The sequence below is a fragment of the Hemitrygon akajei genome, chromosome 5 (genome assembly GCF_048418815.1).
Source record: "Hemitrygon akajei chromosome 5, sHemAka1.3, whole genome shotgun sequence".
Lineage (NCBI taxonomy): Eukaryota > Metazoa > Chordata > Chondrichthyes > Myliobatiformes > Dasyatidae > Hemitrygon > Hemitrygon akajei.
Genome location: NC_133128.1, coordinates 38,333,849 through 38,468,707, shown reverse-complemented (window position 1 = coordinate 38,468,707; position 134,859 = coordinate 38,333,849). Strand labels below are relative to the sequence as shown.

General features: G+C 42.4%; 1 protein-coding gene and 1 long non-coding RNA gene across 2 annotated transcripts; one reads left to right on the top strand and one right to left on the bottom strand.

Moving 5' to 3' along the window:
- Positions 1-47,299: 47,299 nt before the first annotated feature.
- LOC140727649 (uncharacterized) lies at positions 47,300-117,677 on the top strand. Its single transcript, XR_012098888.1, has 5 exons — positions 47,300-47,643; positions 62,365-62,438; positions 74,124-74,257; positions 75,720-75,862; positions 117,468-117,677. It is a non-coding gene; the product is annotated as an uncharacterized lncRNA (long non-coding RNA).
- Positions 96,228-125,869, bottom strand: LOC140727647 (NXPE family member 3-like). Its single transcript, XM_073045265.1, has 6 exons — positions 125,409-125,869; positions 121,707-121,840; positions 115,495-116,249; positions 111,395-111,468; positions 105,639-105,848; positions 96,228-98,230 (listed from the first exon to the last, which is right to left on the bottom strand). Exons 2-6 carry the CDS (start codon positions 121,785-121,787, stop codon positions 97,686-97,688), a joined length of 1,665 nt encoding a protein of 554 aa, XP_072901366.1. The 5' UTR covers positions 121,788-121,840; positions 125,409-125,869; the 3' UTR covers positions 96,228-97,685.
- Between the last annotated feature and the right edge of the window lie 8,990 nt (positions 125,870-134,859).

The window sequence follows — 134,859 nt, the reverse complement described above, 5'->3', positions numbered from 1 at the left end:
AAGTAGCCACTGAGTGTAACAACATCTCATCTTCCAGCTAAACATATTACAATTTTCAGGCAAACGGATCAATTCTGATTAAAGACCAAACCAGAATGTTCACTCTTTGCAGATGCTACCTGACCTGCTGAGTACCTCCAGCTTTCTCTTTATTTTAGATTTCCAGCAATTTATAACTCACAATTCTGCAATTTTTCTTTCTCTCTCTTTCTCTCTCTCTCTCTCTCTCCTGTCCTTTGTCCTTCAATTTGCATCTCCTGCTGACAGATCAGCTGTGATGAACAAGCCTTTGCCATCCATCTTCATCTAGCATCATCACTATCTGTTCATTTAGTCTTTCTTAGTCTCCACCCTATCATACACATTCACTTTATCCTTTCCACTCCAGCTTCTTCTCTGCAATTTAAAACATTCTTGATTTCTAGCTTTTTCATTTTCTGAAAGAAGCCATCCACTTGAAACATTAACTCACCTTCTGTCTCTACACATGCTGCCTGGCCTGTATTCCCAACATTTTTGTTTTCAGATTTCCAGCATCTGCAGGTTTTTTTTTTGCCTTTGGATGGTAAAGCTTTTCTTTTATATCCTTTGATTTAAATGTATGAACTGTCCTTCACATCAATCACCTAACATTTTCTTCATATATATTTATCACTTCCCAAATTTTTATAACAGAGGCCGGGTCCACCAAAATAATCAGCAGAAGTATATTAAAATAATGAAACATTGTTCTGAAGACAAAGCTAGGTGAAACTCACAAAACGTTGTTCCTGCCCCTGCTGATTTATTTACCTTATAATTCTTACGATCCTATCGCCAAGAATGGCTCATTTCCAGGTTGGTTTACCTTTTCTTTACTATTTATCATCGGCAAAACTGGGTATTCAGGATTATTAAACAACTATACATAAAATGCATTAATTCTACTTTCCATAATGAATGGTAACAACGTTGGTTACAACAATAATCAAATCAACATATTTAAATACATCCTATTGCTGTCTATGTTTTCACATTTTTGAAACTTTTCCTCCAAGATACGCTATCTCTTTACTGACTGGCATATTCCACAAACAAATATGCAGGCTAATAGTCTGGTTATGCACAATGGTTAAGATAAAACCATATGATTAGCATTATAATATATGTTGCCAAAACTGTAAAAAATAAATCTTTTTAAGTAGGTTTTGGGGACATTCTCTCAGTAATTAGTTATAACCACAAATTTAAGACCCTAGTCATACTTCTGAAAGCAGAAAAAAAGGTTATTATTATAACTTCCATGAAGTTAAGATTCTTCACACTTTAAACAGAATGACTACATTTACGTAGATAGGTTGATGTGCATTTCAGAGTAAGAATTTCATGATAAATATTTTTGTGCTTTGACAGTCAAGAATTGTATTATTGTTTTGTTTCAATTTAATGTTTATAACAATTGAATTGAAATATATAATTGCTGCAAAATAAATAGGGTTATCATAATTTAAAATAATATATCCTTCCAATAATTTACAAAAAGAAACAGACATTCTAAACCTAGATTATTATATCTGAAGAGCTCAATAAGTTTGAATTTTAAAATTGAACAAGTTAATTTTATAATATGTTGTTCCCACAAAATAAATTGCATAAGCAGTTAATATGATGCTGAAGATAAATGTGCCCATAATATTCCAATCGATTTGCCCTCTCTGTGATTCCACAAACAACATGGGACCAGACTGTCTGATTTACAGCTGCTGGCACTTACTTTATTTTCAGGCCATTAAAATACAGTGGGGGATGTGCTTGCCAAATGCCAAGCTGTCAAAATGTTGACTGTCTATTTGCTGGTAAACTTTTGCCTCTCTATTCATGGATATTCTTCGGATTGCTTGTTTGCTGTGTGAGTGTTGTGAGCAAAGAATCACCTGGTGTTTGTGTTGGTCAATGGCCTCTGCTGGCAGTGATCATAGTACTGCTATGATATTACAATCCACCTGGTCCAAGGAATTTTGGAAGTCTTTGGCTGGACGAGACTCTGGATGGGACCTGAGGTCACTGGCTCTGACTGGGGTGCAGTTGTGGGTGTTAATGGCTGGAGGAGGGGAAGGAACTCACAACACATTCTGATCAGTCAGCATAAAGCTTTAATCTACTCGCCTTGTATGTCATCCAATGTCTTTTGACTTTCTTTTCTCTGAATTGTGTCTTTGCAATGTTGGCATAAAAAGTTCCTTTGCTTTCCTCAGTTTTATTGTCTGGTGGTTACTGGTCTGTTTAGCCAGTATTTTAAAATATGCTGCTGCATTTATTGGTAATTTCAATTACTATGTCCAATAATATTATTTATTATTAACAGAACTCCAAAAACACTCCCTATCAGCACTATTGCTTCAATAGAAAATGTTTAAGAGAGATTACAGTTAAAAATATCAATCATCTTGCTTATGCAGCATTTTGCTTCACTTTTTTAAAAACTCTTTTCCTATCCCTATTTTTGCTTTAAAAGAATTGAATGTATTGCTACATTCAGTGCTAAACCAACAGCACAGTGGTAACAGATGGCTGTAACATTGGCATTAATTAACATGTTTTTGCCAATAACTTTCTCACTGATGCTTAGTTTTTCAGCATTTTCTGGCTCCAGGCTCATTACAGCCTTGGCATAAACCAAGAAGCTGAATTCCAGAGGTGATGTGAGAACGGCTGGCCTTGACATCAAGGCAGTATTTGACGAAGTGTGGCAGTAAGGCAGGCTGCTAAAATCGAAGCTAATCTAGAAAACACTCCATTTGGTGTAGTCACACCTTACAACAGAGGTTCCCAACCCAGGATCCATGAACCTCCCGGTCAATGGTAGGGGACCATAGCATAAAAAAGGTTGGGAACACCTGCCTTAAATAAAGCTAGGTGGTTATGGTTTTGAAGATAAATCATTCAAGCCCCAGGACTTCACTGCAGAATTCCTGTGCCCTCTGCTTAGGCACTATCAAGTACTTCACCAATACCTTTCCTTCCATTACTACTCAGAAGTGGGATGTTTGCTGAATCCTCTCAATAAATGAAATACTCTGTGCCTGCAGGAAGTAAGACCTTGACAATATTTAGGCAGGGCTGAAAAATGACATAGAACATTGAGCCACATAAGTACAACTAAATGGCTGTCTCCAATAAGAGAGAGGGCAAAAATCAAAATGCTGGAGGAACTCAGCAGGTCAGACAAAATCTGTGGAGGAAAATTTTCTGTTGCACAAGAGATTCTGCCAATGCTGGAAATCTAGAGCAGCACACACAAAATGTTGGAGGAACTGAGCAGTTCAGGCAACACCTATGAAAATGAGTAAACAGTCAATATTTTTGGCCAGGATCCTTCATCGGGACTGGAAAGGAAGAGAGAAAATGCCAGAATAAAAAGGTAGAGGGGAGGGAGGATAGCTAAAAAGTGATAGGTAAAGCCATGTGGGTGGGAAAGGTAAAGGGCTGGAGAAGAAGGAATCTGATAGGAGAGGAGAGTGGACCATGGGAGAAAGGGAAGAGGAGGGGCACTGGGGGAGGTGATAAGCAGGCGAGGAGGAAAGCAAAGAGGCCAGAGTGGGGAATGAAAGAGGAAGGAAGCGAGAGGGGACAAGCAAAAAAAAGAGAGAAAAAGTACTGGCATCAATGTTCATGCCATCAGGTTGGAGGCTACCTAGAAAGAATATGAGGTGTTGCTGCTCTAACCTGAGTGTGGCCTCATCATGGCAGAAGAGGAGGCCATGGACTGACATGTTGGAATGGGAGTGGAGATAGAAATTCAAATGGTTGCCCACTGGGAAATTCTGCTTTTTGGCAGATGGAGTGGAAGTGTTCAACAAAGCAGTTCCCCAAGTTATGTCACGCCTTACCAATGTAGAGGAACAATGGAGACAATAGATGATCCCAACAGATTTGCAGGTGAATTGTTGCCTCACCTGGAATGACTGCTTGAGGACCTGAATGGGGGTGAGGAATGGGCAGGTATAGCATTTTTCTTGGTTGTTAGGGATATGTGCGAGCAGAGAGATTAGTGGGGAGGAACGATTGGATAAGGGAATTATGGAAGGAGTGATTCCTGGAGAAAGCAGAGTGGGGTGAGGGGGAAGTAAAGATGTGTTTGGTGATAGGATCCTGCTGACGATGCCGGACGTTGTGGAGAATGATGTGTTGAATGCGGAACTTCATGGAATGGTATGTGAGGACGAGGACTCTATCTCTGTTAAGGCGGTGAATGCTTTTGTCTGGGAAATAGAGGAGATGCAGGTGAGGGCAGCATCAGTGGTGAAGAAGGAAAACATCGAAGATGTTCTGGAAAGGAAAGCCTTATTCTGGACAAAGACATGGAAGAGATGAAGGAACTGAGAAAAGGGAATGGCACTTTTACAAAAGGTGGGGTGGGAAGACATATAGTAAAGATAGCCATGTGAATCGGCAGGTTTATAAAGGAGTTCAGTGGACAGTTTGTCTCCAGAGATGGAGACAGAGATATTGAGAAAGGAGAGAGAGGTGTCAGAAATGGACCAAGTGAATTTAAGGAGAGGGAGGAAGTTGGAGGAAAAAGTTGATGAAATCGATGAGTTCCAGCATGGGTGCTTGAAGCGCTTGATAACTACGGTTATCAATGTAGTGCGGAAGGAGTTGGGGAGCATTCCCAGGTAAGCAAATGTTCCACGTAGCCAATGATGTTTCAGGTCGAGATTCTTCATCAGTCCAGAGGAAGGGTCTACACCCGAAATGTTGATCATCTGTTTTCATGCACAGATACTGCCTGTCCCATTTATTTCCTCCTGTGTTTTGTTCTTTGTTTCAGATTTCAGGATCTGCAATCTCTTGTATCTCCACCAAAAGAGGGTCTAACCACCCAACTTTGACACTTAAATTACCAGCATTGAATCCCCATCATCAGCACCCTGAGTATCCACATTCACCAGAAACTCAACCGGACCATGCCTATAGACACCAGGAGTACAAGTCCAGATTAGAGGCTAAGTATTGTCACTTTCTGACACTCCAAAACTTCTCCCATCTTTACAAGGCACATGTCAGCACCATAATAGAATACTGTCCTTTTGCTGGGGTGAATGTGGCAACCCAGCACAGCCTAAACCAGAATAAAGTACTTCATTCGATCAGAATCTATCCATCACCCTAAACTTTCATTTGCTCCACTATAATATTTCTTAGTCGTAGGGTGTATCATCCACAAAATGCACTGGGTTACTTGTTTAGGCTATTTTGATAGGACCTCCTAAAAGATGGAACCTCTACCACTAGGTAGGACAAGGGCAGCAGGTCCATGCATAAAAGACTATCTGTATGTGCCTTGAAAAGTTGCACAGCATTAGGCCCATGGCATTTGAATTGTTTACTTTGAAAGAGCTACACAACACCTCCATTACCCTGCTCTTTGCTTTCACTTCTCAGATTTCTTGTTTTAAGGCATATATTTAATTCTGTTTAGAATATACTTCAATTCTCTTTTGAGGTACTGTATTGTAGCTCAAGAGTCGACAAACATCCCCTGACTTACAAAAGGGATCATGTGTAGAAAACATTTTGTTATATGAAGTATTGTCAATGGAAAAGGAGGGATAAAATAGTTTATGAGAATTTTGGTCCCATATATTCCTTTACAAAGTGGTCTGCAATTTCTTTTAGAAACTAAATAAGCTTATAAATTGATAAACAATTCAATCATATCAAAAATTCATAAATAAAATATTTAAATTGAAGAGGTATTTCTTACAAATTTTTTAAAATTTATTCCCTGGGAAATGTTGCCATTTGTCTTAAAGCTGCTGACGGAGAACTCTAGTGAAAACACTTCTGACTCCAAACAGAATTTCACATGATATTCAACACCTCTCCTAAGTCTCTTCATCTTTCAAAGGAGGATAGAAATAGATACTCCACATATCTGGTGGATTTAGAAATCTAGAGGGATGAAGAGAAAGAGGTAGATGATTTGTTATCACCTACAAAATAAAGTCTACCCAAGAATATTCCAACAATTATGTACTTGAGCCATTCATTCGACATATGTGGCTCTTTATTCTTTCCTCAGCTTCTTAATAATATTTGTTTAAAAATATCTATACATTTACATCCATAAGCTATTATGAATTATGATGAAAGTTCATCAACTTGAAACCTTGTTTCTTTCTCCACAGATTCTGGTGGATCTGAATTTTCCAATGTTTTTTATTTTCTGTTCCCATCACTGCCTCTATTTTCTCAGCCTCTCCGTTCTTTTTGCACTGATTTTAATTTTATAACTTTCAGGTAGAGTCTGACTGGCCAGTAGTAACACATCTTCCCAATTTAGCTCATCAAAATTTCTCATAATTCTTAAGATTTCATTTCTTAATTTAGAGCAATCAGGGTTCTAATATACCTATACCCCCAAATCAGACGTGATCTTGAAAGTTCAATAAGTTACTTCTATAATTGAATACCACAATACCATGAAGTATTCCCAGATAAACCAGTATGAAATTACTGGAGGTACTTCATAGTGTGGGCATATTTTCTTCTGAAAGAATTATTGGCAACTTCTGAAAGCTGAAATAAGCATATTGGCAGCTTTTTTATGAGACATTTGGTTTTAAACTATGTTAAGTGATAAGCAACATTTGTTTCCAATCTTGCCACAGACTTCATTATATATAGCTTCATCAATGCAATTGGATTACTTATGTTAATTTTTCCTTCTGTTTCTATAGAGATACTGTTCTATTCACTTTTCCTCCTCTTGGTTTCTTACTTGCACTAAAATCAAGATATATCAAAATTTGTGTCCACACTTTCTATGTTAGGACCTCAAATTGGTGCAGTTCTTTATCATTATTCCTCTCTTTTCTTTCTTCTGCAATCTTAGGATAAATATGTTTTAATTGATCATGTTTTCCTAATTTACATAGTTTTTTAAATCTTATTCTTCTCAAAGTCTAAGCTTTGCAGTCCCTGGTTTCTTTAATTAAAACAGTAGCTCTGGTATCAAGAGAAATAATCTGACACATTTCCAAAGCCTATATTATATTCATCCTAAATGTAACTGCAACATAATTAACTGAAATTGGCAGGTTTTCATGCTGCATGGAAAATGAACAAATAAACAACCAGAGCAATTACTGGAAATATTTCGTATTTTGGGCAGATTTTCTTCTGAATCAGATAGGTTTATGGCAATTCAAGTGCTATTTTGTCACAGAGTCAATAATGTAAAAATAAATCCAAATACTAATCTTAAATGATCCAATCAAATCATGAATACTTAAAATGTTCAACAACTTAATGATAAGATAATACTGAGTTTACCACATATCTTAATGATGATTTATTAGGTAGGATTGCTGATTTTAAAATATTTGTCTCATCCTTTGGAAGAATAATGCATACTCTTAACAGAAACATTAAATGGATGCACCATCATTAATCTATTTTAATGCAAAATTCTTCAGACTTGAATCAATTTCAGGATTAAGTTCACAGTAAAATATCCTTTTCTCTAAATTTTATAACTTGGGTACAAAATTGATAATAATGGTGGAGATGAAGATTGCCTCCTCCTGTGTAGGAAATTAATTCTGTTTAGGATGACAATTATTTCATGTTTGCAAGGCATAGAAAGTAATTGACTACAATATTTAGTCAATATTCATTTTTCCACTTACCCAAGTCACTTGTAGCTGCCAGGTCAGCTGTGCTCCATATGCCCCGTCCTTCTGCATGTAATCAGGTTTTCTGTTCCTTTGCCCAAGAGGTCATTATCTGAAAAGGAGGAACAGAAGGATTCATTATTTAAACATGGTAATAAAAACTGTACGTAGAGTAACATGGGAAAAGTTACTAAATCTCAATTTATTGTACAATTCTTTTCAATGGATCAGAAACCTGAGCAGGCAGTGTGGTCCAGTCATTGACTATGCTTTCTGTTTCATCTCCATCTTTCAACACATAACCTTTCTGTGAGATTTGCACTTGTTGTCGATTTAGCAAAATTAATGAACAATCAGACTGTTGAACAGTCCAGTCTGTGATGTACAATAAGTCTGGAAGAGCTAGATGCAGAATAAAAAACAGACACTGAAAATGAGCCACTGTTATCAGAATAATTATGGATTTTACTAAGAATGTTTCACCCATTCAATCGTATTTTAAAGGTTCCTCTGCATTTGTTTCATTTTGAAGAGATGATCTTCTACGGCATTTAAAATCATAAATGTGATACGTGCAAAAAAGCCATTAAAACACCCCTGAGTATACAAATATTTTCTCAATCAAAATCAACTCTTCAAAGATAAAGTCTGACTATATTGAGCCCTGATCTTAACACTGGGCACAACAACTGGGTACAGTTGTCTGGGCATGAAGCACTCAAAAGACTTGGGCCATTTTGGTTCATCACTATTTAGAAGGCAAGAGTCCTAGCCAAGTATGGCAGGAATGCTAAGTGGGAGCAAAGTTCAATGAGGCACTCTGTTGGTGAGAAGTAAAGGGAATGATATGTGGTACATCGCTCTGTTCACCATGTACCACACAGTATACTGTGTGGGCTGGACGTACAGGAGCCTTATGTCGCACAGTACCAGGCTCAGAATGAGTTATCACCCTACAACCATCAGACTCCTGAACTGGCATGGACAACTTCACTCACCCCATCACTGAACTGCTCCCACCACCTATGGGCTCACTTTCAAGGACTGTTCATCTCATGTTCTCAATATTTATTGCTTATTGATGATTCTTTCCTTTTGTATTTGCATAGTTTGTTGTATTTTGCACATTGGTTGTTTGATCTGTTGACTGTGGTCTTTCATTAATTCTGTTGTATTTCTTGCATTTACTATGAATGCCTGCAAGAAAATGAATCTCAGAATTCTCTTTTGTGACATATATATACTTTGATAATAAGCTGATTTTGACTTTAATATTTGACTTCTTTTGTCTTCTATTGAACATGGGTTATTTGGCAGTCTTGTTGTGTATAGTTTTCACAGATTGTACTGTTCTTCTTTATCTTCCTTCAAATGCCTGCAAGAAATGAATCCCAATGTAGTAGGTGATAACATAGTAACACATACAAATTTCTGGAGGAACTCAGCAAGTCAGTCAGCGTTTATGGAAGAGAATAAAGAGTCAACGTTTCAGGGCAAGATTTTCTATCAGTCTTGACCTGAAACATCGGCTCTAATTCTTTCCATAGATACTGCAAGACCTGCTGAGTTCCTCCAGGATTTAGCATGTGTTACTTTGGATTTTCAGCATCTGCAGCATCTCTTGTGTCTTTGACTTTGAATACAGGAATGAAGTGAATAAATATATTGTCAGATGAGGAGTACAATCTGGAACAGAGCACCACAAGGGTTTCTCATCTGGCTGGAATCAATGTTCCTGCTCTTGCTGGCCCTGAGGAGACCTTATAAATACAGTAACATTTTAAGACGCTTGGTCACTCTGAGAACATGATGCAACACATTACTGCCAAAGTTAGCAATATCAATGGAATTGTATTGGAGTATCTATAAACATTGATGGCTACAGAGTTCTGGTAGAATATGGGGAAGTTGATGAGAATATAGGAGAATTGAAATGGGATTGATGTAGGGTTTGTGCATTTGGATTATTGATAGCTGGTGCAGATTTGATGGGCTGAAGGGTATGCTTACATCCTGTATCTCTCTCTGTCTCTGTGCTTCTATAAATCTAGCTATCACTTCCACCATTGACGATTAAAATCACATCAGATATTTCTATGAATTTTAAGTATTAACGAGGCCTCTATTTTCCTGCAGCAGATCACTATGCCAGCTAAAATGGCTGGCCAGAGCAAATGCATCATAAAGTGTATGGGAAGTCTCTTACTTAGCTTTATCTCATTCATCCAGTCCATCAACACCAGGCAGCATGGGTTAAAATCAGCAACAGAAAATTAGACCTGAAGTGACTCAGCTGCTGTTCTGTTTCTGTAATAAAAATGTTTATCCAGGGGTGGTTAAACACAAAGGATGTGATATTTTTTCATGTAGCATGATGTAATTGCACTCCCAAATGACTTTTCAATTAGAATTCTTACAATGGATCTTTCTTTGCAATGAATTCTGTTCACATGCTGTTGTTATTCCTGGAGCTGGACGTTGCTGGCATACACAGAAGCCAACTGGCTTCAACTTCTTTTAAATGGAGGCTAGAACTCTGAGATCTTAAAGGATATGTTCATTTAATTGAGATTGTGTATTCTGAGCTTTCTCAATTGCATTGTGAATAAATAGGCCAGCAGGTGTGGTCCTGTCATGTACAGGCCAGATTTGATACTTGCTCTTTGCAGAGTTAGCTGATCCCTCTCAGGTGCTAAAACTACAGGAAAGAAGGCCCTGAAATTGAATGTCCTTCACATCAAAGCTCACATGTGAAGAGCGGTCAGAAAGATGTGGGATTGTGATATTACAATGGGACGCTGAATGATGAGGAAGAATTTGTAAGTCAACAAATAGAAAATTACATTTAAGTGACAATATGGTGGGGAAGTTATGTTTATTTCAGTGCTTGTGACCACTTGCTATTAACAACATTACCATATCAAATGATGAAGGCTATGGCTGAAATGATCTTCAATCCTGGAGGCATGGAGACTATAACTCAATAGTTGATAGTTCTGATAGTTATATAATTGTAATCAGTTCTGATGATGAAAATTATAAATGATTATATCAATGTCACCAGATTCGGATATGGTCCAAGTGCAGAGTGAGAGACACTGAAGCGGGTTGATAGTTCACAAGCTTTAATGCGAATAGCGTTAAAGGTAAAATAAAACAATAAATGCTAGGCCAAACAGGGCTGTTAACTAAAACTCTCAAATGGAAAATGAAGTCTACACTGCGACTGAAAAGAACATGTAAATATTAAAAGCATACCACTAGTCTTCAGAGTCAGTTGACTTGACAGTCCAATTTCTCAGGGAAGGCTGAATACAAACAGGCAGTGAAGCATTGCTGTGCTCTATCCAAGTCTCAACAAGCACTACAACGACAAATATGGAGTTAAATACTATCACAATTAAATAATAATTAGCTGACATGAGCATATTCACAACCGCCATTGTCGTATCTACTGCGCTGCCGAATCTGTGGTTGTGACAATCAGTGGTGCAAAAGGTAGGGATTTAGTAGTAAATGAACAGTAGAAGGTCTTCAAAGAGTGAATTGGGTTAGGAGAAAGGCAGAGAATGAGCAACATCTAATAGCTCATGGAAGGGTAAATGTGTAGAGAGTAAAGCGAGACAACAGGAGGTTTTTTTTGATAAAGGTCAGTACAGAGGAAGAAAAGGAATAAGAGACAATCAGAGACAGTTGAAAAGGTAAATGAGTGGCAAAAAAGAAAGTAAATTTTTATTTGAACTTTTAAATAGTAAAAGAATAGAATGGTGGAACCAATTAGTGGTCAAAAAGGAAAACTCTTGACAAAGGCATGTTTCTGTTATTACATAAATATCTCACATTTGTCCACTCAAAGATGAGGTGGATGCTAGTAAATGACAATAAGGAATAGTGGATAAAGAAGATGCACAAAAAGGCTGGTTTGGTGCTCAAAATAGAAAAATCACAAGATGTGGATGATGTATTCTAGATTCCCATGGGAAATAAATTGGGGACAGCAAAGTCTTTGGATAGGGTTCCAATATTGCTTAGAAATGGAAGAATAAATAGCAGGAAGCCCATATTCTAAAATAATAAAGGGATAAGCTCAGTAACAATAGGTCAGGCAACTTATTTTGGTGATTTAGAAGTAATATGATTAATTATGATAGTGCTGGAATGGAGATCACAATGAATGAGTAACCTATTTACCCTGGTACAAGCTGTACAGAATTCATTCTGTGGTGTCATTATATGATTTCAGTGGCCAACCACGGCTGATTGGGTTGCAACTGTCTTATTGCACACCTGCAGGATTAGTTTCAAAAATGGTTAGCTGATCAATGTCGTCGCTGTACTTCTCCAAAATCAGGCATTTTGTGGCTGTCCTAGGTGGTGGAAATCACTTGCACCGATCATTAGAGCTTGCAGCAGGTTATGACTGATCCTTTTTCAATTTACAGTAGGTCTTGACAGATGAAATGGAGAGAATGAAAACCATCCACAGACAACAGGAACTTAGGAAGACCTCTTGGCAGATGGTTCACTGGGAGGACATTTAATGACCTCTTAAGTGTGATCAATGTTATTGAAGGTGTTTACAAATCCCATCTCCCTCCAACTGTATCACATACAGACATCAATGATCATTGTCAACAACAAATTTTATGAAATATGCCAGCGATATTAAACTTGATTGTGATTCTGATTCATATATATTAGGAGCCTCCCCAACACAGCTGCACGTGTGAACCCTGATACCTTCACCCCTTGAAGCCTCTGATGCCAAAACAGTCTCCTGAAACCGTGCCTGACTCAATGACTCATTCTACCTTCCCCATCTCTCCGTGATTTTACTGACAAGTCAATTTCCTGACTGGGAGCCCTGACTGACCTACTTTCTCTGATATCTCCATAGTGATTTTTCTCTAACACAGGTTACTTTGGTTTGTTAGATGGCAAATGCAAAAGTTAAGCATCTTCCACCCCTCACCCTCACCCAACTTCTGCCTGTACTTCCATGCATAATTGCTCAAGCATTCATTCCACTCTTACATGTCCGTAAACTTGAATGACAACTTCTATGCCAAGTATATACGTAAGTAGGACAATAGCATCTGTGAGACTACTAGAATATATATGATCAGGACAATTGACATTTTGTGCCCTTAACCAATCAGATTAAGGTTTAGAGGACAGAACGTCAATTGTTATGTTCATGTGGGGGTTTGAAAGTCCTGGACAGAGTACTTTTCTATTTAAATTAATGTACAGCACGAAGTTTGATCTGGAGCTAATGAATTCATTGTTAGATTGATTATATAAAGTGGATTAAAGAGAAGGGAATGAAAATCAGATTTGGAGAAAGATTGAAAAAATACAAAATGTAATTAGATATTTAGGCTGAAAAGGACAAGTTCTAATCTTGTTGGTAGAGTTTAATCTATATCTGAGCTCACATTGTTCAGTGCATTTAGATGATGAAACAGATGATGGGATGGTGTTTACAGCAAATCTTATATAGAAGCATTTTCAGGATTTGCATCTATGTTATCAGATATTTCAGTTTGATTTGCAGATAAACAATAGGTGAGGTTATACTTACAGCATAATTCATGCCAATACCTGAGAATAATATGGAGGATGTTGATGAGCCATTGAACCAGAAACAGGCTCTTCAGCACAAACCTCTCCATTTCAACCAAGCGTCCACCTGAGCTGGTCCCATTTCTTTGAATTTGGTCCTTAACTCTCTAATTTTTTTTTTAATCCATGTACCTGTTCTTTTAAGTGCTTCAGGCACTCATTCCAAATACCCGCCATCCCTCTGTGTGGAAAGACTTGCCCCTCAGGTTCCTGTTAAAATTTCCTCTCTCATGATAGACCTATTCAGAGTCTGACTAGTCAGCTTATCTTTGCCCCTCAAAACTTAATATACCTCTCTGAGATCACCCCTCATCCTTCTATGCTCTTTTTGTAACTCAAACCTTTTAGTCCTGGTAACATTCTTGTGAATCTTTTCTGCACATTTTTCCAGTGTAATGAAGTCACCTAGGCACCTAAGGCTGCATACAAAACTCAACATCTTGTACAGTTTAATGTGATATCTCATCTCTTATACTCAATTCCCTCACTAACGTAGGCAAGCATGGCAAATGCCTCTTTTTTAACCATCCTGTTTACCTGTGTCTCCACTTTCAGGAAACTGCGTACTTGTACTCCTACAGTCTCCAGGGCCCTTCCATTTGCTGGGTAAGCCCTGCCTTGGTTTAACTTCCCAAAACGCAGCAGTTGTCTGAGTTAAATTGCATCTGTCATTCCTTGCCCCCTTTCTCATTTGATTTACATTTCTTACAATATTAAATAACCTTCTGCAATGTTTAATTGAAAATGGCTGCTATGGTTAAATAAATGACAAAATAAACTGTTTTGTTTTGGGAACCATGAGCATAAATTACTAGCACTGCCTTAGAGGTTATCCATTTCCATCTGCAACTCTGCAGAAGCACTGCTGCATAATTTAGGTTTAATTCTGTGGACTTAAATACAATGTGAACAGAATGGAATGCACACAAACTAATTTATGACTGGGAACAGTTACCAGGTTGATGATACCATTACCATAACACCCTGCTGATAGATGTTTTAAATTGTTCCAATTAAAAAGGGAAAGCAAAGCTAAAACTCTGAAAGGATCGTATCTAAAGTAGAATATCTATTGATAGCTGGGAGAGAATGCAGGATGACATGCTAAAGAGTGCCTTGCAGCACATTACCAGATGAAGCATTACCTTCCATCCTGTTAGATAGTGTTGGGAATGCTCTGCATTTTTAGCGTTTTCTACTCTAGTTTGAAATTGAAGGAAAACTAATCCAACAGATGGTTACATTTGTGTTACTATTAAATTGTGAATTTATGAGAATGACAGCTATATTAGTCATTCAATCTATGAAAAGATGTTTCAGGCTGCACTGGGCATAATATCAGGCTACGGCTTTTAATGCAGGAGAAACAATGCAGTCATTCTTATTGCATCAACTTCTTCACAAGCCAGTTTTTTGTTATTACTGTAAGTACAAGTTGTCTTAAAGGTCATTGTTCTTAGGCATGTAATTGATATAAACCTATGTTTTGAAATTGTATTTTTTGAACGTCTACACAATAATTTAATTGTGGCGATTAAATAACACAAGCATCTTCTCCTTTGAAATATGATAATGAAATTACTCCTTTCAATGAATGCCCTGCTTAATATCCATCAACCCGGCATTGACTTCTGGACAGCTTTGCGTGAATGTTATTGAAATTTATCAGAAGAAATTACTATCACAGAAATGAGAGTGAAAGGCACTCCCAATACTTCATCTGAGTTCCCCTTTGTTAAGGCACAGTAATACTTTTGTGCTTGAAATATTTTATTATGCACAGAATCAGTTCAAACAATGAATTCTTCTTGTTGGAACACTGCAAAGACTGATAGCAAAATATCTAATCGATTTACTTGACCAAAAAGTATGTCAGTATTAATATATTCTAGTTATGTTATTGATGAATAAACATTAGCTTAAATATACTTAAAACTTGTGGGCTTCTTTCTATCTTCAAACAAAATAAATGGGGAAGCAAAAACCTCACTAGGATACTTCACTGGTTTAAGGGGCTGATAAATCACAAAGGATGAAGCTGCATAATCCTTTGAACAAGGCTCAAACACTAATTTCTAAGGTCACAAATTTTCCTGCCAGACTTTAAAAAACACTTTACACTGCTGTTAAATGAGATAACAATCCAGGACAATTAAGTATAATGATTGTGCTGGATATATCCAAGAACAAGTGCTGTCAGAGAGAAAGATGTCAACTTCATCTGAAATCCCAAAGGGGAAAAGAAGCTCCAGAATATACGTGTAGCTCTTAACTGCTGCCTCATTACTTATTCAGCCGCAAAGGTATAGCGCACAATCAGTGTTTACTGGTTCTTCGTGTGAGTTCCTATTATGTAGGAAACAGGAAAACAGGGTTGAGAGGAAAAATAAATCAGTCAGAATCAAATGGTGGAGGTTGGCAAAAATGCATGGGAGGGAGTACAGACTAAAATGTAGGTAATGTTGTGTGAGATTTTTGATTAATGTTTTCTTCATTGAAAGGATTTGGAACAACTTCTGAACAAGTTCAATCTGAATTTGTTTGAAAATGTACATGAGTTCACATTAAACTCTTCTTGGGCTTCCTGCTGGGTACAGGTTGATGCACCATCAATAACTCTCGGAGATGGGAGGCGAACGATAGGCTTTTATTAGATGCAAGAGACCACCACACAACATCCTGGAGACTGAGGGGGGAGCAGTGCCTCCAACCTCCTTTATACAGGGGTCTGTGGAAGGAGCCACAGGAGCAGTCAGCAGAGGGGCATGTCCAAACAGGTAAATGTAGTTCACCACACAGGTATTGATTTTAATTGCTGTTTTGATAACAAACTCTGCCATCTCAAAGTGGCACAGTTAGTCATCAAAACTTGGTTAAAATCAATACCAGCACCCAGCTGGAAGAGTGAGAAGAATTTATTTGTCATATACACCGGGAAAGCACCAGATCCTTTTCTCACATTCACATTGTTTTTAAAAAAAGCCAAAGTTTACAAGCATTACATTGTGATTGATTTCAAATTGATACATTGATGAACTAAATTTATTTGTGGAAAACCAGGGATTTCTTTGAGGAATAGGGTAGAATAGGTACACAGAAGGGCAGAAGGGCCACACACTAAGAGTGGAAGACAAGAAGTTGACTTTATCAGGGTGAATCTACAAATGAAGTTCTGAAGGGTAAGCAGAAATACAGATCAGGTTGGTGAAATTCTAGTCATCAGCTTACATGAATGAACAGGTAACAGTTGAGAAATTGAAAAGATTTGCAAGGAAGTTGACTGGAGTGGGAAACATTCGCTGTGTGTAAAGATGGGACAGGACAGAGTTATTTTCTTTGAAGTAGAGGACATTGGGAAATGACTTATTTGAGTTCCGTAAAATTATGAGGAATGGAGATAAATAAAATGATGAATACCAATTTCTTCATCAGCATTCAAAAACTGGGACACAAATTTAAAGTAATTGCTGGTATTGAGACATATGTGGAAATTTTTTTTTTCACCCTGATGATAAGTGGGGGGTGGTCTGAAAGTCAAGTCAAGTCAAGTCAAATCACTTTTTATTGTCATTTCAACCATAACTGCTGGTACAGTACACAGTAAAAACGAGACAATGTTTTTCAGGACCATGGTGCTACATGAAATAGTACAAAAACTACACTGAACTACATAAAAACAACACAGAAAAAAAAAAAACTACACTAGACTACAGACCTACCCAGGACTGCATAAAGTGCACAAAATAGTGCAGGCATTACAATAAATAATAAACAAGACAATAGGCACAATACAGGGCAGTAAGTTGGTGGCAGTCCAGGCTCTGGGTATTGAGGAGACTGATGGCTTGGGGGAAGAAACTGTTGCATTGTCTGGTTGTGAGAGCCCAAATGCTTCAGAGCCTTTTCCCAGACGGCAGGAGGGAGAAGAGATTGTATGAGGGGTGTGTGGGGTCCTTCATAATGCTGTTTCCTTCATAATGTGTAGTGTAAATGTTCATAATGGCAGGAAGAGAGACCCCGATGATCTTCTCAGCTGACCTCACTATCCGCTGCAGGGTCTTGCGATCCGAGATGGTGCAATTTCCGAACCAGGCAGTGATGCAGCTGCTCAGGATACTCGCAATTAAACCCCTGTAGAATGTGATGAGGATGGAGGGCTGGGAGATGGTCTTTCCTCAGCCTTCACAGAAAGTAGAGACACTTTTCTATGGAGCTGGTGTTGAGGGACCAGCTGAGATTCTCCGCCAGGTGAACACCAAGAAATTTGGTGCTCTTAACGATCTCTACCGAGAAGCCGTCGATGTTCAGCGGGGAGTGGTCGCTCCGTGCCTTCCTGAATTCAACAACCATCTCTTTTGTTTTGTTCATATTCAGAGACTGGTTGATGGCTCTGCACCAGTCTGTTAGCCGCTACACCTGATGCACCATCAATAACTCTCTCTGAGACGTGAAGTCGAGATATCGGCTTTTATTGACTGGAAGAAAGAACAAGCAGTAGTTGATCTCCATACTACATCCTGGAGAATGAGGCCGGGCTCAGGCCTCTATCGCCTTTATACCGGGGTCTGTGGGAGGAGCCACAGGAGCAGTCAGCAGGGGGGGGGGGGGGGGCGTGTCCAGACAGGTATATGTAGTTCACCACATTCACCCCCCCTTTGTTTTAAAAGAGAGTCCCCATGGGGCGAAGTTTCTTACAAGTATATTTACAGGTTAAGTCTATCAGGTGGTCGAATCTGTCGCTGCGATCTACGTAGCACCGGCTGTGATTGCACAGGTGCCGGTGGTGGTGATTGCACAGGTGGTGGTGATTGCACAGATGCCGATGGTGGTGATTGCACAGGTGCTGGTGGTGGTGATTGCACAGGTGCCGGTGGTGGTGATTGCACAGGTGGTGGTGATTGCACAGGTGCTGGTGGTGGTGATTGCACAGGTGCCGGCTGTGATTGCACAGGTGCTGGTGGTGGTGATTGTACAGGTGCTGGCTGTGATTGCACAGGTGCTGGTGGTGGTGATTGCACAGGTGCCGGTGGTGATTGTACAGGTGCTGGTGGTGATTGCACAGGTGCTGGTGGTGGTGATTGCACAGGTGCCGGTGGTGGTGATTGCACAGGTGCCGGTGGTGCTTGCACCGGAGACGGTGGTTGTGCTGGTTCCGGCCTGACTGGAGGTGTCAGCCCACTAGGCGTCAGTGATCCCTCACGCGTGTGCGAGGCGCCTGGAATATACGCGTACGAGACGCCTGGTATGGAAGTGTCGTGAGGAGTCTGTGTAGGGCTTGGTGTGTGCGGTGTCACCTTGGGTACAGGGTTCATAGTTACCGTAGAGTGTTCGGGGTAGTGGTCTGCTGCTCCTGCGGGCGCCAGGTCGCGGACAGAGACCGTGTCCTCCCGCCCATCAGGTAAGACCACATAAGCATACTGGTACAACATGTACAAGTTGAACCCTCTCGACCAGCGGGGAGTATTTATTGCTCCTCACATGTTTCCGGAGCAGCACTGGCCCTGGGGACGTCAGCCAAGCTGGTAGGGTGGTCCCAGTGGCAGACTTCCTGGGAAAAGAGAATAGGCGCTCGTGAGGGGTGGCATTGGTGGACGTACATAACAGGGAGCGGATGGAGTGGAGTGCCTCAGGGAGGACCTCCTGCCATCGAGAGACCGGCGACCCTTTTGACTTAAGGGCTAAAAGTGTGGCCTTCCACACTGTGGCATTCTCCCTCTCCACCTGTCCATTTCCCCGGGGATTATAACGTGGTCTGACTAGTAGCAATGCCCCTACCCAGTAGGTACTGGCGCAGCTCGTCACTCATAAAGGAGGATCCTCTATCACTGTGGATATAGCAGGGATATCCGAACAGAGTGAAGAGCTGGTGCAGGGCTTTTATGACGGACGTGGTAGTGGTGTCGGGGCAGGGGATGGCAAAGGGGAACCGCGAGTGTTCGTTGATAATATTGAGAAAGTAGACATTGCGTTCGGTGGAGGGAAGGGGGCCCTTAAAGTCAACACTCAGTCGCTCAAAGGGGCGGGTGGCCTTGATAAGTTGCGCCTTTTCAGGATGGTGGAAGTGCAGTTTGCACTCAGCGCAGACTTGACAGTCCCTGGTCATCGTCCTGATTTCCTCAAAGGAGTACGGCAGGTTCCGGGCTTACATGAAATTGTAAAATCGGGTGACCCCCGGATGGCAAAGATGTGCATGGAGGGCGTATAGCTGGTCGAGCTGTGCGCTGGCACACGCTCCCCGGGATAGGGCATCAGGGGGCTCATTGAGCCTTCCAGGCCGGTACAGGATATCATAGTTGTAGGTGGAGAGTTCTATTCTCCACCGCAAAATTTTATCATTTTTGATTTTGCCCTGCTGTTGGTTGCTGAACATGAACGCAACTGAGCGCTGGTCGGTCAGCAAGGAGAACCTTTTGCCGGCGAGATAGTGCCTCCAGTGCCTAATAGCTTCCACTATGGCCTGGGCTTCTTTCTCCACCGCAGAGTGCCGAATTTCAGAGCCTTGAAGGGTACGAGAAAAGAATGCTACTGGCCTGCCTGCCTAATTGAGGGTAGCAGCAAGCGCGAAGTCGGAGGCGTCACTCTCTACTTGGAAGGGAATGGTCTCGTCCACCGCATGCATCGTTGCTTTGGCAATGTCCCCTTTAATACAGCTGAAGGCCGCGCGGGCCTCGGCAGAGAGGGGAAAAGTGGTAGACTTGACCAGGGGGCGGGCCTTGTCTGCGTAATGGGGGACCCATTGGGCGTAATAGGAAAAGAAGCCCAGGCACCGTCTGAGGGCTTTGAGAGTGGTGGGAAGAGGGAGTTCTAACAGGGGGCGCATACGGTCGGGATCAGGGCCAATGACCCCGTTTTCCACAACATACCCAAGGATAGCGAGTCGGGTGGTTCCGAACACACACTTGTCCCTATTATAAGTAAGGTTCAGGGACTTGGCCACTTGGAAAAATTGTTGGAAGTTGGCGTTGTGATCCGGCCAGTCATGACCACAGATGGTGATGTTATCCAGATAGGGAAATGTGGCCTTCAGTTGGCACTGGTCCACCATCCGGTCCATTTCCCTCTGGAAGACAGAGACACCATTTGTGACACTGAATGGGACGCACAGGAAGTGATAGAGCCTGCCGCCCGCCACGAAGGCAGTGTAGGGGCGGTCCTCTGGGCGGATGGGGAGCTGATGATAAGCGGATTTCAGATCTATTGTCGAATACACCTTGTACTGAGCTATCTGGTTGACCATATCCGAGATGCGGGGTAGGAGGTACGCGTCAAGCTGCGTGAACCTATTGATGGTTTGACTATAGTCCACGACCATCCTATTTTTCTGCCCGGTCTGAACAACAACCACCTGGGCCCTCCAAGGGCTTGTGCTTGGCTCAATGATCCCCTCCCTGAGCAGCCTCAGCACCTCTGACTGAATGAAGGCCCTGTCCCCCGCGCTGTACCTCCTGCTTTTAGTTGCCACAGGTTTACAGTCGGGGGTCAGGTTGGCGAACAGCGGTGGGGGAGGGATCTTGAGGGTGGAGAGGCTGCAAGTGGTGTCAGTGGCGCAGCTGTCGGCATGGTGCTGGGTTGGATGTGTGGGTCGGTGTGTGTGTGTGTGGTCAGTAGCGGGGTATATGGCAAGGTCCCACAAAACTGAAGATTCCTGACAGTGAGTGGTGGGAGGGGCCCGTCATATGCCATAGTCACACTTTCGAGGTGGCTCTGGAAGTCCAGCCCCAATAGCACAGGTGCACACAGTTGAGGCATGACCAGTAGAGCAAAGTTCCGATATTCTGTTCCCTGCACCACCAATGTTGCTACACAACCCCCCCCCCCCCGGATGTCTGTGGAATGCGACCCAGAAGCCATGGTGACCCTCTGAATTACCGGCTGTGTCACGAGTCCGCAGCATTGCACCGTGTCCAGGTGAATAAAACTCAATGCTGCCCGCGTCAAACAGGCAGCTAGTCCTGTGCCCCTCCACCAGGATGTCCATCATTGACCTTGCAAGCTGGTGTGGGGCGCTTTGGTCAAGGGTTATGGTGGCCAGAGTTGAACTGCCGTCTTGGTGCCCGGTAAGCACCGGTGGGTCGGGGGCGGGGCATGTTGGCGCCGACAAAGATGGCCGCCCCCATCCGGGTATGCAAGATGGTGGCCCCCATGCCTCACATGCAGCGCTGCCCGACCCCGCTCGTGGTTTAGACTTACAGACCTTGGCAAAATGGCCCTTCTTCCCGCAGCTGGAGCAGGTCGCTTCTTGGGCCTGGCAGCGTTTTCGGGGGTGATTTTCGAGTCCGCAGAAGTAACACTGCGCGGGCTTGCGACTGGCAGCAGCTGTGGTCGGGTTCGGGGAGTTCATGGAATCGCGACTGGCAGCGGCGTTGGTGAATTCGCTCGCGGGAACCGGCGGCAGTGGGGTCTGAGGTATCCATGGAACCGGCGGGGGATTGCGCGGCTGGACAGTGTTAGCGTTGTGCAGAGCAGCCTCCAGCATGTCGGCCGTCTCGATCGCCGAGCGTAAGGTAAGATTGGCATTTTCCAGCAGCCGCTGGCGCACATACACTGACCTGATTCCTGTAACAAAGGCGGCTCGTACTAGCAGCTCCGCATGCTGTTCCGCCGTGAGAGTTTTGCAATCGCAAGTCCGCACGAGTGTCTGTAGGGCTCGGAGAAACTGGGTGCTCAACTCTGCAGGCCGCTGTCATCGCGTAGCTAAGCGATGTCTTGCGTAGACGGTGTTCACCGGCCACAGGTACTGTCTTTTGAGGGCGTCCAGTGCCCCTTCGTAGGTTGGCAGGCCTCTGATAAGTGAGTAAACTTTCGGGGTGACCCTCGAGAGGAGAATTCAGTGCATAACAGCGGGTTCAGTTGCACTAACCTCCTCCAAGTATGATTGGAAGCATGCAAGCCAGTGTTCAAAGGCAAGAGTTGCTTCAGGGTCTTGGGGGTCCAAATCCAATCTTTCTGTACGTAAAACGCTTTCCATGTTTTAAAACTTCCAGTCAATAAAATTGATGCACCATCAATAACTCTCTCTGAGACGTGAAGTCGAGATATCGGCTTTTATTGACTGGAAGAAAGAACAAGCAGTAGTTGACCACCATACTACATCCTGGAGAATGAGGCCGGGCTCAGGCCTCAATCGCCTTTATACCGAGGTCTGTGGGAGGAGCCACAGGAGCAGTCAGCAGGGGGGGCATGTCCAGACAGGTGTATGTAGTTCACCACAGCACCTCCGCTCTGTAAGCTGACTCATCATTCTTACTCATGAGACCTACCACAAACTTGTCATCGGCGAACTTGATGATGTGGTTTGAGCTGTGCGTTGCAGCACAGTCATGGGTCAGCAAAGTGAACAGCAGTGGACTGAGTACACAGCCCTGGGGGTCCCCCGTGCTCAGTGTGATGGTGTTGGAGATGCTGCTCCCGATCTGGACTGACTGAGATCTCCCAGTCAGGAAGTCTAGGATCCAGTTGCAGAGGGAGGTGTTCAGGCCCAGTAGGCTCAGCATTCCCTTCACTCTTCATCAGTGCTGAGATGTGCAGTTGAAGAGTGATGATCTTCAGGGCCACCAGCCTCGAGTTGGATGGTCTCTTTAGACTGTCCTTCATCTTTAATTCTTGATTCATAATTAGCCTGAATCTTTTGACTTGTCTCGTCTTCCATATCAGGTATTTTCTCAATTCAGTGTTCCCATGAAGACAGATTATACCTTTTCCCTGGCTAAGAACAGAAAAAAAAAATTGAAAAGGACATATGAGCAATCAGGTAGGTCATTGCACAAGAGACTGTAATCAAAACCTGGGGTGTGGAGTGGGAAGTAGAAATGCAGGTCAGATTTTGCAATTAAAAGTTGCCCTCAGAACTCTAAAGGGAGAAGCTATGCAGCTTTTATCCAATTGCCATATTTTGAGTACATATGAGACTGAATGAAATGGAATTTGCTTTCTGTGTGTTCACTGACTGCCTGAGATCTTACTTCAGATCACTCAAATTAACATCTGAAGGCGGTTGTGCTTAAAATTGATATGAACAGGCAAACTGGAAAATTTTCATTTTGTGTCCATTGATGGGCAAAAGAAAACATTATCAATAATAATACTGCACTCCAGAGGAAATGGGCTCTCAGGAGGACGTACAGGATGATAATTGTTTGATCCATTATGCCTTCTTTTATTAGCTGCTTAATTTTTTAAAAAAGTGCAAGTGGCCAATAGATTTTACTTATGTCTGTATTTCAGTCTCATTCAAACTCATAACATTGCCTCACAGCTGCAAAATAATCCTTCATGGGCAGCTTCTTAGCGGTCTGTGACTAACCACACTGCTTATTCCCAGTCTCTGTCATATTAAATAATTTCAACAGCATTTAGCCTGTAATCACCCATTGCATCACTAAATTGATGAGTGGAGCAATGAGCTTTTTCTTATCGTTACCCAGTGACTTCTTCAGAAACTATGATTGCCTCTCCCCTAACAGCTAATAAACTATTAATGCTTATTCTCGAAACTCACTGATTTAGAATGATACTGTGAATACCAGAGGATGAAAACTTCTGATTATGTTCTCATCCTCCAGGAAGATTGGCCCAGCCAAGGCCATTGTATGGTGGTACACAAAGGATACCAGTAGGGAGGAGTAGATGTGGCAGTTCAGATCCCACAAAATATTTTGGCATCTGATTAACAGCTATTGTCCATCCTCAGCTGATACATCAACATTCATACAGTTGAACAAAACTTGGAAGAAGCACTGAGAGTAGAAAGGGCAGAGTATGTATTCTAAGTGGTGATCTACAATGCCCATCAACAAGAATGGATCACTGATCTCACCAGTGACCAAACTGAAGGATGAGGCAGATTGGATTTCCATCAGGTACAGCCCTAATCAACAGGAAAGGTAACTTTATATGATCTATATGATCTCATCCTCATCAATCAACTTGTTGCAAATAAATCTCCCCATTGCAGCCTTGGTATAATGACAGCTGTGCCACCCTGTGCACATCAAGATCCTTTCCACACTAAGAATGTTGTGTGGTTCTACAGTTGTGCTAAATTGGACAGATCTGTCAGCTCCAAGCTGACCATCCATGTGCACTGTGGACCACCAGGTGTTCAGGGTGTGGTAACTGGTACAAACAGTGGAAACCACTGAAGAATGATAGAGAACAATTTAACTGATATCTTCCAGTCAGTCCAAATTGGCAGCAACATTTCAAGCTCCAGCACGCTGAGCACTGGTGTCCTCCAGGGCCGTGTCCTCGGCCCACTGCTGACTCATGACTGTGTTACCAGATCCAGCTCAAGCCGAATCATCAAGTTCACTGATGATACATTTGTCAGCCTCACCAGCAACAGCTGATGGGTCAGCATAGAGAGGAGGCAGAGGCTTATCAAATGGTGTGAGAATGACAAACTGAGTCTCAATGTGGACAAAGGAGATGGTTGTAGGCTTCAGGAAGGCATGGGTTGACCACTCTGCATTGCACATCAGTGGCTCTGCCATGGAGAGAGTGAAGAACACAAAGTTCCTTGGAGTGCAGATAACAGACAATCTAAACTGAACCCACAACACCTTCTCATTAGTAAAGAAGACACAACAGCGACTGCATTGTGATCTGGGAGAACGTTGTTTCATTTGGTTGTATAGATGTAGAATCAGATGATAATAAACTAGATCTTGAACTTCAAGAGAATGACAATGCCCTGAGCATAAGCCAGCAACATTCTTTTTTATTGCTTTTGGGAGCGAGGGGTTTTGAAATTATCACTATCTGTTTCCGAACTGCCAGAACAGAGAAAGAGAGAAAACAATGTGGTCTTATATTGCAGAGAGTTTGCAGGAGGTATGGATAGGGCAAAGGGGTAGGGTCAGGCCAGGGTTGCTCTGGCAATAAGCTGCTGATGAGGTTATCAGATGGAAAAGTTGAGGAGACTTTTTTGAGAAATAAAACAGGAACAGATTAATGTAAAGGCTACGAAATGCAGAACTACATGAAACATGTAGCTAGCAGAGAGAGAAACCTGGGGGAACATTACAGATAAACAGATGACTTGCAGCAGAACTGCCCAGGTGTGGTCTGATACCTGAGAGGAAAGTGAATTTTTCCTGAGAGGAATAGAATATTTTTCATATTTATCCATTATGTACCTGACCTGATTATTAACTACTATTATCAAAGTACATACACTACCTTAAGATTCATTTTATTGCAGGCATTGACAGTCAAACAAAGAAATACAATAAAATCAATGAAAAACTACATACAGTACAAAGACTGACAAACGACCAAGAAGTAAGCAAATACAGAGAACATGAGTCGTAGAGTCCTTGAAAGTGAGTCTATAGGTTGTGAGATCAGATCAAAGTTGAGGTGAGAAAAGTTTTTCCCTTTTCTTCAGGAGCCTAATGGTTGAAATAATAACCGTTCCTGAACCTGGTAGCGTGGGATCTAAGGCTGTAAGGATCTAAGACCTCCTTCCCAAAGGAAGTAACAAGAAGAAATCATGTCCTGCATGGTGAGGATCCTAACGGATGCTGCTTCTTGTGGCAGCACTCCTTGCAGATATGTTTAATGGTGGGGAAGACTTTGCCTGTGATGGACTTGGCTGATCCACCATTTTTGTAGACTTTTCTGTTATTGAACATTAATATTAAATATGGCATTGGAGCTGTACTTAGCCATGCAATCATGAGTATAAAGAGAGTCGAGCAGACTGATAAGCACACAGCCTTGAGGTGCACCTGTGCTGAAGGCGATTGTGGAAGAGATGGTGTTGCAAATCCATACTGACTGGGATCTACGAGCAAGGAATTGAGGACCCAGTTGCACAGTGAGATATCAAAGCCTAGGTTCTGGAGCTTAGCAATTAGTTTCGAGGGGATGGTGATGTCCTCCAAGAGGACCACAACCTTGTTGTGGTTTGGGGGTTTGTGTACCTCAATGACCCAGAGAGTTATGCTGTCTGCTTTGGCTCCTGGTAGGGTCACCCATGCTAAACAGGTCAAAGAGTAGAGGCCAGATTAAGAGTGCTCCGCCGGTCCTCCAGATTCGGTGTTTCAGGTAAGGGCTGACATCTCTGTCTAGTCAAACAAAACTGTTACAGAAACAGCTATGAAGAATTCTCCTACATCTGTGTGCAGTGGTATTCCTGGGTCTCCACCTGGGACATTACCCTGAACCATATTTGGGGCACAATAGAGAAGATGGCCAAGGACAGACAGAGAAGGAGGACCTTTATTTTTGCCCTGAATGCTAGCAGTGTAATGGACAGTAAATAAGTAAAAATTAGAATGTTAAATGTTGAGCTATAGTCAATGAAGAAAATCCTGATGCATGCATCTTCATTGTCCAGATGTTCCAGAACTGAGTGCGTTTTAGTACAAAATCTACCTTGGTTCAGTTTTTATCATCAGTGAAAGTAAAATAAAATGATCCCTACATTCTTCACTACTCAAGTCGAAGTCTTATCTATAGGTCCTTTCACCAGAAGAGTTTAGTTAAGGGCTTTCCAGCTGTCTCTGGGGGTTCTAATATCTTCATCCTTTCAAATTCCTTTCTAATTTCCCCCTGTATGGTTATTGTGGCTATTCAGCCCATCAAGTCCATTTTGAGAATAATTTGATCAGCAATTTTCTCTGAACAGGGGTGCTCTAACATCGTCAATGTAATTCGTTATTTGTCAACTGGCTAAACCACTAGATAATAGCCTGCAGTTATCGCTGTCGTTGTGAAGTTCAGGTGCTAGTATTAGTCTTTAATAGCACTTATGCTCACTTTGCAAATAATGTGCTGTAGATATGAAGCCAAATTGCATTACATCCATGAAGTACACACAGCCAAAAAGGGTCATGAAATGTTAGAAAATACAACAGCATTACCATTTGATAGAGCGGGAAGGCTGATTCAAAGGGTTCTATTCTTGCAATTTTTGTCAAGGAATACCTACATTGTTTTCATTTTTCTAGTAGAGGCCTCCAATTGATTCTTCTGTATTTTCTTTGATGTTGATTACTTTCACATTTTTCAGTTTGAAGTGAAGCCATAATTGTCTCCTGGGAATAATGTTCCCTACTCTATGAGGCAGGCATGGTTGTCCTTTTTGTAGATATCTCTATTCAATAGAAGATTTGAATAGAATCCAGATTAGTTATGCAACCTGGCTTTATGAGATATAGAATAAAATCTTTCACTGAGCAACTATAAAGTGCAAGTGACTGGTTTTTGAAAATTACAGAGAAGTACTCAAACAAATTTTGAATTTAAAATTAATCTGGTCTTTGTAATGGTAAAATACTTGGTAATAATGAACCCAGTTCATAATATCCTTTCTTTAATCAATGAAATTTTCATTTTTCACCAATTTAAGTATAATAAAATGATGCCTCTACACTGCTCCTGCACTCAAATAGAGTCTATCCACATGTCCTTAACATCCCCTTCATCAGATGAGTTGTCTTCCCTCTCTCAAGAAATGCTTCCCAGCAAATCATAAATACATGAAAGTCTGCAAATGCTGGAAATCCAAAGCAACACACCTAAAATGCTGGAGGAACTCAGCGGGTCAGGCAGTATCTATGAAGATAAATAAATAGACAATAGACAATAGGTGCAGAAGTAGACCATTCGGCCCTTCGAGCCTGCACCGCCATTCTGAGATCATGGCTGATCATCTACCATCAATACCCGGTTCCTGCCTTGTCCCCATATCCCTTGATTCCCCTATCCATAAGATACCTATCTAGCTCCTTCTTGAAAGCATCTAGAGAATTGGCCTCCACTGCCTTTCGAGGCAGTGCATTCCAGACCCCCACAACTCTCTGGGAGAAGAAGTTTTTCCTTAACTCTGTCCTAAATGACCTACCCCTTATTCTCAAACCATGCCCTCTGGTACTGGACTCTCCCAGCATCTGGAACATATTTCCTGCCTCTATCTTGTCCAATCCCTTAATAATCTTATATGTTGCAATCAGATCCCCTCTCAATCTCCTTAATTCCAGTGTGTATAAGCCCAGTCTCTCTAACTTCTCTGCGTAAGACAGTCCAGACATCCCGGGAATTAACCTCGTGAATCTACGCTGCACTTCCTCTATAGCCAGGATGTCCTTCCTTAACCCTGGAGACCAAAACTGTACACAATACTCCAGGTGTGGTCTCACCAGGGCCCTGTACAAATGCAAAAGGATTTCCTTGCTCTTGTACTCAATTCCCTTTGTAATAAAGGCCGACATTCACTAAAGGCCGACATTAGCCTTCTTCACTGCCTGCTGCACTTGCTCATTCACCTTCAGTGACTGATGAACAAGGGCTCCTAGATCTCTTTGTATTTCTCCCTTACCTAACTCTACACCGTTCAGATAATAAACTGCCTTCCTGTTCTTACTCCCAAAGTGGATAACCTCACACTTATTCACATTAAACGTCATCTGCCAAGTATCTGCCCACTCACTCAGCCTATCCAAGTCACCCTGAATTCTCCTGACATCCTCATCACATGTCACACTGCCACCCAGCTTAGTATCATCAGCAAACTTGCTGATGTTATTCTCAATGCCTTCTTCTAAATCGTTGATGTAAATCGTAAACAGCTGTGGTCCCAATACCGAGCCCTGTGGCACCCCACTAGTCACCACCTGCCATTCTGAGAAACACCCATTCACCGTTACCCTTTGCTTTCTATCTGCCAACCAGTTTTCTATCCATGTCAATATCTTCCCCCCAATGCCATGAGCTCTGATTTTACCCACCAATCTCCTATGTGGGACCTTATCAAATGCCTTCTGAAAATCGAGGTACATTACATCCACTGGATCTCCGTTGTCTAACTTCCTGGTTACATCCTCGAAAAACTCCGATAGATTAGTAAGTAAAGATTTGATGTTTTGAGCTGAGACCTTTCTTCAGGACTTAAAAGGAAGGGGAAAGACACCAGGATAAAAGGTGGGGGGGGGGGGAGGGTGGAGAAGGAGGATAGCTGTAAGTTGATAGGTGAAACCAGGTGTGTAGGAAAAGTAAATGGCTGGAGAAGAAGTAATCTGATAGGAGAGAAGGGGACCCAGAGGTAAAGTGATAGGCAGGAAAGAAGAGATAAAAGGCCAGAGTGGGGAATAGAAGGCGAGAGGATGAGGGAGAGAATTTTTTTTTACAAAAGGAAAAATCGATAATCATGCCATCAGGTTGCCAGATGGAATATAAGGTCTTGCTCCTCCACCCTGAGGGTGGCCTCATCTTGGCACAGGAGGAAGCCGTGGATCGACACATCAGAATGGGAGTGGGAATCAGAATTAAAATGTTTGCCCATCAGGAAGTTCCACTTATGGTGGATGGAGCAGAGGTGCTCAACAAAACAGTCTCACAGTTTACGATGGGTCTCACCAATGTAGAGGAGACTGCAGCAGGAACACCAGACACAAATACACAACCCCAGCAGATTCACAGGTGAAGTGTTTCTTCACCCGGAAGGACTATTTGCGGCCCTGAATGGAGGTAAGGGAGGAGAGGTGTAGAACATAGGCACTTGCAGGAATATGCTGGCAGGGAGATTAGTACGGAGAAATGAATGGACAAGGGAATTGTGGAGAGAGTGATCCCAATGGAAAGCATGGGGAGGAAAAGATCTATTTGTGGTGGGATCCCTTTGGAGATGGTGGAAGTTGTGGAGGATGATGTGTTGGATGCAGAGGCTCATGGGGTGGTAGGTAAGGACAAGAGAAACTCTACATCAATAGTAGAGGGAGGGAAGGCCTGTTCTTTGAAAAAGGAGGAGACCTCTGATGACTTGGAAAGGAAAGCCACTTCCTGGGAACAGATGCAGGGGAGGTGGAAGAACTGAGGAAGTAATAATGCTCTTCCCTTTTCTCTGTTACTTTGCCTCTGCCGCACCTGTTCCCAGGATCCAGCTTTCTTTTCCAGAATGTCCTTGTCCTTCAAAGAAAGGGGTTTTCTCTCCTCCACTATTGATGCTCCCCTTCATTTCCCGATTATCTGCACTCACCCCATCTTTCTGCTGCCTTAACAGTGACAGAGTTCCTCTTGTACTTCTCTTTCACCCCATGAACCTCCGCATCCAACACACCACCCTCTGCGACTTGTACCATCTTCAAACGGATCCTAAACATATCTTTACCTCCCCACCCCCTCCGCCTTCCACAGGGATCTCTCCTGTGATTCCCTTGACCATTCATTCCTCCCCAGTAATCTACCTCCCCGCAAGTGGTCAAAGTGCTACACCTGCCCATATAAATCCTCCCTCACCTTCATTTCAGGCTCCAAACAGTCCTTCCAGGAGAGAAAACACTTCACCTGTGAATCTGCTGGGGTTGTCTATTGTGTCTGGTGCTCCCAATGTGGCCTCCTCTATATTGGTGAGACTCATTGTAAATTGGGGGACCGCTTCATTGAGCATCTGCACTCCATACACCAAAAGCAAAACTACCCAGTGCTGAAACATTTTTATTCTGATTCCCATTCCCATTCCAACAAGCCTGTCCATGGCCTCCTCTTGTATTACAATGAGGCCACTCTCAAGGTGGAGAAGCAACACCTTATATTCAGTCTGGGTAGTCTTCAAACTGATGATATGAATATTGATTGCTCCTTCCGTAAACAGTTTTCCCTCCGCTTCTCCTTGTCTTCTATTCCCCACTGTGACCTTTTACCTCTGCTCACCTGCCTATCACATCCCTCTCCTAACTCCCTTTCTCTTATAATCCACTCTCCTCTCCTATCAGATTCCTTTTTTCTCCAGCCCTTTATCTTTTCCGCCCACTTGGTTTCATCTAGTACCTTCTAGCTAGGCTCCTTCCCCTCCCTTCCTCCTTTTTATCCTGGCCTCTTTCCCCTTCCTTTTCAGTCCTGAAGAAGAGTCCTGAAACATAGACTATTCAATTCCATAGGTGCTGCCTGACCTGCTGAGCTCCTCCAGTGTTTTGCATGTAATGTTCCCCAGCAGTCTTTTTTCTCCGCCAAATAGCTGGCTCTACTATTTCCCTTCTCTCAAACAGCATTGCGCAATTCTTTTATGTTGGTGCATAGAGCCCCATCTGGTCAGCAGCAGGAATAAAAATGCTTTGTTACTCAAGCAAGCTTCTGTTTATTTCAGAATCAGAATCAGGTTTATTATCACCGGCATGTGACGTGAAATTTGTTAACTTAGCAACAGCAGTTCAAAGCAATACATAATCTAGCAGAGAAAAAAATAATAAAATAAAAAATTAATAATAATAAATAAGCAAGTAAATCAATTAGATTTTTAAAAAGTGCAAAAACAGAAATACTGTATATTTTTTAAAAAGGCAGTTAGTGTCCAAAGCTTCAATGTCCATTTAGGAATCGGATGGCAGAGGGGAAGAAGCTGTTCCTGAATCACTGAGTGTGTGCCTTCAGGCTTCTGTATCTCCTACCTGATGGTAACTGTGAGAAAAAGGCTGGAGGTCCTTAATAATGGACGCTGCCTTTCTGAGACACTGCTCCCTAACGATATCCTGGGTACTTTGTAGGCTAGTACCCAAGATGGAGCTGACTAGATTTACAACCTTCTGCAGCTTCTTTCGGTCCTGTGCAGTAGCCCCCCACCCCCATTCCAGACAGTGATGCAGTCTGTCAGAATGCTCTCCACGGTACATCTATAGAAGTTTTTGAGTGTATTTGTTGACATGCCAAATCTCTTCAAACTCCTAATAAAGCGTAGCCGCTGTCTTGCCTTCTTTATATCTACATCAATATGTTGGGACCAGGTTAGATCCTCAGAGATCTTGACACCCAGAAACTTGAAGCTGCTCACTCTCTCCACTTCTGATCCCTCTATGAGGATTGGTACGTGTTCCTTCATCTTACCCTTCCTGATGTCCACAATCAGCTGTTTCATCTTACTGACGTTGAGTGCCAGGTTGTTGCTGTGGCTCCACTCCACTAGTTGGCATATCTCACTCCTGTACACCCTCTTGTCGCCACCTGAGATTCTACCAACAATGGTTGTATCTTCAGCAAATTTATAGATGGTATTTGAGCTATGCCTAGCCACACAGATATATCATGGGTATAAAGGTTTGAGGTGATTTGATTGAATAAGTAGAGGACTGGTTTGTGTTCTTATTATGCATTTCAGAAGCTTAAGACACATGCACATGGGTTACACATTGTTTAGGCTAGGTTAGCAAATTATACAAATATAGGTGGAGGGGCAGGCTGTGTTGAGGAAGGAGGAAATCTGCAGAAGGATTTGGATAGATAAGGAGAATGGGCAAAGAAATGGCAGATGGAATACAGCATACAGAAGTGTATGGTGATGCACTTTGGTAGAAAGAATAAAGATGAGACCGTTTTCTAAACGGGGAGCAAATTAAGAAATCAGAAGTGCAAAAGGACTTGAGAATCCTGGTGCAGGATTCCCTAAAGGTTATCTACAGGTTGAATCAGTGCTAAGGAAGGAACTGCAACGTTAGCATTCATTTCAAGAGGACTAGAATATGAAACCAAGGATGCAATGCTGAGGTTTTATAAGGCATTGGTTGATCACATTAGGGGTATTGTAAGCAGTTTTGCACTCCATATCCAAGAAAGGATGTACTGCCATGGGAGAGAGTCCAGAGGAGTTTACCAGAATGATCCCAGAAATGAAAGGGTTAATGTAAGAGGAGCTTTGATGTCTCTGGGCCTGTGCTTATTGGAGTTTAGAAGAATGAGGTGTCTCTCATTGACAGGTATTGGACATCAAAAGGCCTTGATAAAGTGGATATGGAGAATATATTGCTAATAGTGGTAAAGTCATGGACCAAAGGGCACAGCCTCAGAATAGGAAGGACTTCCCTGAAGACCAGAGGTAAATGGGAACTTTATTAGCCAATTCATTGTCACAGATGGCCGTGGAAGCCAAATGATTGGGTATATTTAAAGTGGAGGTTGATAGGTCCTTGATTAGTCAGGGCATCAAAGGTTATGCATAGAAGGCAGGAAAATGAGGTTGAGAGGGAAAGCAAATCAGCCATGATTGAATGGTAGAGGTGATGGGGTGTATGGCCTTTTTCTGCTCTTATGATTTATGGTCTTGTGGTTAGATGTTAAAGTTCCTTCTTTGAAGCAGTGGTGAGCTTAGAGTTTCTACAAACCTTCAGCCCAACTTTAAATACATGGATGGAGATTACAATGGACATTTACAAAATGGAGAAGATAACAGCATCTGTTAATCATAAGCTGGAACAATTTGATTCATACTGGGAAAAATGGTTTAACTACATAATGCCTCATAGGCCTGATTTTATTCTCACAAATCAATGAATCTGTTGTAAAAAAAATGATCACTCCCTACTTGTACATAGTTCTTTCCTTTTGCTTGTTTTTTCTTTCCACTCTTTTCTATAAGTGTATACCTCAGATAAATACTTTGTGGAGATTTATGATATATATGTACAATGTCTGAAATACATCTTTTGTATATGTTTGTTTGATGATGAACTTCAATAAAAAAAATTACAAAAAAGAACGAGTGTTGCACTGACCTTGGCTGAGCTGAAGATGCCAACCTAAAAAATGCTTAATTGAAGCACTGGAGAAAGACCGATGTGTGACTGATGGTTACCGAGAGGCCTGTGCTCGCATTGGAGGACTGACTATGTGTGTGAGTGGGCAGGTGGTGGTTTTGCTATTGTTAGTTTGTTGCCGTTGTTTTGTTGAACATTGTGGGCATGCTATGTTGGCACCAGAAAGTGTGGTGACACTTGCAGGCTGTCCCTTGCGCATCCTCAGACTGCGTTAGTTATTAGATAAAGAACTTATTTCATTGTATGTGGTAAATAATGAATATGGAAAGCAGCAATATTGAAAACATTCTCTCATTGATCAGCATAAAAACGATTATCCTTTGCCAATAATGATATAAAGAGTTGGTTCTTTACAATACTGATGGTTTAATAATTGTATAATGCTGGGTTAGTGTACCAGATGGTCTCTTTGTGCCTATTATTTTTGTACTTTCATGTTTCTAACATGGTTTATTATTTCATCTAAAAGATGGCCTCTTTGGAGATGAGATTTTAGACTAGATTACACTTTCAAATCCCGAATGACTTTCAATCCATACTCCTGTTATTCTAACGAGAGATTGCTAGTAGTGCGTTCATTTTAATATCCCAGCAGATATATCTAACCCCTCATTATCTCTGGTGTGATTCATGTTAGCCAACAACAGCTAGAAGGAAGAAAGAAATAAAGACATGCTCTTACACACATCACTTTCATGTTGTCAGGTTGTCTAATAACCTTTCATGTTGCCCCAAGATACTATGCAGTAATTTAAGTACTTTTGATGTAGCTTCATGATTGTAAAGCCAGAAATACAGCAGCCAATTTGTGCACTGTCAGCTTCCATAAACAAGGTGATAATAACCAGATGTCCTGTTGAACAGATTGCTCTGTCCTTTATTCATTCCCATTTGTGAGACTATTTGAGCCCAAGGATGCTGCTTTATTTGCTCAAAGAAACAGTGTTTAATAATTTACCGCAGGAAAGAATCTACTGCTTCCATATAAAAATATCTGTACTCCCCTCTCCTTGATCGTATGCATTTTCTATAGAGTACTAAGGCGTATTATTCTCTCTCATCTATTAACTCACGTTAGTAAGGATTTTGATGTCCTGCATGGTAGGTTGATACTGAAGGCTAAGGCACAAGGGATCTGAATCTGTTGGTAAACTGGACCCAGCACTGTCTGGGACATTGGAGGAAATAGTGGTCCTGAATGGGTGATTTTCTGATATCTAAAAGCAATTGGTGCCAGCTGCTTTTTTAAACTTACAGCTTATTTAAATAACTTGGATGAGTATGTAGGGGTATGATTAGAATGTAAACACCATACCTGGTTTACTATTGTCACACGTACCTAAATACAGCAAAAAGCCTGTTCTGTGTTTACACCTCAGCTTCCACAAGCAAATTGTGGAAGTTACAGTCAGGCAAAGATAGCCATGGGCAGTTGTAGTCCAGTGAGATCACCCGAGACACTTCTGCTTCCGACAGGTGAGATAGTGTGAACTCAAACCAAACCAGTGAGGCCTCTGAAGTGAGACTTCTCCAGAAACGTCTTTCTAAAATATAGCATCACTTTTACACAATAGGGAGTGCCAAAGACACACAAGATAATAGAAACATGTGAATATACCCCCAAAAAGGCTCTATTGTCTTTACTACAAAATATCATAAAGTCCACTTGATGTTTCCATTGACTTAACACATCTATCGTGAATGGCGACTGAAAATAAGGAATTGAAAGATATGAATTACTGTACAATAATCAATATCGGTAACAGATAAGCCAGTTCTGTATAAAAATAGCAGTTTTCTGTTCAGACCAGAACAGTGTGGGTGACAGGGGCCCATGATGTTCTCCTTAGGCTCAAGTGGAAATAAACCAGTCTTACAGTCAAGCATTCCACGTGTTCTGGGCCCAGTTCTGGCGACGACAGTTACTTGGAGGATCTGGCGAGCTGGCTAATCCTTGGTTTTATTATACGGAGGAAGGAATTCGGTCCCGGTAGCCGATTAGTCCTAAATCCTAGACTGCTCATATTTGAGCAAGGGACTGAGGCTGCTGCTGAAACGCACTTTTCCTCCTGTATGGAGCAGCCAAGGGAAGCTGTAGCATTAAAACAAGAGTCGTGGTGTTCCGCGTCGGGTCCCGCACGAAACACAAGAGAAAAAAAAATCGATGTATGTTGTTAAAAAAATGAAATTCCAAAATGTGTGTGTGTGTGATAGCGTGAAAGTCCACAGCCCCGGACTCTACGTTACATTACGGAGCAGAGACCGTTAAGTGTATTGTATGGTGGAATGGACTAGGTGAGTGTCTGCAGACGTGAAGGACAATGTGATAAGACTGTAGGGTGGGCTGTATTTGCTTATAAAAAGCAGAGAAAGTAAATTTAAAAAAGAAGGAAAGGACACAGGCAAAGTAAAAACTACCTCAGTGTTTGAAAAGAAACAATTAGCACCAGAGTCTGAGGATGAACTCGATGCTGTGCCCCTGCCTTCCCTAGGCACGGATTCAACAAAGACCACGCCAGGTGACGCCTCTTGAGCACCCGGTGAGGTTGGCGTCAGTCGGTGTCCTGCCACGGGCGGCGATTCCCAGCAGAGGTGGAGATATGCATGAGCTAAATGTTGATTTAAATGCACCTTGAACTCACCGAGTAGGAGCTCTAAGAAAATGTTTCGTCGCACTATAGATTGGCATTAAAAAATATCTGGCAGGAAACAATACTGTTAATGAATCTGTAGAACGCGCGTAAATGTATTCCGCATTCGAAACGGGGACGCTCGTCTTAATTTACAATTAAATTACAATTTAGGTTAAAGGAAAACATAGACTGTTATTTGTTTGAGATGAGAACAGTACTGCCAAAAGCAATCACAACATCAAGGGATTAAAGCTGTTAATGGTAACCGGGACCATACTTGTGTGAAACTTCCCGGCTGCTCCACTATAGCCTCTGGGCAATGTTGAATGTTGCTTTAAAAGGACTGCGATAGCGGTCCTGTGCGATTTGAATGTTATTTTAATTCATAGCTTTACTTTGTATTTAACCACACTGAAGTGGCTAATCATTACCAGATTAAGTTCTGCTTACAATTTCGCAGCATTTCTCCTGTTTGCCATTACCTGATTTATACACAAGTGACCCACTTGTGACTGGTAATTTTTGGGTTGAACAGCGTAGTGTAGATAATATTATTTGAAATCTGAAATAAATTCTAAATAGCGTTTCCAGATCTTTGATCCAACTAGCATGGAAATAGGACGATGGACATGGTAGGGGTAAACGTGGGGATGTACGCGAGAGTTATATTTTAGTTTGCGGCCAACCTGGCCACAGGGCTCGAAGATGCCCTCGGGTCAATGCAATTTTGAAAAGAGTTTGCTCCTCCACCGCTACATTTACATAGACTACGCAGTTTCCTTTAGATAATCCGTTCCTGAACTGTACTTAAGAACTTGTACAATTTTAATTCTGCCCCTTGTAAAATGCCACCTGATGTAAGACCGCATGTAATTTTTCTTTGACGGCTTTTCCTCCCGATCTGATACTGGGGAAAACAATAGCGGATCTGTGGTGTGAGCTGACCGAACTACTTTCCCTCCTGTTCTGCACACGCATCTGAACCTTTTAGCCTTAACAAAAGCTGCATCCTTACAGGCGATGCGCCGATTTTCGTTATGCTTTGGAAATAGCGCGTGACAGTGGACAATAACAACGTGGGGTTCTCACCCTTTCGGAAATCCGATAAAACGATGGACCAACTGAACTTTTTCCTGCGTTTAAACTTACTGCAATTGCCTTTATAATCTATGCGGCTCACACTAACGGGAATTATGTAATAACCCGCGGGAACAAACGAGTTAAGGCAGCAATAGCAACTCATCACGGGCATGATCGCGTCGCAGTCCAGAAAATTCTTTGAATGGTAAAATCATAGCGTGATGCGCCAGTAGCTTAAATAGACTTTACGGACTAAAGCACATATAACCATATAACAATCACAGCACGGAAACAGGCCATTCCGGCCCTCCTAGTCCGTGCCGAACTCTTAATCTCACCTAGTCCCACCTACCCGCACTCAGCCCATAACCCTCCACTCCTTTCCTGTCCATATACCTATCCAATTTTACCTTAAATGACACAACTGAACTGGCCTCTACTACTTCTACAGGAAGCTCATTCCACACAGCTATCACTCTCTGAGTAAAGAAATACCCCCTCGTGTTTCCCTTAAACTTTTGCCCCCTAACTCTCAAATCATGTCCTCTCGTTTGAATCTCCCCTACTCTCAATGGAAACAGCCTATTCACGTCAACTCTATCTATCCCTCTCAACATTTTAAATACCTCGATCAAATCCCCCCTCAACCTTCTACGCTCCAATGAATAGAGACCTAACTTGTTCAACCTTTCTCTGTAACTTAAGTGTTGAAACCCAGGTAACATCCTAGTAAATCGTCTCTGCACTCTCTCTAATTTATTGATATCTTTCCTATAATTTGGTGACCAGAACTGTACACAATATTCCAAATTTGGCCTTACCAATGCCTTGTACAATTTTAACATTACATCCCAACTTCTGTACTCAATGCTCTGATTTATAAAGGCCAGCGTTCCAAAAGCCTTCTTCACCACCCTATCTACATGAGACTCCACCTTCAGGGAACTATGCACTGTTATTCCTAGATCTCTCTGTTCCACTGCATTCCTCAATGCCCTACCATTTACCCTGTATGTTCTATTTGGATTATTCCTGCCAAAATGTAGAACCTCACACTTCTCAGCATTAAACTCCATCTGCCAACGTTCAGCCCATTCTTCTAACGGGCATAAATCTCCCTGCAAGCTTTGAAAACCCACCTCATTATCCACAACACCTCCTACCTTAGTATCATCAGCATACTTACTAATCCAATTTACCACCCCATCATCCAGATCATTTATGTATATTACAAACAACATTGGGCCCAAAACAGATCCCTGAGGCACCCCGCTAGTCACCGGCCTCCATCCCGATAAACAATTATCCACCACTACTCTCTGGCATCTCCCATCTAGCCACTGTTGAATCCATTTTATTACTTCAGCATTAATACCTAACGACTGAACCTTATTAACTAACCTTCCATGTGGAACTTTGTCAAAGGCCTTGCTGAAGTCCATATAGACTACATCCACTGCCTTACCCTCGTCAACATTCCTTGTAACTACTTCAAAAAATTCAATAAGGTTTGTCAAACATGACCTTCCACGCACAAATCCATGCTGGCTACTCCTAATCAGATCCTGTCTATCCAGATAATTATAAATACTATCTCTAAGAATACTTTCCATTAATTTACCCACCACTGATGTCAAACTGACAGGTCTATAATTGCCAGGCTTACTTCTAGAACCCTTTTTAAACAATGGGACCGCATGAGCAATACGCCAATCCTCCGGCACAATCCCCGTTTCTAATGACATCTGAAAGATCTCCGTCAGAGCTCCTACTATCTCTACACAAACTTCCCTCAAGGTCTTGGGGAATATCCTGTCAGGACCCAGAGATTTATCCACTTTTAAATTTCTTAAAAGCGCCAGTACTTCCACCTCTTTAATTGTCATAGGTTCCATAACTTCCTTACTTGTTTCCCACACCTTACACCATTCAATATCCTTCTCCTTAGTGAATACCGAAGAGAAGAAATCGTTCAAAATCTCTCCCATCTCCCTCAGCTCCACACATAGCTGACCACCCTGATTCTCTAAGGGACCAATTTTATCCCTCACTATCCTCTTGCTTTTAATATAACTGTAGAAGCCTTTCGGATTTACTTCCACCTTATTTGCCAAACCAAACTCGTAACTTCTTTTAGCTTTTCTAATCTCTTTCTAATCCCATGCTGTGCAAGACTAAAGGATGGTGGTATAATTGAAAATGAGAGATTCTCGACCATAGCAAAGGTAGCAGCAACTTTCCACTTTGCCAGAGACATAGTTCTGAAAGACACTGCCCGGTATCTGCTGTTGTTGGGTCTCCCCCGCCCCTCAGAATTGAGCATCTCCAAATGGACTTTGTATAGTTACCTAAATGTGTGGCTTGTGATTATGCATTTGTTCGTTTATCTCCAAGGGGAAATACTTATCCAACTCAGAGAAATTATGCCCTAACTGTTGATTATTTTTTATTAGAAATTATGCGTAGGTTTAGGATCCCTGAGAAAATCTCAATTGATGACGGTTTTCACTTTATGGGTAAAGTTATGAGTTGATGGAAACCTTTAGTGTAAGCATAATTTCACCCGCTCTTTCCACTGTCAATCTTATCGGCAGCTGAAAGAGAGAATGGGGCCCGAAAATGCAGGTTTACTAAATTGCATAAGGGGATCAATCTAGAGCAGTCAGAGGTGTTTCCACTGGCTCTCATGACAATGAGGCCGTGCCCCAAACTGTGCAACAGGCCTAGCTCCACATGGGAGAGTTTTGTGATGTCCCGTGCGCTTGCTAATCGCCTCTCCCTTTTTAACTAAACTGATGGACATCCATATTATGAGCGAAAACCTGTTGCAGTATTGTATAGCACTAACACAGACTTCTAAAGGTTCCCATCAACAGGTACTTGAAGCCCAGAAGATGGTGCTGGCTGCAGAGTGTCGTACAGACCAGCTGAGAGACTGGGAACAGAACTCCCTGGAGCCCCGCTGGGAAGGTCCATTCTAAGTGTTGCTGATCACATATACCGTACCACTTTAAAGGTCCAAGCAAAGCGGACGTTGATGGATGCCTCGCACGTTAAGCTGTGGTGCCTTCAGGCCAGGGAACAGGTGGCCAGATGAATCTCAACAGACTGAACTCCTGATCTTTGCTGTTTCCTTGCCACCTTAAGTATCCAATATATATTATACTTTGTGGGTAATCTGGGCATCCATTTTCTGCCTAAATACTGAAGTATCTCAAGGTACTAATACTCCTAACACTTCTCTTAGCTTTAGTTATGAGTGTGTGTGGATCATAGCGAATTTGAATCCATGTTTTATCTTGATAACAAAATTAGAACTGTGAAGGGAATGTGGGACTGCACTGCCCATAGCAATGACTCTTGCCTATCTGCTTTTACAGTGATTGCATCACCCCCCCCCCCCCACTTTGAAGCTGTTTCATGGGGATGGGGGTCAGGTATGTTACTGTAACCCTCAAGGGACAGGACTAGAGTTCGGTAACAGTACATGTGCAATGCCAAAATTACTGGTTACTGGTTACCCGAATCCTAGTTAATATCTTTAACTAAGTATGTGACTGAAAGTCTATCACTGGCTGCCAGAAGCGCCCCTTCTAAAATGGGATCCTGGGCTGAACTGAATCTATGGTACTTGGCCTATGCATTACCATTCATATCTATACCACCTGCCGGCGCTCCATCTACAATCCACTGCGTGGGGCCACCCATCAAAGGGGCATTATGGAAACTGAGCGTTGCTGGATATTAGCAGCCCTGTTCTGGAAACCTGGCTGGTGAAAGCATTAACCTGGCCTTCGCACAGCTGTAGAAACTGGCTACTAATGCAGACTCAGTGCTACACGATATGGCCATCAATGTCATCACTGCTGAAATAGTGGCAATCTGCTCAGTGGCTCTTTAAAGTTAAATAGCATTGGACATTTTGTTGCCTGAGAAGAGTGGCACTTCATTGGCCAGGAGTCTTGCACATACGTCCCTGATATATCTGAGAATATCACCCCATTGGGCTGGGAACTTCTGAGAAGAAGCTGATAAGGTTCAGGCGATTGAGAAAGGTGCACAAGACTCCATCCTCACCTTAGGGACCCTTTAGCTGCCCTCACTCTTTACTCAGGGGCAGGGGGCAACTCCATTGTACAGTGGGCAATGGGAGCCATATCCTTGATAGTTATCATATTCCTTTAGTCTCTTGCCTGAGATTCAACTGGAATGTTAGCCCACAGACAGCTGCCTCCAATCTGATACAGCAGCCAATCACAGAGACTCTGTGCTACTGAAATCAGTAAGATTTATGTTGACCTCTACAGGACAAAGAGGAGGGAGTGTGGAAGTTACAGTAAGGCAAAGATAGCCTGGGCCAGTTGCAGTCAAACGTGACCTATGAAGTGAAACTGCTGGAGACACCCCTGATTACTACAGATGAGATAGTGCTCAGTAAAGCTAAACGACTGAGGCACGTGCAGTCAGACTTCTCCAGAAAGGATTTTTAAAAAACATTACCTCCTTTACACAATAGGGGGTGCGGAACATAACAGAAGGATCTACTTCAGTAAATATATTTAAGACAAGATTGGATAGATGTTTGCATAGTAGGGGAATTAGCGTTATGGGGAAAAGGCAGGTAGGTGGAGATGAGCCCATGGCCAGATCAGCCATGATCTTGTTGAATGGTGGAGCAGGCTTAATAGGCCAGATGGCCTACTCCTGCTCCTATTTCTAATGGTGTTATGTTAAGGACGTGAAACAAAGTTTCAAAGGTTGATCTTATTATCAAAGCATACAACTCTGAAATTCTGCAGTGCTCTGGGTAGCCATGAAATCAAGAAAGAAAAGAAAGACTGCACGACCATCAACCCCAAACCCCACCTCCTGGCAAAACAAAATGAACAAAAATGGGACAGGTACATCAATCTCCAAATTCCTCCTCCTACACAAAAACCGAGCAAAACGGATCAGGCATATTAACTCCCTAATCCCTCCTCCCACACAAAAACTGAGCAAAACAGATCAGGCACATTACTCCCTAATCCCTCCTCCCACACAAAAACCGAACGAAACGGATCAGCAAAACTTTGACCTCCTCATTCCTCCTCCTGCATAAAAAAAACAAAGAAAAAGGTTCAGGCACATCAACCCTGTCCCCCCAAATACCCCCTCCCATACAAAAAATAACCAAGAAGATTGGGTGTAAAAACACAGAATATAAAAACTATAATACTAAAAAAATGTATTTTATAGTCCAAGTCCACATCCACAACGCAGAAAAAACCTGGGAAACACTCTCCGCAGCGGCAGACTCTCCCCTCTCTGGTAGCATAGCACAGTGATCAAAAGACAGGCAGCTGTTGCAACAAATGAGGCAAACCCAAAGGACACAGGCACGGGGATTGAGTTAGGATGCAGACGCGGGCGTGAGCATTAACGGCAAACAGGAGGGAGTGCAGGGAAGCAGGAGGCAGGCAGAACTTATCTTCACACGGAGCGTAGAAAGGGAAGCGGCAGAAAAAACTTTTCTCAGCACGGAGAGATGGAGTTACACGGGTAAACCTCGGTACTGGAGTAAACTTGGAATCCTTATCTTGGCATGGAGAGACAGAGTTGCACAGGTAAACCTCGGAACTGGAGTTGAACTTAGAAAACTTAACCTTGACTCGGAGAGACTGAGTTGCACAGGTAAATCTCGGTACCGAAGCAAAACTTAGAACGCACAATCCTAAGAGCCGGGAAGCGTTAATTACCACACAGGTAAAACCAACAGTCTGGCAACTAGTGGGTGCAAAGCCGGGGTTCTCATACTGCAAGTCTTGATGAAAACCAGGTGACCCACCATCAAAGGAAATTAGGAGAAAATGGAGAATTAACGGTCGGAACCATGGCACAATCAAAGGGAATTAGGAGAAAATGGGAATTAACGGTCAGGACCATGACAGTAGCTGGTACTCACTCACTGCACTTATTTTGATGCTTCAATCACCATCGTCACTTCAGTTGGTGAACAATGGGAGCTTTAATTGGTGAAGCGGAGCCAAACATTGGCTTGCACCCTATGCTACAGCCTGTCTGCTATGAGGTTTGTGCAGGCTGCCTCTGCTTGTTGGAATCCTCTCGGAGAATGCAGAGCGCTGGAACATCCAAATGATCTCCAAACTTCCGCAATCACCTCAAGGGTTCAATTGCCCTCGTTGCTTTAATTGGCGAACAGTGGAAGCTATAATCGGCAAAGTGGGGTCAAGCATTGTCTGGCACGCCATCCTGCAGGTTCTTGCCACGAGGTTCACTCATGCTGACTTTGCATCCTGAAATCTCGGAGACTGCAGAGCAATGAAGAACCCAAATGATCTCCAAACAGCAAAACACTGTCTCCAACAGTCCCAGAATCATATTCAAGACAAGAAACAAACATAACTAAGGCTCTATTGTCTTCAGAACATTAGAAGCAGGAGCAGACCATCTAGCCCGTAGAGCCTGCTCCACCATTCAATAAGATCATGGCTGATCTGACCATGGACTCATCTCCACCTACCTGCCTTTTCCCCATAACCCTTAATTCCCCTACTATGCAAAAATATATCCAACCTTGTCTTATGTATTTATTGAGGTAGCCTCCACTGCTTCTTTGGGCAAAGAATTTCACAGATTCACCACTCTCTGGGCAAAGCAGTTCCTCCTCAACTCGGTCCTAAATCTACTCCGCTAAATCTTGAGGCTATGTCCTCTAATTCCGGTCTCATCTACCAGTGGAAACAACTTTCCTGCCTCTATCTTGTCTATCCCTTTCATAACTTTATGTTTCTATGAGGTTGCCTCTCATCCTTCTGAATTCCAGTGAGTACAATCCCAGGCGACTCAATCTCTCCTCATAGTCTAACCCTCTCATCTCTGGAATCAACCTGGTGAACCTCCTCTGCACCGGCTCCAAAGTCAGTATATCCTTCCTCAAGGAAGGAGACCAGAACTGCACGCAGTACTCCAGATGCGACCTCACCAGTACCCTGTATAGTTGCTGCATAACCTCCCTGCTCTTAAATTCAATCCCTCTTGCAATGAAGGCCAACATTCCACTTGCCTTCTTGATAGCCTGCTGCACCTGCAAACCAACCTTTTGTGATTCGTGCACAAGCACTCCCAGGCCTTACTAACTTCAATATAACATAAAGTCTGCTTAATGTTTCAACTGACTTTAACATCTCTATTGTGAATGGCGATTGATCTTGTGAGTAAGGAATTGAAAGATATACAATTTACTATGATCAATATTTGTAACTGATAAGCCAATTCTGTATAAAAACAGCAGGTTTCTGTTCAGTCTTCAGAACAGCGTTGGTGACAGAGGCCCATGATGTTCTCCTTGTGTACAAGTCAATTAAAAGGAATGCTTGAATCCTAAGAGTGCGTGTGTTCTGGGCCCAGCTATTTTAGATATTTTAAAATTAGCGACAACAGTTACTTTGGCTGAATCACTACACAGAGCATTGAGCTAGAATAAGGTAAAACTATAACAATGCAGAATAAAATGTAAAATATATTGAAAGAATGCTATGCAATTAAATTATAAATTGTAAGATAATAATGAGATAGTTTGTGAAGTCTTGTTCCTTATTGTACAAGAGGTCCATTCAAGAGTCTGATAACAATGGGATAGAAGCTGTCCTTGAGCCTGGATGTTCATGCTTTCAGGCTTTTGTACCTTCTGTCTAGGGGGAGAGGGGAGAAGAGAGAATTTCAGGGTGGGTGGGGTCTTGGACTATGCTGGCTGCATTACTGAAGCAGTGAGAAATATAGACAAGAGTCCTTGGAGGGAAGGCTGGTTCCTGTGTTGTACTGAGCTGCATCCACAACTCTCTGCTGTTTCCTGTGTACACGTGCAGAACAGTTGCCCTACCAAGCAGTTATACATCCAGACAGAATGTTTTCTATGGTGCATCAGTAAAAATTGGTAAGAGTCAACAGGGCCATGCCGAATTCCTTTACCTTCCTGAGGAATAAAGCAAGAAGAAATCAGTGGAGTTGTTGATTGCGAATAAGATTCTTTAAAGACACTGGAGCCATAGATGAGTTGGAAAGTTTAGAGGAGTGATGGCAAATATAATGTAATCCTGATAAGTGTAAAGTAATGCACTCTTAGAAGATAAATTCTAACATACAGTGTTGGTGGTAGGAGTATAAATACGTACAGAAAGACCGTGGGTGAAAGTGGTGACACAGGTAGATAGGATAATGAAAAAGACATTTGATGTGCTTGGTTTAGGCTGAGAATTTTGAGTATAGGAGTTGAAATATCTTGTTGCAGTTGCACATTGCATTGGTTGGACTGCGCTTAGAGAATTGTGTACCGTTCTGGTCACCACACAACCAGAAAGATGTGGCAGCAATACAGACTCTTGTGAAGACATTCACTTGATGTTGTTACAAAGGGGGTCTGTAGTCATGAAGAAAGATTGGGTAGGCTCTGCTTAGTGTCACTTGAACACAGGAAACTAACCAAAGAGGTTGACAAAATTATGTGGTGGAAAAAAATGGAATCTTTTTCTCAGGGTAGGGATCCAAAACTAGGGGCCTCACATTTAAGGTGAATGGGGATGGGGGGAGGGATGGGAGGGAATGTGTAGCTAGAACAGGTTTGAAGTGTAAGTTTTACTCGCAGATGCTGGTGAATCTGGAATTACCAAAGGAGGTAGTGGAGAGAGATACAATTACAGCTTTTAAAAGGCGTTTGAGCAGCAATAGGAAAGTAGTTGTGGAATATGGGCCTGCTGCAGACATATGGGGATCAGCATAGAGAAGCATCACTATCAGCATGAAAGAGCTGTACCATAAGGTTCCATTTCTGTGCTGTCAGATTCTATAGTTCTATGACTCTAATATGCATTTTAGGGACGAATATTTTTCCTTGTGAATGTTGTGTTGTGTTGTGGCATCCGTCGGTCTCGAGAGACCATGGATTTGCGCCTGGAGTTTCCAGGGCACAGGCCTGGGCAGGGTTGTATGGGAGACTGGCAGTTGCCCAAGCTGCAGACCATCGATGTTGTCCAAGGGAAGGGCACTAGGACCCATGCAGCTTGGCACCAGTGATGTCGCAGAGCAATGTGTTGTTCAGTGCCTTGCTCAAGGACACAACACGCTGCCTCAGCTGAGGCTCGAACCAGTGACCTTCAGGTTACTAGTCTGATGCCTTGCCCACTAGGCCACGTGCCAACACATTCTATTCCTTGTGAATAGTGCCCAATTAAAGAAGGCAAAATTCCATAACTTTATGGTTTGATATTCCAAGTTACAAAGCTGAGTGAAAGGTTCTCAATCTTCTGAAGCATTTCTGTTGACTTTCTTAAACAGGGATTATGCTCATTGTCAAATAAGTATCTAATGTTTCTTTAAGATCTGGATTGTTCAGAGTTGAACAAGGTGTTCCACTAAGCTGAGTCTCTAAAGAGACATGGTTTTAATATTCACATGGAGTCAGCAAAAGCCATAATGATTTTCTTGCCTCCACAGCACTTCTAAAAGTCTAGCTCTCTTGGGTCACCTTCTTCTGTTTTGCTCTCTAACTCAGCCAGCTCCTGCTAATTTTAGGCAGGCATTCCAGACTAAGGCAGTTGAAGTGCGTGAGCTGCCTCTGGAAGCACAGCAAGCCCTGGCAGTTGACCCCAATTATTCAGGTTATTCAGTGCATTTCCAATTACATTGCAGGTTAACATTAATGTGTGCAGGAAATGATCCCAGCTCCCATCTGACAAAAGAAACACATTTCCTACCAGTTAATTTACCTGTTGGAGAATTTGCTGCCCTTGAGACCATTTGCTTCACAGAAGCTGTCATAAAGTGTACAGCACAAGGACAGACTAGGTGTGTGTGCACAGATGGACAAGATATTTTGGTGGCTGGGTAATAATCTACGAAGACTTCTAGAATATGTAAAATCAGAGTTGGCAGTCCTGGTAAAAATCTGGAAAAGCAGCTTACTTACAGGAATTACACTGCTGCAGTTTTGTTTCTGTTTGCCTGCAGCCTACATGTTGTTTTTCTGTGTACTTGATCAAACAGTTTGACATCTTCATCTGTCTTACTGTCCTATGCTTCTGTATTTCACCTGGCAGATTATATGATGAACAATTCTATTTCATGGTGAGTAGCATTAATATATTTTTAAATAATATGGATACTATTTCTTAAATATGATTATACCCAAATTTAAGAAGATTGATACAGAACCAAAATATTGTTGTTGCATTTTATGTGATTTTCTTTGGCATTATGTTCAATATGGTGCTCGAAATTTTGAATGATTGTTCAGTAGAAACATGCCTCGCTGTTATCCACACTAGAATGATTCACTTTTCTTCTTGTTATCTAGTAATGGGATCCTGTCAAATTAAAATGGTGTCTCCACCCGTACAACTAACAGAGACTGTTATTGTTTTCTTTAATACTCAGGCTGTTTCCAGACAGAATTTGGATCCATCAACCTCAAAAGATGGAAAGCTGCAGTCAATAAATATAAATGAACACCATGTTAAGAGGATAGAAATCATTTTGCTTTCAAGCCCCGGGCAACAATAGGTTTATTGCCTAGACTGATTTAAGCAGAATTCAAGCAGCAAATATTGTGTTGCAACAGGGCACTATGTAACTAATTACAAAATAGCCTTCATCATTGCCTGTCCTGGAAAATTGACAGTTAAATTAGGACAGAGGGTGTGACTACTTACATTGAAACCCATCAAAAGCAAGAAACACATCAAGTTTTACATCTAGCACTCAGAAGTAAGTTTCGTATAAGGTGACTTTTTAATAATGAGATAGTTGACAGGTTGCTGTTTTCATTACTGTATCTGGCATGCTGTGACTGAAAGGATTTTGCCATATAAGGCTGTTCTTTGGTTTGGCGATTTATTACAAAGCTAATCTATTCTTTCATTCTTTTTATGCTAAGTGGTAAATTTAGTGATACTAATTTGTAAAGAAACAATTTTCTATCAATGTTCTGAAGCATCTGCTCCCACAGTGTGCAGAAATCCAAATGATTGCTTTTCTTTCATGTGTTTCTTTTATTAAGTTAAGAAATGTTATGACTAACTCAGCTTGTCAGTTATTTAACATCAGATGTCACATCCATACATGACATTAAATCATTTTACCAAGCTCAGCCAATTAAATCATGAGAGAATCGTATCAATATCCAAAAGGTCAACTGAATCTTTCCTGCCGGTTAATTCACTTCTCGACATCTGTGGTAATCCTATGTCTCTTCCCAAAAGGAGAGACATCTCTTTAATTATCAGTTGATGCAATGTTAACTATTTCAGTTCCAGTCCAGTTATTCAGCAAATTCATTGAATCGATGTCCTATTATATTCAATACAGCATTTAACTTCTTGAAAGGTACTGAACTCCAGACATATATAGTTCTAAAATACCTCTCAATATGTAGTGACCATGGGGCAGGAATGGTATATCCACAAACAACTAATAATTGTGCACCTGACTGACTCATGTAACCCACTAAATGAACGTTGTAGGAATTATAAACACTCAGTGGCTCTTTATTAGATATCACCTGAACCTAATAAAGTGGACACTGAGTGTATGTTCATGGTCTTCTGCTTCTGTAGCCCATCCACTTCAAGGTGGATTCAGAGATGTTACTCTACACTGTTGTAATGCATGGTTATTTGAGTTACTGTCATCCTCCTGTCAGCTGGAACCAGTCTGGCCACCCTCTTCTGACCCTTCTCATTAATAAGGTGTTTTCACCCACAGAACTGCCACTCACTGGATGTTTTTCTTTTGTTTTTGTGCGATTCTCCTTAACAGTTATGCGTGAAAATCCCAGGAAATCAACAGTTTATGAGATATTCAAACCGCCTTGGCTGGCACCAACAATCTTTCCACAATCAAAGTCACTTAGATCACTTTTCTTCCCCATTCTGATGTTTGGTCTGAACAACAACCGAGTCTCTTGACAATGTCTGCATGCTTTTATGCATTGAGTTGCTGTCACATGATTGGCTGATTAAATAGTTCCATTAATGAGCAGGTGAACAGGCATTGGGCATAAATGCTAATACTATTAATTACACCTCTGAAACCTACCTCAGGAAACTATTATTGCAACTAAAGCATGGAGTAATATGTCTCATATATATAGGAGATTTGGTTTATCACCAAAGACTCTAGCAAATATGTACCATGGAGTGTTGTCTAACTGGTTACATCATCGTCTGGTATGGAGTCGCCAAGGCAGAGGATCAGAAAAAATGCAGAGGTTTTAAACTCAGCCAGCTCCATTATGGGCATTAGCCTCCGCACAATTAAGGACATCTTCAAAAGGCAATGAGTCAAAAAGGTGGCATCCATCATTAAAGAACTCCCCCACTCTGGACATGCCTTATTATCATTGCTACCATCAGGGAAGAGGTGTAGGAGCCTGAAGGCACATACTCAAAGTTTTAGGAAGAGCTTCTTCCCTTCAACATCAGCTTTCTCAATGGCCCATGAATGCTACCTCACTGTTTTGCTCACTTTCTGCACAATTTATTTAGGTTTTTATGATTCTCATTCTAGTTTTTACATACTGTAGTTAGCACTACACTGCTGCTGCAAAACAATTTTGCAAAATGTGTCAGTGATAATAAATCAGGTCCTGATTCTGATTCTGGCTGTCTGATACCGGTGTTTCAATTTTCAAAACAAATTGAAAATGATTTTCAAATTGATTTTCACTCCGCAATTTCCACAGAATATTAAAGAAACACAAACAATTATAATACCTAAATGATGCAAATTATGAAGAATTATGCACTTAGTACTCTCTGTTAGTTTTTAAGTTTTCATGGCACCTTTGCACAACTACCTGTTTTATTATGAAGCTATTCCCAAAATCTACAAGAGATCTGAAGTTCAATCTGACCCATATTTTAGTTAACTGTAGCTTTTTGGTTTCCAGGGCAGAACATTTTCCTTCAGATAATCAATGGTATGAGCATTCAGAATAAAAATACAGCATTTTCAGGCATCCTGAGATAATCAAAGATAGTTTATAGTGCTGCATTGTGTTTCTTGGGAGAAAAGACCATATGTGCAAAGACATGGAACCATTGAGAATGGAGGTGGTGGGGACCAATTGATGTCACCTCAGATAGATGGCAGAGTGTAACCCACCAAGTTTTACCATTCCTGTGAGATTCTGGTGATAAAGCAATTTTCTAATTTAAATTTACCAACTTTTATCACCAACTTACAATGGCGCTTTTAATGCAGGATTGTTAAATGTCTCAATTTTGTTGACGGTTATCCCTAATGAATTTTGCTACTTAACACAATCAGAATCAGGTTTATTATCATTGGCATGTGACGCGAAATTTGTTAACTTAGCAGCACCAGCTCAATGCAATACATAATCTAGCAGAGAGAGAGGAAAAAAACAATAATAATAATAGATAAAATAAAACATAACAATAAATAAACAAGTAAATCAATTACATATATTGAATAGAGTTTAAAAAAGTGCAAAAACAAAAACACTGTATATTAAAAAAAGTGATGTAGTGTCCAAAGCTTCAATGTCCATTTAGGAATCGGATGGCAGAGAGGAAGAAGCTGTTCCTGAATCGCTGAGTGTGTGCCTTCAGGTTTCTGTATCTCCTACCTGATGGTAACAGTGAGAAAAGGGCATGCCCTGGGTGCTGGAGGTCCTTAATAATGGACGCTGCCTTTCTGAGACAACTTGATCTTTAAGGAGTTAGGAGAGCAGAGACTTGATGGAGACTCTAAAGCTTTTAAGGAAATGCGAGATGCAGCAGCAAATCAAAATGTAAACCTCTGTAAAAGAACAGAACATGAATATGCACCACTTGTTTTTCCCCTTCCTTCTATCTTATGTCTTTGGGGAGATGCAGATAAAGCTTCCGTGAATTATCCTCACACTGTCAGGGTTATTTTCCCATGGTAAGCCGAGTCTTGAGTGAGTGCACATCTTGCACAAAAGCGAAATCCATGGCTGGATAATTTATTTTGTTTTAATGCTTATTGTAGAGAATGAATCCAGAGTTAAATGGGAAGCTAAAATAATTGGACTAAGACATTCTGCCATGGGAAACAAGACAGTAGCTCGTATTAATTTATAGTGAAAAACTCAATTAACTGCCAAACTTTCTAAATGAAGCCTGTTTCATTTTAATGATCTGTATTCATTTTAAGCCTGGAGTTGAACAACATTTATTAATAATGCTGCCCTTTTCAAAGCCAAAAGTCAGTAACCGTAATAGAAAAAATGGAGTTTCTGTAGGGGTGCATTTGACTTTTACAATTACACACCTTTTCTTCAAGTATTAAGTAATGTTGCCAAGCAACAGGGTCTGTTGTTGTGGTTACCATAATCGTTAAATTTTCATGTCAATGTGTAACGTGATCTGATGTTCATTTTGTGGTATTGAGTAGGTTAAAATTGCAACACCCATATTATAACACATTCACTTATCCTCATTGCAATGACAACATAGTAATAAGAACTGGTATTGAAAGTTCATCTGTCGTAGGGAACCCTGTCCTTCAATTTACAAAAATGTGTGTTCTAATTCAGTGTTACTCGAAGAAGTTGTGATAAAATTAATTCTTCTTCATCCATTCAATTGATATATCTCTGATGAATACATTCGTTTTTAGAAACATCTCATTGTTCATCCATCTGCTGCTAGTGCAAGCAATATTGATTCTAAAACTTACTGGCACAATAATCAGCTCTTCGCTCAGCATCCACAAAGATCTTCTACCTGCTACTACTGTACAGAATAAAAATACAGCATTTTCAGGCATCCTGAGATAATCAGAGATATCCTATAGTATTACCTTGTGTTTCTTGGCAGAAAAGACATGCACAAAGACATGGATCCATTGAGAATAGAGGTGGCGGGGGTCAGTTGATGTCACTCATTTAGATGGCAGAGTGTAACCCACCAAGTTTTACCATTCCTGTGAGATTCCGGTGATAAAGCGGGGTGTCGGGGCCCAAAGAGAGGGACAGGCCAGTTCAGATCACTGCTCTATGACTCATCTCTGTGCTGAACTATGCTGATCTATAGGACTCTCTTTGCGGACTTCACTTCCGAATGCTATTTGCTTGCAGTTATTGTCTGCATGATGTATTTTTTTCTTTCTGCACATTGGGTGGTTAATAGTCTTTTTTAATCGGTTCTTTTATTTTTAAATTCTTTTTTTGTGGAATTTGAAGGTATTGACAATTATCTTGAATATTACAATTAAAATGAAGATTTGGAGGAAGCAGCCAATGGAAGAATTCCTCCATTGATAACTATTAGGAACTAATACAGTTTTATAGTACTGTAGCATTTTTGGTAACGTTCTAATTTAAACCGTATTTCATTTAAATACATAATTTGTTACTCAGTTAAACGGCAGTTTGTATTTTTAAACCTTTTTGACTATTTCCATGAAGTTCAGCTAATTGGGACAGCTGCTAAATTGGCTCAAAATGTCCTGGTCTTGATGTGTCTCAATTAACTGGAATCCAGTGTATTTCCTCATTGCCCTGTCCACCTCATCCGGCTGTGGACTTGTGCTGAGCAGTATCAGCAGAGTGGCTTAAAGCTTACTTGCATCCAATTCGACACTGTAAGAAAGAAGGAAGTATTACATTTATACAGTGTATTTAGAGATCACAATCCATATATAGCGGATTTTCTATCGACAACACTGTGATAAATGATCAAGAAGTCCAAGCTGCTTTAGTGATTTTGACTGAAGGATAAATACGTATTAGACAGGACATTGGTGATAACTTCCCTGCCATTCTTCAAAGAGTGTCCTGCAATCTTCTTTGTCCAGCTTAGAGGGCAGTTGGGGCACTGATTTAATGAAAGGCGCCACATCAAAGAAAGCAATACTGCCTCAGATCTGCACTGGACAACCGGCACAGATTTCTGGAATGAGATTTCAATCCACAGCTTTCATGTACAAAGTCTCCAATGCTTGTCTATTTCTTTAAAGATATATGTCACAGACTGCACAGAAATATTGATTTTTTTTTTGAAGGACTTAACCCAATTGCCTTATAGATGGTCTGGTGTAGTTTTATGCAGTTTTCATAATTCTACATTTTGTGCTATCCCTATATTCTTCAGGACATGGAAAATGTAAGTTATTTCTAATCCTTTAAACATCTGTTCACCCCTTAACTCTGCAGGAAATTCCATCACAAAGTTGAGGAGTATTTCGTTCACCTAACTCATCCTTCCAGAGCCTCACAGACATTCATTTTGTAATCTAATTAGTCATATACTTTGGCCTGGTTAGTATGATGATTCTAGGATTGCAATCTAATTTTTGACTTACTGCTGGAGAGAACAGAGCTCTCCAGAACTGCATTACTTTTCATGTGTAAATTACTTGCCAGAAGTGCTAAAAATTTTCCCTGAATGCAGTTTTCAGCTTGTATTTTGTTTGTTCCTTCCCCAGCATGCACAGTTTCGCAAGGTCATGTTCAAGAACGGACTTTTTCAAGGTCAATAACATATTCTCCACAACTGTTTTCCCAGACAGTTACAACAATAGGAAGTTAGGAATATTGAACTGCAGCTATTTCATTCACTAAAATTCAAACATTGTTTTATTGTTAAACAGAAGGTAGTGACAGTCAAAGGAACAATAATGATCTACATTCTCTTTACCACAAAATCAATTCAAATTCTTTATATATTTTAACTTGTGTGTTGCCGTACAGGTAATGTATCTTCCTTGCAGTAGGTAGAAAAATTGGTTTGTAGTCCTGGGATTGTCATTTTAACCTGGCCAAACCAAGGTATATGACTAATCTGATAGAAAATTACAGAAGATTAGAATTAAATATCACTTTCTGTGCATAAAATTAATATGAAGTAGAAGTCTATATTTCAAGTTGTTCAGTGATACATTTATGCCTCTCTAATTTCCAGCACTTGATTTTTTTTCTGTGGTAAAGATAGACATTTCTTGCTACTTAATTAGTACTAATCAGGTCATCTTTATCAATTTCTGTTGTGTTTTCACACCACTAACACAAGAGTGAAAGGAGTTTTTACATCAACTCATTTAATTCTCAGATATTCATGACTGTTTCTAGTGGATTTGAAAATGTTATAAAACTGACTCTCCTTGGTTGGGGCAATGAAAGGAAGTAATATCCAAACTCAATTGTTTGTCTTAAGGAGTTTATGTGAGACCATTTTTATCCAAAAATAGAGAAATAGTATTCCTTTTTTAAATTCATGGCACTAAGGTCACTTTTGATAAGGGTCATCTTTGGCTTTTATTTAAAATTCCAATAACGTTCTATGTACTCATGGAGGGCTTTTCATTGTATTGTTTACAAGAGATGCACCACTTTAAAAATGGAATCGCTTTGTTGTCTACAATCATTCAGGCCCTGTCTTTATGAAATAACCCTAATAAAATGGACAGTGGCTTTCATAGCTTTGTGGTTCCTTTGTATTAAATGGTTTGTTGAACATTTCCACAGCAAACAGGGAGGATGCAAGATATAAAAAAAAGGGACCTTTCTCCTGTCACCAACCAGTCATATGCAGTACATCTTCCTGCACCTATCACTGGATATCAGTAAGGAATTACTGCCGTTTATACCTCCATGCATCCCATGAACATGAAATACCATTGACACAATTGATGCTATACAAGCAATAAATCAAACTTAGGGTGTTTATAGCTTATGTGGTTTAATTCTAAAACTCCACATAGAACTTAAAAAAGATGCTATCAGAAGAGCACAGATTTGTGTCAGAGTGGTTTCAGTGCCCCCTGGCCCAGAATGATCTTACCTCACACTAACAATGGTGATGCAGAGCCACTGAGTGATACCGATTTTTATTTTATGTTTAGTTTAATATTGCATTTTGTTTTTCATTGTTAGGGCATATTTTGGAGTTAGGGTATATAGCAAATATTAATTTCACTGGCAGCCAGTTTTCAAATTTGAATGTGGATTGCAGATTGAATTTAAAACACAGCTCAGAACAATTAGACCTCAGCTGCCTGAAGGTGCATTAATGCAGCCTAGAGTCAGTGGCAGTAACATCAATTTTGGGTGTCTGGAGTGTGGGTGTAGAGAAAGAGGTGTTTGAAAATTATATGTAATTCAAAGGAAGAGTTGTAGATTATCTGATAACTATAGAATTGTCCTGCTGCTACCTTTGATCTTTAGCATATAAGAGTGTCATGTAATATTGTGTCGGGAGGCCTCTTCTTCCGAGTGTCTCAATATGATGCCTGCTGCTCATTTTTGTTGAATAAAACACTTCTGTATCCACAAACTTCAGCATCTCCTTGGTGACAGATACACCTCCGTGGATTGAAATTTTCAAGTTTCAATCCATGGAGGTTGAAATATTGAGCCAGAGCAACCCAGGTATACACACCCTTTCAGTAATTACAACCCAATAGAGATCCTCTCAAATTATCCAGAGTCTTTGTAAACTGTGCTGATAATCAGTAGTCCTCCAATCTGCTCAGTTATAATCAGAATGTAAGGGCCCATCAAATTGGGAGTAATACTAAATGCTATCAAAATACTTGCATAGTTTTCAGTGACAGGCAAGGTATGGAACTGTCTGATAACTTAACAGCTACAGACTATAGAAGTATTGAATGGCTTTTATGAGCTCATAAAATCTGCCTAAAATTCAACACCTAGACTCATAAAAAATTACAGCATAGAAACAGGTCCTTGAGCCCATCCAGTTCATGCCAAATCACATTGACTTGCACCCAGATCATGACCTTCCATTCCCCTCCTATGTGTGTACCTATCCAATTTCTTTTAAATGTTGAAGTTGATATCATATCCACTAGTTGCATTGACAGCTCATTCCACACTCTCACCACTCTGAGTGTAGAAGCTTCCCCTCATGTTCCCCTTAAACATTCCGCCTTTCACCCTTAACCCATAACCTCTGACTGTAGTCACACCCAACCTCAGTGGAAAAAGCCTATTTGCATTTACCCAGCAACCTCCTTGTTAATTTTTCTCCGTACTCTTTCAATCTTACTTATATCTTTCCTGTAGGCAGGTGACTAAAACTGCACACAATACTCCAAATTAGGTGTCATCAATGTCAAATAAATTTCAACATAACATCCCAACTCCTGTACTCAACACTTCAATCTATGGAGGCCAATGTGTCAAAACTTTCTTAATGACCGTACCTACTATTTTCAATGAATCATGGACCTGTATTCCCAGATTTCTTTGTTCTACTGCCCTACTGCTTACTGTATAATAACTACCTCCTAAAGTGCAACACCTCACACTTGTCTGCATTAAATTCCATCTGCCATTTTTCAGTGCATTTTTCCAGCTGGTCCAGATTCCTCAGCAAGCTTTGGTAGTTTTTCTTGTTGTTCACTATTCCCCCAACCTTGGTGTCAAATGCGAATTTGCTGATCCAGTTAACCGCACATCATCCAGTTCATTGAAATAAATGACAACAGAGCCAGCATCAATCCCTGCAGCACTCCACTAGTCACAGGTCTCCAGTCAGAGAGGCAACAGTCTACTTCCACTCTCTGGCTTCTTCTGCATAGCCAATGTCTAATCCAATTTACTACCTCATCTTAAATGCCAGGTGACTGAACTGTCTTGACCAACCTCCCATGATGGACTTTGTCAAATGCCTTGCTGAAGTCCACGTAGACGACATCCACTACCTTGCCTTCATCAACTTTCCTGCTGACAACCTTGGAAAAAAACTCTATGATAATGGTTAGATAGAACCTACCAAACACAAAGTCATGCTGACTGTCCTTAATTAATCCCTTTCTATCCAAATACTCATATATCCAGTCTTCGACATATCTGTCGAAGCTCTTAGGATCTTCCTTCACCTAGTCTGTTAGAGCACCTCAGTAGATGTATAAAATGCTTTTCTTTATTAGCCAAAGCATACAAAGTAACAGCAGGGAAGTTAATCCTAAGCTTTGTGTCACACACATTTCAAATCATCACAACATATGGTTGCATTGGGGAGGTTGCATGAGATAAAAAAAGACTGTTGGCAATACTAGGAAACTAGCTATATGGAAAGAATGGATAAACTAGGAATGTTTACTCTGGAATAGAAGTAGGTGAGAGAGATTTAAGTGTAATGGCAAGAAAATACGGCCAGATTTATACAACTAGGAAACAGGCCATTGGGTCCAACTGAATCATGCCAACCAAGATGCTCATTCCAAGCTAGTCTCATTTGGCAGTGTTTGGCCAATAACCTTTCTAATCCACATACCTGTCAAACTGTCCTTTAAAAGTTGCACACACAAAATGCTGGACGATCTCAACAGGTCAAGTAGCATCTATGGAACTGAATAAACAGTCATATTGAAGCTGCCTCAACCACTTCCTCTGGCAGCTTATTCCACGCAGGTACTATCTTTTGTGTAAAAAAAAAATGGGCCCTGAAGTTCCTATTAAAACTTTACCCTGTCACCTTAAACCTATGCCCTCTAGTTCTTAGCTCCCCAATCCTGGGAAAAAGAGTGACTCTGTCTCTGACCCTCATGACTTATACACCTTGGAAAGATCATCTCTCTGTCTCTTATGCTCCAAGGAATAAAGTTATAGCCTGTCCATCTTCTCCCTATAACTCAGTCTCTCCTGTCCTGGCAACATCTTTGTGCATGGTAGCGTAATAGTTAGCATAATACCCTACTGTGCCAGCGACCCAGGGTCAATTCCCATCACTGCCATTAAGGAGTTGCCCGTGAATGCATGGTTTCCCCCAGGTGCTCTGCTTTCCTCCCACAGTCCAAAGGTGTACTGGTAGTAGGTTAATTGGTCATTATAAATTGTCCTGTGATTAGGATAGGATTAAATAGGTACATTGCTTGGCAGTGCAGCTCGTTGGGCTGGAAAGGTCTGTTCTGTGCTGTATCTCTAAATAATAAAAGTAAATCTTTTCAGGAGTCTTTATGGTTTAATAACATCTTTCCTTTATTAGGATGAACAAAACTGAACACACTATTCCAAGTGTGGCCCCTTCAGCATCCTATACAATCATACCATGACCTCCCAACTTTTATACTCAATGTTCATATTTATGAAGGCCAGCAGGCCACAAGCCTTATTCACTATACTCCCTACTCCAGACTGTACTTTCAGTGAACCATGAATTTGTACACCTAGATTACTCATTTCTATAAGACTCTCCAGGGCCCTATTATTTACTTTGAAAATCCTAGCTGGATTTAACTCTGCAAAGTGCAATACTTTGCACTTCCCTGAATTAAGACTAAATGGTAGAAAGTAAATGGCAGTGAGGAAATAAGAATGATTATTCCTGACAAAAGGGTTCAAAAACCAGGGAGCATAAATTTGAAGTTATTGGTAGAAGAATAAGAAGGGAGATAAATAAAACATTTTTAGTCCAGGGTTTGTAGGGTAATGGAACTTGTCACCTGAAGGAGTGGGGCAGAGGTAGAAATTCTCAGCACACTTAAAAATTGCCCTCTATATATTGGGCAAACAGTAGTCTACAAGACCAGTGAATAAGACCTGGGCATTGGATGAGAGAAAATTATAGCTGGGAGCTTAGCATCCAAAGAAACACATTATATTGAAGGGACAGTTACTGTAGATAGGCCAAGGGGAGGGGTGGCTCTGTTTATTAAGAATGAAATCAAATCATAGAAAGAGGTTACATTGGATTGGAAGGTGTAGAATCATTGTGGATAGAGCTAAGAATCTACAAGTGTAAAAAGACCCTGATGGGAGTTATATATGGACCTCCGAACAGTAGTAAAGATGTGGTCCACAAATTACAATGGGAGATACAAAATGCATGACAAAAGGGCAATGTTATGATGGTTACGTGGGATTTAAATATATAGATAGATTGGGAAAATCAAGTTGGTGCTGGATCTCAAAAGAGGGAATTTGTAGATTTTCTATGAGATGGCTTTCTAGAGCATCTTGTGGTACAGCCCAATAGAGGATCAGCTATTCAGGACAGTGTATCGCACAGTGAACTGGGATTGATCAGAGAGCTTGAAGTAAAGAAACCCTTATGTGCCGGTGATCAAAATATGATAGAGTTCACCCTGCAATTTGAGAACAAGCAGCTAAAATCAGAGGTGTCAAGGAAATTACAGAGGCATGAGAGAGGAGCTGGCCAAAATTGATTGGAAGTGAACACTAGCAGGGATGATAGCAGGGCACAATGACTGGAATTTCTTGGAGCGATTCAGAAGGTGCAGGATTGATTCATCCCAAAGAAGAAGTATTCTAAAGGCAAGGGTACATAACTATGACTGACAAGGGAAGCCAACCTTTGAGAGGGCATATAATAAAGTAAAAATTACTGTGAAGTTAGAGGATTGGGAAATTTTAAAAACTAACAGAAGAAATCTAAGAATGTCATGAAGAAGGAAAAGATGGAATATGAAGGTCAGCTAGCCAATAATATTAAGGAGGATGCTAAAAGATTCTTTAGATACATAAAGTGTAAAAGAGAAGAGAGAGCAGATATCACACTGCTGGAGAGGTAGTAATGGGGAACAAGGAAATGGCGGGTGAAGTGAAAGAGTATTGTGCATCAGCCTTCACACTGGGAGACAGTTTGAGTATGCTGGAAGTTTGAGAGTGTCAGCGGGCATGTGTGTGAAGTTGCCATTATTAGGAAGAAGGTGCTTGGGAAACTGAAATGTCTGTAGGTAGCTAAGTCACTTAGACCAGATGGTTCTGAAAGAGGTAGCTGAAGAGATTGTTGGTGCATTAGTAATGATCTTTCAATAATCAATGGATTCTGGAATGGTTCCAAAGGACTGGAATCCGATGGTGAACCTGTGGAATAGCACTCCACTCTTCAAGAATGGAGCGAGGCAGAAAAAAGTAAACTGTAGGCCAGTTATTTTGACCTAATGGTTGGGAAGATGTTGGAGTCGATTGTTAAGGATGTGGTTTTGGGGTACTTGGTGGTACATGTTAAAATGGGCCATAATCAGCATGGTTTCCTTAAGGGAAAATCTTGACAATTCTGTTGGAATTCTTTGAAGAAATAACAAGCAGGATAGACAAAGGAGAATTGGTGGATGTTGTGTACTTGGATTTTCAGAAAGCCTTCGACAAAGTGCCACACATGTAGCTGCCTAACAAGTTAAGATGCCTTGTTATTACAGGAAAGATAATAGCATGGATCGAGTTTTAGTTAATGGGCAGGAGGAAAAGAGTGGGAATAAAGGGAGCCTTTTCTGGTTGGTTGCCGGTAATTAGCAGTATTCCACAGGGGTCTGTGATGGAACCACTTCTTTTTATGGTATATGTCAATCATTTGGATGACAGAATTGATGGTTTTGTGGCCAAATTTATGGATGATATGGTGGAGGTGAGGTAGTGTTGAGGAAGCAGAGAAGCTACAGAGGACTTAAACAGATTAGCAGAATGGGTACAGAAGTGGCAGTCGGAATACAGTGTAGGAAAGTGTATGGTCATGTAAAAGAAATAAAGCACAGATTATTTTCTAAATGAAGAGAAAATTCAAAAATCTGAGGTGCAAAGGGACTTGGGAGTCCTTGTGCAGAATTCCCGAAAATTTAATTTACAGGTTGAATTGGTGGTGAGGAAACCAAATGTAATACAGGCATTCATTTCAAGAGGTTGAGAATATAAAAGCAACAATGTAATGTTGAGGCTTTATGAGGCACTGGTGAGGCCTCACGGAGTATTGAGAGCATTTTTGGACCTTTATGGGACGTTCTGACATTGGAGAGGGTTCAAAGGAGATTCCCAAAAATTATTCTTGGATTTACAGGATTATCATATGAGGAGTATTTGATGGCTCTGGGCCTGTACTTACTGGAATTTGGAAGAATGAAGGGGATCTCATTGAAACCTATCGAATGTTGAAAGGTCTTGATAGAGTGGATGTGGAGAGGATGCTACCTATTGTGGGTGAGCCTAAGACCAGAGGACACAGCATCAGAATAGAAGGACGTCAATTTAGGACAGAGATGAGGAGGAATTTCTTTAGCAGAAAGGGGTGTATCTGTGGAATTCTTTGCCTCAGGCTGCTGTGGAGTCATGTTCAATTATCAAAGTTTTATATGCTCCCTCACTACTCTAGATACTGTCTCCTCACTACTTCACTCACTATCATCCTGCAGTCTGCTCCAGTTACCTTCCCAATCACTATCATCTTATTGCTTCAGACATTACCTCCACATGGTCCTCTCATCATAATTCCACTGCTCCATTCTCCTTGCCAGCTGCGTAACCACCAGTATGCTTACTTCAAAGGTTGAACATGGGTCCAGAAGATCACATTAGGTATGACATGGTGTCTGATCCCTGGGCGTGTTGGCCCTGACTCCTGGCCTCGGGCCCAGTCAGATCTGACCCCAGCCCCATTTAGCTATGACTGTCTTATGCACCGGAAGTGTCCACATACAACAACTAGCAGTGGTGAAACCTAAGATTCTGTCATTCCAGATTTCCTTGATGGTCTGCTGGCGTTTCACCCTTTTAAAGGCCTCTTTAGTAGACTTTAAATTTCTCTACTGTTAAAATGTACTTAGGACCAGTTTAAAAGCATGTAATTAATTTATTTTCCAAGAAATATTAAAAAACTTAATTGACAAACTCTTTCAATAAAAATATCAATGTAAAACAACATAAATACAAAGAAACAAACATGCATACATTTCATTTATGTTATGAAAACTGGCGATCCCATTCACGTGAATGAGACCTTCCTAGAAATGCTTGCCACAGGTGCTGTAAACTTAAGAAAACAATTACAATGAATCTAATTCCTCATGAATGCTAACCTGGAGCTGCCTTGGTTTTGGTAGGTGCAGAATTTACAATCACACTGACGCACAGAATAAATGCAGCTGACAATTCTCTTAAGCACCATCTGCCACTGGTAAGTTAAATGTGACCCAATTTGCTCCTTTTACAGATGTATTTTCTGATCTTATTTCAAATTTTCATGACAGTATTTTTCCATTCTTTGATCTGTGTTCAATTTTGATAGCCTGGGGTTCAATATAATAGTTGGATGGTTTACAAAGTAATGATTAATAAAGTAGTTGCCACAATAGTAAATCTCACCTCCTCAGGGAGTACCAGAGTATCTTACTGCAGGTTCCTAATTCATTTAGTGAGTCATTGTGAAATTAATGCTGAGCAATGCTCTATACACCAGAGACACAAATCCCTGCTATAATAGAAGAGGATGTAAGAAGCGTATTCTGACATATATTCTGCATTAACATGAAAAAAAGATGTGATAACAAATCAAACCTGCTTTACTTCTCTCAGAATGTTCAATGTATTAACTGTTCCTCCTCTAAGTGATGCTTGGCAGTTATCTCTGGTGGACCCTATGGATTCAGTCTTATTTTCTCCTATTTCCCCTGTTTCTCTTCACTTGCTGCCCTTGACAGCTTTACAAGCCTTTGCTTCAGCCTGTATGCAGCTGGCACAGTTCTGCCTCTCTCTGCCTTACCACTGTCTCTCTTAATCCCTCTGCTGTCTCTAAATTGTCAAACATCTTGCTACATGAGCAGAAATTTCTGAATGTCAGATAAAGTGAAAACTTCGTCTTCTGTACTGCCACAAGTTTCATTAGTCAACAACTTTAAGCCTCTGTCTTTTTTTCCTATTCTCGCCTATTACCAGTTCTCTGAAATTCTTCACAGTTCAATGCCACTCAGCCTTTTAGAAACATAGTCCATTAATCTGAGGGATGCATTCCAGTGTGTATCCATGACCGCTGATGCATGGCACGGGCCATACAATAACAAGCAACCAGACCTACCATTACCAGAGAAGCATTACAGTACAGATACAGGCCCTTTACTCCAACCAGTCTATGCCAATTATGGTTCCCACCCAACTAGTCCCAAATTCCTGTGCTAGGCCCATATCCTTCTAGTCCCTGCCCATCCATGTACCCATCCAAATACTTCTTAAATACCTGCTTCAACCACTTCAATATACTTTACACCCTCTGTGTGACAACTTTGCCTGCCTGATCCCTTCCAAATCCTTTCCTTCTCACCTAAATCTATAACCTCTACTTTGGCACACCCCTCCCCTCTCAAAATGCTTCTATAAGGTCAACCCTCTCACCTTCTCCTACATTATAAGAAATAAAGGCCTACCCTGGCCAACCTCTGACATAAGTCCTGTGGCTTGCTGTAGACCACTTTGCTTCTAGGGTTTTGGAGCATCTGTATTTTCTGATCAGTGTCTGAACCGGAGTTGATAAGCCCTTGTGTGTTCAGTTTAATCTTGTCAAGTTAATTGTGGCTGGCACATGTTTCCTAGATTCTATGATTATGATTATGGGGTCATTGTGTTGGTGAGGATGAAGTACCTTGTGGTATTATTCAGTCCCTCTTCTGAGGCTCTGATTCCAATGTTTAACCTCCTGTTTCTGTCTCTTCCTGGGGATCCAGCTGTCCCTCTCCACTCTGTTGTGAATGCATCATGCTAGAATGACCCCACTCATTTGGACCCAACTGAGGTTCTGTGCATCTCCAGTCTATGCTCAAGACTTTTTTTCTGAGGTACTCTGGGTCACCAAGGTTTGTAAAATCTCCCATGCTTTGCAATTTTTCAGAGTTATATGCTGTTTCTGAGTCGAGAAACTCCAAGAGAAATGCAATGTTTCCAAATTATATACTATGTTTCTGAGTCAGTTGTTATGTTTCCAAATTATATGCTTTGTTTTCCAAGTTACAGGCTGTGTTTCCAAGTTATATGCCATGTTTCAAGCTCCAGGTCTGCCTTGAGTTTTTTCAGACCTGCCTCAGGAGCTCCAGGTCTGTTCCAGATTTCCCAACCCTGCCCCATGTAATCTGCCTCATGTTTTTTGGGAGCATCAGAGTACTGTCTGAGCTCTAAGTCTGTCTTGTGTTTTTTTTTCCCCCAGACCTGCCTTGAGCTCCAGATCTCCCTTGACTTTTTCAGACCTGCCCTGGGAGCACAAGATCTGTTCTGGATTTTCCAGCCCTGTCCCAAGAGATCTGCCATGTGTTTTTTCAAATCTTCCTCTGTCATAAGGTGGGCGTTGAGAGCAGACCCAAATGCAAGACACAGACACTGAAGTACTAGGAACAGGACTAGGTGTGTCAAGAAAGCAAGGGAAGTGGGGAAGAAATTACGCTGGACAAGATACAGGCCCTGGCCGAGACTAGGATACAGGGCCTGGGCTAGGACTAGACTAAGAAAGCGGGACCTGGACAAGGACTCTGAGCCAGAGACTGGACAGGGACCCGGATCCTAGGTCTTGACTCGGGCTCAGCCTCCGGATCTAGGCGAGGATAAGATGTGGCAAGGCAACAAGACTGGACGTGGGGGCAGGAAGCGGGACTCCTGGGCTGGACAGGGGGCATAAAGCTTGGACTTGGACTTGAGAGACTGGAACGCGGAATGCAGAGCCTTAGTCGAGGGAGAACAGGAATACAGAGCCTTGGTTGAGGGAGAACAGGAATGCAGAACACAGAGCCAGGACCCCTCCTTGGGAACAGGACGTAGGGGAAGGACTCATACACAGAAAGCTGCACACAATGAAACAGTTCCCAACATAAGGTAGCGGCAAACAGTCGGACCTACCTAGTGAAGGTGTGGACACAGACAGTTCCCAACGCTAGGTAGCGGCAAACAGCCAGACCTACCTAGCGAAGGCGTGGACACAAAGAGACAGTTCGAAACAATGAAGGACGGTTCCTTATCTGAACACAGCAAGGCTCGGGTCTTGCTCCGGCGGTAGAACTTGACAACGAGAATAGGCAACAACGCAGGTGAGGCTCCAGTCACAGGTTGCAGGGTGAGGCTCCAGCCAAGGACTACAGAAAGAAGGGGAAGGGAAGGGAACAGTTCAGCCTCAGGGTAACAGCAAAGACAGCCTGTCTTGCCCAATGGAGGCAAGGACAGGGAGGGACAGATCTAACCACAGGGTAACAGCAAAGCCGGCCTGGCTTACCCAACAAAGGCAAGGACAGGAAACTGACAAGACATCCAGCACCCACACTCGAACCCAGGGCCACTTATATTCCCAGCCTCAAGGCGAGAATCAGGTGCCTATGATTAAGCCCAACTGAAACAAGGGACAGCCAGAAGACCCGGAGTTCAGAGACCACGGACTGGACTGTGAACCGGAACGCGGACTTGATGGACTGGACCATGACATCCTTAGGAACTTCAGAGCTGTTCTGGATATTCCAGCACCACCTTGAGCTCCAGTTCTGCCCTGTGGTTTTCAGACCTGCCTTGAGAGCTCTCTGGGCCACACAGTACTGGCCTTGTGAGAGAGGTATTGTCATGAGACCTGTGGCTTGCCGTAGATCATTGAGCTTCTGGGGTTTTTGAGCACTTGTATTTGCTAATCAGTATCTGAACTAGAGTTGAGAAGACTTTGTGTTTTTGTTTAATCTTGTCAAGTTAATTGTGGCTGGCATCTGTTTCCCACAGTCTATCTGTATTTAAAGAGGATCCTCATTCAGTGCTTTCGTGGGTCATTGTGTCAGGGAGGGTGAATTACCTCGTGGCTCCTCCGAGGGTCTGATTCTGACATTTAATCTCCTGTTTCCATCTCTTCCTGGTGAACCTGCCATTCTTCCGCGCCTGGGTCCAGTCCTTCGTGAGCGCATCGTGACAGCCTCTCCCTATAACTTGGGCCCTCTGGTATGGCACCATCCTTGTAAATCTTTTCTTTACTCTTTCCAGTTTAACCACATCTTTCCAATAACAGGATGATTAAAATTGTACAAGGTACTCAAAGCGTAGCCACAACAACAATTTATACAACTGAAACATAATATCCCAACTCGCTACCCTTACCAATGAAGGCCAGCATGCTAAATGCCTTTTTCACCGGCCTATCTAATTGTAAAACCACTTTCAGTGAAGTATACTCTTGTGCTCCTCCATCACACTATTCCATTACATGCCCTAGTTCCCTGTCATTCATAGTATAAGCCCCATGCTAGTTTGACTTTGCAAAATGCATCTCCCCAGCATTCAACAATTCACACGAGTGTCCATCCCATATATGAGACAAACCACAATCAATAAATTGGCCTTCTTAAAGCTACACAAACATACCCACCAGAGAAAACCATATCCAGTTTTCTCCAAGATTCTCATTTACTTGAGCTCTCCCACATCTGAAATTCACAATCACGCTTTTGTTTAACTCTGTCCTTTAATGTTCCTTTCCTCTTCTGGTAATCTTTCCTGCTTCCATTCATTTAAATGTAACCACAGCCAAAATTTGACTGCTCATTCACATCACCTATCCACTTACTGAACCATTTTGCATCCCAGCATCAGTTTTAATTCTTCATCACACTTTCTAATACTAGCATGTCCTCACCACTCCACATCACTTCAGAATATTACAACTACTCAAATCTCCAGAATTTCTGCTTTCTGCTAATTCTGGCCTCATCACCACTTGCAATATTAGTAAGTGCACTTTTTGTACCCAGTGCTTAAGCACTGGAGTTACCTACATAAGGCCTTCTTTTATTCACTTGAGATATATTTTACCTCCTTCATGACCAAGATTTTGATCACCAATAGCTCTTCGCCCTCTAAAGTTTGAAGCATATTTGAATTTCCTGCCTATGCTCTACCAAAAGGAAGACAGAAATGTGTTGGAGTTCAAATACTGTTAGATGCTGACGTACATGACCTCTTATTCTGCTACTGATCTTACCAATGACACTACAGCATGCACTTCGCATCTGGCCCTTCAGGATAACACCAACCATGGTATTTCGGCAACTAATTGTACCATCCAGGTTAAGTTTTTTTCCTCTACATTCACTTTATATTTTAATTATTGTAACATGCTGTAAGGTTTCACTGCTACTGTAATGGCCTCTCTGTGATGGCTCACTGCTGAGGTAATGGTTTCTCCTTAGCAGCAATGTTTGGGTTATGACTACAGATAATAGGGGCTTTGGAATGTATGCTAGCCAATGACTGGGATATTGTTCTTTCTTGTGGGTCTGGGAGCAGGGATTTCACAGTCTTTTGTTGGGGAGAGATGAGGAGAGAAGACATGAATGGAGAGAGTTGGTAGACCACTGGACGGAGTGGACTTGGAGTGAGGAGCCAAGGGTCGGCTATGCTCAGAGGAGGTTGACGGGAAACAAATGAACAGAACCGTGAGATCCAACAATGCGCATTAGACTGTTTCATGTGAATGGGCACTTTCTTTAGTTTCTTTACTAACCAGGTAGCCAAATTAAGAATTATAAGCTCAATCTTGTGTACTATTTGTTATTTTGTGGTACTGATTTGTAATGGGGGCACATCACACAGCATCCACCCAAACAAGATTTCTTAAGTATGGCCGGGCTGAGGGCTGTCTTCCCCTAGGTTACGCCGCCAGCCGAACCAAAAGTTACAATTGTGGGGGTATCATTTGGGATTGATTTGGTTGGATGCTGTGTGATTACCATGAGCATTGAACCAGTGGGGTAGATATTCGTACTCCAGATGAACTGTTAATTCGCCTGTTAAGTGCCGTTAAAGTTGCGATTGCAGGGAGGAGGTTTGATAAAATAGCAGGCGCAGCTCTCATTTTAATGCAGACCAGCGTTGATGTAACGGTAGCTGGGGGCGGAGATTTCAAAGACTGGGTTCTATCGTTTCTGAGGAGGGAGTGGAAGGAGTGGTCAGATTTGGAATGTCTAATTAGTCCATGTCTCCCAGTGAAGAGTGAGAACTCTGAGTTAGAATCCGTCATTGCCTCTCTGGCAAATAAATGGAAAAATGCCCAGGTTCGAAGTCCCAGCTATGGTAGGCTCTGCCTGTTCTCTGGAATAACGCCCACCCCTAAAGGGGAAGAGGAGTACGTGATATGGGCGGAGGAGACCTCTCAGTGGTTAGATGAGTGGCCAGTGCTCTGATGATGTAAAGTGACAGAGATTGGTTGAGAGTTTGAGTGGGTGGGCCACTGACGTTGTGAGAGCCGTAAGGTTGTGGTATCCCGTAGCGACAGCTGTCAGTTACATGAAATCACTGGATTATGCATTTAGCACAACAGGGAGCCCACTGGAGTTCATGGTGGGGTTTCAGAACATGTGTCAGGAGAAGGGGGAGAAGCTTTCTGCTTATATTTTTTGGCTAGAGAGGCAGCTAAATTGCGGCGCAGAGGGGTCATTCAGGCGTCTGAGGTGGATCAGTTAAGAATGGACCAGATAGCCAGGGGTGCCCAGTCCCAGGATCTGATCGCTTGGGGTCTCGGACAGTCTCGTAAAACGCACCCCCTCCATCTTTTGTTGAGCTGATCGGAGAGGTACGGGAAGAGGAGAATGTGTTGGAGGCGTGAGAGGCCTCCGTCAGCAGGGTACAGTCCTCGGTAGTCCCCTGCGGTGAAGTGACTGCAGATAGCTTACCCTGGGGCGTGGTAGAGGAGATTGCAGCAGAACTGAGAATGGAGATATGTCGGCTGTTATCAGCGGGTGTAACCCCCCCCCCCCCCATATGATGGAGCTGATGGGGTGGGGGTGGATTCTCCAAGGGGACGAACAGTGCGGAGGGCTGCTGGCAGCAGGTGTCATGCCAGAAGGAGAGTGAGCCCCCTGGTACCTCAGCAGGGAAAGTCCTTGGGAAAGCTTAGAGGGGCCCAGTGAGGGAACAACCTGGTGTCCCTGGGGGAACATGTTCCCAGCAATGTACCAAGGAACCCCCGAAAGTGAAAGACCCTATTCCTGAAGGCTTAGTGCGATCATGCTCCAGTGTGTCACTATGGATAGAGGGTATTTATGCTAAAGGCATACTTGACACTGGGTCGCAGGTCACGCTGTTGTACCGTTCATTTTACAGCCGGTATCTGAAGCATTTACCATTGACCCCATTCAGGGCACTGGAGATCTGGGGTCTTAGTGCTGGTGATTATCCATATGATGGTTATTTGTCAGTGAAGTTGGCGTTCTCGGAGGCTGACGTGGGAGTGTCTGAGGTCCTTAATACATTGGTGCTGGTTTGTCTGGACCCTGTTGTGAAGGGCGGTGTCTCAGTTCTGGTGGGGACCAACACCCCTCTTGTGAGGAGGCTCATGGGTGCCTGCAAGGAGAAGGCTGGTGAGAGCTTTCTGGGGACATTGTCCATGCACCCGGTGTTTCGAGCTGCTTTTGAGAAAGTGCATCATTGGGTTGGATACCAACTTTAGACGAGGAACTGTGTGGTTCACCCAGCTGAATCCAATGGTGGTGTGGCCCAGGGAAGTCTCGAGAGTGATGGGGACCCCCAAATTTCCTGGAGTGCCTGAGGGCAAAGCCGTCTTAGTGGATGGTCTGGAAGACCACGAGGGGGAGTCAAGATTTCCTGCTGGGTTACTGGTGAGGCCCGAATTGCAGAAGCCCTGGGTGGTACAGGTGAGCAGGGTGGCAGTAATTGTCAGTAACACTACGAAGAGGAGGTCACCTTCAAGTGGGGGATGCCCCGGCACATCTGTTCCCAGTGACTGTAATGCCTAGAGCCCCTCTGAGACAAGCCAGGGAGAAGCTACTGGAAAAAGGAGGAAAGTTGGCCACTGAGTCATTCAACTTCAGGGTCTCACTGGTTCCTATGGGTTGGAAGAGAAGATGAAGAGAAGAGAAGATGTCGAAGCTGGAAGGCGTCTTTCCACTTATGAGTTTGATGTGGGTTGTTCCAAGAGCACTCGTCATACTATCTGGGTGACCGAGGACACCTCTTTTTAGAGAAAGGTCGTGGAGGCTGGCCCCTGCTGGTGGAGAGCATTCGGAAGCATTTGTGTAAGTTGAAGGAAGCTGGGATCATCACTGAGTCCTGAGGCCTCCATAGCAGCAGCCCGGAAGAAGAATGGGAAGGTAAGGATGTGTGTGGACTATAGGATTCCGAACAGGAGCACCGTCCCTGACCAGAATATGGTCCCGCGGATTGAAGATGCACTAGCCTGCTTGAGAGGTGCAAAGTGGTTCAGTGTGCTAGACTTGAGGAGTGGGTATTACCAGATCCCCATGGGTGAGGTTGACAAAGAGAAGATGGCACTTATGTCCCCTGGGATTTTCCAGTTCGAAAGGATGCCCCAGGGCATGTCAGAAGTGCTTGCAACCTTCCAGAGGGTCATGGAGAAGACGGTGGGGGATATGAATTTACTTGAAGTATTGGTGTATCTGGATGACCTCATAGTGTTTGCATCCACCTTGGAAGAACATGAAGTGAGGCAGCTGAAGGTGCTGGGCTGCCTGAAAGTTGAAGGGTTTAAACTTTCCCTGGACAAGTGCCAGTTCTGCCAAACATCTGCTAGCTATGTTGGGCACGTAGTCTCATGGGATGGAGTAGCTAATGATCTGGCTAAGATAGAGTTGGTGACCACCTGGCCAAGACCCCAGACTGTGAACGCTCTGCTCACTCCTTGGGTTCTGTAGTTACTATTGGAGGTTCCTGAAAGCTACGTGAAAGTGACTCACCCATTGAATCAGCTTCTGTGTGGTTACCCTCCCTGGGGGAAGAAAGGGAGAGGGGGGATAAAGGACAGGAGGGTGTAGAGTATCTGAGCCCATTGGAGCCCTTTGGACTGAGGTGGAATGCAAAATATGAGGAGGCCTTTCAGTCGCTGAAGGAGCTGCTGACACAGGCACCAGTGCCGGCTTTTGCAGACCCCCGATTGCCGTAGGTACTGCACGCAGATGCCAGCCGAGAGGGTTTAGGGGACGTCCTGTATCAAGATCAGGGCACTGGGTTGAGACCCGTTGCATTTGTCAGTCGGAGTCTGTCGCCCTCCAAGAAAAACTATCCCACGCACAAGTTGAAATTTCTGGTACTACTATGGGCGGTGGTGGATAAACTGAGTGACTGCCTCTATGGGACCAAGTTTGAGGTGAGAACGGACAACAACCCCCTAGCTTATATCCTGACCTCGGCAAAACTGGATGCCACAAGCCATGGGTGCTTGGCAGCGTTGTCTGCCTATGATTTCAGCCTGATGTACTGGCTGGGAAGCCGGAATATTGATGCGGATGTTTTGTTCTGACAGGCGCATGAAGGACTGGTCCGGGATGAGGAGTGGGAGAGCGTTTCTGCCCCTGGGGTGAAGGCCACATGTCAGTTTGCTATCACCGTGAAGGCAGAGGGAAAGGAAGGGCAGGGTCAAGCGGTGGATCAATTGGGGGCTTCGGATGACGCCATTCCCCATTAACCTGACAGCTCTGAAGACAAATCAGCTGCTGGAATTGAATTCTGGGGAAGTGGCAGCTGCCCAGCAAGACGACATGGGCATCGGTATGATTTGGTCAGCAGTCGAAAAGGGAGACATTGCTCCAGCAGGGAAGACAAAGCATGCAGCAGTGTCTCCATTACTGAGAGAATGGCCTGGCCTTGGTTGGTGTTGTGGATCCAGATCCTATACCAGGTCACGTCACCCCCCGGACCGACCTCGGCGTTGCCAGCTGGTTCTGCCCGAGAAGTATCGGAGGATTGCGTTGAAGTCACTTCATGATGATTCTGGACATTGGGAGGTGGAAAAGACCTATGGATTGCTCAGAGTGGTTTTACTATCCCCAGATGAAATTGGAGGTCGAAGAATACTGCAAGTCGTGCTTTTGATGCGGAAGATGCTGCCTGTGTGGACAGCTCCCTTGTCCCACTTGCAGAGTGCGGGGCCCTGGACCTGGTGTGTATCGATTTCCTGTCCATAGAACCCGATGCCAGCAACACAGCAAATGTCTTAACCATCACGGACCACTACACCAGATATGCTCAGGCTTTTCCTACCGAGGACCAGAGGGTGTCAACAGTGGCAAAAGTGTTATGGGAGAAGTATTTCATTTATTATGGCCTTCCCAGAAGGCTACATGAAGATCAGGTTTGGGATTTCGAGAGCAGACTCATCCATGAGTTACTGGGTATACTTGGAATCGAGGTTGAGGACCACGCCCTATCATCTGCAGGATGACCCTCAGCCCAAGAGGTTTAATTGGACCTTGCTAGACATGTTCGGGACCTTGGAGATCAGCGAGAAGAGCAGGTGGAGTCAACATATTGGACATCTGGTCACCAGTTACAACTGTAGCCAAAATGAAGCTATCGGGTACTCGTCATATTATCCGATGTTTGTGCGTGAGGTGAGGTTGCCCATTGACCTTTGAATTGGGACTGATGAGGGTGACCTACCACTGAAGACTTATCTGAAGTACATGTGTGACGTGAGAAGAGAGTTGAAAAGGGCTTATGAATTAGCTGGGGTCACGGCTGTCAAGCAGAATTAACAAAATAAGAGGTATAATCAAAAGGTTAGGTTCTCCCAACTCCTGCCAGGAGACCGAGTCCTCATAAGGAATTTTGGGGGCTACCTGGAAAGCACAAGTTGGCTGACCGCTGGGTGGCCACACCCTATGTGGTGGAGAGTCAGATGCCAAACCTACCAGTTTTCTGGGTGAAACCAGAGGATGGAAATGGGCCTGTCAAGATTCTCCATCAGAACCACCTGCTGATCCTGGAACAAGAGGTGCAGATAGACCCAGAGCCCGACTTGGAGCCTACACCTAGTAAGAGGACTCTGCGGAAACATGGGGCAACTGCAGGGCCCATAGCGGGAGAGGTTGGGCTGGCCCCCACCCCTGAGAGGGATACTGATTCGGAGGATGAGGACCTGGATGTGTGGTATGCGCTGCCTTTTGCTAACTCCCCATTGATTGAGGAAGAGACTTGCAGCCCTTCTCCTGCTGAGTCAGGTGAAGTGGGGGGGGGGGGGGGTTGCAACCTGTGGACAGCCTGCAAGGGATGAAGCGAGGCTTGGCCATGGGACAGAGGGGTCCGAGTTGCAGGTGGGCACAAGTGATAGGCTGGGGAGGCCTCACCAGGTAGACCGGAATTATCCCCAGTAGTGTCTGAACCTGAAGAGTTAGGTGACGGGGGATGCGGAGGTCTCAGAGAATTAGGAGACCTGGTTTCATTGCTAATGTAATGGCTTCTCTGTAATGTTCCACTGCTGAGGTAATAGTTTCTCTGTAGCAGTAATGTTTGGGTTACGACTAGAGATAACAGGTGCTTTGGAATGTATGCTGGCCAATCAGCGGAATGTTGTTCTTTTTTGTGGGTCTGGGAGCAGGGAATTTGCGGTTTTTCATGATGAGGAGAGGAGACGTGAATAGAGAGATTTGGTAGGCTGCTGGATGGAGTGGACTTGGAGCGAGGGTCGGCTACACTCTAAGGAGGTCAACAGGGAACAAATGAATGGAACCGTGAGGTCCAATGTTGCACATTAGACTATTTCAAGAGAATGGGCCCTTTTCTTTTTATGTTCACTAACCTTATAGTCAAGTTAAGAATTACAAATCTCAACCGTTTGATCACATATTGTGTACTGTTTGTTATTTTGTGGTATTGATTTGTAACAGGGGACACATTGCGCAGCATCTACCCAAACGAGATTTCTTAAATTTGGCCGGGCTGAGGGCTGTCTTCCCGCAGATTAAGCCGCTGGCAGAACCAAGAGTTACATTAGCTTAGAACAGTTTAATGCAATTCAACTACATTTATTATTTTAGATTCAATTACTTTATATTCTGCATCATATTTAGATTATTTAAGATGACTTTGGTTGTTTTCACATTTAAAGGTCATACAAAAATCTTTGGCAGCAGCTTGACAACAATTGTGAGAAGTTGGGCACTGTCGCCTCCCACAGCCACCTCATGGAAGGACTGTGAGTGGAGGCCTCCAGCACAGTGGATCCTACAGGAGTTGCCACAGGTGATTAACGTGGGAGCCGAGGGTGGATGTTATCTCAGATGAAGGAGATTCAGCCTTGATAACTTTCTATGATATAATGTGTTACGTACACGCTACCCTGTGAAAGTATCAGCAGCAATTGAGCACATCTGGAGTCTGGTTTTGCTGTTAACAAACCACTATCTTATTAGTAACTATGTCATATAGTAACTTAAACCAGGTAAATGAAGAGTTAATGGTGTTATGCATATATAGCTGTAAAAAAAAGTTCCCAAACTTATTCAAGCTCGGGTGACAAGAGTTACAGTCTTACGATGGGGTGTAAGAAAGTTCAGTGTGGTTCAAATGCATGGGTTAATTAATGTGAGATGTTTTTAATCCAAAGGTGAACATTGTGAGAAGACAATTACGTCAATATTCCACAGAGTCCATGACAGCAATGCAAAGTAACAATAGCAGTAGGTTTTATCTCCGAAGTTGTTCCGCTCCACACACTAAGTATCAGTGATCTTCAACAAATATCCTTTCAACATAAGTGATACCCCACCCGAATTCAGCTACAGGACATCTCAAAGTGGTGGCCACAGGACACTCAAACAGAACCTATGTATGGATTATCACCAACAGTAGTTTGTCACAAAGGGGACCATCTTCACGGGAACCACCACCCAGGCAAGGGCCGACACACCGGTAGACTCCACAAGGTTACCCCAATCACACACAGCGTGATAGCCACTTATCCAGTTCCACGACATACGAAATAACTCCAACAGTGATTTGCCACAGGGGTGCCTTTCTTCAGTGAACTACCACACCCAGACAAAGGGTAAACACACAAGTGGTATTCACAAAGGTTTTCCCCTCACCAGAGAACCCACTCCTGTGGATTATCTACATGACAATCACACCTTCATAGTCGAATGGAAACAAACTCACCCTCACAGGCTACTTAGAGAGAGAGTCCAAACTGTGATCTCTTTGTCACTAGGTTTCATCTGTTTCAAATCTTCCTCTCCTCACCTCTCTCTGCAAAGCTTCTTCTAGTTGCAGAACTTGTGAGAGTCATTTATCAATACTCTGGATCGATCTCAACTCACCCCTTTTGGCTACTGAAAGTTTAAACCAGCGACCAACTCACTGGTGTCTTCCATTGACTGAATCCATCTTGACTGAGCTGTGTGTGTCTGTGTGTCCTTGTATATTCAAAACGAGCTGAAGAGAAACCATAACATCAATTGTCCATCAAATAACTCCACCTCTCTCCACCACAGTAACCAAGCAACTCTGCAGTCAGCAGAGATCCAACAGTGTCTAAAAGTCATTCTCATTCTCTCGGTGTCTTAAAGTGTCAGTCCGCAGAAAAAATGAACCCTAGGGGTACATAACATATGTCATAGTTTGTTTGCCTTTCCCGTGTATCGTCTTGGGATGATTTACCATATTAAAGGTGCTATATAAATGAAGTGTCCTTGTATATTTCTAGGTCTGCCTCTGCCATTCATAACAAGCTGAGAACAGATGCAAAATTATCTCCACAGAATCTCTGTTGTCAAGTTGCTGCCAAAGACTTTTGCGAAAGTCCCAGAAATAATTGGTCCTCTACAATGAAATTCATCTCTCTTGAAGGTGAGGAAAATTCAGCCAGTGATACATGTGTTAATCTTTAATTAGAGAGCTCTGATAGGAAATGTGCATCTAGATATCAGATGAGAATAAGACTGAGCAGTGAAACCTGCAGTTAAGAAACCTATTGATATGCTTTGTCCAGATTTTGTGAATGAGAGGTGATTCACATAAGCACAGCCTCAGATGGTAAATAGCATAATTGAAACTATACCTCACAATGGACCAGGTCCTTTAAGAGAGGTGAGGATAGTATTGAGAGTGATGAGGTAGTCATGTCTATTTAATAGCTTCTGGAATGCATCACTCTAGAGTAGGCTGCTAAGTGATTACTGACAGCTGCTAGACATTGCAAATTGCTTTCCCTCTCCCACTGGAATTAATCTGGGTCTATCACTGCAAAAGCTGAGTGCACTTTAAACTTCAGAGTCACTACCATTATTCTCTTATTTAGCAGTCACATCAGTGTAATTAATGAGACTGACGTACTGGGGAATAAGGCAAAGTTCATGAGCCTTGAGTTTTAAGTGTTTTAGTTCTGGGTGTATTGTGGAATGTGTTTGTGTCGGGGTGATTTCAATCTCTTGGTATAATAAATGTCTTCCTATCAAGCAAACCTCATTTACACGTGCTTAGAATTTGGACTTCTCCATTATTTGGAGTGATAAACCTTTGCTGTGTTTAGAGCTGAAGTCTACTTGATGATATTCCCCCCGCAAGAAAATAATAAAATAGGGTCAAAGTGGCTTTAAATTTTTGTTGGGGTACCTTCATTCATATTGTTGCTGTAAGACATGCCCTGTGCAATTCCCTGGAAATTGCCTGGCAGCCACAAAGCCTCTTTATGGTAAGAGAGACATAATCTCAGCATATGTGAGCCCAGCCCTGACCCAAATAATTGTGATTGGTCACAAATTCTACAGGATAAACTCTTTGTTCAGTGGACTGCAGTATGCCCGCATGTGTGTGACTTTGAAAATTTACAAAAGGTGCTGTTAGATCCACAAATAATGTTATACCTATGATTCACTCAGTGTTACCGCGCACAGCAGTACATAGTGCAGTTCATGATAGGCACTTGCTGACATTATGTTGAGGTCCCAGCAATTCATGTCTCCTGGCCATATTGCTCTGGGGTTGAGGGTTGTTCTTGGTTTTGCTGTTATTAGCAAAAACTATAGGCTGTGTATTACTGTTCCAATTGTTGGGTGAGATTCAAGATTCAAGATTCAAAAACTTTATTGTCATTCTAACTGTACATCAGCTCTGCAGGGCAGAATGAGACAGCGTTTCCCAGGAGCAGTGCGATCATAACATAACAAACGCAACACTAAATAATAAACATAACAATAAATAGCAAAACACAACAGCCACATGTCAGTTAAAAACAAGTTATAAGTGTCCAGTGCAAGTTAAAAGTGTCGAAAGCAGAGTCAGGTAGAGCAGCTATTTAGCAGTCTGACTGCCTGTGGGAGGAAGCTGTTTAGTAGCCTTGTGGTTTTAGTTTTGATGCTCCTGTAACGTTTGCCTGATGGCAGAAGAACAAACAGTTCATGGAGAGGGTGTGAGGGGTCTTTAATGATGTACCGTGTCTTCTGGATGCATTGACTCTGAAAAAGATCTTGGACAGAAGGTAGGGAGACCCCAATAACCTTCTCTGCTCCCCTAACCACTCTCTGCAAGGCTTTTTTGTTGGCAGCACTGCAGCTGGAGTACCAGGTTGTGATGCAAAAGGTCAGCACACTCTCAACCATGCCTCTGTAGAATGTAGTTAAGATGTTAGTGGGGAATGATGTTTGTTTAAGCTTCCTCAGAAAGTGCAATCTCTGCTGGGCTCGTTTCACAATCCCAGTGGTGTTCCTGGACCAGGTGAGATTGTCCGAGATCTGCAACCCAAGGAACTTGATGTTTTCCACTCTCTCCACTGTGGAGCCGCTGATGCTGAGGGGTGTGTGCTTAGGCTGAGACCAGAGATGTTGGGTAAGGCAGAGATGAGCATCACTTACCCTGAAAACAGTGGCAGGAAAATGTCAGTTGCACTAAAGTGCATCATCTCTGAACGTGCATCAAATCTCCTTCACTGGCACTGGCCACTCTCCTACTCAATCCGATCAAAACAGCTTTGATGTGCGTTTTTCAGAGATGGAATGCATGTCACTCTCCTAGGTTATGACATTGAAGAAGATTCTACTGACAAGCAATTTTAGTAAACAAAAATGATTATCTGTTTGGAAACCCCAATGATATAGCACCTAGCTCACTTGTTGTTCTTTCCCACTCTTCCCTTTAACGTACTGGAGTTTTGGTTTCCAAGCTCCCTGAAAAATCACCAGGGCTTTGTTTCCCACTCTTCCTTAAAGCTCATTGGGTTCTCATCTGCTCCCTTTAAATTATTACTTGAAAATTTATCATACTACTGAGTATCTAGTAGTTCATAAAACCTGCACCGTCAAATTCTGTAGTGAGAAGGATTAACAAAATTTAACTGTAAGTGTCTGGGAGCTTTTCCCTCTGCCCTTTATTGAACAGGCATGTAATAATATCAATCCTCCATATGTTTTTTTAATTATTGAAACCTAAACTAGAAGGTTCTGGCCAAATAATCAGCACATCCTGGGTTTTTGTATTAATTTGCTAAATATGGAAGATAAATGAATTTCTGTTTTGATAAAAATGTGGCTTTAGTCACCCCTTTTATTTAGAAAAAGACCTGAATTTAATTTGCTGTGTCTGTATTTTTACAGTGTTTGGGTAAAGGATATCATGACGAGACCTAACCACTGTATGCCACCTGGTGGTATAACTAAGCTAAAGATGCCAATGATGCATCACTTTCACTTCCAGAATACTACGAGAGAGGGACATCAAACTTCCTCTGGACTGTGATGCTAATGCTGCCAGCAGTGGATTACAAAACTGTTTACTCATATACTATTCCATAATCATTCATTTCACTAATTTTACTTTACAGACATGCCATTTTGAGAGCTCTCAAATTCATCTCTCCCATTTCACACACGTCTGCTCTCACCCCATCCGCCCGCCACCCCACTCGGGATAGGGTTCCCCTTGTCCTCACCTAACACCGTACCAGCCTCCGGGTCTGACAAATAATTCTCCGTAACTTCTGCCACCTCCAAAGGGATCCCACCACCAAGCTCATCTTTCCCTCCCCTCCTCTTACTGCTTTCCACAGGGATCACTCCCTATGCGACTCCCTTGTCCATTCATCCCCCCCATCCCTTCCCACCGATCTCCCTCCTGGCACTTATCTTTGTAAGTGGAACAAGTGCTACACCTGCCCTTACACTTCCTCCCTCACCACCAGTCAGGGCCCCAGACAGTCTTTCCAGGTGAGGCGACACTTCACCTGTGAGTCAGCTGGTGTGGTATACTGCGTCCGGTGCTCGCAGTGCAGCTTTTTATATATTGATGAGATCCGTCACAGACTGGGAGACCGTTTCACTGAACACTAATGCTCTGTCCACCAGAGAAAGCAGGATCTCCCAGTGGCCACACATTTTAATTCCACATCCCATTCCCATTCTGATATGTCTATCCATGGCCTCCTCTACTGTCAATATGAAGCCACACTCAGGTTGGAGGAACAATACCTTATATTCTGTCTGGGTAGCCTCCAACCTGATGGCATGAACATTGATTTCTCTAACTTCCGTAAATGCCCCCCTCCCCTTCTTACCCAATCCCTTATTTATTATTTTCCCCCCCTTTTTTTTACTTCTTTTCTCTCGCTCTCTCTTTTCTCCCTGTCCCTCTCACAATCACTCCTTGGCTGCTCTCCATTTCCCTCTGGTGCTCCCCTCCCCCTTTCTTTCTCCCTCGGCCTCCAGTCCCATGATCCTTTCCCTTCTCCAGCTGTGTATCCCTTTTGCCAATCAACTTTCCAACTCTTAGCTTCATCCCTCCTCCGTCTGTCTTCTCCTATCATTTTGGATCTCCCCCTCCCCCTCCCACTTTCAAATCTCTTACTATCTTTTCTTTCAGTTAGTCCTGATGAAGGGTCTCGGCCTGAAACGTCGACTGTACTTCTTTATATAGATGCTGCCTGGCCTGCTGCGTTCCACCAGCATTTTGTGTGTGTTGCTTGGAAAATGGGAGGTCATTTTTGAAGTTTTGAGAGCACAAATTTGTATGTGCCTGTCAGAATAAAAGGTAAATATAACATGTGTGGGAATCTTGTGTTCAAGAGATATTGAGGCCCTGGCTAAGAGAAAAAAGGGGATGCATAGCAGGTATAAGCAAGTAGGAACACATGAGCTGCTATGGAGTACAAGAAAACACTTAACAGAGAAATCAGGAAAGCTAAATGAAGGCATGAAGTTGTTCTAATGATCAAGGTGAAGGAGAATCTGAAGGGATTCTACAGGTATGTTATGAGCAAAAGAACTGCAAGGGAGAAAATTGCTCCTCTGGAAGACCATAATGGTAATCCATGCACGGAGCCAAACAGATGGGGGAGATCTAAATGCATTCTTTTCATCTGTATTTACTTGGGAGATGGATACAGAGTCTATAGAAGCGAGGCAAAGCAATGTCAACTTCATGGATTTTGTACAAATTAGAGGAGGAGATGTTTGCTACCCTGAGGTAAATCATGGTGGATAACTTCCCAGGACCTGACAAGGTGTTGCCTTGGACACTACAGGAGGCAAGTGAGGAAATTGCCGGTGGCCTAGCAGAGATGTTTAAAACATCCTTATCGATAGGAGAGGTCCAGAGAATTGGAGGACAGCCAATGTTGTTCCGCTGTGTTTAAAAAAAGCTCTAAATAGAAACCAGGAAATTATAGGCCAGTGTGTCGGACATCAGTTATGGAAAAGTTATTGGAAGGTATTCTAAGGGACTGGATATACAAGTATTTGGATACACATGGACTGATTAAGGATAGTCAGCATGATTTTGTGCTGTCATGTCTAACCAATCTTAGAGAATTTTTCAAGGAAGTTACAGGAAAATGGAGAAAGCAAGGCAGTTGATGCTGCCTGCATCGAGTCTAGCAAGGCATTTAATAATTTCCTGCATGAGAGATTGGTCCAGAAGGTTCAGTCACTCAGCATTCAGGGTGAGGTAGTAAATTGGATTAGACATTGGCTTTGTGGGAGAAGCCAGAGAGTGGTAGTAGAGGGTTGCCTCTCTGACTGGAGGCCTGTGACTAGCTGGTGGTATGCTGCAGGGATTGATGTTGGGTGCTTTGTTGTTCATCATCTATATCAATGTGGCATGATAATATGGTTAATTGGATCAGCAAATTTGCGGATGACTCCAAGATCAGGGGTATAGTGAATAGTGTGGAAGGCTATCATGGCTTGCAGAGGGATCTGCATCAGTTGGAAAAACGGGCTGAACAATTGGAAATGGAATTTAATGCAAACAAGTGTGAGGCTTTGTTCTTTGGTGAGACCAAACAGGGTAGGTCTTACACAGTGAACTGTAGGGTACTGAGAAGACAGTAGAACAAAGGGACCTGGAAATACAGGTCCATAATTCATTGAAAGTGGCATCACATGAAGTAAAGAGAGCTTTTGGCACATTGGCCTTCATAAGTCAATTGTTGGTCAGAAGAAATTACAGTCCAACCAAAGACAGGGGAAGCAGACAAACCAGTTGTCTTTGTTTCCCCCCTATTTTGTGGACTCTAAATTGATTCTTGCTCTTGGATAATCTAATCAGAGCAAGTGAATATGGACACAGGTAATGATCTGCTAAACCTGAGACCATTCTCAAACAAGTAGCCATCTGTTATGTAAAGAGAGTGGACTCTGAACTGGTTCTAGTTCTGGAACAGTCTAATCAGAGCAACTGAATGTGGGCACAATGAACTTCAGGTAATGACCTCTTAAATCTGAGACCTTTCTCAGAGGAGTAGCTACTTGTTATGTAAAATGAAGCAATCTGTAATCTTGTTGGACTCTGTCTGGATTGCCTCATTGAACTGGTTTTGGATTAGTGTATTTGTGCTTTTCGACTCTGAGAAGGCTGGGATGGGCAGAGCCATGAAACAATGTTGGTTGTAGCCCTGTACAATGACTAGTAAGAAAGTGACCTTGAGCCAATAGAATGGAGATCTGACAGTTCAATTGATGAAGAACACTGTAAGAGTCAGGAGCTCCACATATGCACGGACGATAACTCTCCAGCAACCAGAGACCAACCATTGCGGATAAGGAGGACCGCATGGACACGTGGAGATTGGGTGCACAAGGAACACCTAGACAGCATAGACTCCTTTCCCGGGTAATACCTTTTCTCTTCATTGACTGTAAATGGAGGGTCAGGGATTCTAGTAGGGTGCACACAGGTAGATAGTTTGTGAACCCACATGCTTTTTAGTTGAAGCAATAAAAGTTACTTGTTGGTAAACACTGTGCCTCAGTGATCATTATTACAAGGGGTGATTCTTGCAACACAATGTATTGCATACAGGAGGTGGGATGTTATGTTGAGATTGTATAAGACGTTAATGAGACCTAATTTGGACTGTTGTGTGCAGCTTTGGTCACCTACCTACAGGAAAGATATGAACAAGGTTGAAAGAGTACAGAGAAAATTTACAAGGATGTTGCCTGGTCTGGAGGACATGAGTTATAAGGAAAGATTAAATAGGTTAAGACTGTATTCTTCAGAAAGTAGACTGAAGGGGGATTTGATAGGAGACAGTTTTGGGCCCCGTATCTCAGAAAGGATGTGTTGTCATTGGAGAGAGTCCAGAGGAGGTTCACAAGAATGATTCTGGGAATGAAGGGGTAAACACATGAGGAGTGTTTGGCAGCTTTGGGCCTTTACTCATTGGAATTTAGGAGAGTGCAGTGGGACCTCATTTTTTCCCGATTGATCGGGACATTAAAGGATATGGTGAGAAGGCAGGTGTGTTGGGTTGAGTGAGATCTGGAATTAACCATGATGGAATGGTGGAGCAGACTTGATGGGCTGAATTGCCCAATTCTGCTCCAATATTTTTAGGTCTTATGGTCCCCTGCTCTAGGGAAAAAAATTCTGCATATCTATACCCCCTGTATACTTATAAATTTCTTTAAGATCAGCTGCAGCTTCCTATATTCCAGTGAGAATAAGCTCAGACTATCCAATGTCTATTTATAACTAGAGCCCTCTTTTCCAGGCAACATCTTCTGCGCGCCCTTTAACACTACCTCATCTATCCTCTCATGCAGTGACCAGAACTGTATACAATTCTCTAAATGCACTTCAATCATTGTATTGAATGACTGTCAAATGACATCCCAATTGTCCTGGCTATGAAGGAAATTCAACCAAATTGCCATTTTCTCTACATTATCTACCTGTTTAGTGTGATGTTAAAGGATTGGGAAGCTTTTAAAAACCAACAGGAGGCAACTAAAAAAAAGTCATAAAGAAGGAAAAGATGGAATACAAAGGCAAGCTAGTCAATAATATTATACTTCAGCTTATACTTATAATATCAAAACTTTCTTCAGCTGTATAAATTGTAAAAGAGAGGCAAGAGTAGATATCAGACCATTGGAAAATGATACTCAAAGTAGTAACGAGGGCCTAGGAACTGGCAGAAAAACTGAAGAACTATTTTGCATCAGTCTTTACTGTGGAGGGTACAAACAGTATGCTGGATGTTCGAGAGTGTCAGAGGCCAGAAGTGAGTGAAGTTGCCAATACTAGGGAGAAGGTGCTTGGCAAACTGAAAGCTCTGAAGGTAGATAAGTCACCTGGACCATATGGTCTACACCCTGGGTTCTGAAAGAGGTAGCTAAATAGATTGTGGAGGCATTAGTAATGATCTTTCAAGAATCTAGCAACACATTCCATGTATTACCACTCTCTGTAAAAAGACCTACCTCTAACAACTCTCTATTTTCCTCCAACCATCTTAAACTTGTACCCCCTCCTATTAGCCATTTCTGCCTTGAGAAAAAGATGCTGGATGCCCAAAGTATCTATGCCTCTTGCACATCTCTATCAGATCATCTCTCCTCCTCCTTTGAACCAAAATGAAAAGTCTTAGCCTGCTTAACCTCTCCTCATAATTCTTGCTCTCTAATCCAGGCAACATCCTGGTAAATCTCCTCTCTAAGGCTTCCACATCTTTTCTATAATAAGGTGAGCAGAAAGGAAAATTCTAATACTCAAAGTGCGATGTAACCAGTTTTATAGGTCTGTAACATTACCTCATGGCTCTTGAACTCAATCTCCCAACTAATGAAGACTGGCACACCATATGCCTTCTTAAACATCCATCAACTTGTGCAGCAATTTTGAGGGACCTATGGACGAAGACCCCCAGATTATTCTGATCCATTACACTGTCAAGAATCTCACCATTAACCCTGTATTCTGCCTTCATTTTGACCTTCCAAAGTGTGTCACTTTGCACTTTTCCAGATTGAACTCAACCTGTTGTTCTTGGTCTAGCTCTGCATCCTATCAAATGTCCCATTGTTACCTATGGCAATCTTCCATACTATCCATAATGCTGACCTTCATGTCATCTGCAAACTTGGCACCCTTTCACTTCCTCATTCAAGTCATTTATAATAATCACAGGAACAGCAGGAGTCCCAGAACAGATCCCCGTGGAACACCACTGGTCACCGACCTCCAAGTAGAATATGCTGCTTGTACCTTCTATGGTCAAACCAATTTCATATTCATGCACCCTGGATTTCATGTCTCCTGACTACCTGAATGAGCCTACCATGTCAAACAGATACCTATTTTCTGTCTGTATCCTATTTTGTGACAGGTGTATTATGGTAATCTGTTATGTGGTTTGGAGCACAGTAGAAGCAAATGAGTATTGTTTAGTTTAGTCTCGTGGAGAGGCATTGAGCAACAGGAAATGATTTATTTGTTGACAGTTATTGGATCGCTAATTGGGATGTTGCTGGAATGCTTAAATAGATATAGAACGCTATATCTGATATTGTTAATAAACATGCTTAGTATCACTGATTTGAACACAAAGATGGCTATATTACTAATTTAGCTTTGCTAGTTTATCGCCATCAGATCATCCATCATTGCTGGTTTTGTAATAAAGTGTCCAAGTACCTTTTTAGATTTTGGAACTTTTTTTATTTTGGAAGTGTCATACAATGACAATCTCCTGGCTTAGTCTGTCAGTGGTTTTGCTTTGCTTTAAATTAACCGTGACATTTTGTCACTTCTCTGTGGATTGTCACCTTGTCATGATGGAGAAGCTTGTGTGGTCCTGAGATCCTGAGAGCGAAGCCGTCTGGAGCTATGCTCCTGGTAGGGTCACCCATGGTGGTAAGGTCGAGGGTGAGGTCCCTGACAAAGAACAATCCAAACAAGACCTCAATGGTGGAACAGGCAGACCAAGTTACTTTGAACTCAACGGCTGTGAAGGCGGATGAAGGCAGCAACAATTCCATCAGCTCCAATCGTTGTCGTTTCCATGCCATTGGAATCAGTTGGTTGATTTGTGAAGTTTTGTGTGCTTCTTGGAGTGCAACATTAAGTACATGTTCAACAAATACACGAACAGGCATCTTCGCTCTGTGGAAACGGAATGAAGACCATCATCCTTGACCTCGAGGGATAGCCACGACGACGATGACATTTTGTCTACCAAAAAAAAATAGTCATACCAAACAAGACCAGTCTATGGCAAAGGATTGCCTCGGATAGCTTGGTGAAGCTGAAGCAGCTTGCAGCAAGTGATGACCTTTTGTTGATTCATGCTGCAAATTTCTGGTTTGAACACAGTTTTGAACGGTCAGTGCTGCCTGCCCAATGTTGCTTAGTCATGTGGTGTTGCTGGAGGGCTCGTCGCTTTGTTTCATTGAAGTGCTGAAATATTCCAGTTGCTGATGTTTGAATTGAAAGTGGTTTGTCTGGTCCAGCACTTTAGATGCACTGACAGTTTGTTGAATGTAGAATGATTGGGTGAATAATTAGTTTTTGTTGTGCTACAGATCATGGTCTTTCTTGGGGACATTGCTATTGCTTGCTTGGTGGATGAGGGTGCTGATGCTTTTTTTTTGCTGAAGTAAGTGGGGGACGGGAAGGGTTACTGTTTTGCTGCTGCTTGTGGGGGTGGGGGTTTCTAACCTTTTTTACTGCCAAACACTCTTTGGGGCAGTCTTCTGTTTTTGTGGAAGTCTGTGAAGAAGAACTTCGGGATGTATATGGTATATGTTCTGAGATATTAAATGGAACTATTGAAGTTCAATAGCATCATGAAAACTTGACTGATCTCTGTGATGTTGTTGCTAAGCAACATTACATGCTAATCTCATTGCTTTCCAAACTCAATAAAGGAAAGATAAAATGGATGTTTTTCAAGCATTGATCGCTATCATAGTGCAATCGTAGGGGATGTGAAACCATGGTTGAATCAAACATGTTGTATTGAAGGTCATGTTGCTGCAACAAGTGAATATGTCTCACCTTCTATCAGACAATGTTTCCCAAATTTCAAGGCATGTTTTGACTACCCATATAGCAGAGGACCCACAAGACGACGTAGACCTGAATGACAGTGTGTCAAATGTCAATGCTCAATTCTGCTGCAAACAGAGCATCTTCTGGATCTAATACCGCCTCTGCAGACACTGAAACAGAGGATGATATAGATGCATTTATCACACATCAGTGATTATTGAAGGACAAGCTTGCAACAAGAGGAGAAGCTATTGGAAAGGAAGGACAAGCTTAAGTTGCAGGAAGAAATTGCCTCACAGGTGGCCAAAGTTGATGTGCTATGAGCTTCAAGTGAGGTGAGTGCTAAAAGTACTCTAGCAGGAGACTCATAGGGTATGAGTCCCTATATTGGAAAGGCACAAAATAAAGCAAAAACACTCAACATCAATGATTCGTTTTTTCCCTCAAATGTTTGTGAAACATGAATAAGATCCCCAAGAGGTAGGTCAGGATGTTTACTCTCAGCTTGCACTGATCAGGCACTTGGAGCCTATGCCAAATCCAACAGCTCAAGTGGCTTATGGGGACTTCCACTTACAGCATGGAAACACTCTTGTTTCAGATGATAGATGTAAGAATATTATTATTAATATTATGAGGAAGCAAAATGAAATAATAACCTTATTGGTACAATGAGAATGCATTTCATCTTTGCCTAAAAGAGGGATTCAATCTTTGACAGCAATCCATTGCAGATTCATGCATTCATGAGGACCTTTGAAAATAGTGTTGAAGACAAGACTGACAACTGTCATGACTGCCTTTATTTCCTTGAACAGAACACTAGAGATTGCCATAGAGAACTTGTTGGAAGTTGGTAACATGTTGACCCTAAGAAAGAATATCTAAAAGTTACAGGAGCATTTTGGTAATGAACATAAAACTGCATCATGCAAAAGGCTCTTTCTTAGGTGCCTATCAAATCTGAAGATGTGGAAGCTCTTCAGTCTTTTTCTTGGAGGCTGTTGCAATGCCATGGAAGTAGTGCAGAACATGTGTAAGCTGGTCAATCTTGCCAACATGTCGATTGTTTTAAAGAAATTGCCCTATACACCTGGGGATAAATGGAGAATGGTGAACTGCAAGAAAGGACAACCATTAGATTACTTCCACTGACATTGTTAATTTTATAGAAAGGCAAGTAAAGATTGCTACACGCCCGGTGTTTGGGAATATACAGGATGCTATTTCACCTGCAATAAGCAAAGCTATAAACAAAACTCAGTCACAAATCCTTTCTAAGGCTAAAAGGCTAAGGCTTTGTTATTACTGTGGCCACTGTGAGAAGTAAAGCTAAAACTGAACCTGGAACTAATGGAGGGGAAATGGGCCTGTCAGTCAAAAGGGTTTGTCTGGTCTGCGAAGGTGAACATTTATTGGATTCATGCTGTCAGCTGGAGAAAAGGACTCATAGTGAGAATATTGCCTTCCTAAAAGAAAGCGGTGCCTGCTTTGGCTGTTTGTGTACAGAACATATCAGCAAGGACTGCAGGAAATGTCCTTCATACAAGTTACGCAGTGGCAAGCATCTCGGCATACTTCATATTCTCTCTAACAAAAAGGGTGTAGAATCAAAACAAGCTGCGAAAGAATCAATGAGTACTGCCCTGGTATCTAATGGTCTTACAGGGACAGGTGATCATGATTGTAAACTTCTCATGGTTCCAGTACAAGTGAAGTCCAAGACAGTGGTTACTTGCAACGCGTACAAACAAGCTGGATGAACTCAGCAGGTCGAGCAGCATCTGTTGAAATGAGCAGTCAACGTTTCGGGCCGAGACCCTTACAGGACGTTAACGAGTGATTACTTGTGCTTTCCTGGATCACGGAGGCACAGGTGTATTCTGCACATTGGGCCTAATGAACAAGCTCAACCTCACGGGAAAGAGGGGACACATTCTCTTACACACCATGTGTCAAGAGAAGATTGTGAGCAGCTACATTGTTTCCGGATTGGATGTTGTTAGCTCAAATAGTAAAAGCTATTGTGAACTACCAGATATTTATATGCAGGATAAATGCCTGTCCACAAAGGAAATATTTCACACAGAGAGATCTCCGGCAATGGTCTCAGCTGAAGCACATCCGTTTGCCAGAGATTGATTCAGAAATTGAGCTGCTAATGGGAACAAATGTGCCTAAAGCACTGGAGTCATTTCAAGTGATTCAGTGTTAATAATGGATTTTATGCGCTTGGAACAATGCTGGGTTTGGCTGTGAATGGACCACAAAGGAGACAATGGTGCTGGGAGAGACTGTGCACAACCACAGCTCGCAGCTAACGGAGTCCCAGTGTTGAACTTGGATGAGCTTTGGTAACAGCAGTTGAAGGCTGACTTCCCTGCACGCAATCAGAACGAACAGCCTGGTTTGTCAATAGAAGATCACAAGTTCATGGAGCTGGTTACAAATCCTGTGACTACCAAACTGGTTTGCCTTTGAGAAAGAAGGAGGCTAGCGTGCCAAATAATAGGAAGATTGCTGAACACCGTGCTCTAAAGCTAAAGAAAAGGTTTAAGAAGGGTTTGTTATTTCACACTGACTTTCAGGAAGATTGTCACCTCCAAAGGTTATGCTGTCAGCAGGGGATCTGGAATGCAGTAATGGGGAAGTCTGATTGGACTGTGACTGGACCACTGAAAAGTGTATACACCCCAGAAAACGAAAACTTCATGTTGTATTTGACTGTTTTCAGGGAATATCTCTGAATAGTCAGCTTCTACAAGGCCCAGATCCTTGCTGGTCTTTTGGAGTACTGCATGCAGTTCTGGTCTCCTTACTTGAGGAAGGATATACTGGCTGTGGAGGCGGTGCAGGGGAGGTTCACCTGGTTGATTCAAGAGATGAGGGGGTAAGACTATGAGGAGAGATTGAGTTGCCTGGGATTGTACTTGCTGGAGTTCAGAAGAATGAGAGAAGATCTTATAAGAATATATAAAATTATGAAAGGAATAGATGAGATAGTGGCAGGAAAGTTGTTTCCACTGCTAGATGAAACTTGAAATAGGGGACATAGTCTCAAGATTCAGTCGAGTAGATTTAGGATGGAGATGAGGAGGAACTGCTTTTCTCAGAGTGGTGAATCTGTGGAGTTCTCTGCCTACTGAAGCAGTGGAGGCTACCTCAGTAAATGCATTTAAGACAAGGTTGGATAGATTTTTGCTTAGTAGGGGAATTAAGGGTTATGGGAAAAAGGCAGGTAGGTGGAAACATGTGCAGTTTTGGGCTCCTTATTTGAGAAAGGATGTGCTGACATTGGAGAAGGTTCAGAGAAGATTCACTAATATGATTCTGGGAATGAGAGGGTTAACATATGAGGAACGTTTGACTGCTCTTGGACTGTACTCCTTGGAGTTTAGAAGAATGAGTGGAGTGCTCATAGAAACATTTCGAATGTTGAAAGGCATGGACAGAGTGGATGTGGCAAAGTTGTTTCCCATACAAAGAATGGAAAGTGACTTCAATAGAGCTGTCCTTAATTTCCCCATGATAAAAGCTCTATGCGCCTGCGAATGTGTATTGTGCAACAATAGATAGGTCACTGCTGCATGGACATCTTTGCTTGTGCCTGAAAAGTGGTGTAACTGTGCAGCAGTAACTTCTCCAAAATTTAGCTGTTTCAAATATCTATTAACCTTGAAGTCTTCCAACTGGCAGAGTTCTTCCAGCCAGCTTATCCACTCATAAGCAACTGATGTTGGCATTGTGTTATCCCAGCCAAGCCCTTTCTTATATAGATCTTGTAGGACATTCTTAGTAGATAGCACCACTGGACTCAATATTCTTAAAGGATTATAGATGGAATTAACTGTGGAGAGGATTCCCCTTCTTGAGTGATTATCTTTGGTCATGATCTTAAACTTGAAAGTATCAGACTGAATGCACCACAGCACACCCAATATTCTCTTCACTGAAGGAATCTCTTGATCCAAATCCAAATCCTTCATGTCTTTTCTGGTTGCTTACCCACTTTGTGAGTCAAAAGCTGCCTTCAGCACAAGTAGATACAAGATCATGACATCGTTCCTTCCACTGAGGACACTGACACAAGGCAGTCATCAACACAGAATTAGTGCAAAACCTAATGGACTGTCTCACAGCTGAACTGTTCTTCATTGTCCTCTCCACGTTTCCCAAGAACAAAGTTGGCACAGCTCGGTGTTGGCACATCCCTGATGGATCCATTTCTTTCCAGATGCCTCGCTATTTCTTCTTTAATGATGGCTTCAAGCATTTTCCCAACTACAGACATTAAACTAATGGGCCTTTTGCCTAAATCCTTTTGTGATCAATGGCGTGACATTTGCTGACTTCCAATCTGACAGGACCTGCCCAGAGTCCAGAGAATTTTGGTAAATTATCACCAAAGCTTCTGCTATAACTTCTGCCATTTCTTTCAGTACCCTGGGATGCATGCCATCAGGACCAGCAGACTTGTCTATCTTCAGGCCCACAAGTTTGCTCAGCATTACCTCTTTAGTGATAGCTAATGTATTGAGGTCCTCACCTCCCATCACATCCATAATATCTCTCTTTGGCATGTGTAAGCGTTGGTACGGACTAGAAGGGCCGAGATGGCTTGTTTCTGTGCTGTAATTGTTATATGGTTATAGATGTGTCCTCCACCATGAAGACCAGCACAAAATAGTCCTTCAGAGCCTCTGCCATTTCCTCATTACCCAACTCCCCCTTCTTGTCCTCCGAAGGACCCATGTACACATTAGCCACCCTTTTCACTTCATAGAATTATTAAAAACTTTTACTATCTGTATTTTGTGCTAGTTCACTTTCATAACCTATCTTCCCTTTCTTTATTGCTTACTTCATGGTTCTTTGTTGGTTTCTTAAAGTTTACCCAGTCTTCCAGTTTCCCACTACTCTTGTCAACTTTGTACGCATGAGCTTTCAGTTTGATGCTGCCTTTTATTTCTTTGGTTATCCAAGGCTGGTTCTCCCCACCCTCGCTGTCCTTGCTTTTAATTGGAATATACTTTTGTTGAGCACCGTGAAAAATCTCTTTGAAAGTCTGCCCCTGTTCCTCAACCATTCCACCATATAGCCTGTGTTCCCAGTCTACACTACCCAAATCCTCCTTCATCCCATTGTAGTCTCCATTGTTTAGGCATAATACACTGGTTTTAGATCGAACTATTACACCCTCCATTTGTATGAGAAACTCAATCCTACTGTGATCACTTTTTCCAAGAGGATCCCTAACTACAAGATCATTAATTTTACCTGTCTCAATGCGCAGGATCAGATCTAAGATAACACATTTCCTTGTAGGTTCAGTAACATACTGTTCAAGAAAGCTATTATGGATGCATTCTATGAAGTCCTCCTCAAGATTGCCTTGACCAACTTGATTCACTCAATCTACGTGCAAGTCCATCGTGATAACTGCTGTTCCATTGTTACATGCCTCAGATAGTTCTCTGTTTATTGCCTGTGTCACTGTAATTCAGTGGCCGATTTACGACTCCCACAAGTGATATTTTTTCCCTTTACTATTCCTAAACTTTACCCAGATGGATTCAACATACTGCTCCTTAGATCCTCTATTGTCTCTCACTATCATCCTGATCTCACTTTTAATTAATAGCGCTACCCCATCGCCCTTACCTTCCTGCCTATCCTTCTGTATTACCTGATATCCTTGGATACAGTATTTAATTCCCAATTATCTCCACCCTGCAACCATGTCCCTGTAATGGTTACTAAATCATACCACTTTGTACTGATTTGTGCCACAAGTTTACTGACTTAAAAAAAAAATACTACGGGGATTCAAATAAAGTGCCTTTACACTCATTGTGCTTTTAAAATCTTATAATCTTCTACTCTTTTGCTCTTGACTTATCTTCACTCCACTCTTACTTTTCTCTTTTTTATCTTATGTTTTTTTTAATCTTTATCCACTCTTTTCTTTTTTACTTCATCCATTATTCTCCAATCTGTTGAACCCCCCCCCCCCCCGCCATTTAGTTTAAAGTCCCATCCACAGCCCTAATTATGCAATTCGCTAGGATCCAGGTCCCATCATGGTTCAGGTGGAGCCTGTCCCATTGGTACAGCTCCCTCCTTCCCAATACTGGTTCCAATTTCCCATGAATTCAAGCCCACTCCTCCTACACTAATCCTTGAGCTACGCATTTAACTCTCTAATCTACTTGACCCTATGCCAATATGCACGTGGCTCAGGTAGCAATCCAAAGATTACCACCTTTTTGGTTCTGCTTTTTAATTTAGTCCCTAGCTGCTCAAATTCCCTAAGCAGAACCTCTTTCCTTGATGTTATTACCCACATGGACCACGACAACTGGATCTTTCCCCTCCCATTCTCAGGCACACCATCTTGTCCCTGACCACAGACCGAGTTTGAGGCAGCTAATCTAATGGGTGTGCTTACCTCCTGAAACAGAGAATCCAGTTAACTCTCCCCCTCCCTGATGCGTCACAGTGTTTGAAGCTCCAATTCCAGGTCACCAACTTTGAGCTTGAGTTCTTTGAGCAGCCAACACTTGCTGCAGATGCGGTTACCAGGAACCACAATGGGTTCCACCAGCTCCCACATCATGCAGCTACAGCACATCACCTGATCCTGCATCATCCATCCCTACTTTATTTAATTAGCTGTAGTTTAGTGACTTTTTATTCAACCACTACAAAAGCCTTACCTGCTACTTACTTGTGCCTCTTCACTGAAACCTCAAGTTCCCACTCCTACACTGGTCCACTCACACAATGGCTGCTCTGCTTTGACCCTGCTTTACTTTTATTTGCCCCTGCTAATGAATTGTGCATCAAATGGTCTGCCGCTAATGCACTGAGCCCCGTGAAATGCTCCTTTTTTAAACACTTCTCCCCGACCTATGTGAAGATCTCTCTCTGCAAATCAAATGGTCCGTCGCTAATGAGTTGAGCCCCGTGAAATGCTCCTTTTTTAAAAAACTCTTCTCCCCGACCTGTGCGAAGTTCCCTCGCTGTGAATTGATTGGTCCGCTAATGTGTACTCATTCTTGTATTCATATTTGTGCTTAGTTGTTTAGTTTAGTGAAGAGGGGCTAAGCCACGAGAATGTTATTTTCTGATGATCGCTAAATGGGATGTTGTTGGAACACTAAATGGAATGCTTAAATATGTATAGATGCTAATTCTGATGTTACTAATTGGAACATTAAGATTGCTAGACCACTAATTTAGTTTAATTAGTTTTTTTATCACTATAAGTTAGTTCGTCTTTGCTGATTTCATAATAAATAATAGAAAGTACCTTTTTTCAACTTCAGAACTTCATTATTTTGGAAACGCATCATACAGCGCCTGTTTTCTGCCTTAGTCTCTCAGTTGTTTTGGTTTGTTTAAAGTAATTGCTGCACCTATTACTTTTTTTTGAAGAACGGAATAACATTCACCATTTTCCAACTTCAAGCACTCCTGTGGCCAGTGGGGATGCAAAGATCAGCACCAACAATCTCTCGCTTCCTGTCACAATCTGGGGAATCTTCCAAATGGCCCTGGTGACATATCAATCCTAAAGTTTTTCAAAAGTTCTGATCTGCTTTCTTAAAATTGACATGTTCCAGCATGTTCTATGCTGACCTTACATTTGCCAAAGTCCCTCTCATTTTATACTAACCATGTTCAAACTAATATTATAGCCTTTGTTTGCTCCTGAATGCTTATCGGCCTTGAAGTTAGCTGACTCTACTTCAAAAAATTCTATCAAGTTCTTATGGTATTTATTATATCATTTACTATCCCAGCACTAAATGATTAGATGAAAAAGGATGCTAAAGCTACAAATATTCAAGCAAGTGTTTTGAGTGTTTTATTTCCCAGTTTTTAAAAAATGACCTTTCTTGAAGAGCAATGCCATCTAATCCTAAATAGTAATTTTTTTATATTTTAGAATATCTTCCACCCTCAGTGTTTCTTCTGTGACATTGCTTTTTGTGACCACCAGAAATCTGTAGGTATTCTACAAAATCTCTTGTGTTTATGATGTAGGTCATGACAACCATATGGACAATGGCATGGCACCTTCGCTTTGCAATCATCTTCACTTCCAAATGCATTTGAGTAATCTCAGCTTCATGGCAATTCACTCAGTTTGTTTTTGAGAAAACACCCAACTGTCTGCATCTCGAATTTAAATGTTTTAGTGTTCCTTAAAATCTGATATAAAACTTTCTGTTCCATTTAGTTTTCGTGATCAGAACCCCATTGCATAAGCATAAGAGGATTCAGAAATATAGTTCATAAAATTCTATTTTCTCTGATCTCTGGTTTCCAAATCAATAGCATTTATAAACCAAGAGATAAGAATATGAAGCCCATTTGGAGCTTTCATAATTGATGAAAGGGAATTATAGTTGGTATATTGCTTTATCTCTCACTCACTTTGAATTCTGCCTTTTCCCTCTGAGAGTAGACTGGTGTGTAATTGGATACTATCATGTCTGAAATGATAAGTTCAATGCTCACAGGCAAGATGCAGTGCAGACAGTAGGGAGAACTAATTCAGTTAGGATCCATTGACTTCATGGCATGGTCATAACTGAAAAGGTAACACATTATATTTGAAAATCCTAGAAGACAGTATGTTGAACTATATATCAGAGACTTATGTAAATTTAACATTCAATAATTGTAAGCAAGTTATGCAGAATGCATTTAAGAAACATTTATTTGACAGATTTTGAAAGCATCTAAAAGAGTGAAGGGAGGAAGGAAGTAGGAGGCTCCAGGCATCATTTTTACTCATCTTTGTCACAAGCCTTGTGCTGAGCACTAGAAAACTGCCAATGTCCTTTATTATTAAAAAAGGGGAGGAAAGCTATGGATAAGTAGTTTACTGGAGGCCGAACAGCCGAATATAAGGCTGTAAATTTGTTAGAAAAAGTACTGGGGGATAGGGATAAATCATAACTCAGAACAATGCTAGCTAGTCACAATGGATTTGTAAAGGGGAAAGTTGTGTGTGATGAATTATTTGAGAAGGAGAGTAATACATTTGATGGAGTTATGTGATATAAAGAGCTAAAGAATGCAAGATAAAGGGGAATGGTTCAGTGAATATAAGCTGTAAATAGTGAAGTTCCACAGAGTTCATTGCTGGTTTCCTGCTTTTCACGATTCAAATTAATGATTTGTAAAGGAATCCCGATTCAGAAATGTGTCAATGACACCAAAATGATTATTGTGTAAAATGTTTCTGGATGAGCACTTGAGTGCTACAATGTTACAGGTCAAGAATAGAAAAATAATCTAAATAAGTTTTCCATTACTGAGCATGGACTTGGGGCTGAATGTCTGTCTCTTTTGTAAATATTTATGATTCTTCTTTTATTTTAACTCCGGACTACTTGCAAAAATCTCTGGGCAGCATGGTAGTGCCACAATTAGTGTAATGCTAATATAGCTCCATCAACCCGGGTTGCATTCTGCCATTGTCTGTAAGGATTTTTTAATGAATTCCCCGTGACCATGTGGTTTTTCTCTGGTAACTCCAGTTTACTCCCACGTTCCAAAGACTTGTGGATTAGTGGGCTAATTGGTGACATATGTGTAATTGGGCTGTGCAAGTTTGTAGAGACGGAAAGGCCTGTTGCCGTGATATATCTCCAAATTAAAAACAAATCAGATGCTCCTTTCATCATATCACCAGCCATGTTCTTTAGCTCCCTCTGGACATATTGTCTTTACTTTATCCAGATAGTGCCACCATTTGTTTCATTCTAAATACCAAGAGAATATGCTAACTTCCTGTTGGATACCTTAATGTATCTTTGGTAAGAAAGGCATTGAAAGAATTAGCAGTTTAGTTGTTCATCACATTCATTGGAATTTTTTACTTTTCAAAAGAATAAGAATGAATAATTTAACTCCATGACAAATTGCAATTAAGCTATAAAGCACAAAGATAAAAACAAAGCCAAAGAAGCATTTACCATGTTGATCAAAGGAGAAATCATAATTATATTAGTGTTACAAATTATAAATTAGTCAAGTATTTCATTGACAACTCTGTCAGCTGAAGAATAAGATAGCCGGGTTAAGAGTAAACCATGAACTGTACAGTTCATTTAGTTAGAAATCTCTGGGGAGAGACTGTAGTGGAGAAAGCCTAATTAGGTAAAGAAGTTGTTTCAATTTTATTTTGAATGGAGGATAGTTAAATGTGTACTTTGTACTTAATTTCACTCTCAGCCACACACACCATCGTGTCTATCTGCCTTGATGACAATGGAAGTAACACATCTAGGTCACTCTGCCTTGAAAAAATGGTCCTCCATGTGCAGTTTTTCTGTAATGTCTCCAGATATCATTTCAAAAGAGATTAATATTGATAGTGCGCCTGTCTGAAGAAAAACAGGCCAAAGTTTTAAAAAAAAGCTGTGCTTCTCTTCAAACAGGGAATTCAAATGAATTGCTCTGTTTCACAATAAAACTGTCCTGGTCTAACGCACAATGGCAGAACGTTGCCATCATCACTATTGGAGGGACTAGAAATAGCTTCTGCTCGCAAAAACCTAGCAGTCTAACAAACCAGAGGCTGTGTTATAAGACTATTACTAATCTTATTACAACACAGTTATTTCAAGGCTATTAAATGGTTCTCTATTATGATAAGATGGATTCTTGACCTCACAATCTACCTTGTTATGATCTTGCACCTTATTGTCACTGGAAGCTACACCACACTTTCTCTGTAGCGGTCACACTTTATTCTTCATTGTTATTGTTTTACATTGTATTACCTCATTTTACCCTCTATTGAATTCATTTGTATGAAAGACAAGTTTTTTACTGCACCTTAGTATGTGTGGCAATAATACACGAATTCCAATTCCAATGAGACCTTGTGTGGTTTGGTGGTGAGGAACATTCATAAATATGTGGAGTCTTCAGTCATGTTTGGAATATGTTTACTAAAGGACAGAATGTAAATGAAAAATACAAGGGCTACTCTGTGATTGTGGGGTTGGGGGAGGGAGACTGGGGGATTACCTCTCATCATTTACCTGTAACTTCTTGCAACATTACTTCAGTTAACCCTGAACCCTGCTTCCCTGCCCCCCCCCCATTATATGAGCATGAGAGCTATGACCCAGTCTTGACAACCAAAGTCATTGGTTGAAAGTTAGTGATTGCAGCTTTGAATTTATATAGGGAATAAATGTTATATCCCGGGAATTTATGATTTTGCAGCAGATGTTCAGGAGAAGCCGTATGGAAATAGCTGAACATATGTTAATTTGAGGAAGCTAAGTTATGCTGGTATCACATTTTTTGGTGGTTTAAACGTTGATCATATTATTACTAGAACTTAATTGCAACATACTTAAAGCAGCACTTATTGCCCTTATAGAGGACACATGTATGAAAGGAACATATCTACTTCATTCTTGATGATAATTTCCTTGGGGTGTACGTCATGTGGTAGATAATGGGCTATAGTCATCTCCCATGCATCCACAAATGCCACATTGATGCCCTCAAACATCCTTCTCATCACTAAATCAAGCTGGTAGGAGAACCAGTCACTATTATAGAGACTAATCCCTTGTGAAAGGGCCTGGACATTGGCTGTCTTTATTACAATTACTGTATCAGGACTTCTACCCAACAAGCGTAGAATTGACCTCCGAATGTTCTGTAGTCGTCGGATGTAATGCTCCACCGGAAAAGTATTGAAATGGCACCAGATAGTGAAGGCTATAACTGTGTTCTTTCCTCCTTGAATGTCATCCAACTTGCTGGCAATGAATGGGAGGTTCACAATTGAAATGGAAGGTATTCGAATTGGTATGGCATGGATATAATAATGCATGGTAATGTCATTTTTTACATCCACAATGTTGTACGGGCCATATTTTTCCGTTACCATGGTAGTTACATTTTTGAGACCTAAAAACAGGAAATAAGCATAGTATTATTGTTATTACCAAGTTGATAAGTTGGACCTTGAATTAGTAGATAAATTCTGACAAAAACTGGGGCATTTCAGAAGCTCTTAGATAAGCATGTGTGAATGGTAGAAAATATGGAGGGCTATGTAGAAGAGAAGCATTAGATTGATTTTAGACTAGATTAAAATATTAATACAATATTGTGGACTGAAGGGCTTAGATCATATTTCTTCCCCATACTGATGTCTGGTCTGAACAGCTGAACTACTTGAGATGTCTGCATGCTTTTATGCATTGTGTGGTTGCCACATGATTGGTTAGATATTTGCATTAGCAAGCAAGTATAGAGGTGTACCTAATAAAGTGGCCACTGAGTGTATTATTATCTTGGAGTAACATTGAGTCTGTAGTGTATTAACTCCAAGATGACTATATTTCTTCAACAGTATAGAGATCAAAACTGCACTCTAAAGTTCTGCATAATCTCAACATTGATTTCTGCAGAACACCACTGATCACAGTCCTCCCTCAGAGTAACAAATCTCAACCATTACCCTCTATTTCTGTGACTGAGCAAATTCTGAATCTAATCTACCAAGTTATCATGAAAACAATACAACCTAATCTTTTGGAAAAATTTATCTGGAAGGTTGGGAGTGACAGGTTGTGTCCAGTTTTCATACAGTCCCATTGCACACAACCCTCTCTAATTGTGATAACGAGAAGTGTCAAAAATTACATTATTGTCTTGTTGCAAACAAATCCACTTGAACATTTATGATATCAATTAACTGCACTGTCTTGTAATGGGAATGTTAATTTTTGATGTCACTGTCGCTGTACTTTTCTGCGAGTTAGGAGGTCAGTGATTATTATTGTCGCCGTTTTTGTCTGCGAGTGAGGGGGTTGGAGATTGTTATTGTCGCTGTATTTTTTTCTGCAAGTTAGAAGGTTGGGGATTGTGAATGGCATTTTTTGTGCAGGGTTGGGGTGGGGAATTTGATGCTATTGTTGCTGTTTATTTTTTGCAAGGGAGATGTGGGGGATTTTGGGGCCTGCGAGTTTTGTTTCTTTTTTTTGTGTGTGTAATATTTACAAAAGGTTAGAACACAGGGAGGGAACAGGCTAGCAATAGAAAGATGAGATTCATTTGCAGGCAGATGGAATTAGTTTAGACTAGCATAATGCTCAACACAGGCATAAAGGGCAAAATGGCCTATTTCTGGGCTGCACTGTTCAGAGGACATAGAACCACAGTACGTATTGGTCTGCAATATTGTGCCGATCTTTTAACATACTCCAAGATCAATTCTAAGCCTTCCCACCCCCAACATCGTACTCTAGTTTTATTTCATCCATGTACCTATTTAAGAGCCTTTTGAATGTCCCTAAGGTGTGTGCCATGCTTCTGATACCAACATCACATGCCCATAATCCTCCAGTCATTTGGTGCTTCTCGTTAATGACTATCACCCGGTAGCACTCACAAAAACAGTGATGAAATGCTTTAAGAGGTTGGTCATGACTAGACTGAACTCCCACCTCAGCAAGGACCTGGACCCATTGCAATTTGCCTATTGCCACAATAGGTCAACGGCAGATGCAATCTCAATGTCTCTTCACATGACTTTAGACCACCTAGACAACACAAACACCTATGTCTGGATGCTGTTCCTCGACTATAGATCAGCATTTAATATCATCATTCCTACAATCCTGATTGATAAGTTACAGAACCTGGGCCTCTGTACATCCCTCTGTAATTGGATCCTTGACTTCCTAACTGGAAGACTGCAATCTGTGTGGATTGGTGATAACATATCCTCCTTGCTGGCAATCAACACTGGTGCACCTCAGGGGTATGTGCTTAGTTCACTGCTCTACTCTATGTGGCTAGGCATACCTCAAATACCATCTATAAATTTGCTGACGATACAACCATTGTTGGTAGAATCTCAGGTGGTGACGAGAGGGCATGTGGTGAACTACATATACCTGTCTGGACTGCTCCTGTGGCTCCTCCCACAGACCCCCGCTGACTGCTCCTGTGGCTCCTCCCACAGACCCCCGCTGACTGCTCCTGTGGCTCCTCCCACAGACCCCTGCTGACTGCTCCTGTGGCTCCTCCCACAGACCCTGCTGACTGCTCCTGTGGCCCCTCCCACAGACCCTGCTGACTGCTCCTGTGGCTCCTCCCACAGACGCCTGCTGACAGCTCCTGTGGCTCCGCCCACAGACCCCTGCTGACTGCTCCTGTGGCCCCTCCCACAGACCCTGCTGACTGCTCCTGTGGCTCCTCCCACAGACCCCCGCTGACTGCTCCTGTGGCTCCTCCCACAGACCCCTGCTGACTGCTCCTGTGGCTCCTCCCACAGACCCCTGCTGACTGCTCCTGTGGCTCCTCCCACAGACCCCTGCTGACTGCTCCTGTGGCTCCTCCCACTGACCCCTGCTGACTGCTCCTGTGGCTCCTCCCACAGACCCCTGCTGACTGCTCCTGTGGCTCCTCCCACAGACCCCTGCTGACTGCTCCTGTGGCTCCTCCCACAGACCCCTGCTGACAGCTCCTGTGGCTCCGCCCACAGACCCCTGTATAAAGGCGATTGAGGCCTGATGCCCAGCCTCATTCCCCAGGATGTAGTGTTGTTCATTCTTCCAGTCAATAAAAGCCAATACCTCACTTCTTACTTCTCAGAGTGAGTTATTGATGGTGCATCAGGGCATACAGGAGTGAGATATGCCAACTAGTGGAGTGGTGTCACAGCAGCAACCTGGCACTCAATGCCAGTAAGAAGAAAGAGCTGATTGTGGACTTCAGGAAGGGTAAGATGAAGGAACACATACCAATCCTCACAGAGGGATCAGAAGTGGAGAAAGTGAACAGTTTCAAGTTCCTGGATGTCAAGACCTCCGAGGACCTAACCTGGTCCCAACATATCGATGCAGTTATAAAGAAGTCAAGATAGTCACTATACTTCATTAGGAGTTTGAAGAGATTTGGTATGTCAACAAATACACTCAAAAACTTCCATAGTTGTACCATGGGGAGCTTTCTGACAGGCTGCATCACTGTCTGGTACGGGGGGTGGGGGTGCCTACTGCAGAGGACCAAAAGAAGCTGCAGAGTGTTGTAAATTTAGTCGGCCTACAAAGTACCCAGGATGTCTTTAAGGAGCAGTATCTCAGAAAGGCAGCATCCATTATTAAGGATCTCCAGCATCCAGGGCATGGCCTTTTCTCACTGTTACCATCAGGTAGGAGATACAGAAGTCTGAAGGTACACACTCAGTGATTCAGGAACAGCTTCTTCCCCTCTGCCATCTGATTCTGAAATGGACAATGCACCCTTGAACACTAACTCACTTTTTTGACATATATTATTTCTGGTTTTTTGTCTATTCAATATATGTATACTGTAATCCATCTATCTATTTATTTATTCATTTATTCTTCTATGTCATGTATTGCATTGAATTGCTGCTACAAAATTAACAAATTTCACATATGCTGGTGATAATAAACCTGATTCTGATTCTGTGGCCAGTGACGATGCAAAGATCACAGCAATCTCTTTCTTCACTTCTGATGGTAACCTGGGATATATCCTATCTGCCTCTATAGATTTAGCTATCCTAATGTCTTTCAAAAGTTCCAGCACATCCTCTTTCTTACAACAGCAAGGAAATCCTCTTACAAGAGCAAGGAAATCTTCTTACAAGAGCAAGGAAATCCTCTTGCATTTGTACAGAGCCCTGGTGAGACCACACCTGGAATATTGTGTACAGTTTTGGTCTCCAGGATTAAGGAAGGACATCCTGGCTGTAGAGGAAGTGCAGTGTAGATTCACGAGGTTAATTCCTGGGATGTCTGGACTGTCTTACGCAGAGAGGTTAGAGAGACTGGGCTTGTACACGCTGGAATTAAGGAGATTGAGAGGGGATCTGATTGAAACATATAAGATTATTAAGGGATTGGACAAGATAGAGGCAGGAAATATGTTCCAGATGCTGGGAGAGTCCAGTACCAGAGGGCATGGTTTGAGAATAAGGGGTAGGTCATTTAGGACAGAGTTAAGGAAAAACTTCTTCTCCCAGAGAGTTGTGGGGGTCTGGAATGCACTGCCTCGGAAGGTAGTGGAGGCCAATTCTCTGGATGCTTTCAAGAAGGAGCTAGATAGGTATCTTATGGATAGGGGAATCAAGGGATATGGGGACAAGGCAGGAACCGGGTATTGATAGTAGATGATCAGCCATGATCTCAAAATGGCGGTGCAGGCTTGAAGGGCCGAATGGTCTACTTCTGCACCTATTGTCTATTGTCTATTAATGTCGACATGTTCCAACATATCGGCCTGTGCTCATAAATGTTAAAGCTCCTCTCCCTGGTGAATGCTGAAGCAAAGTATTCATTAAGGACCTTCCCTACCTCATCCAACTCCAGGTACGTGTTTCCTTTTTTATCTCTGATTTGACACCACTGTCAGTCTGGTCATCCCGCTGTTCTTAAAAGAATGCTTTGGGGGTTTTCTTAATCCTACTCACAATGGCTTTCACAGGTCCCCTTCTACCTCTTCTAAGTCCCTCTTAAGTTCCATCCTGGCCACCTTGCAACTCTCAAGAGACTTGTCTGATCATCCTCAATAAATACTTCTCTTCGGTATTCACCAATGAGAGGGAATTTGATGATGGTGAGGACAATATGAGTGAGGTTGATGTTCTGGAGCATGTTGATATTAAGGGAGAGGAGGTGTTGGAGTTGTTAAAATACATTAGGATGGATAAGTCCCCGGGGCCTGATGGAATATTCCCCAGGCTGCTCCACGAGGCGAGGGAAGAGATTGCTGAGCCTCTGGCTAGGATCTTTATGTCCTCGTTGTCCACAGGAATAGTACCAGAGGATTGGAGGGAGGCAAATGTTGTCCCCTTGTTTAAAAAAGGTAGTAGGGATAGTCCGGGTAATTATAGACCAGTGAGCCTTATGTCTGTGGTGGGAAAACTGTTGGAAAAGATTCTTAGAGATAGGATCTATGGGCATTTAGAGAATCATGGTCTGATCAGGGACAGTCAGCATGGCTTTGTGAAGGGCAGATCGTGTCTAAAAAGCCTGATAGAGTTCTTTGAGGAGGTGACCAGGCATATAGATGAGGGTAGTGCAGTGGATGTGATCTACATGGATTTTAGTAAGGCATTTGACAAGGTTCCACATGGTAGGCTTATTCAGAGAGTCAGAAGGCATGGGATCCAGGGAAGTTTGGCCAGGTGGATTCAGAATTGGCTTGCCTGCAGAAGGCAGAGGGAGTACATTCAGATTGGAAGGTTGTGACTAGTGGTGTCCCACAAGTGTCTGTTCTGGGACCTCTACTTTTCGTGATTTTTATTAACGACCTGGATGTGTGGGTAGAAGGGTGGGTTGGCAAGTTTGCAGATGACACAAAGGTTGGTGGTGTTGCAGATAGTGTAGAGGATTGTCGAATGTTGCAGAGAGACATTGATAGGATGCAGGAGTGGGCTGAGAAGTGGCAGATGAGTTCAACCCAGAGAAGTGTGAGGTGGTACACTTTGGAAGGACAAACTCTAAGGCAGAATACAAAGTAAATGGCAGGATACTTGGTAGTGTGGAGGAGCAGAGCAATCTGGGGGTACATGTCCACAGATCCCTGAAAGTTGTCTTACAGGTATTTAGGGTAGTTAAGAAAGTTTATGGGGTGTTAGCTTTCATAAGTCGAGGGACAGAGTTTAAGAGACGCGATGTAATGATGCAGCTCTATAAAACTCTAGTTAGGCCACACTTGGAGTACTGTGTCCAGCTCTGGTCACCTCACTATAGGAAGGATGTGGAAGCATTGGAAAGGGTACAGAGGAGATTTACCAGGATGCTGCCTGGTTTAGAGAGTATGGATTATGATCAGAGATTAAGGGAGCTAGGGCTTTACTCTTTGGAGAGAAGGAGGATGAGAGGAGACATGATAGAGGTGTACAAGATATTAAGAGGAATAGACAGAGTGGACAGCCAGCGCCTCTTCCCCAGGGCACCACTGCTCAGTACAAGAAGACATGGTTTTAAATTAAGGGGAGGGAAGTTCAAGGGGGATATTAGAGGAAGGTTTTTCACTCAAAGAGTGGTTGGTGCATGGAATGCACTGCCTGAGTCAGTGGTGGAGGAAGACACACTAGTGAAGTTTAAGAGACTACTAGACAGGTATATGGAGGAATTTAAGGTGGGGGGGTTATATGGGAGGCAGGGTTTGAGGGTCGGCACAACATTGTGGGCCGAAGGGCCTGTAATGTGCTGTACTATTCTATGTTCTATTGCTTCTTAAAGTATTCCTACTTCTGGCTCTTGAGCAGATGTTCCACTTCTTCTCTTAACAACCATGGTTTTCTATCCTACCATTGTTTTTCTGCCTCAATGGGACAAACTTATCTTGAAACCCATGCAAGTACTCCTTAAACAACCTCTACATTTCTGTTGTACATTTCGCTGAGAACATCTGTTCCCAATTTATGACTCCCTTTTCCCACCAAAGTTGTTGGTAACAATATGTACCACGACATCTAGCTGCTCGGCCTCCCCCTTAGGAATGCTGTGAGCTTGATCTGAGATGTCCCTGACCTTGGTATCTGGAAGGCACCTTACCATCTAGGAGTCTCTTTCACATCCGCAGAATCTCCTGTCTGAACTAACTACTGAATCCCCTTCAAATGCTCTCCTATTTTTCCTCTTCCCTTCTGAGCTGCAGAGCCAGACTCAGTGCTAGAGACCTGGTTACTGCAGATATCCCCAAATAGGTCATTCACATAACAGTATCCAAAGCTTATGATTAGGGGAATGGCCACAAGGATACTTTGCACTGTCTGCCTATTCCTGTTTCTTCTCATGATGGCTCCCCAGCTACCTGCCTCCTGCATCCCTGCAGCTCCTGTCTATCAGTTTCTCATTCTCCTGAATGAGCCAAATGTCATCAAGCTTCAGTTCCCGTTCCCTAATATGGTCTGCAAGGAGCAAATCCAGCTGTACTTCTCGCCAATGTGGTAATCAGGGATACTAGAAGTCTCCCTGAATTCCCACGTAATGCCAAAGGAGCACAGCATTGCCCTAGGATCCATTCTTGCTGCTCTTCCCATGCAAAAATAAACAGACAAAAGGAAAAACTTGCCTGAAACCTCACCCCCTCTCTGCTTTCCTCTTGAGCCAAAGCCTCAGTTCCCCATTCTAACACTGTCTACTCTTACAATGGCTGCTCCTCTTAAACCTAATTTATTTTTATTGGTCCTTGCCAAGTGCCCAATTGCTCAATCAATTTAAAACAGAACAGAAAGTCCTGACAGGCACCACGATTTAAATCTCCCACATCTCATGACAAGCTACGGCTCCTGCCATCCAAAATACAAATTATTTAAACTAACCTGGCACGAATTCTATCATAAACTGAAACCACTGGCGCATAGTAGAATCTCCAAACATGTGGACCCTTTTCCCACGAAGACAGTTGATGATACTTGCTGGAGTTTTGAAATGCCGAATGTTACAGCTTGTCGATGACCACAGGTCCTGAAAATAAAATCCTGATGGGGGAAGCATAGGCTTGCCAGGAACACAATTTCCAAGATCTCTGCCTTAAAATCAAAGGAAAATGAATTAGGCACACATTTCAAAGTAATGTCTGTAGGTAAATGAGTACAGTACATTTCCAATTAAATAATCTTTGCTTTCTTGATAATGATGTTTTGTATCTGGCCACAGAACTCACATACAAAAAGTTGTATTCATAAAGTTGTTCTATAATTACATTTTTCAGAAAATCAAGAAAATGATGACCAAAAAGTTCATTAATTTTACAAAATTTGTGCATCAAATAAATTAAATCCTACGAAGTAAATGATGGCGAGGAAAAATTGGAAACCCTAATACATATATTTTCTTCTTCTAGATTGGCTGTGTATATTATAGACCAGTGTTTCCCAAAGTGGGTGATATCACATCCCCTTGGGGGGGCAAGTTGGAAGTTTCCAAGGGGGCCATGGGTGGCATCTGGTAGCAAGGGGGCAGCTGGGGAACTGCAGGCTTAATTTAAGAAATTAATTATAAACATATGATTCTCAGTGCCTCATAATTGATTACAATGATCACGTAATTACCTCATCTCTTGCTAACCCACTGTTCCTTAGATTTGCTCGAAGGACATAGAACATAGAAATGTACAGCACATTACAGGCCCTTTGGCCCACAATGTTGTGCCAACCATATAAACTTTTCTAGAAACTGCCTCAAATTTCCCTAGCTCATAGCCTTCTCTTTTTCTAAGCACCACATACCTATCTAAGAGGCTCTTAAGAGACACTATTGTATCCGCTTCCACCACTGCCGCCGGCAGTGCATTCCACATACTTATCACTCTGTGTGTGAGAAACTTATCCCTGACATCCCCTTGGTACCTTCTTCCAAGCACCTTTAAACTATAGCCCCTCATATTAGCTATTTCAGCCCTGGGAAACAGCCTCTGGCTCTCCACATGATCAATGTTCCTCATCATCTTATACACCTCTATCAGGTCACCACTCATCCTGTGTCACTCCAAGGAGAAAAGGCCAAGTACACTCAACCTATTCTCATAAGGTACCCCCTCAAAACCTGGCAACATCCTTGTAAATCTCCTCTGCACTCTCTCTATAGTATCCACATCCTTCCTGTAGTGAGGTGACCAGAACTGAGCACAGTTCTCCAAGTGTGTTATACTTATTGAAAAGTAATGTGACACTTCTGTATTTGGTATACCATGAGAAATATGGACTGAAGAAATTGCGTTATTCCCAGTTCAGCCTGAGCACTATTGCCATTCACTACAGTGTTAGCTAGCACAATTCCCGTACTCAAATCACACAGTGACATGATCCTTGTGAAATAGGATATGGCATTCAAGGGGGTAAATGTCAGAATCTGCCCTTTCAAATGGTCTTGACCACATTTCTCTAGCCCATGGCCCAAATGAGATTTCACTGTCCCACTTTCTGTACCTTCAAGCAGAGAGAGACAGGTTTTACCTGAGCTATTATGACTTTCCCCATTATTGATTGCAGTGCTTAAGGTTGGACTTAAACAATAGGTAATGGACTGTGGTCATTAATGCATAATGAAAATGGCAGAAGCAGATCAAATGAAAAAGTGTAGACAGTATAGTGTGGAGTCTCTGAAATACGGTTTATGTAGCATCAAGCAACCTAAAGCAGCTGATGCGTCTGTTGTGTGAAAAAGATTTCTTGAATGAAGCAATGAAATCATCCAGGCTCCTTGAACATTTGAAGAGAATACATTCTGCTAGAGCAAACAAACTTGGTGTATTTTTATTCATTACATGAAAGCTATCAGGAAAGGAAAACACTTCAAAGCACGTTTGCCAGCAATTCACCACAAAACAGTTATGGTTTGCGTGCTTCATACACCATTTCATTGCTAAATCTGGAAGGTGCCATACAGTTGGAGAAGAACTGATTCTGTCAGCAGTAAGGGAGGTTTTGAGTATGGCTTTGCATAAGTCATCAGGCCAATTAATTAAGAACATTCTGCTCAGTCATAATAGATGAATGTCTGAGAATGTGGAAGACATATTGTGCAATATACTGAGGACAATAGAACTTGCTCTGCACTTGGTTGAGCCAGGCAATGAACCTTTGCTTCATGAAAGATGAAGGCATTGTTCAAAAGTTGTTATTTGCAGGAGAACTAGAAACCAATATGGGGGGCGGGGAGTCAATATTTTGGGTTGTTGAGCAGTTTTTCTAAGAGAAGGACGCTTCACTCACCAACACTCTTGCTTGTGCAACAGTCAGGGCACCAGCAATGACAGGACGCCACTATGTGGTTATTACTTTCTTGAGAAAAGCTATACCTACTGTACTTTCCATTCACTGTGTAATTCACAGGCACCATCTTGTCATCAAAAGAAAAACCCAAGTGATCAGCTGCAGAAGTCATTAGATAGTGTTATCACAGCAAAAAAAAAAAACATGAAGTCCCATGCTCTCAATTTTGACTATTTCGGGAGCTTTGTATTGAGAATGTTGATCAGTTTCAATGCTTGCTGTTGCACACAGAAGTCAGATAGCACTCAAAAGGAAACTGCCCAAGATGCTTTTATATGCTTTTTGAAACTGCAATAAAAGTCTTTTCAGACCTGTCATAGTTGTCAAGTAAAGTCAAGTTTATTGTCATTTAACTATATTCATGTCTATAAATATATAACCATATAATGCATATCAAAAGGAGACAATGTTTCTCCAAACCAGGGTGTAGAGCACAATAGTACACATAACACATGATAACTTATGAAGGTGAGGGTTAAATCTGCAGATGAATCACACAAAAATATCAACTAAAGTGCGTTAATATTAAATAATGTAAGGAACGGAACAGATTAAGCAGTAACACTTCGAATATGTTGCTGCAGGGAGATCAGAAGCCTAATGGCCTGGGGGAAGAAACTGTTTCTTACCCTAACTGTTCTTGTTCTTATGCATCATAGTCTCCTGCCTGGTTGTAGAAAGCCAAAGAGGATGGTGGGTGGAAGGGTGGGTCCTTAATAATATCAATATGCTGCCACACCTGATAAATATCCCCACTGGATGGTAGGGAGACCCCTGTGATCCTCTCAGCCATTATCACAGACCTTTGCAGGGACTTCTGGTCTGATGCTTGACTGCTCCCATACCAGATAGAGATGCAACTTGTCAGGATGCTGTCAAAGATGCTCCTCTAAAACTCAGTAAAGATGGGAGGCGGGAGCCTTGCGTGAATCAGTCTTCTTAGGAAGTGGAGGTGCTGCTGTGCCTTCTTGTTCAGGGAGGTGATATTAAGGGACCTGGTGTGGACACCCGTGATGTAAACTTCCTGGAACGGTGCACTTAACTCTCTTTCTGGAAGGCCATGTATTCGCAGAGGGGGATTGTTTGTCCTGAAGTCTACAATAATTTCTTTTGTCCTTTCCACATTCAGGCTTGGGTTGTTCTTCTCACACCAACCCACCAGCCACTCCTCTTCCTCCCTATGCTCTGTCTCATCATCATTCTCGATAAGGCCAACCACTGTTGTAGTTGTATCATCCATAAACTCGATGACACGGTTTGAGCTGAACCCTGCGACGCAGTCATGTGTCAGCAGTGTGAATAGCAACGGGCTGAGCACACAACCTTGGGGAGCGCCAGTGCTCAACGTAATGGGACAAGAGATGTTACTGCCCACATGGACTGACTATGGCCTTACTGTTAAGAAGTCCAGTATTGAATTGTAGAAGGAGATGTTGAGACCCAGTGAGGACAGTTTCCCCACCAGTTTCTGGGATATGATGGTGTTGAGTGCTGAACTGAAGACTATAGCCAGCAGTCTAGCATTTGAAGCCCCATTTTCCAGGTGGAACAGGACAGAGTGGAAGGCAGGAGCTATTGCATCATCAGTGGATTGGCTTGAACAATAAGCAAACTGGAGAGGGTCCCGTGTAGTCAGGAGAAAGGCTTTAATGTACTCCATGACCAGCAGGTCAAAGCATTTCATAATGGTTGATGTTAATGCCACAGGATGATGCTCATTTAGGCAGGTTACTGTTGCCTTCTTTGGCACTGGAATGATGGTTTCTGCCTTGAAAACCAAGGGGACAATGGATTGTTTCAGAGAGATGCTGAATATATCCATCAGCAGGGCTCTACAGTCTTTCAGATCCCTACTTGGTATATTATTGGACCCCACAGCTTTGCAAAGTTTAATGAAATCAATCTTCAATTGCAAGGAAATGATTGGTCATCAACATTGGCCATCATGACCTTTTCCAATTTCTGAGCTTCTCTGAGTTGGAAGAGAAAGAAAGAATACCAGATGATGACCATCTGAGTGAGCTGTATAAAGGCATGTCAGAGAGATTTCAGGGTCTTCTCTCAACCAAAATTTCGGATTGCATAATAAATCCACTCCTGAACACTTTTAATGATGAATTAACAAGAAGGACGGAAGAATAACTGGTCTTACTGCAAAATGTCGTTGAGGTCCTGGTGAGTTGAAAGGGCAGGCAGCAAACAATACTTGGTGAGGTAAGTGCTGAAACATCTGGATTTCCTGATAACTGGATAGCCGATTATAGGAGTTTCATGTTTAATTCTGTAAACTGTTGCTCGCATGCTCACTCTCAGCACGCCATGAGGGAGCATTTTCGACTTCCCTTTTCAAATCAGAATCAGAATCAGAATCAGACTTTAATCGCCAAGTACCTATGCACATACAAGGAATTTATATGATTACCACCGTCATTCCTGAGTCCGCAGATGCTGCTGTTGTGTCGCTTACTTGACCTCTTGCATCGGGCCAATACCATCATCAGTTAAAAATTGTTTAACTGTTGTCCTTCTGTTGTTTCTTCTTTTTCCCCAAAATCAGCAGTTTATTTTTTGTTATGTAGTATCTGTGAAATCAAACTTAATAGTCACCGTTTGTCAGGAATGAAGATGAATCTGGTATGCGTCAAGTATATCTATCATCCCATCAATGAAACTTGGTATACTTTCACTGAGTTGATGAATGAGAGAGATGGCTTTTGTCTTGTCCATCTAGCATTTACATTGGCATACGTTACCCTCAACAGTTGACAGTTACCCCATTTTATTCACAGGCTTTGTGGATAGCTGAAACTGTAGAAGGAGCAGATGTCGGAACTCCTCAGCAGGTCATTGATCAAAGCCTTCTACATGATCCACTGAGGATTTCTAGCATCTACTGCTTTTATTTTAAATATTCAACATCTTTACTACTTTGCTTTTGTTATTTGATGATGTGTTGGACCTGGTTTTGCTGGTCAAGATCTTTACAATTACTGACATCTTATTTGATGAAAAGAGTATTTTAAGAGAATCAAGGCCTTGAATACCATCTTCAAAATGATAAAATAGACCAAACTGCAGAAATTCCAAATTTTGTCATAAATCTCACATAGTACAGACACAGCAGGTGGTTTAGATGAGTGGCTTAGTATTAATCACATGGATATAAAATGCATTTATGGAGTAAATTATGGAGTAAATTTTATTTGCTCATCATACCTAAACACTATTCAGACTAATATCTATATCCTTTCTAATATATGAGACTATATTATTAGCTATAGAAAAATGTGGATTTTTCTTACCTCTTTGAGCTGTAGCCTTTACTTTTATGTATCCCAGTCCTTTGGGTAATATGGGCACTTTGATGTTGATTTTACTGAAAATGTAATATATCCTTGAATAATTAAGCCATGATTCCTTCATATGATAATGACAAAGTTATCAAATTGTGAAAACACCTGAAGCTTGAATTTTCACAAGCGTTCTTCCGATTACCCACTGTAATTTAGCTGAAATGTTATTGTTTTATTTCTGCAATTCCTGCAGAAAGTCACAATTAGTGAGAGGGCTGGCAACAATAAAAAATTAAATGTTCTAATTTCTTAAGATCTGCCTGCAGGACTCAACTCACTCACAACATATGTTAAAGCTACTAAAATATACAGATACCATTGACCATTCACCCCCTGTCCCATACTTCCACAGGCTCTGCAGCACCCAGGTACCAGGAAAATGACTACTGATCCCCATTTTGCTGTGGTCACGCAGTAACTAAAATGCTCCCACATACATAGCCTTTGTTGCCATGCGACTGGAATTTTCTTTTATATAATGTGCTGCGCTGTTTCCAGGCTGTGTAAAATAAATAACTAACTAAATAAATAAATCAATAAACAGATAGATAAATCAATCAATCAATCAATCCTGCTCAGAGCAATGACTGGTATATGCAACTGAAAAAAAATTTGAAGGGTTTGTTGAAAATGACATACAATCCTAGACTCACATCTGCAAACACAGAATACCCAGTCTGCTACCCTCACTTTAGAATTCACTGAAGCTTTCCCCCCTTGCTGTGCAGCTCAGTGAGCTATGATGCTCTGGGTAACACTTCTCTGTCAGTATTCAGAACAAAGTACATATCAAATGTTCTGGAGGTCTCCTGGGTGACCTGCCTGTTCTTGTATAGCATCTGGACACCTACTCTTTTCTTTGCCTGGGTTCCCTTGGGCTCAGGGGTGACACCTCCTGCAATATGCTTTTCAGCTGATTGGTTGAAATGAGACAAGTCATTGTTTAAGCTCAGAATATCTTTGACCGGAATCCACTGTATCTCCAAATCAGCATGTCGTGTGATCAGGACTTGGTGCTGTTCCCATGTAAGTATTTCTCTTTCCTTTCTTGGCACTAGAAGCAGGTTTGACATATATTGCTGAAACTGCCTCGGGTATTTTGTTAATAATAGACACTATAGACAGTGTAGCCTGTTGATGAAGGTTCATGCTACTTACAGTTGTTGACATTCAAGTGAATCATTCTGTTCTGAATGGTGTTAAGTTTCTTATTTCATCATGTTCTTGAACTATGCTCTGTATCTGTTTGAAAGGTTTTGGGGTTTCAACAGATGGCTCACTTGCCAAAGATACACTTAGAGCCATGCTAACTATTTGTATGGTCCAAGTCAGTTTCTCTTGAAGAGCAAGGTCTAGTGTATAGTTAGGGGTTGGTGACAATGCCTTTAATTGCCATGGGTAGGCAAAATCACTCTTGATGAAGATGGTCACTGTCTGGCATTCTTGCAGTATAAACATTATCATTTATCAGCCCTGTGGAAGAATATCTGTAATCCTGAATTCTTTATGAATTTGTAACTTTTGTAAAATGTAATGTGAAGAAGCTGGAATCTAAGAAATCCCAGATACTTTGCTGGTTTGCATGGAGAAACTTACAAGTGTGTTTGTGTTATATGGGAGGAAACTATTTTCTTTGATAACAGGCAATTTGTTTTATGGCAGAGGGAATGTTTTGACAACAGGGGAAATCAGCCTCTGAAGGTCATATCTGAGAACGAAATAAGGATGAAGATAAGAGGAATGTAATGTTATGGAATGGAGCAACCTAAAATAAAAACTATAGAAGTGCTTTGGTTGAAACAGGAAGATTGGGGAAATTGGGGGCAGCTGCTTAATTGGACCAAAATAGACTGGTCCTGATATGCCCCAATTAACCGGAACCTATTGAATTTCCACGTCAGTATATTGTGTGATCAGGAAGTGGGGCTGCACCCATGCAGGAGCAGAATTAGGTCATTTGGCCCATCGAGTCTGCTCTGCCATCCCATCATGGCTGATTTATTATTCCTATGAACCCCATACCCTTTAACCTTCTCCCTGTTAACCTTTGATCACCTAATCTACCTCCATTTTAAATATACCCAATGACTCAGCCTCCATAGTTGTCTGTGGCAATGAATTCCCCAGATTAACAGATGTGTGGACCAAGGATATGATGAAGTCTGGAACTGTGTGGTCCTGGACAAACTCAAAATGGATATTGATTAATTGGTTAAAGATAAATTTCTGCTAATTTTCAACACTTGTTGCTGATGATTGTATGTAAACTGATAGACTGGTGATTAGTTCAATTGGATTTGTTCTTTTAGTAAATGTATTAGCACAGCTTTCTGCTGTGTCAGCTATATCCTAGGTATTGTACTGCACTGGAAAGTCTTGGCTAGAAATGTACCTAGTTCTGGAGTGCAGGTCTTTGACACTACAACTTTCAGTTTGTCAGGTGCCATGGTCCTGTGGCCAGTTATCTCAATCGTTTCCTGATCTCAAATGAATTGAAGTGGCTTGATTGGTCTCTGCATTAGCATGGATCTCTAAAGGAAATGATTTAGCTATTTTGGCTGAATATGACTGAGTGATTCAGCCTTGTCTTCAGCAAGCACATGCTGTGCTCCATCATCATTTAGGAGCAAAAGGGTGGTTATCAATGATTTGGCTGAGGGAGCCAAATGTCTTTTTTTTCCAAGTTTGCTCAGGATGTAAAACCAGGTGAAAGTGTGAATGGGGAGGAGTAACTAAAACGTACAGAGTTCTTATAGGATCAAGAAGGTGGGTGCTGATTGGTTGTGCCCTCTGAGGGAGGAGTCTAAAACCATTGGTCACAATCTGGCACATTTACAACCCCTGCTCCTAAATCACGTCATCATGTTAACACTCTAGTTTCTAATCCACAGTAATTTCTGTGCCTTTACAGCTTTCAGTTCAACACAGAAGAGCACTTGTACCATCATCTGAAAGAAAGTTGTAGGCAGTAGTCTAAAGGTGGTTTCCCTGCCCATGCTTGACTTAGTGGCATGTGACTTAATGGATTTGGTATAAATTCCCTGGTCAGCTCCCACTGACATGCTCAGTCCTTTCTTATTGGTCTTTCCTGCTAAGAAGACAGAATATACCTACATGGTTATGATGGCGGAATCTGGCACAGAATCTCCAAGCTTAATTATGCTTGACAATTTTGTGGAACAGTTCTCCCAACATAAATGTTTGTCGTCAGATATTAAAGAGAGGTACTCTGCACAGTCAACTTGGTTGTTGAGTCCTTGGTAGACGCTAGTTGGTGAATTTGGCTTAATTATTTTGCAGTTATGGTACAACTTTGTTGAGTCGTTTAGAGTCCATTACATTGCTGAGTCTGAAGATCAGGATGGAGATGGATGGTTGCATTCTGCAAAAAAAGTTTATTGGTCAACTAGTTCAGCTTTTGCAAAATAGGTTTTATTGATGACTCTGTTTAAAAGTCCAGATTAATATTAGCTTCTAGAGTAAGGTTTAAATTTGCAGCTCTCAGTTATTAGTCCAGGATTTCTGGATCACCAGTTGTGTAATTTAACTGCTGATCCATTGTAATTTAGTGCATCCTAGAGTTCCGGTACTGTCCTCTGTGTGCACTTTATGGGCCTTAAGTGCTCTGACATACCCCTATTATTAGATTCACTCACTTGACAGATGAAAGGAAAATCACTTAACTGGCAGCTTACTTTCTTGTGCTGATCGCAACCAACTGAACACTGCCAATCTTTTCCTCCCTTAAGTCCTGTCTAACTCCTTTATCCATCCTTCCCCAACAGCCTCCTTTCACCTGTGGGGTGCTGCTTATTTTGGTAATGTACTATAACTCTTCCTTTTGCTGAATCTAATTCCTCCACTCACCAGCATCCTGCATTTTGCTCTCTGTAAACGAGCTCCATGGAACTTAACTATGGACTTTTCCTCTTTCAGTTGAGGAAAGTATAACTCACAAAAGGACCTCACTTATCAGTATCAATCAAATCTAATCAGAGGCAGTGTAAGAAAAATGCAAATCATAAGTAAGAAAATCTTAAATGCCATGCCTTTGGAATAAGTGGCTCTCATTTTCTGTTATGAGGTGCTTCTTATAACCTCCCATTCCATGGTTGATGCGAGAAGAGCAAGGAAGGTTTGCTGGTTTGTAGCAGAACCAGGGCTCCCCAGTCCTGAGATCAGTGAAGTTGCAGAGTATTTTATTCTGAGGCAAGCACAGATTGCACACAGTGGTCTCTGAAATATTCATTAATTTAAAGGTACTTTGGAAATGTACTCGATCTGGTTGTTCCTCACGCAGCCGTTTTAGTACTTTGATCCCCTCACTAGGATGAACCAATGAAACAGACACTTGCACTTTCCCTGGCCAGAATAAGGTAAAATTGATGTGATAATTTCCATTTTGGTGATCTATAACTGTTCCTGCTGAACCGGCTTTCAACTCTGGAGTGTGGATCCGGGCTTGGAGATAGTCACCCCCGTATTGCTTCGGATTTCCTTCAAAATCGTACATACGCACCATCACCTGTAGCTGATCTCCAACATAGAAAGTCTTTCCAGAATTTAAAATAACAAAATATGCATGTGATGGGTCACTGCTTTTCTGAAAACGTACAGCAGGGTTGGGGGGCTTTGGCCATTCAATCACTTCCATCAGAGCTGTACCTTCTGATCTTTCCTCAGGGGTGAAATTCTGATTCAGATAGCCACATTGAAATAGTCTATTTGTCCAAGAAGTCCACTTGGTCTCTATTTTCTCCTTGTCTATAGGATAAGTCAGCAGATTTGCAGAATGTCCGTTACACTGTGAAGAGGAACAAATCTTTTATAAGAAAATTTACAACCCACTGTTTTCCAATTCATACGCTCTTCCTGTGAAGAGAAATGCAACAAATAATTGCTCATGGCATAAGTACACTCTCCAGAATTTTTGACATTGTTGTTGTAATTTGAATATGAGAATTTGGTGACTTTGATAGTTCATGGTAGCTTACTGCCACTTAGCTCTCCAAAGAGATTGTTGCAATATTCAATTCTAACCAGTGGAGTGGTAACCCATACAAAATAATCTGAGTAGCTGGTGTTTACCTTACACTCTCAATGTCACCACTGTCTCTTTTGTTTATGGATTCTTCTAGGACTTTTGGAGACACCAGTGAAAACCAACCCAAGGGCCAGCAGTGATCAAATGAACATAATATACCTTACCAAAAAGATGGTAGCATAGTATTTAACACTGAGGATGCTTTTGACATTTTATAATGAGCCTACCGCTGGTATCCAATGTGTGTCATATTAAATTTTGTAAAATTTTGGATGAATTACTGGACAATTTAGCTCCTTCTCATCTTGTAGCATGTCAGATCTGTTACTGGGTACCATTTGTGAAATGTCTGTACATAGTAAACACTGTAGACCTGTTAGTGTCTGTTCATAACTAAGTGTCTGTTGGTTACATTGAGAGCTCAGTTGATGGATTCTTTCTTGTGTCAACATTGAAACTAATTGTTTATGCGGGTAGACATTAATGCACTTCTGTAAGTCTGTGGAATGTTGTGTCCAAAGCATTTGGGGACTAATGGATGAAGAGTGACCATGACAGTGTCTAATTGATTTACAAGGATATACTGAACACTGTGTGCATGGATACATGTGTTGTTTTAATGAAACAAACCTGGCTGAGTTAATGGCATGAGGACAACAGATCAAAGAGTATATCTGTCTTGTGAAGCTGGTGAATACATTAGCTGCCATTCCCAGCTTTCTTGGACTGCAGCTAAGGGCTGGAAATTGCAGTCGGTGACTAGGACCCAGGGATGGTTTCACAAGTGAGTTGGAATTCAGAATTCTCCCGACTACAGCGACAATCAAGTGGTGACTAAGAATCATGAGCCCTGAAATCTTTGTGGAAATCTTTGTGACTTACTATGTAGCATTTTCCATGGTTTATTTGTGCTTTGGAAAGGACAGTGTCGAGGTTTATCCCCAGCAGTTGTGTAACAGAGGACTCTCTGATCTACAGGCTGTTCCCAGGGACGCACATGGAGACCAACATCCGGTGCTGCTGGCAGATTATCAACTCGGTGAAAGACACTCTTTGGTCGGCCCGAAACTTGATTGTCTACCAGAACATGGAGATGTCCATGGGGGAATGCTGCCGACGGGCACATTCTCGGCTGCAGGAGTACGTACTGAGGGACGCACTCAAACTTGGTGCAGCCACCGCAAGGGCCCGGTGGGGAAGGACCACAGTCTAGGGTTCTTCTCCGGTGGGAGTTGAGGGGTGGGGGGGGGGGGGGGCGGGGAGTATACCCCTGAACAAGTGTATGTAAATATGAAATAACAGAGTGCCACCTGGGTGGCAAAAGTGTGGGAATGTAAAGACTGTAATGGAAACATTTGTAAAGGACTGAGAGTCATTGAATGATTTATTGTACATAATTTTATTTTTGAATAAAGTATATTTTGTTTTTAAAAAAAATTGTGCTTTCTAGTATATGATAATAAATTAAGCTTAGATTGCTTTGCTGTGCTTGCATGTTTATTATCACCTCTCCTGGACATGTGAAAAGCTTGGGGTTGGTTAAAAGGGAGTGTTTACAGTGCCTCAAAAAAGTATTGGAAGATGAATGCTGCTGAACACAGAAAGATCCTGGATAAAAACCTTTTAGCCTTTGCCAGAAAGCTTAAACTTGGGAAGAAGTTTGTCTTTCAGCAAGACAACAACCTAAAACACACTGCCTGGTCAACCATGGAGTGGCTTCAAATTAAGAAAATTTAAATCCTGGAGTGGTCCAGCCAGAGTCTTGACCTTAACCCAATCGAACATCTCTGGCAAGACCTCAAGATTGCTGTCCACTGCCACTCCCCAACTAACCTGGTATTTCTTGAGTAATTTTACAAGGAGAAATGGGCAAATCTTGCTCCATGTTGTGCAAAGCTAATAGAGAATTATCCGAAACGCCCACTCTCTGTAATAGCTATGAAAGATGGTTAAGCCGAGTACTGAGCAAAGGGGAAAGGATACTTTTGAACTGCTGACATTTCAGGTTTTGAATTTTTAATGTTTCATGCTTTATAGTTTTCCTTGGTTTTTGGGCTATACTGTGAAAAAAAGAGCATGTGATTCCCAAATAAAATTTCAATCAATTTAGATCAAAATCCTCATTATAATACTGTACTCATTTATGTGAATGAAGGGTTGGAATTGAATACTTTTACAAAGTGTAAGAGGCAGTTAATGTGTAATTATCAGTGATTGGTCGAAGTCTAGTTGCCGTTATAGAAAAGAACTAGGGGAAGACTGCAAGTCTTCTCTGGTGAGAAACCTTGCTACGAGATTGTGTACGTCAATATTATGGGCATCTACTGTGGGGCGGTTCTATGCATTGAGGCTAGGTAGCCCAAATCAAGCTCCCCCCCCCCCAATGATAACTGTAATGGAAAATAACACATGGCCAGAAGTACAAATTGCTGCTCACTAATACTTGGGATGAGATATGCCCCTTAATTTCAATCCCCATTCCCATTCCAACATGTTGGTCTACGACCTCCTCTACTGCCACAAAGAGACTACTCTCAGGTTGGAGGAACAACACCTCATACTCTGTGTAGCCTCCAACCTGACAACATAAATGTGCATTTTCTAACTTCCTGTAATTTTGCCTCCCCCCTCTCTCTTCTTCCATTTCCCATTCTGGCTTCCCTCTTGCCCCTTCTCTTCTCTGTGGTGCCCCTCCACCCCTTTCTCCCACAGTTCACTTGCCTCTCCTATCCGATACCACCTTCTTCAGCCCTTTACATTTTCCACCTATCACCTCCCCGCTTCTCACTTCATACTCCCTTTCCTACCTACGTACCTTCCCCCTCACCTATATCCTTCTTGCTTGTACTCCTTCCCTTCCCCCCACCTTCCTATTCTGGCTTCTTCCCCCTTCCTTTCCAGTCCTGATGTAGGGTCTCAGCCCAAAATGTTGTCTCTTTACTCCATTCCACAGATGCAGTCTGGCCTGCTGAGTTCCTTCAGCATCATGAATGTGTTGCTCCTGATTTACCCTTCAATATATTTCACAATTATTTTCAAGGGTGGAACATGTTGCACAGCAGTTCTTTTAATTTCTTTTTACCAAAATGTCATACTCACTGACTAAAATAGAAAGTTGCAGATTTGTCCCCTTTTCCTGTTTCAACTTAAGCGTTTTAAGTACGGATGTGGTTAGAATTTGAGCTTCACATTGTGTTTATGGCATTTATATGCAACAAAATGTATGAGTAAGATAAAACAGGGAATCAGCAAAATAATAGGAAAATAAATCATTTGATCCAATTCCAGAAATGAGAAGTTATATAGAAATTAATTTGACCACCCAATAAATCAAATGTTAGGATCTAGAATGACTGTGTAAGAATCACCAGTTAGCTGAGCCTTCTTGTTGCATTAGAGTTTCATCAGAGCCATAAATTTTATCACTCTGAAGTCCCTCAAGTCTTTGATTCAGAATCCTTTTCATTCCTTACTGAAGCAAAGACAGATAGAGCCAATGATTTTCTGTAGCCCAGAATGATCATCATTTCACTTGATCAAGAAATGCACGCATGATAGCCTCTCAGTCTAGACTCTTTTGATCATGCTCCAGAGGCCAGCAAGGCATTCACTCACATCCAGAAAAAATAATGTTGTACTTTTCAAAATCATGCATGACAAATGTGGAGCAATGTTTCACATTTCTGAGTGGGTTAGTGTCAACCTCATTTTCCAGTAGGAATTACGTGTTTGCTTCCTACCATACTTTATTTTGGTTTAACACCTCCTGTTGATGTCTACTATTGTGCAATGCCCAAAACTCACCACAGAGATTTTGAGCCAAACTGCTAGCTAAACACTTACAGACCTCTTATAAATACTGATCGCTCAGAAACAGCACCATTTAAAAGGCCAATAACACTTAACTCTATAAGTATAACTGCACATCAATCTCCAGGCTGACAATGAACTTCCTTCAATGCTAACACTGCAGACAGAACCTTCTTTATAACTTCAAGTACTGTCCTGCTATCAAAGGTGACTTTGATTTGCAGATTTATTTAGAATCTCCACATATCTTCGTAGGTGACATGGAATTATATAACAGATGCCTCCTAGACACTGCAGGCACCTTAGACTATCAATTCACATCAGGCGTAGAAGGGTCTATTACATATTATTACCTACCAAATATTTATGAAAAGCCACACTCTTATCTAGACTTTTCAGGAAAACCATGCCTTTGCAAGCTAAACTTCCATAATGTAATGATCTCACAGTGGAGGTCAATTTCTAGTCTTCGGGTTATTTCAGAACACATCAACTGAAGGCATGCCACTCCTCTCAGCTTGTTGCTTAATGCTGCATTGGGGAAGTCAATGATGATGAGAGTTCCTGGGTATAGTAAGATCAGATATTAATCTAATGGGTGTGAGTGACTGCCTTTTGAAGCACAAGGTCAGGTAACCCCCCCCCCCCCATGCATTGTAGTATTTGGAACAAAAGTTATAGGTCAGTGCTAGTTAACTGCTTCAAATTCAGTCTGAGTTAAGAGGCAAGAGGATGTGACTGCAAGTGAGGCATGTAAAGGAATCCAAGAGGTAGTGTTGGAGGATCTTCAGACTTTGAGGTTGTCCAACTGGTCTGTGATTCTTGCTTCCTGTGTGGATGAGAGTGAGGGCTCTAGGATGACCAACCTAACCATGGCATGGTGCTTCAAGAGGGGCAGGGAACAGAAATGCAGTTGTAATTACATTGTCCTTGTAAAGCTTGGTTTGTGGACAAGAATAATGTTAGTAAGGGATTTGGAACATGCTGACCACCTGATGGCAAGATTTCCTAACTGAGAAAGTACTGGGGTGAAAATTTGTTCTCATTTAAAAGGAGCAAAGCATGCCTTTAGTCCAGGAATGTATCTGCATGCACATCATCAGAGACCAGGGTTATTTTTAACTCTGACGTGCTGATCAGATTGCCCACTATCACAATGTGAAGCCTTACACATAATTAACAGCCACTCAAACATGATGGAGGAAGCCAACTGCTGACAGCTGAAGATCAACTCAGAGTACATCATAAGCTCTTTGGAAAAGTGGAGAAGAAAACAATTTGTGTCCAAAGGAGCATAATCATCTGAGGCTTGCATTTTGAAGTGCATATCTGTCATTTACATCAACTACCATGTTTTAGTTGACTCAGTAGTTAATCAACCCTTGAGGAGCTGCACATTGCCAGTACCTTCATGTGTCCAATATTTAGAGTCAACGTTGAAAACATCATCAGAACCAGCAGTAAGGAAAGGGATCGCTGCTCTTCCATCTCTGGCCAACTTATATTTTCAAAACGTTTTTATCATAAAATCTCAACATTAACTGTGGAGAGAAAATATGAACAGATAAAGCAGATACTAAGTAAATCTGAACGGTGTCTGAGTACTTATCATGGAAAAAGGCCCTTCATTCATTCTGACCAAGATGCCCATCTGAGCTAGTCCCTCTTGGCAATATCCCTCTAATACTTTCCTATTCCTGTTCCTGTCCAAATGTCTTTTAAATGTTATTGTTCTTGCTTATCTACCTCCTCTGGCAGCTCATTCCATGTATGCACCAGCTTCTGCATAAAGATGTTACCTCAATGTCATATTCCTGCCTGTTCTTAGCAAGCTTGCTTATCAAAATTCTGCTTGAAAAGAGTACTTTTCAACTTACTCACCCTGTTAGATCCCTCATAAAATGCATGTTTCACTTGTTGAACACCCTTCGGAGTACATTGTGTATGTTTTTAATATTTTCATTTCAGATTAACTTGCAGGGAAATAATGTTTTGCTATTTCTGGTGCTCATTTTTTAAGGGTCAGGGTATTTTTGAACAGAACTCTTGAGCTCAGAAATGCAACCAGTTCACATTGGGAAACAATTGTTTACAACGTAACAATTTTTTGCTAAACAATCTTTTCCCAAATTTAACCCCTTCATAAATCGAGGGAATGGAAAGCCATGTCTTTGAGATACAGAAGGTGCAAGTAAAGCAATTCAAATTTAATTCAAAGCTAAGAGATTAGCACACTTTGATGCAAAAAAATGTAAGGTTACTTATCAACTATTTATTTGGAATAAACTGCATGTACAGTACCTCAAGTAGACAAAGACACATGATTAACAGGATTAATTGTGAATAAAATAAAGCTAGGAACACAGTTTTAGTAAATTAACAGGAAATTCTAGTGAATTCTTGGCTCCGTAGAGTAGTAGCTATTAGCAGGATGATCAGGCAGCAGGGAGATAAAGGGGAACTTTACAGGGCTGACTGATACTGGCAGTAAAAGTCTACAACTTTAACTGTTAGTGTAAGCAGCATATGTTGGTGAGGAAGAAGGCTCACAACCTTACCCCCACGAGGAGCAAGCACTCTATCTGGCTGCAAATGATGAGAGAAGCACTCATCAACCCACGTAAAGCTGCAAGGCCTGGTAATGTACTTGTTCGGGTACTATGCAGCCCATTTAACAGAGTTTCTAACAATCATCTTCAATATCTCTCAAAATGACCACCATTATCCTGGTGCCCAATGACTACTGTCCAGTGGCACTGACCTCAACAATAGTGAAATGCTTTGGAGTGGCTGGTTATTGATCACATTAAATCCCATCTTTCTGCTACATTGGACCTTTTCAGTTCACTTATTGCTGAAGTTGGTCCACTCATGATACCATAGCCTCTCCACCCCACTCCAAGCTGTCCTACCTGGAAAATAGTGCGTTATGTGAAACTCACCATTGGGTCTCAACGCCTCTCCCTGTAACTGGATCTAGGACTTCTTGACAGAAAGGCTACAGTCAGTCTGTGTTGGGTCCAACTTGAGTCTCAACGTGGACAAAACTAAAGGGATGATTGTGGACTTTAGGAAGGTACAGGCTGACCACTCCTCACTGCACATAAACGGCTCCTTCGCAGAGAGAGTTAGGAGTGTCAGGTTCCTGGGTGTGCACATAACAGACAATTTCACCTAGTCCCTCAACACCATCTCTTTGGTCAAGAAAGCGCTGCAGTGTCTCCACTTCCTGAGGAGACTGAGGTGAGCAAGGTTCCCCTTCCCCCCCACCCTAACCGATTTTTAACAGGCGCACCATCGAGAGGGTCCAGACCAGCTGCATAGGAATTGTAAGGCATCTGACCACAAGACCCTACAGAGGCTTGTAAGGATTACTGAGAGGATCACTGGGGTCTCTCTCCCACCCATCTTGGATATTTATCAGGAGCGCTGTGAATACAGGGCCCTTAGCATTGTCAATTATCCCTCGCATCCGACCAACAACCTCTTTGACCACCGCCCCCCACCCCCGTCATCAGGCAGGAGGTACAGTAGCATTAAGACAAGAAATGTCAGGATAGGAAACAGCTTCTTCCCCCTCCCACCACCCAGATATCATCACGTATGAAGCACCAGTAGCACTGTACTGTTTATTTTTGTCTGTTGTCATAAATGCACCTTATTATTTCTTAATTTATTTGTAGTAATATCAGTTTTGTGTGTTGTATATGTGAGTTATATGTACTGTGTTATGTCCCTTGGTCTGGGAGAATGTTGTTTCATTTGATGGTATACATGTGTACGGTTGAATGACAAACAACTGAACTTGAACTAATGAGCTCAAACTGACCCAAGCCACAAGCTATAGCCTAAAGATAACTATAGAAAATTATGTCTGGTTATCAACAACTCCATAGACCTCCACCCTCTTGTCTTCACCTATCACCTCTAGCTTGTCCCCTTTCCTCTCCTTCTATCGCATTATTCTGGCATCTTCCCCCTTCCTTTCCAGTCCTGAGGAAGGTTCCCAGCCTGAATCGGTGACTGGTTATTCATTTTTATAAATACAGCCAGACCTGCTGAGTTCCTCCAGCATGTTGTGTGTGTTGCTCTCAGAAGAAAGATTGCTGTTGTACACACAAGAAATACTGTAAGAGGGACTGCATACAGCAGACAGACACTGAAGCCTGCCACTATAAAAGGCTTCTCTCATTACCACATGCAGGGTAGAAGTAGTGTGGCTTGGGGAAGCAGATAAAAAATAATATAAGAATAATGAAAAGTTTGGAATGGGGAGCATTTGTTCACCAGAGCAAAGCACTTTCCCACATATGCTATTTAGACAGAGCTGGAAACCATGAAGCTTGCATGGATAGAGAAGGAAATCTTCCCCTTCAGTTCAAAGTTGAATGCCTAATAAATGAATAGTGAATCAGCATCATCTGTTGTTGCTGTCTTTAAAAGATTGACTTGTTAACCTCAGCCCAGCTCCATAATAAATAGCTCATTTCCTCATAATTATAAAGTGAAAAATGACCGCCTGTTGCATTCAGAAAGTATGTGCCCAACATATGTTTAGCTCTGTAAATTTGAAATTAATGTTATCTTGTAGTGGAATGCAATAGCAGTCATTTCTGCGATTTAGTGTGCCAATCCCGAGCTTTCTTTTCCCCTGATTTTCTTGATAATGCTTGGGTTTGCAATGGTGTTACATTTCAGTGGCAAAATGGACACCCAATCAAATCAATGATTCATACATCACTTTATTCTTGGGTTGACTACAAAAGGACTTACATCCTTACCCCAGGAGCTATCTCGATCTCTCTGTAGAGTAGTATTGGCAGAGGCAATACTGCAAACACAAGAGATTCTGCAAATGCTGGAAATCACACAAAATGCTGGAGGACCTCAGAAAGTCAGACAGTCTATGAACGGGAAAAGGTCTTGATGCTTTGGGCTGAGACCCTTCACCAGGACTGGAAAGGAAGGGGGCAGAAGCCAGAATAAGAAGGTGGGAGGGTGGCAGTTCCTCCAGTACATTGCGTGTGTCATACCAATGCATTACTAGATACTGTTGGCCTCTTCTAAAGATTTGACAGCATCATTCCAGTTGTACTCTCCAGTACTTACCAGACAGGACCTCTTTCCTTATGCCATCCGTTGCTTGCTTCACAACTTGCAGGCAGTCGATCAATGGTGCCTTTCACCGGGAAGATGAGGACCGCAGTAAGAATGAGATGTGGATTCCGATGTGTACAAGCATGAGGAGGCTATCGTGAAGGAAGGGAGATGAGGGAGGGATGTCACAACTTCAACCACGACAGTTGCAAAATGAACTTACCAATGCCAGGCAGCAAAGAGCATTGGCACATTCTGTGAAATCACAAGGAGTACGATACAAAGTTGCACCAGATGTAAGGTACCATTGGTTGCCAAGGAACTATACACTTCTGCTACAATGATCATTCTTCGCCTGGGGTTTCTTTGTATTCCTCCATATTCCTGCAGCTGGGCTCTCTAAAACTACCCTGTTAAAACAAAACAGCGCTTGCTCCATGCACACCAGAGGTTTGTCAGTTTCTTCTCTGGCTATTTTCCCTTCCAGTTAAACTAAGTTCAATTAAATTGGGTTTATTAATGACACATGTTTCAAGGTACAGTGAAAAGCAATAGCCCATGAACACGACCCTATATTTTCCTTTCTTTTTGCAATACTTGCTTGTTCTACATTTTTATACATTCTTGGTTGCCACTTATGGTAATTTTTAATGTTCTGCACTGTACTGCTGCTGCAAAACAGCAAATTTCATAACATGTCACTGATAATAACTCTCATTTTTATTCTGATACAGTGGTCTAATCAAGACAAATGGAAAGAAATTTACATGAATTAATATCTTTTGTTAGTTGTTCTGCCATGTTTGTTCCCATAAATTAATATTATGTCTTTTACTGTGTTTCTGCTCTCTGGCAATCCTTAATGTGCTGAATAATCTCTTTTTTTTGGAAAACAGTCAATAAGGAAAGGAGCACTGCCTAACCACGATTCGTCAACATATTCTCCATCACTAAGTAATTTTCCATGTTGAGCAATAATCTTTGAAAGCTCAAAACTAGCAGCAGCCAAGTTGGAACTAACAGAGAGAACTGTCATCAAAATATTGTATTGGACTCCATTTTGTTTTTGTTACTGATTTTTTTGAGTAATGTGCTCATTTGTTCTTGCTCTTTTTTTTTTATCATAAAACCACCTATGAATGCTTTCACAATGCTGATTGATGGAGGAATTTCTGTGCACCACTGTTTTGGAAAGTAAAATGCATAATGCTTCATCATTCATTTTAATCATGACAAATCTTTCACTCCTCCACTCTTGAACATTTCAGCTGCCTCTCCCATCATTTGAGCAAATTTCTATGGGTTCCAGCTCATGTAGGGGTGAAGGGGAATGAGAAGGTGGATGAGTTGTCAAAGAAGGCGTTAAAGAAAGAAAATATCGAAATGCACATTAGTATCAGTAAAGCAGAGGTTAAGTGTGTGGAAAAAATCATCCACATGTGGCAAGAAAGATGGGACAGGGAGGGGAAAGGGAGGCATTTATATCAAATACAAAAGAATGTTACAGGTACCAGGGTAGGCAGTGGATACAGAAGACTGGAAACTGTGTGGACTAGGTTAAGGCTGGGGCACTGTGCACTAAACAAAACATTGAAATTAATAGGGAAACACCAGATAGGACTGTGTGAGGAACGTCAGGAAGAGCAGTCAGTAGAACATGTAATTCTGAGTTGCAGGAAGTATGGGATACAGAGAGAGATGATGAGAATTAATCTAACAGAATTGGGGTGCAGGAATTCACATTTCAAGGGTTACTGGCATGGGTGAGAGAGCACAGGTTAGGGTACTTTTAGCTTTCTTAAGGGATACAGTGTTTTTTTTTTATAGGATATGATGGATAAGCAGGAATAAGGTACTAGGATGGCCAAAGGAGGAAGGATAAAGTGTAGATGGGGGGGGGGGGGGGGGTGTGTGTGTGTGTGTGTGTGTGTGTGTGTGTGTGTGTGTGTGTGTGTGTGTGTGTGTGTGTGTGTGTGTGTGTGTGTGTGTGTGTGTGTGTGTGAGAGAGAGAGAGAGAGAGAGAGAGAGAGAGAGAGAGAGAGAGAGAGAGAGAGAGAGAATGGGTGAAGGGATTTAGAATGTAAGTCTATCGTCTGATTCACACTCCGGAGCAGAAGGTGGTGGGAATGCACCATTAAGCTGGGTACCAACCACTGTAAAACAAGAAGAAGAAGAAGATTTGAGCATTTAGTTTTGTTTCCTTGCTGGTGTGTCAGCCTGATTTGAAGTTTCTGACTAGAGGTGACAGCTGCAGACATAGTGAAGTAGATAGTTCAGGGGATTGTAAGCCTGATGTGCTATGCATCGTGAGTATTACCCAAAGTACAAAAGAGCTGTTGATTTCATTGACCAGGGCCTTGTGATGAGACAGTCTCAGCATTCATATTCTGCTACAAGAAAATCTCCTTGTGACTCTGAGCTCAGCATGTTTCAACTTTGGACACTTTAACAATCTGTGTAACGGGTATTGGCAAGAGAGATGCAAAGAATGTAGCCAGAGTTTCTAACATTGGTAAGGTATGACGAAATCTGGATACCAGATTTCTCAGTAGAGAAATTATATCATTTCTCTTGCTACAGTAAATATGTTTTGAAATATGTGTGGTTCTTGTGAAGCACATGAAGTACCCTTACATTTCTAAAAGAGAAACATTATTGTTACTTTTGTCCATAAATAATGTTAACAAGCAGAATGTTCCCTGGAAGCTCTGAACTTGAACTACCATTTACATTTTTTGTTCATCCCTATATCCCATCTTCAACCACTTTATCTCAGCTTCCATTCAGATTTCTTTTATCACAACCACTTTATTCCAGATCACCCCAATTTATTTTATCCCAGCTCCCATTTCATTCATTTCTTTGCCCAATTCCCAGTGTTTTGTTTCTATTTAGCTCAGTTCTCAGTCCATTACCTCAGCTTCACTCAAATCTAACATCCAAGCCCCACTCTGCCTCTGGTCCCAATCAAGGCCCTTTATCAGAGCTCTGAATCTCTTTCCTTTTTACTCCTGTCCATGTTCATGCCTTTTATTAAATGCTAATACTCCCAACTATTTAAACCAATTCCTGCTGTGATTCTCATCCCTTTAATCAAGCTGATCAAGTTATCCCTGTTTAAGTGCTCATCTCTTTATACAGTTTCTTTTAATCATGCTGTTTAAGTACAGCTCCCTTCCCTCTATTTTCCATAATCACACAGCTCCATCTCCCTCCCTTTTATCCTAGCCCCTACTTCCATTCCCATCTCCCCCTCAAGTGTCTTTTCTCCCCACTTCTCCTTACCAACATTGACCTTGTATCAATTCAGCTCCTCTCCTACTTCTGTTTCTCCCTCTAGACATTGTGGCCAAGAAAACTTACCAATAACTCTACTTCCTCAGGAGGCTGAAGAAATTTAACGTGCCCCCATCAACCCTTACCAGTTTTTGTCAATGCACCATTAAAAGCATTCTGTCTAGATGAATGACAGCCTGGCATGGCAGCTGCTCTGCCCATGACCTTAGAGTTGTGGACACATCTCAGAACATCACTAAAAAACAACTCCTCTCCTTGGACTCTGTCTACACATTTGGCTGCCTCAGTACAGCTAGCAGCTTAACTAAAGTCCCGACCCACACCCGGCATTTTCTCTTCTCCTCCTTTCCCCTGAAAGTGCATACTACCAGGTCTCAAGGACAGCTTCTACCCCACAGTTGTCAGAATCTTGAATGGAACTCTTGTATTATACAATGGACTCTTGACCTCACTATCTATCTCACTGTGATCATAAGGCAATAAGATATAGAAGCAGAAGTGGGCTATTCAGCCCATCGAGTCTACTCCACCATTCAAACAAGGGCTGATACAATTCTTTCAGTCATCCCCACTCCCCTGCCTTCTTCCAATTCCCTTTAATGCCCTTGCTAATCAAGAACCTATCTATCTCTGCCATAAATACACCCAATGACTTGGCCTCTACAGCCACTCATGGTAATGAATTCCACAGATTTACCACCCTCTGATAAAGTAATTTCTCTACATCTCTGTTCTAAACAGATGTCCGTCAATCCTGAAGTCATGCCCTCTTGTCCTGGACTCCCCTCGCATGGGAAATAACCTAGCCATATCTAATCAGTTCAGGCCTTTTAACATTCAGAGTGTTTCTATGAGATCCCCCCTCATTCTCCGGAATTCCAGGGAATACAGCCCAAGAGCTGCCAAACGTTCCTCATACAGTAACCCTTTCATTCCTAGAATCATTCTCATGAATCTTCTCTGAACTCTCTCCAATGTCAGTATATCCCTTCTAAAATAAGGAGCCCAAAACTGCACACAATACTCCAAGTGTGGTATCACGAGTGCCTTATAGAGCCTCAACATCACATCCCTGCTATTATTTTCTATACCTTTAGAAATGAATGCCAACATTGCACTTGCCTTCTTTACCACTGACTCAGCCTGGAGGTTAACCTTTAGGGTATCCTGCACAAGGACTCTCAAGTCCCTTTCCATCTCTGCATTTTAAATTCTTTCCCTGTTGCATGGGGCAACTGAGGAGAACCCAAGTGCAGGACACCGGCATGTCGACTGAGTTGGGGGTACTGGTGTAGACCTGAAAGTAACACAGCAAACCGGAGGAATCTTGACAAGGAAACGGGATTTACAGGGACTATCTTGAAACTGGAGCTGAACTTAGAGCTAACGGTTCTAATCGGGCAAGGGAACGAAGTATCACACGAGAATAGACCAACAAACTGGCAACCTGTGATAGTGATGCCATCGTACTTATTTCACAGTTTCTGATGAAAACCAGGTGTAGTGTAATTGAGTAAACTAGCAGCAATTGGAGATTTAATGACTGAAATTAGGGCATAATCAGGGAGAAAGGTGCATTAAAGGGGAACAGCTAACCGGAACCATGTCAGTACTCCTCCCTCAACTGGAGCCTCCAGGCGACCCCCCAGGCTTGTCTGGAAGGTCCTGATGGAAATCCCGGATGAGAGAAGGGTCCATGATGAAGGAGCGGGGAATCCAGGTACATTCTTCCGGGCCATACGCCTCCCAGTCGACCAGGTACTGGAGACCCCTGCCCCGACGGCGGGCATCCAATAACCACCGGACGGTGTATGCCGGATGGTCATTGATGATCTGGGGGGGGTGGAGGGGGTTCTGTTGGAGGACACAAGGGGCTAACAGAAACTGGTTTTAACCAGCAGATGTGAAATGTAGGATGGATCTTCATAGAGGTAGGTAGTTTGAGCTGGATTGCTGTGGGATTGATAACGCTCTCAATCTCGAAGGGTCCCAGGAAGCGGGGGGGGGGGGGGAGGTGGGTTGGGCTCGTTCTTGAGGGGAATGTCTCTAGACGACAGTCACACCATCTGCCCAGGTCGATACTCAGGAGCAGGGGTACGATGGCGGTTGGCAATTTTTCGGTTACGGTTGGCTGAGGGAAGCAGGGCCGTGCGTGTGTCTTCCCAGATTTTCTCGCTCCTTTTGCCCGTTCGTCTGTGGGTGAAAGCCCGACGACAGGCTAACTGAGGCACCAAGGGCTCGACAAAAAGATCTCCAAACTTGCGAAATGAATTGAGGTCCCCGGTCGGAGACAATATCTGAAGGGATTCCATGAAGTCGGAAAACATGGGTGACGAGAAGGTCTGCGGTCTCCTGCGCGGAAGGTAGTTTAGGGAGGGCTATAAAATGCACCGATTTGGAGAATCGGTCCACCACAGTGAGTGTGGCAGTGTTTCCATGTGAAGTGGGTAGACCGGTGACAAAATCTAGAGCGATGTGGGACCAGGGATGACCAGGGGCAGGTAGGGGAGAATGTATTCCCGCAAGTGGCCAATGGGAGGCTTTTCCACGGGCGCAGACGGAACATGCAGAAACATAGGAACGGGTGTCAGCGTTCATGGAGGGCCACTAGAAATGTCTCTTCAGGAGGGTCAGGGTTCGATCAACACCGGGATGGTAGGCGAAACGAGAAGTGTTCCCCACCGGAGAATCTGTGATGGAACAGAATCGGGTACAAAGTGGCAATTGGGAGGTCCGATGCCTGGGTCAGGTTGAGTCCGTTGGGCCTCTTTGACTCTGGACTCGATCTCCCAGGTGAGGGCAGCCACTGCACAGGATGGTGGAAGGATGGTCTCGGGGTTGGGAAGGTCCTCCTCGGAAACATATTGACGGGAAAGAGCATCGGGCTTCCTGTTCTTGGACCCCGGGCGATAGGTGAGGGTAAACCTGAACCGGCCAAAAAATAATGCCCGACGGGCCTGGCAGGAATTCAGGCGTTTGGCGGTCTGGATATATTCAAGATTCTTATGGTCTGTCCAGACGATGAACGGGTGTTCCACCCCCTCCAACCAGTGTCTCCATTCTTCCAAAGCCAGTTTGACCGCCAGTGGCTCCCGGTTCCCCACGTCGTAATTTCGTTCAGCAGGAGACAGTCGGTGAGAGAAGAAGGCACAGGGTTGTAGTTTCTGATCCGGCCCCGAACGTTGGGACAGTACCGCTCCCACCCCGGAGTCGGAGGCGTAATGAACTGACAGGAGGGGTCCGGTTGAATCAGAACGGGGGCAGACGTAAAACGCCTCGTCCACGAATGCTGAGTCCGCATCGGAGTCCCAAAGGAAAGGTGCGGCAGGTGAGGCAAGTCGGGTAAGGGGAGCCGCCGGTTTCTGATGAACCGGCGATAGAAGTTCGCAAACCCCAGGAACCGTTGGAGTTGCTTGCGGTCCGTTGATTTGGGCCACTCCGCCACAGGCCTGATCTTCTCGGGATCGGCTCTCACCTGTCCCCTCTCGATGATATAACTTAGGAAGCTGACCGAGGGGACGTGGAATTCGCATTTCTCCGCCTTTACGAATAATTTATTCTCTCCCAGCCTCTGCAGGTCTTGATAGGCATGATACTCTTGTTGCTGGGGACTGTTTGAAAAGATTAGGATGCCATCCAGGTAAACAAACACAAAACGGTTAACAAAGTCTCTTAGTACATCGTTAATCAAGGCTTGAAAAACTGCGGGGGCATTGGTGAGGCCAAAAGGCATGACCAAGTACACGAAGTGGCCTAAAGGGGTATTGAATGCCCCTCCCTTATCCGAACCAAATGGTGGGCACTTGGTAGGCCCAACTTCGAGAAGATGGTGGCTCCGTGGAGTGGTTCAAACCCAGAACTTATAAGAGGCAGTGGGTACTTGTTCTTTATGGTTATATGATTTAGGCCTCTGTAGTCCATGCAGGGACCAAGAGAACCATCCTTCTTCCCCACAAAGAAGAACCTGCGCCCAATGGGGAGGATGTAACCCTCCATTGCTTCCCTCTCTGGCTGGGACAAGTTAGACAGCCGACTGGTGGGGAGAGGAGCTCCGGGGAGAAGGTCGATGGCACAATCGTATGGTCGGTGTGGAGGCAGGGAAAGGGCGCGTTGTTTACTAAACACTTGTCCCAGGTCGTGGTACTCCAGTGGAACCCTGGACAAGTCAGGGGGTTCAATGGCAGATGAGGTTGTGGTGGTTCTTACAGGGGAAGGGGCTGACTGTAGACAAGTGGAGTGACAAAACGGACTCTGGCTGGCTATCTTCCCGGTGGACCAATCAATGTAAGGATCATGGCGGCTTAACAGGGCGTACCCAAGAACTATAGGAGCTTGAGGAGAGGTAATTAGGTTAAATTGTACCTGCTCTCGATGGTTCTCAGAGAGGATCAAAGACAGTGGTGGTGTATGGTGAGTGACTCGGGCCAGAAGTCATCCGTCCAGTGCCCGGGCTTCCAGAGGGGTACTCAACGGCTCCCAAGGAATTCCGGCCTGGGAAGCTGTTTTCATCCAACAGATTCCCCTCAGCACCAGAGTCTATCAAGGCAGACAAGGACAGGGACTGTTGGCTGTAGGTTACAGTAGCTTGGATCTGCATCCGGGATTGGGGGACAGAAGGGAATGTTGTCTGATTCACCAGGGTCCCCCTTCCTACTGGTGAGCCCTCCCCTTTTGTCCGAAGGGAACAGGTAGCATGAAAATGGCCCAACTGACTGCAATAGAGACAATCCCCTGCTCTGAATCTCCGGAGTCGCTCTGTGGGAGAAAGACGGCTCTGTCCCAGCTGCATTGGGTCCTCTCCCGGGGTGGTGGAAACGGCTGGGCCGAGTGCTATTCTAGGAACGGGAGAAGGAGAGAGTTTAGGGCTGGGAGTAGATGGTAAAGCGTGGCGTGGAGTGGCCAAAGGAGTAGGATGACCAGTTCTCTCTCTCTCTCTCTCACGTTCTTGGAGTCGGTTGTCCAGCCTGGTGGCTAGGGAGATCACTGAATCCAGGCTGTTAGTGTCATCCCTAGCCGCCAACTCGTCCTTTACCTTGTCACAGAGGCCTTGCCGGAATACCTCCTGGAGTGCCTCATCATTCCAGCCCTAGTCGGCCGCTGGCGTCCTGAACTCCCCGGAGTATTCGGCAACACTGCATGAGCCTTGACGGAAGATGAGTAGGCGCTTAGCGGCATCTTTACCACAGACGGGATGGTCAAAAACCTTCATTATTTCTGAGATGAAGGTGTGGAAGGAAGAGCAGGTCTCTGGCTGATTATCCCAAACCGCGGTGTCCCATGCTAAGGCATTTCCTCGGAACAACCCCATAACGTAAGCTATTTTTGATCTGTCCATGGCGTACGTGGATGGCTGCTGCTCGAGCACCAAGGAGCATTGTAGTAGAAAAGCCCGGCACTTCCCCAGATCTCCGGTGTAGGGTTCCGTTTCAGGTATGTGCGGCTCTCTTAATGGAAGTGTTGTTGACGCATCGGGTCCATGCCAAAACTTATACTTAATGACATTGATTCATGAAGGCTAAAGTGCCAAAATCTTCCTTTATCACCCTATCTGCCTGTGATGCCACTTCCAATGAATTATGGACCTGTATTCCCAGATCCCTTTGTTCTACCACACTCCTCAGTGCCCTACTGTGCACTGTGTAAGACCTACCCTTGTCAGTCCCACCGAAGTGCAACACCTCACATTTGTCTGCATTAAATTCCATCTGTCATTTTTTCAGCTGATGCAAGCCATGAGAGCCTTCTTCGCTTTCCACTGTACCCCTCAATCTTGGTGTCATCCACATATTTGCTATTCTGGTTAACCACATTATCATTCAGTCCATTAATATAGATGACAAACAACAATAGACCCAACACCGATCCCTACAGCACATGACTAGTCATAGGCCTCCAGTCAGGGAGGCAACCATCTACTACCATGCTCTGCCACCTCTGACAAAGTTAATATCTAATCCAAATTTACTATCTCATCTTGAATGTTGAGCAAATGAATGTTCTTGCCCAACCTCCCATGTGGGTCCTTGTCAAATGCCTTCCTAAAGTCCAGGTAGACAACACCCACTGCCTTGCCTTCATCCACTTTCCTGGCAACTTCCTTGAAAAACTCTGTAAGACTGGTTAGACATGACCTACCAAGAATGAAGCCATGCTGACTATCTTTAAT

Bases quoted from the DNA above. Each gene is read 5' to 3' on its own strand.
- LOC140727647 (XM_073045265.1), bottom strand. From the start codon at position 121,787: ATGGAAGAGCAGCGATCCCTTTCCTTACTGCTGGTTCTGATGATGTTT. The intron at 116,250-121,706 runs GTACTGGCAATG...TCCTCTTCACAG, and splicing joins TAAATATTGGACACATGAAG to TGTAACGGACATTCTGCAAA. The intron at 111,469-115,494 runs GCATGGCATTTA...TTACATTTTCAG, and splicing joins GAGAGCCACTTATTCCAAAG to TAAAATCAACATCAAAGTGC.